We start from the raw sequence: 137,098 nt of genomic DNA on the forward strand, positions 1-137,098 counted from the left end.
CTAATCAAGGAAGGGAGGGAATGTAGAAACAAAGGAGGAGCAGTCAAGAAACAATAGTGCAGCAGCATGGGGCAGGGTCCTGGTTCCTCCTCAAGGAAAGTATATAACAGTATATCTTTGAGCTCATCTGAAGGAACAAAGACCCCCACCCAGATGGAGGATGGTAACTTCAGGCTGAGCACAATATTACTGGAACACCGCCCTGTTACCTTACCACCAACGAATCAGAAGAAAGTCTGAACACAGTGGAAGATAACAAAGACTACGACCCCCTCCCCTAATGATTACCTGCAATTAGCTTTCCCTATCTCCCTTTAAAAACTTTCATGGTCCAGCAGAATCTTCAGAGTTGGTTCTTGGACGTGAGTCCACCTTCTCCCCAGGTTGCCGATCTCCTGAATAAAGCAAGCTTTCCTTTCCAGCCAACACTTATCTCTCAAGTACTGGCTTTAGCCAAACCTGAGTTCGGCAATATTCTCAGTCCTTCTTTACCTGGCTGACCCTTATGTACCCCTCCAGACTCAACTGAGAAGCTCTCTCTTCCCCAATTCTTCCCCCACCTGGGGAAGGAGGTCCTTCCTGTGTCTCCTCCAAGGTAACACTTAAAATGCCGCCTTTTAATTTTTTGCCCAGTTGTTTCCCTTACTACACTCTAAGTTACTCAAGAGTAGGGAATATGCATTCCTAGCACCCAGGACTATGGTATGTATTTAATAAGCACTTGTGAACTCAGTGAGGGATAGCTTTAGCAGAAGTACTAGAGTGGGCAAGAGACTGGCTTGTAGAGGAAGGAGTCTGGGTAGTTGAAGAGCATGGAGTGAGGTGGAAACTGTTGCTAGGAGGGGAGGTTGAGTCAGTGAATATGGTACCAGGGAATGGGAACATGGACTTGATCTCTAGGCCCAGAGAGTTGCTGCAGCAAATGAGAAGTATGATTAGTCCAGTGTTACTATCCAGAGTACTCTCTGATGTTGAAATCTCCTCCATTCATCCTATCAGTTTCCAATTTTTTTTTCTAATTGTAATATTTTTTTATCATTAAAAAAATGTATTTATTTATTTTTGGCTGCATTGGGTCTTCGTTGCTGCGCACAGGCTTCCTCTAGTTGCAGCGAGCCGGGGCTACTCTTCATTGCGGTGCACGGGCTTCTCCTTGCAGTGACTTCTCTTTGTTGTGGAGCACGGGCTCTGGGCGCTCAGGCTTCAGTAGTTGTGGCTCGTGGGCTCAGTAGTTGTGGCACACGGGCTTAGTTGCTCCGCGGCATGTGGGGTCTTCCTGGATCAGGGCTTGAATCTGTGTCCCCTGCACTGGCAGGCAGATTCTTAACCACTGTGCCACCAGGGAAACCTTCAGTTTCCAAATTTTAGAAACCAATAAATTATTCTGTCCAGAGTTGCATTGCTACATATGGTAGCCACTAGGGTGGCTATTCAATATGGGGCTATTGAAATCAAGTTAAATTTTAAAAATTCAGTCCCTTAGTCCAAATAGCCACATTTCAAGTGTTCAGTAGCCACAGGGAGCTAGCTGGCCACCATACTGGACAGAGACAATGTGGAGTATCTCTATCATCATGGAAAGTTCTGTTGGACAGTGCTGACCCCAGACTGAGACAATCTGAGACTCAAAAAGCAAAACAACTGCAATGCACTGAAACACACAAAAGATGTTAAAATCTAACAACTAAAAACAACTAATTAGTCACTTTGGGAGGATACTGGGGAACCATTATTCTGAAAACTGGTAACTAATGGAATGAAAATCACACATTTATCCAACCTTTCCTGTATGACCTGTATCTCACGGTAAACAATGAGTCGATAAGGGCACATTCTTATTTACAGGAGAATCCCAGGTGACAAATGCAGAAGGAATGATAGAATTAGGACATCCCCAGTTTGCAACCCCCCCCTTGAAATAATGGAGCTAGGCAGTGACGATTAATTAAACCAGTAGGTGAAAAACTGATGGGGAACTTTACAGTGCTTGCCTCAGTCTGACTACACCTGAACCCACTGCTCAGATTAAAAACCAGAAAAAGAGAGACAAGCAAGCATGATGTGCTGCCTGTTAAAAGTCCAAGGCACAGTCATATGCATTTTCAAGACAAGGGATCGTACATCAAAATGACATACTGATGTATTACATAAAGTTCACCAAGGTACCTAGTCCAGGTAAGCACTTACAAAGTGACCGGCAAGTCACCATGACGCCCTACAGAGTTGGGAAAGAATGCTATTCTTTTAAGAAGTTAAAAAAAAAAAAAGTTACACTACTAGCATCAGAAGAAAGGGGGGAAAATTGATCTTTACAGTTGAGCAGTCACTTCTGTCTTTGAGGAGCTCTGGCTAATGTGTAATGCAGACACACACTGCACATTAGGGAGAGAGGGAGGAGGCCCAAACAAACACACAGAGAGAAGTTTATGTTTCGTTTCTCTTGTCCTGCCTTAAAATATAAATTTTATTTCATCACCAGAATGAGGAAATTTAAGGCTAAGAAAGCTGTGTAACAAATGTCTTCATTAGTCAGCTACCCCTAGCACAAGCCCCTTTGTTAAATCGTCACAAATAATATTTCTTTGTCAAACAATGATATATAAACAGCCTGCTTTGGTCACTTCGGTGGTCCCATTTCTATGAGACTTCCCTGTGTATGAATTAAATTGTTTTTCTCCTCCTGTTAATGTCTTGTGTCAACGTAATTATTAGATCAGCTAAAAGAACTCAAGAGAGATGGGGGGAAGTTTCTTCCTCCTGAACAGAATTATTTCGTGATGTCTGGGATTTGCTTCAAAACCTCCCAGTGGGACTGGGAGGGAGACGATAGCTGAAAAAATGTTGGTCATGTGTTGGTAATTGCTGAAGCAGAACGGTAGGCTTCAAATGGGGTTTTCTTTATTTTTCTTTATCTTTACATATATTGGAATATTTCTGTGATTTAAAAAATGTTTTTCTAAATTCTTTTATGACCAGTTCAAATGTTGGGACATGTGAGTTCCAGCCCTGGGACGAGTGGCCCCCTGGGGAAGGACACCTGGTCACCAGCAATACCTCCTATGGCCACAGGGTGGCTCCAAAACTCTCTTTTGTGAGACTGTAGAGCAGGCTTCCCTGAACCAAGGTCATGGAAAGTGACAGGACAGACCTAAATGCTTGCTGTTCACTAATTCACAATGTGAACTGTGACTGCCCAGTTCTTACTATCTATAGGTCCCCTAGGCAGGAAGGCTATTATGAGCAGAATACCCCAAACTTCCAGCTGCTGGAGCCCAAAATCTAGCAGTCATCCTTGACTGCTCCCTTTTTCTCATCCACCCACAGCCCCATGTTCAGACTTTATCTTCTAAGGATCTCTAGATTCCTTCCACTTCACTCCACCTCCCTGACTCCACTCTGGTCCAATCTCATCCTATCTTTCCTGGATAACACCATGGCTTCTTCATAGACCTTCTGCTTAAAATCTTAAAATCCATTCTCCATGTTGCAACCAAAGTCATCTATGTATGTTATACAAATCTGAGCCTGTCCCTCCGCATGGCTGCAAGGCCATGTCCCTTGTCTACCCATCCCACCTCGCCCTGATCACTTCTTCCCCTTCCATTATGGGCTTCAGACACACTAGCTCCCTTTCTGTTCAACAAATACACTGGGCTTGTTCCCACCTAAGGAACTTTGCACTTGCTGTGCCTGACCTGGAATGCTCTTTCCCCAGATCTTCATACAGCTGACTCCTTCTGTTCATTCTATTTGCTCCAGGGACCTTGGAGAATCTTGCAAAAGTGGGTCATGGGCTTTCCTACTTTCACTCAAGGACAGTGCTTCCTTCACCTGTGAATAGTCAGACCCGATGAACTGTCTGGGGGAGCGTGGCTCTGAAGTCCTGGGCTTTCTATTCCCAGGGAAAAGTTCTAACGAGGACATTCTCTTCCATAAAGGCAGTAGAATTATCAAAAACTCAGGAAATTAACACCGATACAGTACTATTATCTAGGCTAGAGACCTTATTCAAATTTTGCCAGTTGTTCCACTAATGTCCTTTGTAATAAAAAAAAATTTTTCCTGATCCAGGATCCATTAGGATCACACATTAAATTTCTCATGTCAAATTTGGCACGTCTTTTTTTTTTTATTGAAGTATAGTTGTTTCACAATGTTGTGTTCATTTCTGCTGTAAAGCAAAGTGATTCAGATATATAGATAGATAGATATTCTTCTCCATTATGGTTTATCAAGGATATTGAATATAGTTCCCTGTGCTATACAGCAGGACCTTGTCGTTTGCCCATTTTTGTCACATCTTTTTGTCTTTCATGACCTTGAGGAAACATCTTTTGACTGTCTCTTTGACTTATAAATTTTTTCACCCACTGGTTTAGAAAAAAGGAAATCCATTTATTACATTGGGGACCTGGAAGAGAGAAAAGCATTTCCTCTCATTTTTGACCACATTTCCTAAAACAAAGTTTAAGAACAAATGACCCATTTTCAAAGAAACTTTCCTTGATCACATTATTCTAATATTTCCCTTAAAAATTTTTATTTACAGCACTTATTATCATGCAGATATATTATTTGTTTGCCTGTTTGTCGTCGATCTCTCTGACCCCAGGAATGTAGACACTTCTGACTTGTTCCTCAAGAACATGAGCCCAGCACAGTGCCTGGGACTTATAGCTAGTCAATGAATATCTGTTGAATGAATGAATGAAGAAATAAAAAATGCCTCTAGGGTTTGTAGTTTAGACCCTCCTAGAAGCACTGAGATGAAGAGTAGTGATAAAAGAAATGTTCACATATTGAGGTATGGGGAAGTCATTCTGGCTTAAACGTGAGTTAACTTGAATTTTTGTTTTTTTGTTTTTTTGCGGTACGCGGGCCTGTCACTGTTGTAGCCTCTCCCGTGGCGGAGCACAGGCTCCGGACGCGCAGGCTTCACGGCATGTGGGATCTTCCCGGACCGGGGCATGAACCCGTGTTCCCTGCATCGGCAGGCGGACTCTCAACCACTGAGCCACCAGGGAAGCCCCTAACTTGAATTTTATGCTAACTAAAACAGCCTGTTTGTGGCCTATCAAACATACATTGTACACCTGCTTTATTAAAGAAAGGGGCACACTGACCAGAAGTAAAGAATGTCCATGTTAAAAATAAACATGGCATCTTGGGATGCCAATGCTGGTCCTCTTTTGATGATGACTCCCTTCCCAGGTGCCAACACCATACTGACTTGCTGTGTACTCATGGTCTGTTCTTTTTTAAAAAAAAAAAACATGAAGAAATGTAACACTTACTTGTTTAATGTTCTTTATTCTGACCAGATATAAAACTGTACTGGAAACCATGCTTCCCTGGAGCAGTTTCTCAGAGTGATGTGGGAAGTGGGCTTCCGGGCTAGTCCTTAGTTTGGTTCAAATAAAACTCTTTTCTATTCTTACTATAGATGTTTATCCATTATTATTCTTGACAGTAGGAAGAGAGATGATCTGGTAAGTGGGTAGGGAGGCCCCTGCGAGGTTGTGACTAGACTGTGAGCAATGAATGCGGGCGAGAACTTTCCGTTCTGCAGGGATCCCCTTTGAGGCCCAAAGGTCAGTGAGGTCGCGATAGTGAGAGATGCTTGGACTGTAGTTGGGCTAAGTCGTGCCCACAGCTCAAAGAGATAAGGAAGTCGTTGCGGGGTCTGCATCTCCGCCCTCGATCCTTGCCTCCCAGGGACGCAGGGTTTCATTCTCTTCCTCCACTCCCCGCTCCACCCCCTTTTCTCGTACACTCCCTTCCCTAAACAAGTCTCTCATCCACACCCTAGTTCAGGAGAGCGGGCCATTTTCTGCACTCTGCAAATCCCTCACCAATCTGAGCAAGTTGTCTGGGGAGTTGGTTGGGGGGAACCCGAATCAAGGAAGGTTCAGGTATGAACCTTGTCCGCCGACAAGCGGTTGTCCGCCGACAACCAGGGGCTCCGGGAGAATAAACGACAGCCGGACAACGTAGGGGCATCCACCTCTCCAAGTTCGGCCCAGGGCAGGTGGAAGCTAAACGGATGCGGAGGATGGAAGAAAAGAGAGTGTCCAGGCCTCAGGCACGGCGATGCCCTAAGGCCGGCGTGGCGGTGACAGTGGTATCCGGAGAGTCGTCCTGGGCAGCGCAGCGGGGGCTGGGGGCCGGGCGGCTCCCGGCGTGGGCATCCGGGTAGGAAGGAGTGTCCTGGGCTAGGCAGGGCGGGTTTCCGTTCGCCGTGGCTGCGCGGGCGGAGTCGGCAGTGCGGGACCGCGCCACCGGCGCACACTCTCAGGTGCCGACAGCTCGGCTGCGCGCGGACAGCCCGCTGGCTGTCCGCACCCGGCCGGGATGAGGTACAGAGGACCCGTACCCGCGATCCTCTGGGGGTTCTCCGCGGCGCGATAATTTACTGCTCTCGCGATATTTTCAGAGATTTCCCGTCGTAGCCCCCGCTTATGCGGTTACCAAGGCAACTGGGCGGCACCGGCGCGAGCGGGAAGGCGGAGTACGTCGAATTTTTGTAGGCTAGCCTGGAGACTTAAAGAGTGGCCCTCCCTGAGCTTCCAGTCCCAGAGACCACGGCCTCTGCTCCAGGAGGTAACCCTTACCCAGGGGGCCATGGGTCGGATCTCGGGACTCGTGCCCTCTCGCTTTCTGACGCTCCTGGCGCATTTGGTGGTCGTCATCACCTTATTTTGGTCGCGGGTAAGACCCATGGCCCCCCTCCTCTCGCCCCCCTTCCCACCTTGGGGTGGTCCCAGCCCCACCGCACCTTTTCCCCCGGGGCCTTACCCGGTGGGGTCCTCCCATTCCCCCGCCATCCGCCGCCCGACCCTCTTTCAACTTCTCTTTCTTTCTGCCCTGCTCCCCAGGACAGCAACATCCAGGCCTGCCTGCCTCTCAAGTTTACCCCTGAGGAATATGAAAAGCAGGACATGCAGTGAGCACTTGGGGCAGGGTGGTCAGAATTAAGCAGTAGTGGGAGTGAAGGGGTGTTAGAAAAAGGCCAGAAGGCCTAAGCCAGCTCCCTTCCTTTCTACAGGCTGGTGGCAGCGCTCTCTGTCACCCTGGCCCTCTTTGCAGTGGAGCTGGCCGGTTTCTTCTCAGGAGTTTCCATGTTCAACAGCACCCAGAGCCTCATCTGTATCCTTTCTACTTGTGCACCTTTCCTGTACGGCCCATTTCCATCTTAACGCCCTTCAGCCACCTAACTAGGCCTTTCTGGCACAGTGGTGTTTGCCCTAGCAGGCAAACAGAATCCCTCCAGTTGAGAGATCTTCTTAGGTAATGTAGAAGATTTAATACAATCTTTGATCATTTGTTAAGCTCCTGCTATGCGTCAGGCACTGGAGATCTCAAAATGGGAGTAAAACACAGTTTTCTATCTTGAGGAAGAGGCAGACACACAGACAGACATCTGTAATTCGGTGTGATAAGCACTGTGCCATAGGATGTGTAAAGATGTGAAGCACTATGGGAATGCAGAAGAGACTGAGGAAGATGAATCAGGGAAGGCTCTTGACACTGGGATAGTGGACGGGGAGGACCAGGGTGCTGGAGAGTGATTCTAGCAGGGTGTATAATGTCACTGTGAGCGTTCCCGTGTGCTTGGAGTAGGTGGGGAGCCTACTACTTCACCTGATAGATATGGGGTGGCGGTAGCTTGGGGCCCCAGCTGTGCAGGCTCAGTTCTGGCCTCCACTCACATGGCAGTCCTAAAACTCAGAAGTCAAGGCTGCTGACTCTGGCCTTTGCAGTGTGGTAAAGGGAGCAAGAGGTGCCCTGCTCTCCAGGACGTGAACCAGAATGCAGATGCCAGTCCCACCACTGGCCTTTTCTGGCCCATCACTACCTATTGATCCAAATGCTTTCCTTGACTCTGGTGCGTTCCCAAGCCATTGGGGCTCACTGTAGTGCATCTGTGGCCTTATCCTTCTTCATATTTGAGCGTTGGGAGTGCACCACGTACTGGTACATTTTTGTCTTCTGCAGGTATGGTAGCACCCAATGTTTGAGGACGGGGAAGGACGGTTTACTTTAAATCTGAAGGTTTCCCCTACCCAGCCCTTTACTCCATGTATAAGATATCAGATCCACTCAACATCCCGTGGTCTTTTTGAGGTCCCCCACTCCTACACTTTGGGGGTGGGATTGCTGGCTTGGGGATTTGGATGTTTTTATTGGAAGGGGCCCTGAACCTATCACCTACCTTCCATAGTGCCATCCCAGCCGTCACCGAAATAGCATTATTCATCAGCGTCTTTGGGCTGAAAAAGAAACCTTTCTGATACCTTCGTGACTGGAAGTAGGGATGAAGGCTGGAGAAGCGAGGGACCACTCACCGTTCCTGGAAGAAGGGAACCGTAGACTTCAGCCCTCCCCGTAAAACTGCATTTGGTGGAGGATGTCAGTGTTAGGGTAATTGTCTCTCGAGTCTGGAGTTATGAGTTTTGTTTACAATTCTTTGTAAAAAAAATATATTTTAGGGTAAGATCAAGACTTACTGGAATTCGTGGCAGTACAGTGGTTAGGACTCCGCGCTTCCACTGCAGGGGGCGCGGGTTTGATCCCTGGTCGGGGAACTAAGATCCCGCATGCCGCGCAGCGTGGCCAAAAAAAAAAAAAAAAGATAGATCAAGACATAAAAATTTCAGGAGAAAATTGGGGTGGCCAATCTACTATAGAAACGGAACAGTCTTGCACTCTAAGATACTAGATGTCGCCTTTATTTTGGTTATTACGGTAGCTTTCTGGCGGAAGGGAGTGGGCGGGGATATGTAAATAAAGTGAGGCGGCCGGGTAGGACAGCAGGCTCTTAAGTGAGTGGAGCGTTCTGGGAGGAATTAGCCTATGCTTTTTTGACGCCAAATGCAAAAATATATTTTATAACATTTGCAAATAAATGTAGCAACAGAAATGGAAGAACCTAGATAGCTTTAGGTTGCTCAGGGTAACGTGTTGGGTTCTCACCCTCGCTCAAAGTGGAATCTTTTTCCCAGAGTACGGAATGCCCCACGGTTTTCTGTATCGTCAGGTAGGATAATCCTTACCTGTTTCTCCTTTTGGAGAACAGAATGGAATATGATGATTGGAGCACGCATGATTTCGTGATTAACGGCTGTGCGTAATCAGGCTTTGCAACATCCTGATTGCTCCTCTCTGATTCTTTCTGACGATCTTTATCTTTAGTGTAATTCTTTCTATGGGTAATAGTTAAGTGTTTTTAGCGGTGTGGTATGCTTATTGAGAGAAAAAACAGACGTGTTATTCGTGTCCAGAGCACAAGAGTTTCTTGGGTTTTGTTAATAATGAGATGTATTTTTTGGAAGGAGAAAGTTTAGGGGTTTTCTTATTGTTGTTTGGAGAGGTCGTGTAGCGGAAATTCTTAGATATATGTTAAATACTACGGTAGTAAGTGCTGGTTAATGTTATTTTTTAAGTTTCTAATAACGTGTTATGTGTCCTTGGGTTTTTGAGGAGTGGGCTTTTTGTATTTGTTATGGTTTTATTCTGGCAGTATTAGTTTCGAATCTTTAATTTCGCTCTGCAGGAGTTCCCTTGTAGTGGAATTTTTCTTTTAAGAACCTGTTGAAGCTTCTGTTTTCAGTCAATAGTGTAAGTAAGAGTACCCTGTTTTTGCTTGGTAGTTTATAGAAAGAATACGTTCAAAAAGAAGTTATTGAAACGCGCTGTTAGGTGTTGTGAGAACTACAGGAGTCGAAGGTTTGGTCTTGTCATGGGGTGAGTATATTTATTTGCAAGCTCACGTTTTCAAGAGAAGGGTTGTTGTGTGTTGGGAAAGTTTTGTTCGTACATTTCAGTTTTAAAAGGTGGAGTCCAGGCCTTTTTTTTTTTCTTAAGCTGTACGCGGGTCTCTCACCGTTGTACCGTTGTGGTCTGTCTCGTTGCGGAGTACAGGATCCAGACGCGCAGCCTCAGCGGCTATGGTTGAGAGGCCCAGCCGCTCCGCTGCATGCGGGATCTTCCCGGACCGGGGCACGAACCCGCCTTCGTCTGTATCGGCAGACGGACTCTCAACCACCGCGCCACCAGGGAAGCCAAAAACACATGCAAGGAGATGTTTTCTGGTGATGCCCTGCAGGGGATTCCTGTACGTAGATAACTTTTTCCTAGCTCTGTTTTCTGGCAGCGCTTCTTTATGGATATAGTACTGTATGCTGTAGTAGGCACTGAGGGAGTAGATGTTTGATCCTCGGCCATCACAGATATTGCGGCTCATGGAAAGAGACAGAAGTGTGTGGTACTCCCAGAGTAGTTTAGTTCTAAATTGTTATAAAAGCTGCAGAGGCGAATTACAGGTGCTACGAAGGAGTGATGAAATTGCCGAAGGTGGCAGGAGTGCTGCTTCTCAGGAGCTGTTTGAGTGAGGTCCTCGAGTGTGGCTGGAGCAGAGAAAAAAGGGAGCAGGTTGTCCGCGAGGAAAAAAAGGTGGACCTTTGCAACGTCACGGGTTCGAGCCCTGGCTCAGGAGGATTCCACATGCCGCGGAGCAACTACACCCATGCACCATAACTACTGAGGCTGAGCGCTGGAGCCTACAAGCCACAACTCTTGAAGCCTACACGCATTAGAGCCTATGCTCCGCAACAAGGGAAGCCATGAAGCCACGACAATGAGAAGCCCACGCACTGCCACAAGGACCCAACACAGCCAAAAATAAGTTAATTAATTAATTAATTAAAAAAGAATCTTTGGGCTTCCCTGGTGGCGCAGTGGTTGAGAGTCCGCCTGCCGATGCAGGGGACACGGGTTCGTGCCCCAGTCCGGGAAGAACCACGCGGAGCGGCTGGGCCCGTGAGCCATGGCCGCTGAGCCTGCGCGTCCGGAGCCTGTTGCTCCGCAGCGGGAGAGGCCACAACAGTGAGAGGCCCGCGTACCGCAAAAAAAAAAAAAAATAAAAAAAAAGCTTGAAATGTCATGTCTATAGGCTGTTACACTGTGAATAGCACAGAAAGTTGAGGATACATTCCAGGATTTGAAAACTGTTGTCAGTTTCAGCAAAGAAATCACTCAAGTCATTGAGGAATCTGTGAGGTTTCAGCATATCGTGTGTTTCATTTTTGTCTTACTCAAAAACGTAAATGAAAACATCAACGAACGTTCACGTTGGAACTGCACTTGTACTTAGGCTATAACTCCATTTATGAAATCATGGATACAGAATAGCATTTACAATAAAAAATATTGTACATTTTATTATTTGTGGATTCTGTTACATATCCTTTATATCAGTAAAATTTATAATAAACTTATGTACATACACAAATGCATACTTTTTTTGGAAAGTGGGTTGTTAAACATTTACCAGCACTTTCTTGCTCCTGCAATAATCCCAAGAAACCTCTCATCACCAATGATTTCCTTGTTCCTAAATCCAGAGGTTCCCTCTCAGACTAGAGTTTGATCTCTTTCCAATATGCTGACCACTCCCCTCATTTGAAATTTGTTCTCCCTTCGTTTCTGAAATTAGTTCCCCTGGCTTACCTCCCCCTGTTCTGGCTGCTCCTTTTTAGGCTCAGCTGATGAATATTGACTGAGAACCCAGAGCTGGCCAGTCACTGGGGACATATTACTGGGTTGTCGCCTCTTAAGTGCCGGTGGTCACTACTCCTTGGGTGACTTCATCCACCTCTTCAGACACCACCCAGATGCTGCTGGTTTCCATGCCTTGGCTCTCTTCTGTGATCCCCAGCCTAGGGCAGAGACCAGAAGCGAGCTGTGGAGCCAATCCTGGGGTTAACGTGCACCCTCTCTCCTTGGTTGTGTGATCACCAACAGGTCACTAAACCTCTCTGTGCCTCAATTCCTTCACGCTCCAGAAGTACTTACTACAAGCACCTCAACAATCTATCTCTTAGCCACCACCCGAGGCTTTGCCAATTAGCATCAAAAATAGGTTCTCATTTTATTGTGAAATTAGTGGCTTGTTAATCAGCGTCAGCCAGTCATGAAAAAACAAATACTGCTCGATTCTACTTATATGAGGGACCAAGAGTAGAGGCTCAAAGTCATAGAGACGGAATGTAGAACAGTGGTTGCCGAGAGCCGGGGGAGAGGAAAAGGGGGAGTTGTTTAATGGGTAGAGAGTTTAAGTTCTGCAAGATGAAAAGAGTTCTGGAGATTGGTTGTACAACAATATGAATGTACTTAGCACTACTGAATTGTACACTTAAAAATGGTTAAGATGGTAAGTTTTATGTATTTTTTATAATTTAAAAGTAAAAAAAATTAAAAATCAGTGGGGAAAGGGATTAGTCAATAAAATTTATTAGAAAAACTGAGTAGCCATTGGGGGGAAAATATGGATCAATACCTTATAATTTTAGAGCACAGAAAAGTTTCAAAAACAGTACAAATGTCCTGTATACCCTTCACCCAGCTTCTCCAGATGTTCACATCTTGCATAGCCATGGTATAATTATGGAAACCAGGAAATTAGTGTTGATACAATACTGTTAACTAATCTACAAGTCATATTTGAATTTTTCCGGTTTTCCCATTAATGCATTTTTTCTGACTCAGGATCTAATCCAGGATTTCACATTGCATTTAGTTGTCACGTCTCCTTAGGCTTTTCCAATCTGAGACAGTCCCTTTTTTTTTTCCTTTCATGATCTTGACACATCTGTAGAGCACTGGTGAGTTATTTTGCAGAATATCCCTCAATTTGGATTTGTCCAATGTTTCCTCGTGATTAGATTGAGGTTATGCATTTCTGGTAAGAATACCACAGAAGTAAATAGTTTGGAGTAAGGAAGACATAAGTATGAAAACAAGATGCAGAAGTCATGAAAGACTGATATATTTAAATCTGTATTTAAAATGTTAAAAGTATGCGTGGTAAAAAAAAAAAGCGAAAGTTAAAAGACAAATGAAAATCTAAACAAAAATATTCATAACTCGTATTAGAAAGAGCTAATTTTGATACATAAAAATGTCCTACAAATCTGTAAGAAAAATACTGACAACCCAATAAAAATGTACAAAAAACTGTACAGACATTTCGCAGAACAGGAAATATAAAAGGAAATATAAAGAACTCTCAAATATAGGAAGAGATGCCTGACTTCATTCAGCATAAGACAGATGCAAATCATGCCTAACTTACACTCAATGACCAAGAAGTTTCATAGCGAGTTGAAGAGGGTATTGGGTTTAAGTAAACAAGCCTCACCTGTTTGTTGGTGGAATAAAAATTGGTAACACATCCACCTGAGAGCAATTTGGCAATATCCCATCAAAATCAAAATCAATCACAAAGAGCCATACCCTTTGACCTAGGACTTTCACATCTAGGAATTAGCCCTTCAGGTTTGCACACAGGTAGAATGGGGATGTGTAGATTATTTCTTGCAGCTTTGCTTGTAGTGGCAAAAGATTGGAAGCAAATGTCTGTCAACAGGGGGTTGGTTAAACTGCATCACCATGTAACACTGCAGCCAGGACGAAAGCAAACCTTATACATGGTTATGGAACAGTCTCCAAGATACTTAAGTGACAAAAGCAAGTTACAGAACAGTTCGTGTGGTGTTCTTCCATTTGTGTAAAGAAAGGTGGAAAGGTATGTGCACAGAGCATCTCTGGAAGGAGGGAAACTACTGGGAGGACTGGAGCTGAGAGGTGGAAGCTGGAGGGCTGGGAGAAAAGGGTGAGAGAGAGACTTTCTCCATATGCTCTTTTGAATTTTTGGAATTTTGAACCACATTCATTTTTTTTTTTTTTAACTAACGTTTTAAAAGAATGTGAGCCTGCAGCTGCTTCTGTTCCCTATCTGGAAATGAAGCTAAGGCAAAGGCCAGCAGGCCTGGAAACAGAGAACCAGATCCCTGACGACATCACATGAGCACCTGGACCCTGCTGTTTCCAGCTACACTCCAGTCATGTGAGCCCTCAGAGCCTCCTTTCTGGTTTAAATCTGTCTGAGCTGTGTTGGCAAGTGTCTTGATCATTACGTCCATCAAAGATCATCGTGGGTGCTTTTTTTCCCTCCAGCTTTATTGAGGTATAATTGACAAACATGATGTGTTGTGGGTTTTGTTTTTATTTTTTTGGCCGCACGGCTTGGCTTGCAGGATCTTAGTTCCCCGACCAGGGATTGAACCTGCGCCCTCAGCAGTGAATGAGCAGAGTCCTAACCACTGGACCACCAGGGAATTTCCTCATGCTCTGTTTAATGATCTCTTTTCTTGTATATTATTGTAGCTCCTGGTGCCAGCACAGTGCCCGGCATTGTAGAGTGAAAGAGCCCTCATTTAACAAATGAGGAAGATGAGGCCCAAGCAGAAAGCTATTCGCTTGAGGTCATCATGCAGATAGGGAGATCTGGGACCAGAACCTGAGACTCCTGGCTGTGAGGCCAGATCAGTTGACTCAATTCAGCAAGTGTTTCATAGAGGAGCTTGTTAACCCCAGTGAATTTCTAATGAATAATAAATGGAAGGTTGCAGAGTGAGGGTATGGGATCAGGAGGCCTCCCAGGCCTGCTGTGCTGGGCTCTCCTTTAAAACGTTCCTCACTGAGACCGCGGTTCACCATCATTCATTATTCATGTGCCTGCCTGGCTTCTGCGCTGTGCTTGGTACCTGAGAAGGGAGAACTACACAGATTAAAAAGATGCCAGTTTATGTACTATAATATGTTGCATACGAAAAAAAATTTAAGAGATATTTATTCTATATATGAAAGAAAACACGGACTAACCAATTTAATAAAAGATCCCATCAAGGCATTTCTCTGAGCCTAGGTTTCCCCAAATGTAAAATCAAGCCAATACCTACTTCACAGGATTGTCCTGAGGGCTGACTGATGGTGGGAGGTATTTACAACAGTGTTCCTAAGAGCACTGTTGTAACAGCGGAAAAATTGGAAACAACCTAAAAGCTGGTCCTTGGACTTCCCTGGTGGTCCAGTGGTTAAGACTCCAACACGCCCAAGGCAGGGGGCACGGGTTCCATCCCTGGTCAGGGAACTAAGATTCTGCAAGGAGCGGTCGGAAAAAAAACAGAAAAAAAAAATCCGAAGTTGGTCCTTGAGGGACTAGTTAAATAAACTGTGGTGAGACTTCTGGCTAAACATGGAAGACATGTGAACATGAGCATTTGTCTTCTCTCCCTTCCATAACTGAACTGCATAACAGGAGAGGCGTCAGAGAGGCATGTATGTACACGGACAAAGACCCGGAGAGAAGACAGCAGTGGAGAAAAAGATTCCAACAGGCTTTAGAGGCTGGAGAGCGGCCTAAGGGTGGTGACAGAATGAACAAGAAATGATGCTCCACGATCCTGGAGGTCCCTAGACTCTGGGTCAGGGCCTGGCTGAACACAGAGGGTGGCCGAGAGCCTGTGTTCAGGGTGTCGAGACCCCTGGGTCTCCCTCACCTCTCACATCTGAGTCACACACACCAACCCTCCGCACACTCATTTTTGGGGAGGCTTTGGACTTGGGGACCCCAGGCGCAGCAGAGGTGAGGCTTGAAGCTAGAAATAGGAACTCCCACCCTGCCCTCCCAACCCACACCCATACAGGACAGGGATGAAGAATGGAGGACATTCTCTCAAAAAACTGAACGGCCCCAGAGAAAGCCTGCCACCTGTCAACATTTGGGAGTCTGCGTAAAATGCTTTCACTGTCCTACAGCAAAGCCGACAGTCAATGAGTGCCCTCCCCCTACACGCGCGCGTGTGCGCGCACACACACACACACACACACACACACACACCTTCCACTCGGCTTCTTGCTGGCTCCCTATTAGATATTAACAGAGAGCCAACGACCAGCAGACATTTAAGGAAAGCCTCCAAAATGAAAAGAGAGAGACTCCTTCCATATATTCCTCCCAGATATTGAAAAGCCTATCAAAGAAATCTGGAAGAAATAGAGAAACTAGGAAGCACAAGAAAAAAAGAAAAAAAACTCTGTAATTGGAAAGTTAAAAAAAAAATGGAAGGGGAAACAATGCATATAGTCTGTTAGCATTTGTATTTTTTTTTTTTTAGCATTTGTATTTTTAAAGAGAAAAGAAGTATCTATGTCTGTGTCTCTGCACCAACCAATCTGGAGGATTTACAAGACTGAAACAGCAGCTGTGTGGAATAGGGGTCTTGGGTGGCTCAGGACAAATGTTCGCTGTACGTTCTTTCGTACCTTTTGAATTTTGATTGTTACCTATTTCTTGGGTTACAATATAATACTGCATTTAAAAAATATAGATGCAGAGAGATGCGAGAAGATATTGCACTTTGGAAATTAAAAAGGTAATCAACATCCATCTTTATTTAAGGATAAAGAGTAATGGAAAAAAATAAATATAACAAAAAACTTTTTCCCCCCAAAAGGAGGACACAGGAAAACTTCCAGAAAGTAAAACAAGAAGATGAAGTGGGGGGTGTCCAAGGGAACCTCAGTTTTATGTCTAGTGCTTTAATATTTTTTGAGGAGAATGCAGTCATATTATTTGCATAATTAGGACACTGAATGTGGGTGGCAATCCATGTAAAGCTCTTCACATGCAGTAGGTACCTGGTAGTTTCCCTTCCCTCCAGGAGCCCAGGGATTGGCAGGCAGCCCCGAGCCTTCCAGTTTGGAGGGTAGAGCCAGAGGTCACAGGGTTTGAGTAGCCGATTGTGAGGGGGGCTAGGCCCTTGGTCCCCATTCCATGCAGCCCTCCCAGGGGCATGATTCTCCTAATTAGAAGGCCTTTTCTGTACATGCTGTGTTGAGGGACACACAAGGTCTCTGAAATTAATTACTAGTTTGGTCAAGTTTGACTCATGTGGATGGAGCAAGTTCATGAGTCAGTGGGGCAATGACCCAGCTCCCTTCCACCCCAACTTTGAAGTCAGTTGTTAGAAGAGGAAAAAGCAATAAAAGAAAACCTTTATTAAGCCTTTATTAAAGGTCTCTGCCATGCCGCCTACGTCAGAATCATTGGAGGTGCTTGGCCCCCTCGCACGTCTTTTGAATGAGCGTTGGGAGTGGAGCCTGGAAATTTGGCTACCACCCCCCAGAAGCAGGTAAATGTAGAAGCGACGATCTCAGTTATGCAAATATATTACTTTATTTTTCTTTAGTTCAATTTACCTCTATTTTGGGTCTCCATTCTAGCTGCTTGCAGAAAACATTCTCTTCGTCATTCCCAGGTGAACTCACCTGGTCTCCCCCACCCCCACCTCTTCTCCTGCCTCCACCATTGATGTAAATGTGGGGAGTTCCCTAGCACCACAGCATAGGTGGGGTGGGTGGGGAGGGCTGCTCGGTGAGCTGCGCGTCCTCTCTTGGGGATAAACCCTCCTGGGTCCCCGCCTTCATGGGTCCATGTGCTCTCATTTCTGTTCTGCTGCTGCTGCCCCCAGGATCCAAGAGCAATGGCAATGTGCCAGCCTTCCAAGCCACACCGCGTGGCCTTGGCTCCCCCAGTGTATTCTGGGTTCCGTCCCTTCCATGTCCCCTGGACTTGGCCGTTGGGGAATGAGGATCACTCTTACACCCGTGTCTATCATCGTGTCTGGTCCTCCACTAGCTTCTCCCCTGCTAGCATAGGGTGTCGGGGCAGGGTGTGGGTGGGGAGCGCTGCCTGTTTGTACCTCCTTCCAACCTTACCTGTCTGAGACCCAGACCCTGAGGCTTTTGAACTCAAAAGCCTGGAATTTGGCGTCTTTGTTCTCTGGCTAGAAAGTAAAGTAATCTCAGGGCCAAAAAGCAAGAGCTAGTCTCCCACAGCATCATCTGAGACCAACAGGGAAGCTGCTCTTTTCTTCCTTTTCACATAGGCTGAGCCACCCAGACCTTCTGTGTCAGTGCCCAAGGACCAGGGAAGTGGCGGCTCCTGGGAGGGGAAGGGAGCTGAGCGCATCTTATCTTAGATCTGCTGGGTCCCCACACCCAACACACACTCCCAGTTCACTCACCTCCCCCGGACAGCTGGGAAATGACACCTCTGGTGACAGAGCCAGTCCCAGGCTTCCGCTGGGAGGGGGTGGGGTGCTGCATGGGGGAGGCTGTCACACCCGGAGGCCCTGGGAAGCCTGGGTGGGGGAGGGAAGAAGCTAGCTCCTGTTTGTCTCAGAGACCAAGGCCACCAGCCTCCCCTGCCCCCCTTCCAGGGACACAGTGAGCACCCCTGCCCCCGGGCCACTAGGTCTTCTTCTTCACTCTTGAGGCTGGTCCTGACCCATCCCACCGGACAGGCAGCTCACCTGTTCCCATCTTCCCCTGCCTCAGGGGGGCCAGTCCTTCTGGAAAGGAGCGGGGTGGGTGTGTCAGCTGCTGCGTCAGGGACGACAGGGGTAGTGGATTATCTCCTACCCGGTCCCAGTAGTATATTTTGGGTCCAGAGCCAGGACAGGAGCTGTTAGGCTGACACCCATGAGGTTAATCTGCACGTACAGTAGTACCAAGTACTTGGGTACCGCAGGTGCCGTCCCTGCCTACTTACTGTCCTTCCGCCTAAAGGAAAACCAAAACAACAAAACAACAAAAAAGCAAAAGTCCTGGGCTTCCCTGGTGGCGCAGTGGTTGAGAGTCCGCCTGCCGATGCAGGGGACGCGGGTTCGTGCCCCAGTCCGGGAAGATCCCACATGCCACGGAGCGGCTGGGCCTGCGCGTCCGGAGCCTGTGCTCCGCAACGGGAGAGGCCACAACACTGAGAGGCCCGCATACCGCGCGCGCGCGCACACACACACACACACACACACACACCCGCAAAAGTCCTGTCCTTTCGCCCAGGCCCTGTGCCTGGGATCAGAGGTTGAGCCCTCCTGCTGCTGCCAGGGTAGCTGCCGCCACTCTGGGACAGAGCTAGGTTTAGGCCAGTCTACAGCCACCACCTGAAGCAGCCCCACGGGGCAGCCCCGTGCCCTCCTCCCGGCGCCCTAAGCTTGCCCCACCTCAGCCAGGCCTCTCCTGCCACGGACCCCTGGTCTGAACCTCAGCTGTGAGGATCGTGTTGCTATCCCCCCTACTCAGCTGTCAGGGGCCCCAGACCTCCCTTGAGATATCCATCTGCAGGGCAAGGGGTTGGGGACCAACTGCCACCACTTCACCTCACCAGCGGGGTCCCAGCTATCCGCATGGCCCGGGAACCTGCACTTGCCCCTTCTGATTTCCCTCCGCCCGCCCATTCCACATGCTGAAGGCGGGTCCGCAGGCGTTGGGACCTGGGGGCAGGCCGAGACCTGGGGCTGGGTGGGGTGCGGACCGGTTGATGGGTTTCACGGAGGAGGAGGACGACGTGTTTGGGGCTGAAGGGTGCCGTAAGGGCCAGGAGGCAGGGGCACGGGGACGACGGGGAGAGCTGTGGTCAGACCGGGTGGGCCAGCTGTTGGTGTGGGGAAGCCGCGGCCGCCAGGCTCCGGGCTCCCAGGCGATGAAGGAGTGGCTGGGGCTCCGCGGCGCCAGACCAGCTCCCAGCCAGCCGCGATCTCCGCCCTCCGCGCCCCGCCCCCGCGGCCCGGCTGCCGACTAGAGGCCCGCCGCGCCCCGCCCCCGCCTGCAGTGCCCGGATGTGAGTGACGTGCGGCCGCCATCTTCCTGTCCCGGGCAGCCAGCGCCAGTCGGAGCCAGCGCTAGCCGCCGCCGCCATCACTGCTGCTGCCAAGTTCTCCGCCCGCTGCCCCCGCCATGTGAGTTGGCGCCCGCGCCCGCGCCCGCACCGGGTGGCCTGCGCCGGCCGCCGGCCGCCGCCCTTAGGCCCAGGCCCAGGGAGGGCCCGGGGTTCGACTTGCGCCCCCCGGCGCGCCCCGCATCCCGAGACCAGGCCGGCGCCAGTGACTGCGCGCAGGCAGCCGGAGGGCCCCGCGTCCCCGGCTGGCCGCGCGGGCCCTGGCCGCGGGAGGGAGCGGACCCGGCGTGCGCCCGTCCCGCCCCTGTCATCGCTGCCGCCTGTCGTTTCGGGTCCACCCTCATTTGACAGGCGGGGAAACTGAGGCCCGGGGGGGGAGGGGCCTCACTCAAGGTCACGCAACAACTCGCTCGCGGGGCCAGACGGAGTCCAGGGTTCCCATCGGGTGGCTTTCTTCCCGGGAAGCAGGAAGGGAGGGACGGATGGATGGACAGGCGGATGGGCGGGGCCCTGGCTGCGGAGCCAAGGGCTCCAGGCCTTGGGTCTTGATCCGTCCCTGCCCTTCAGGTCGGCCACGGCTGCCACCGCCCCCCCTGCCGCCCCGGCTGGGGAGGGAGGCCCCCCTGCGCCCCCTCCAAACCTCACCAGTAACAGGAGACTGCAGCAGACCCAGGCCCAGGTGGATGAGGTGAGTTGTGGGGGGCGGGTGTCAGGCCAGTGGGAAGGACCCTGAGGGTTGGGAAACAGGTGTGCGGGCCCATCTGGGGTTGGGGGTGACGGCACTTCATGTCAGTGAGTTTGGGGACAAAAATATGTCATGCCCGGTCCTTGTCAGCATGCAGTTGGGAGGGACGTGAGGTGTCAGTCAGCCTTGCTAGCCTGGGGTGTTTCACCCTGGGCGGGTGTGCTCTGGTGATCGGCAGGCTGCTTGAGGCTCGGTAAATAGAGGGTGCTGCTGTGATATCTGAGATGTCTGCCTACCAGCATGCCTTGGCGCATCTGCGGCTATGCTAGGCATGTTCTGTGTATGTTCTTGTCATGTTAGCCAGGCAGCATCAGGGTGCGTGTTCTATATGTGGGCTCATGGTGGAGGAGTGCCCTTTGCGATGGGCCTTGGCACACTCCCCCTGCTTTGCGGGCCTTCCCCCAGGTGGTGGACATCATGAGGGTGAACGTGGACAAGGTCCTGGAGCGGGACCAGAAGCTGTCGGAGCTGGACGACCGTGCAGACGCACTCCAAGCAGGGGCCTCCCAGTTTGAAACAAGTGCAGCCAAGCTCAAGCGCAAATACTGGTGGAAAAACCTCAAGGTAAGGGTGGAGGCAGGCGGGAGGGCAGGTAGGAGGAGTGGGGGGTGGATGGGAGTATCATGGTCTGTCTCGCTGACCCTCCCCTCTCGCCCCCAGATGATGATTATCTTGGGAGTGATTTGCGCCATCATCCTCATCATCATCATCGGTGAGTAGGTGGGAGTGGCTAGGGCCCCTTCCTGAAGAGGTTTCCCCTGTCATTTCTGGGTTTTGAAGGTCATTAACCTAGTTTTTACTATTCAGCAGAAAGCACATATAGCTGCCAATAGAAGTTCTGATTCATACACAGCCCCAAACCTTGAAGCTGTTTAGCTTGCTCTTTGCCTGAATCTGGGCAATTTCTCTTAAGATTTTTGGAAACAGGAAAGCTGGTGGATCCCCACTGCTCCCTTGAGGACCCTTTGGGCCTAGGAGCCCAGTCTGGGAACCCTGGAATTGGGGAGTGGGAGAGCAGCAAAGACCCAGGGGCTTGAGAAACAGCTAGGAAGCCAACCACGCCACTGTCTGAGAGCTGTGGTCTCAGAGGCCCAGAGAATTAGGGGTCTGTGGCCCCAAGGCCATACCGTGGAGTTGAAGAGACCTTGGAACCGACCTGTCCAGCCTCTTTGTGTTACAGATGGAGAACCTGAGGCCAAGAGGGGAAGGGATGTCAACCGGCTGGGAGGTGGGGAAGATGGGAGCAGGGCCGGGCTGACACACTGCTTTCTCTCTCTCTTTCTCCCTTCTCCCTCTTCTTCCTTCTCTTTCCCTCTCCACAGTTTACTTCAGCTCTTAAACCCCTGAGGAGCCTGCCCTGCCCAGAGAAGGGCCTCTCCCCCCCACCCCCAGCTGCTCCTCCACCTCTCAGCCATATCTTCCAGCCCACCTCCCTGGATCCGTGTGTGTGTGTGTCGTGTGTGTGCCCCCTTGTAAATAGCCAGCTGTTATTTATACATATATAATATTATATATATTTGGTCTGTTTGTAGTTTTATTACTAGAAGATTTTTTCCGGTTGTCCTTAACACCCCTTCCTGAGGTTCTCATCACCTCCTTTTTCTCTTTCCCTCCTTCCCTTTCTTCCTGACCAGCCCCAAGTCCCCTTCATTTGCATCTGTTATGCAGTCCCCTCTTCCTCCTTCCCTTGGATTTAGCTGATCCTTCCTCCCGCCCTGGACTTCCCCATACCTCCACCCCCTGCAAAAATTATAAAAAGCAACTGTCCAGGCCTCCCTAGGTGCATCTTCTTTGCATCTTTGGGAGGCTCCGAGACTGGTCCCTTATGGTCCTGAGAATCCCAAGGTCTTTTGGGAGCTTCCAGCATGTTAATTAGCATCCATTTGCCTACTGACATCCCTTTTGGTTTCCTTCTCCCCCCCATTTTCTCTTCTGTTCAGTCTTTCAACCTGTGTTTCTTTTTTACTGAGGAGTTAGTCCTTGTTGGTCCTTGTATCACACTTTCATTTGCATGACGTTACTTGCAGGTGGTGGGGAGCCTGGGCTTTTGGGGAGCCAGGCTCTTCTGGCCCCCAGGATTGCCTCCTCTTAGCCCCCCTAGTCCAGTTTGCCTCCCCTACCCCGATTTTCCAAACCTCTTGTCCCTCCTTTCCCTCCCCCCAGCTGGTGTGTAAGTGTCTTGGAGTTCAGTGTGTTATGATGGACCAATAATTCTGCCACTTGGAGTCTCTCCCCACATTCCTGCTCCCCAGTTTCCGTGTGGGGTGCTCAGTTGACATTCCCATGGCGTCTCCCTTCCATCTGCCTGATCTGCCTCCTCCTCCTCCCACCAGGAGAGTTGGGGGTTGGCCACAATCTGATCTCTCTTGGGAGAGGTGGCTGCCAGTGTGTCGGGGGGGTCATCACTGCCTTGGGGAGGATGGGGCAGGGCAAAGAATCCCTCCAGTTCCTTCCTGAAATCTCTGGCCCCACCCCTGCTGGGGGCTGAACTGAAATCCCTCCTCCCTCATTGGGGGGTGTTGCCCCGTCACTGCCCAGCTCCTCTGACTGCCCCCTTGAACTCAGGCTGGGAGTACTGGTCACTGCCAATGTGTGCATGGGACGCGCTGCAAGACGGGGATTCTTGCCCCTCTCCGGGTCTCCTCCTTAGGTGAAATGATGAAGGAAGGGTCTAATGTCTTTTTAAATGGCACAATTTTAGGGGCCTGAGGGTGCAGTCCCTTAACCTGCCACTGGAGGGCACCCCCTAAACTCTTTCTTCCCCCCACAGTCGAGGTTCCTGTGTGGAGGGGGAGCAGGGAGATCGAAGCTGTGGTGTGAAAGGGTAGGGAGAGATGCTGGGGGTGAGGGTGCTGTGTTCTAGACCCCCCATATTATCCCAGTATCCCCTGCCCCCCTTCCCTCACCCCATGCCCCCAATTCTGTGGCGCATCCAGATTGTGAAAATGTACAATAAATGTGTAATGAGTAACCAGGTGGTGTTTTAAGATCTTTTCTTAACCAGTGGGAAGCGTATTGGATCTGCAGGTGTAACAGGAAGGTTGAGAAGATACATCTGGAAGGGACAGCTTTGCCAGGGGGCCTGACCTTGGGCAGGGCAAAGGCAAAGTGTGATTCACCAAGTGGCCACGAGGGGGCACCAGGAGTTGATAATGGGAAATGTTCATGATCCCACTGTCTCTCGGTCCGGTCCCGTGAACCCTGAGGTCTGGGCTTCCCAGCTCCCCCCCCCACCCACTTCCCTGCGGGCATGCTCCTGCTGTTTATTGGATCCCTTTCTACTCCTTGATTTAAGTCTCAAATGCTCTGCAGTCTCTCCCGTGGTCATGTACTCCTAGGCGTGAAGTAGATGGACAACTGTGAAACGTCTCTCCCTCATTGTGCCTAGCACAGTGCTACATCCAGAAGGCGTTAGTAAATACTTATTGAACAAAACAGCTCAGGGAGATCCAGCTGAGTGCGGTGTGGAGCTGGCTGTAGATGGCCTGCTGCCCCTGCACTCTGTTGCCCGACTGGTGGCTCTAGACCCCATACTGAACTCCTTTAACCTCCAGCTCCATAACGCCCTTGACGTGGCACCCTAGCATCCCTGCCCACAGGCACTTCTAACAGTGGGTGGTGAGTGCTAGGTGAGTTCTGGAGGGCCCACTTTTCTGTGCTGCAGCATGAGGATTCAGCAGCCTAGGAAACCTAATAGTGTTTCCCAAACTTCTAGGCTCCTAAGAACTACCGGCAATGCTTTTAAAAATAGATTTTCAGGCCCCTTCCCCGGAGATTGATTCCGCAGTTGTAAGGGACCCCGGTGATTCTTATCATTATGTATACAGTCATTATAATGTTCATCACTTGTTGAGGGCTTACTATTTTCAAGACAGTGCTCAGGGCCTTTTTGTGCTTCATCTACTGAGTCCACATGTTTAGGGTTCCCGCAGGCCTTAGGGCCCACCTTTATCGTATCAGGGACCTGAGTTCAAATCTTGACCCCACCAGAGACTAGCGTGTTAATCCGGATACATTATGTAACCTCTCTGGATCTCAGTCTCATTTGAGACAGTGGGAAGTAGATCAGCCGCCTCCTCCGGGTTTGTAAGCGCATGGCCTGGCCCACAGAAAATATAATCTGGGAGGTGGCTATCATCTTCATCGTTACCACGCGGCACTGAGACCTGAAGATCGCTTCACCGTAATGCCAGCAGCTTCCAGCTTCAGGGAGCTTCAGGAACCCAGGTCCACAGTCCCAGCGCGGGGGCGCTCTTGTCACGCGCCTAACGGCTCACAAAGCGCCCCCACCAAAGCCACCACTGCTCACATCTGCGCCTGCGCAGACTCGGCCGTCCTGGGTTAGCTTGTCGTCAAGGAAAATCCCCAGCTTCTAGGTAAACAAGTTGCCGCGTGAGATCGCCCGCACGTGTCCTCTACAGCTCCGGGACTTCTCAGCCTATGAGAAAATTTGGAGGACTGGACTGGCGTCCGCGTCACCGATCTAGGCGGGTCGGGGGACGCCGCCACAGCCAGTAAGAACTTCGGAGGTGGATGTGGGCGTGGCTTTCGGTCAGCTTCCAATCAACGTGCTAGGGTGGCCCCTCCCGCACGTGGATCTGTCACTGCTGGTTGGCAAACTGACCAATGAGAAGATGAGGGAGGCGGGCGGCGCCAATGGTGGCAGTGCGGGGGCTGCGCGGCCGCACGCGGCGCGGGGCATGGGTCGGCGCCCTTCGGCCAATAAGCTTGAGGGGCGTGGCATCCTGGTCGGCGGGCGGGCCTGGAGAAGCGAATCCAAGTCTCCTTGATCCTAGTTAGGAAGAAATTGGACGGCGTGCGCGCTGAGCGGTAAGTGCTCAGGCGTGGAGGGTGAGGAGCGGCGGTCGGTATGGGTTTTTCCACGGTGGTTCTGTAAGGAGGGGTGTTAATGCATTGCCGTGAGGGGGATCTTGCAAATGCGTGATCACCGCGGTGGGAGCTCTGATGGTTACGGGGGAATAGGGGCTGCGAACTCAGCTCTAGAGAGAGGGGAGCGGGAATCCTTGACATCAAATCCCTCAAGGCCCTAGGGTCCCTGTACCCCTGACTGCCGCGGGGAGGGGCTCAGAAGCCAGCGAACTGAGGGAGCTGAGAACCCTACTCCCAGGGAGGTACGGGACAGGACCCCTGAGAGCCGGTGGGAGACGTTCCAGTGCGTGACTGCTGTTTTGGTAGGTGCCTTAAGCACTTGAAATAGGCAGGGGTTCTGAGGCTGGAGAGAGGTCCTGCTAGGGCAGTTGAGAGGGTACCAAAGGGGATACGGTGATTTGAAAAAGGGTGGGGTGATGATTTGTGTGACCCTGAGCTAGTCACATCAGGGCTCTGGATGTCTTTCTCATGTGTAAAGGGGAGGGGTTGGGACTCGGAGCCATCTTTGGGAGTAAACGTGGGGTAGCAACTGTCGGATCCTGAGAGGGAGGATGGGCTTGTGCAGATTGGTTGTATACTTGTCTTCCTGAGCCCCTGGCGGTGAGGAGGCACCAACAGAGTGCCCTGGTATCTGTCTGTACAAGCAACGAGGCCTGTGGTAAAGTGACCTGCGGTAAGGTGGAAGAGTGAGGAAGTGGGGTTCCTAGGAAGTCACTGGGGCTGGTGGCTGCTAGGGTGATCTCAAGGACTTTGTGAGCATGTGAAAACTGGGACTGTGATGATTTGAAGTGTGTGGAGAGTGCAAACTGAATGTCCCAGGGTAGAGGAGAGGTTGGATGGAGTCTGTGTTTTAGGCACCAAACTTAGAATTGGCTGAGTGTTTGAGAGGCCCAGGTTCCCAGAGCTGGTAACACCTCAGAGGTTCCTGAAGGGTAAGAAATCAGAATGACAAGCCATTATCAGAGCTCAGATTTGAATCCTGAGTCCCATTTGTTAAGAGCCTGAGAACTGATTATGAGACATTTTAGGCAAGTTTGGTAACTTCTGAGCCTTAGTTGGTCCTTGTGGAATGGGGATAATTATACCCATCTCACAGGATTGTTCTGAAGATTAAATAAGATAATGTATGTAAAGTGCTCAGCGCAATGCCTGGGTCATGTTTTTAATTTTTTTTTTTTTAGGTAAAAGAAAATTGCTATAGGGTGACAAAAGAACAGTGACAGGGTGTAAGATTTATGTGAATGCTGTGGTTGGGAACTATTCTCATATTCTTTTTTTTTTGAAAATTTTGGTGACCCCCGCCCCATTTCCCTCTTCCTGGTTCTTGTCTTGAGGCACCAGCCCCAAACCTTCATTCCTCCCTTTTATCCCTCTCCCAAGATCCAAGGCCCCAGGCTGGGCCACTTGCTCTTTCCCAGTTCGAGTTCCTCATCCTAGACCCATTCTCCTCCCTATCCCTCCTCCCTGTCTCTGCTACCATAGTAACAAGAGATTCAGGCTCTGAAGGGGGCCTCAGGGAAGGAGCAAAGGTCTCTTGCAGAACCTGGCCTCCAACTTACCCGCCCTGGCTTTGGGATCGGGCCAGCAGATGTATACAGTCTGGAAGAGGGGGAAAGCCAATGCCAGGAGCTGTAGGAGCAAGCCAAGGGGAGGGCGGATGCGAGTCTGGAGAAGAGAGCTAGGCGTGGGGGCGGGGGAGGGGGGGACCCCTTCCTCCTAATCCTCTCTCCAGGAATCCCTGGCTTTGGGACAGGATGGCTATCGTTGGGTTGGGGGGAGGCGTCCAGGCTGGGTGCATGTCCTGGGCTACCAGCCAAAAGAACATGATGTTCCCAAGTTCTCTGGCCGCCGCCCTCTCGGGCTGGCCGCCTCCCAAACCGCTGCCTCTCCAGCCTCCCTGCCCCACATTCCCCGGCTGCCTCGCCCCGCCCCCTTCCTCCGCTTGACGTCACCGCCGCCTCCCGCCCCCTCTCCTCCATTGACGGCAGCAGGGTCTGGTTACTGTGGGGACCGTGAGGCAGGATCCTGATTAGGGCCTTGAGAGCTGCTGGAGCGCTGGACCCTTTTGTCTACGCAAAAGGAAAATATGGAGGTGGAGGTGGAGAGCAAGGATCGCCTGTGCCGGGGGAGATCACATCTAGAGCCCTAAGGAGTGCTGAGGAAGAAGAAAAAGGATGTTTCCAGAGAAGAGGTGTCTGAAAAGGAGACAAGGGACTGGGCCACAATATATGAGTTGGGGGGGCATTTTCAAGGAGAGAAGACTGAGAATCCAGGCTCCTCAATCCTTTATTTCCTGTGTTTTCTTGCTTTGGTTTTTCTGGGTTATTCTGTAAGCTTTTCCACAGAGCCCTGACCCTGCCCACCCCCCCCCACCCCCCCATGGGGAACACAATTGTTAAGGAAAGCTTAGGCCACGTAACAGGCGTGTGCACCCACGCTGATTACGTCAGCATCAGCCTCTTCACTTGCCACCCACGTTTCCAGGGAGCCCTGAGAGGAACTACACATTAGTCTTGGATGGAGGGGGTCTGTGTAACTGAAGCTCTTCGCGGCCCAAGCTGGCACTTTATTCCCCCAAATTTAGGACTCAGTGTTCTGCTTCTTGCCTCTTAAAAAAAAAAATTATAATTTCCAGCTCCTTCTCTATTACTGAGGCCCCTCCCCCTCCCCTAGCTCTAGTTACAAAGTCACCGTGTTTATGATCACCTACTGCGTGTCAGGTTCTCTCCTGGGGGCTGCGGAATACAGTTAAGGAGACAGGTGATGAGGTCCTTGGCTTTCTCTTCTCCTTGCGGTGGGGACCTGAAGCCCTTGCCACCCCACCTTTGTCTAAGGTCTCTTCTCTCAGCCACCGCTTTGTTCCCCTGCAGCCCTGGCTGCCTGGCCCCTACTTTTGGTGCAGCCGTAACTGTGGGTGGCTGCATCCTCAGGAGAGAAGCACTAGTCACCACGTAGGTTGCCCGGTGACCTTTTCTCTGATTGGCCATGGAAACACCTGCCATTGTTTCCCTTCACAGCTCCTGTTGGCTCTGGCTGCCCCTTCTATTGTTTGCATCCTTCCCCCCACTCCACCCCCTCCTCAGATGTGGACCCTCGATTACCCTCCTCCTAGCTGTCCACAGGATTTGAAGTGTCAGAGGAAGGGATTGGGTAAAAGGGCTCTATTGTGATGACAAGGCTGGGGAGGGGAACCTAGGAAAGGCCAAGCTGGGTTTTCTGTCCATCTCCTCCCAGGGACCAGCTGTCTCATCCAGCTTGGCCCACCTCCTAAGGTCTGCATTCTTTCTGCCCACCCCTGGCAAGGCCAGGGTGTCCTGTTGTGCAAGGCTGGTCGGTTCAGGAAGTAGAGTTATCTTAAATACCTACTGTGGCCCTGGTATGTTCTCTGAAGAGGGACAGCTTACCTCCCCTCCCTTCCCCTCCCCTCCCTTCCATTATTTACTGTACAAGGCGTCCCGCGCCCATTGGCTGGGCTGTGGTGTCTGGGGCCCTTCAGCCCAGCGCCAGCACCCAGATCCACGTGCGCCCGTGTGTGTGACACAGCCCTGACCTCAGTGGGGGCCAGTAGCCAATCAGGCGCCGGGACGAGATCCCCAGCCAATTGGGGGCGGGGCCTGTGGCTCCGCCGGCAGGAGGCCAATGAGGGGCAGCGCCTGGCGTTATGCAACCCGCCTCCTGGCCCCGCGGAGCTTGCACTCAGCTGCGGGCTGCAACGGCGGCGGGCAGGCGACCGGAGGGCGCTCGCGCGGCCAGGTAAGCATCTCCGCGGCCACCCCAGGGGCCGGTCTTCGGCCCGGAGGCTGACTGCCGCCACTTCCAGCCTGATGGGCCGCTTTCGGCCTGGGCACTCAGACGGCACACCAATAATCCGCCTTCCTTGCCGTTGTCCACCCGCTCCCTGTCCCCGGGGACCTAGGTATTCCTCACAATCCTGCACTGGGCGTCCGCACTCCTGACCTGCCTACCTTACCTCCAGCTTTGCCCCCAGCTCCCAGCTGCCCCGGCCCCACACCTGACCCTCATCAGGCATGCCCCCTGCTGCCTTTGTCACTCGGGGGTCTCCGGTTTTGCCCCAGCACCAGGACCCCTTCGGGCTTTCCACGCTTCCCGCGCTCCCTCCTCCAGTCCCTGGCCTCGCGCCGGCTGTGATGTCAGCCCGGTTCAAACTGGAACATCTCGTTCCCGGTGCTAGTTCCTGCTGTTGGCCACAGCCTTCCCTTTTCTCCTGAAGCTCAGAAAATGCTCTGAGGTTGGGGGTGTGGTTGGAGGGAGAGAGTAAGGGAACAGCCGTCTCTGGCCTTTGTCCGTCCCTTGGTCAGAGCAGAGTGTGTCTGCTTCGGATGGCTGTTGGGGGGGGGGGGTGGCGGTGGCGGCGAGTGTATAGAAAAGTAGGGGACCGAAGAGAGGATTCCTGGGTTCCTGACAGTGGCAGGCCTCGGTCCTGGGGGTCGGGAGAAGGTGCAGGGGCAAGAGGAGGAAAGGCTGTGTTGTCTTAACCAGAATGATTGGGATCCTGGAGAGCGCCAGTCTGGGGGCTTTTGCGCGGAGGGCGGTGGTGGTTGTGTTTTGCCCTGGGGAGCAAGGCCAGCCTCTGAAACCCCGATGGCTGCCCCTCTTCCTACGGCCACTCGGCCCTCCGGGGACTGGGGATCTCTTAGAGGTGGGCGACCCCTGGTCGCGCTTGCGAGTGCGGGAGTGTGTCGTTGCCCCGTTTCCGCCGAGAAATGGGGGAGGGGTCGCCCCCTCCCCCGCCCTCTTGCGGGCCCTCCAGCAACCACTGAGCTCAGCCGCTGACGTCGGTTTCCCTGGCGACCGCAGTGGCGGCGGAAGCGCGTGGTGGGGCCGCGCAAGTCCGCGCGCATGTGCGGCGGAGGTGGCACCGCCCCCGGATAAAATTAGCCCGGAGGCCTAAATATAGAAGGCGGCAGGCTCGCACCCTGCTCCGAGGCCTTGGAGTTCCAGGCGGAGTGGGGGCCTGCTGGGAATTTGGGAATGGGAAGTATCCAGGCTGTGGCTCACAGCTGAAGTTCTTTCTAGTCGACCGCTTAGGTATTACCTCCTCAGGCCACGCTGGCAGGGGATGTGGGGGAAGGACCAAGAGAGGCCCCTTTCCACCTGCAGCCCCCCGACGCTCCCCCGCCCCGTACGCGGACAGGAAACAGAAATTGCTTAGGCTCCATATTGGAAGCCTGGGTCTCAGGAGCGTGGGGACCTGAAAGGGAGGAGGCTGAATGAAATTGGCAGGTGTTGTGAATTTACAGCCCAGGTTTTTCTCCTTCTTGGTCTCTCTTTTCAGGCGCTGGCTGTGATCAAACTTCTCAGCTCTCTGAGGCTTGTGTCTCCCACCTCGCTCCCCTGGCCAGGCCTCCCGGCCCCCTCGTGCCTCTCTGGTGGCCTCTCCGCCTTCCCTGTTCTCCTGCGCTCCCCATGGCCCAGACATGAGCGGCCCCCTCGAAGGGGCTGATGGGGGAGGGGACCCCAGGCCGGGGGAATCCTTTTGTCCTGGAGGGGCTCCATCCCCTGGGCCTCCACAGCATCGACCTTGTCCTGGCGCCAGCCTGGCTGACGACACGGATGCCAACAGCAATGGCTCCAGCGGCAATGAGTCCAATGGACCAGAGTCCAGGGGTGCATCTCAGCGGAGCTCACATAGCTCCTCCTCCGGCAATGGCAAGGACTCGGCCCTGCTGGACACCACTGAAAGCAGCAAGAGGTGTGTTTGGATGGGTTGCAGGTGCTAGGAGTGGTCTTTTGAGCAGACTGAGCTGGGAGACAGGCGCGTGCTGCTGCCCACTTTCTCCTCATCTTGGGTCTGTTGCTTCTCCCCTAGCACAAACTCTCAGAGCCCATCCCCACCCAGCAGTTCCATTGCCTACAGCCTCCTGAGTGCCAGCTCAGAGCAGGACAACCCGTCTACCAGTGGCTGCAGGTTCGTGGGGTGAGGGCTGGGGGAGAGGGCTGGGGGCCACGCTCTGGGGCTAATGTCTATACCCGCTCCCTCCTTGTGGGCCCTGCAGCAGTGAACAGTCAGCTCGGGCAAGGACCCAGAAAGAACTTATGACGGCGCTGCGGGAGCTCAAGCTTCGGCTGCCACCAGAGCGCAGGGGCAAGGGCCGCTCTGGGACCCTGGCCACGCTGCAGTACGCACTGGCCTGTGTCAAGCAGGTGCAAGGTGAGTGGTGCTTCCTGGGAGGGCAATGTTCAGGTCCTGGGCTAGTACCATGGGGGCAGTCTCCTCACTAAGTGTGCTGCTGCCCGCACCCTGCAGCCAACCAGGAATACTACCAGCAGTGGAGCCTGGAGGAGGGCGAGCCTTGTGCCATGGACATGTCCACCTACACTCTGGAGGAATTGGAGCACATCACATCTGAGTACACGCTTCGCAACCAGGTCAGCGCAGCCCAGCCTCTGTATCCCGACGCACCCCCAGCCCCACTCCCACAGCTCCTGAACCTGCTCTTGTCTTTGCTTTCTCGCCTAGGATACTTTCTCCGTGGCTGTCTCCTTCCTGACAGGCCGCATCGTCTACATTTCTGAGCAGGCAGGTATCCTGCTGCGCTGCAAGCAGGATGTGTTCCGCGGTGCCCGCTTCTCAGAGCTCCTGGCTCCCCAGGATGTGGGCGTCTTCTATGGTTCCACTGCCCCATCTCGCCTGCCCACCTGGGGCACGGGGGCCTCGGCAGGTGAGGTCCCGAAGTGCTTGGGGGGAGGGATGAGCAGTTCCAGGAAGCACCTGCCATGAGGGGCCAGGGGCCCCAGGCTTTTCCTTGCTGGGTTCTTCTCAGCCCAGGGAGGGGATGGGGAGCTGTGCTTACTGTCCTCCTGGTCTGTCTCAGGTTCAGGCCTCAAGGACTTCACCCAGGAGAAGTCTGTCTTCTGCCGTATCAGGTAGGCAGGGGACGTGGGAGCAGACCCCTTGCACCTCCCACACCCCGTTTTTCTTTGCTGTGTGGCCCATGACCTTGAGGTGGGTGGTGGGTGGCTCTTCACTGACAGTCCCTAATGCCTCTTTCTCTTCCTTGCTAGAGGGGGTCCTGACCGAGATCCCGGGCCTCGGTACCAGCCATTCCGCCTAACCCCATATGTGACCAAGATCCGGGTCTCTGATGGGGCCCCTGCACAGCCGTGCTGCCTGCTGATCGCAGAGCGCATTCACTCTGGTTATGAAGGTGGGCGGGCCCAGGCGCCTGGCCTGGTTGGGGTAGGAGGAAGGGGGCCTTCTCTAGGCTGGGGGTGAGGCAGGACGGGAGTGTGGGAGACAGCTTTGGAACACAGAAGGTATTGTTAAAATGAGGGTTTGAACGCCTCTTTAGAGGTAGAGTTGGATGAGAGCCCTAAGCTAGGAGAAGGCAAAGGAGAGTACCTTGGTTTTCAGTTTCATTATCGGCATGGGGCACAAAGATTGTCCAGACCATCTTTGTAGGCTAGAGGGCCCAAGGCAGAGCTGTGGAGAGAACTGTCTGCCAGCCAGCCTGGGCCTGAGGCAGCATGGAGGGCTGAGGAGCTGGACCGTTCTGGAGGAAATCCAATGGCCACACTTTCTGTGCCTCAGCTCCCCGGATTCCCCCCGACAAGAGGATCTTCACTACGAGGCACACGCCCAGCTGCCTCTTCCAGGATGTGGATGAAAGGTGAGGTCAGGACCTGGAGAAAAAGGAGGTGTCCAGGGCCGAGGCTTTGGCCATTCTGATGCCTCCTGTCATTTCAGGGCCGCCCCGTTGCTGGGCTACCTCCCCCAGGACCTCCTGGGGGCCCCAGTGCTCCTTTTCCTGCATCCCGAGGACCGACCCCTCATGCTGGCCATCCACAAAAAGAGTGAGTTCCTTTCATCCTGCGCTCCCTTCCAGCTGTCTCCAGGGCTTCCTAACAGCTGTCCTTGTGATTGTGTCTTTCAGCGCCTTGGCCTCTTGGATTTCGGGTGGGGGGAGGCTCCAGGGGGCTCCACAACCTTACTTAGCTCTCCCTCCCACTGACCCGCACCTCATTTCCCACTCCCTTCAGTCCTGCAGCTGGCTGGCCAGCCCTTTGACCACTCCCCTATCCGCTTCTGCGCCCGGAATGGGGAGTACGTCACCATGGACACCAGCTGGGCTGGCTTCGTGCACCCCTGGAGCCGCAAGGTGGCCTTTGTGTTGGGCCGCCACAAAGTACGCACGTAAGTGGGTGGTGCCCTGGAGGGCGGGCCAGTGTGGAGGGGGCAGGGCTCAGCTCATCCTTCCCACCCCGCAGGGCGCCCCTGAATGAAGACGTGTTCACTCCCCCAGTCCCCAGTCCCGCTCTCTCCCTGGACCCTGATATCCAGGAGCTCTCTGAGCAGATCCACCGGCTGCTGTTACAGGTGAGAGTTGAGGGGACGGGGCTTGAGAATGAGGAAGGGGTGCGGAACAAGGCCTTGGACATCTGACCTGTCGCTCTTCCTGCCTCAGCCTGTGCACAGCCCCAGCCCTACCGGGTTCTGTGGAGTCGGCCAGGTGACTTCCCCAGGCCCTCTCCTCAGCCCTGGCTCCTCCAGTGCCAGCAACGGGGGTGACGCCGAGGGACCTGGGCCTCCTGCACCGGTGAGTGCCTCTCTGCCACTTTACCCCTTTAGTCTCCCGTTCCCTTGTTCTCAGAGTCAGCACTGCCAAACCCAGAGGAGCCGCGTCCACCTCCTTTTCTTTCTCGTCCTGCTCTCATAGTGATCTCTGCTCCTCCCCACTGGGGCCTTTTTCTTTTTTTTTTTTGCGGTACGTGGGTCTCTCACTGTTGTGGCCTCTCCGGACGCAGCGGCCATGGCTCACGGGCCCAGCCGCTCCGCAGCATGTGGGATCTTCCCGGACCGGGGCACGAACCCACGTCCCCTGCGTCGGCAGGCGGACTCTCAACCACGGCGCCACCAGGGAAGCCCTGGGGCCTTTTTCTTGTGCTAGGCTCTGGGCTCCCCAGGCTGGCCACGCCCCCCCAATGCTGCCCACTGCCCTGCCCCACAGGTGACCTTCCAGCAGATCTGTAAGGACGTGCACCTGGTGAAGCATCAGGGGCAGCAGCTTTTTATTGAGTCCCGGGCCCGGCCTCTGCCCCGGCCCCGTGTCCCTGGTGAGTTGGTGAGGGTGTGGGTGAGGAGTGAGGCCTGGGGCGGGGCGGGGCGGGTCCCATGACCCTCAGCCCAACCCAGAGGAGCTTTTCTCTCCTCGGCCCAGCTGCAGGCACATTCAAGGCCAAGACCCTTCCCTGCCAATCTGCAGACCCAGAGCTGGAGGTGGCACCTGCTCTGACCCAGGCCCCACTAGCCTCGGCTCCTGAGGAGGCTGAGCGGAAAGAAGCCTCCAGTTGCTCCTACCAGCAGATCAACTGCCTGGACAGCATCCTCAGGTAAGGCCATCCTGGCCCATTCTCCCGCTTGGGCCCCGGCCCTGCCCCACCCAGGCGCTGCTCTCATGTCTTCTGGTGCTTCCTCAGGTACCTGGAGAGCTGCAACCTCCCCAGCACGACCAAGCGCAAGTGCACCTCCTCCTCGTCCTGCACCGCCTCTTCGGCCTCCGACGAGGACAGGCAGCGGGCAGGAGCGGTCTCTGTGGGGACCGAGAAAGGTGAAGAGCCAGGCCATCCTGCCTCCACAACCCTGTCCTCTGTTCCTGCGTCTGCATTTCTGTCTTTGGGGCCCCACCTCACTCTGTCCCGTCCCCGCCCAGCCTCCAGATCTCCACTCTCCTCTCTCTCCCCACCCCCACTGGGGTTTCCTCTCCCAGCCTCCCAGCGGGGCGATAACCGGCATCTCTCCGTACAGATCCATCGGCAGTGCTGTCTGGGGAGGGGGCCACCCCTCTGAAGGAGCCGGTGGTGGGAGGAGGCGCCCTGAGCCCGCTCGCCCTGGCCAGTAAGGCGGAGAGCGTGGTGTCCGTCACCAGTCAGTGTAGCTTCAGCTCCACCATCGTCCATGTGGGAGACAAGAAGCCCCCGGAATCGGGTACGGGCGTGGCTGAGGGGGGCGGTGCCCGGGCTCCCTCTGCTCCCCCAGCCAGCGTCCCCCCTCCTGCTGGCTGCCTTCTCCCGCCCTCTGGTTCCTGATGGAGAGAAGGAGGCCCCCGTCTTAGCTCAGGGCTGCCGCTTCTTGCTCTCCACCCGCCCGCCAGCCTCTGCCGCCTTGTCTGTCCCTCATCCTGCTTCCTGTGTTCTCACCGTCAGTTCACACACAAAGTCTGGGGTGTAGTTCAGCCTGAGGTGCTGCCCGCAGACGGTCGAGGCAGGGACTGTTGAAAAGCCCTGAAGGGTCTTCGGGCATTGACCTGGAAAACGAGTGAGGGAAGTGCGAGGTGTGGGCTTCCCTTCCAAGGAGTCACGGGGGGGTCATCCTAGGGTAGTGCCACTGACGAGGACTGAGTATCCCTTTCTTACCCTGGGACGGCTTTACACGGGGAAGAAGGCCCAGAGCCAGTTCTCGGTGGGGAGGTGGCCAAGAGATGCAGGGGAGGCCCAGGCTCGGCCGCAGGGCAGAGCCCAGGTCTTTGGCTAAGCTGCTGGACATGGAGGGTGCCGTGTGGTGTGGGTGTGCTAACACTTAAGGTGATTCTGACCTTTCCCCTGTCTCATCTTCCTCAGACATCATCATGATGGAGGACCTGCCTGGCTTGCCTCTTGGCCCAGCTCCCAGCCCAGCCCCCAGCCCCACGGTGGCCCCTGACCCAGCCGCAGGTGCCTACCGGCCAGTGGGCCTGACCAAGGCTGTGCTGTCCCTGCACACCCAGAAGGAGGAGCAGGCCTTCCTCAGCCGTTTCCGCGACCATGGCAGGCTGCGTGGACTTGACGGCTCCTCCACGGCCCCCTCGGGCCCCGGTGAGTTGGGTAGCCACCTGCCTGCACCCGGTCTAGGGCCAGACTGTCGGGGGAGGGGTTCTTGAGGGAGATCCTTGTGCTCCAGGGACCCAGGCTATTGCCACCTCCGCCACCAGGGCCCTGCCTAGGGATGGCCCCTCGCTAGCTCCTCCCCAGCGGGCGGGGGTCCAGGCTGCCGCCAGAGGAGGGCAGCACTGAGACAGGCAGGCAGGGGCGCTCTGCTCCAGGTAAGCCACTCCAGGCCCAGTCTGGGGGCTGGGGCAGGAAGCGAGCCCACTCAGGACTCAGTTGCTGCTGACTGGGAGATCTGTGTAGACCGGCAGGGAGGACTGGGACGACTTCGGGTGGGGGCAGGGCTTCAAGGGCAGGTGGCAGCCCTCCAGGTGCCTGAGGGAGGCCCCCTGCAGGCGAGCATAGGGCTAGGAACTGGGCTTTCCCGCCCACCTTGGCTCCATCATGAGCCATGCGGAGCACGGCCCCACTGGCAGGAGGGTCGCCCAGGCTGGTAGTTGCCTGCTGGACCGGAGCCACCTGCCCATTCGTCCACGACCTCGCCTGCCTGCTGTCCGCCAGCAGGCCTCGGTCTTCTGCACACCTGCAGCACCCCGCCTCGTGTAACCTCTCCTTCCCCGGCCGCTTTGTCAGTGATTCCCGCGTCTTCCCTGAAGGTCCCCCCACCTCCCCAGAGTCCCCTCTGTTACGTGTGGGCCAGGGAGGCAGACTCTCTGGGGCCTATCCTCTCCCTGGTCCGAGTGGCAGGGCAGCCGGCCGGGGTGGCAGGGCTGCTAACCCCCAGGTCGAGGGCCTTGCTTACCCTAGTCTCTCCCCTCAGGCTGCCGCCACGGCCCCGCAGCCCCCGGCCGCCGCCACCACTGCCGATCCAAAGCCAAGCGCTCCCGCCAGCACCCGACCCCTCAGGCCGAAGCCCCCTGCCCCGTCTCCCACCCGTCACCTGTGCCATCCTCTGCCCCCTGGCCCCCACCACCAGCCACGCCGCCCTTCCCGGCTGTGGTCCAGCCCTGCCCCCTCCCCGCGTTCTCCCCCAGAGGAGGCCCCCAGCCTCTCCCTCCTGCACCCACATCTGTGTCTCCTGCAGCTTTCCCTGCCCCACTGGTGACCCCAGTGGTGGCCTTGGTGCTCCCTAACTATCTCTTCCCTGCCCCACCCACCTACCCCTGTGGGGCACCCCAGGCCCCCGCTTCCCACTCCCCTTCTCCGTCCCTGCCCCTGCCGCCCCCCAGCCCTCCCCGCCGCCCCGACTCTCTGCTCTTCAACTCGAGATGCAGCTCCCCGCTCCAGCTAAACCTGCTGCAGCTTGAGGAGCCCCCCCGTGTCGAGGGGAGTAGTGCTGGGCACCCCCCTCCCAGCGAGGAGACTGCCGACCCAGCGGCCAGACCGGTGAGCACCGAGGCCCGCCCCCATCCTCTTAGGGCCCCCACGCAGCCCTCTCCCCTGCTCCTCCCGTCGCTCTTCCTCCTGCCCCCCGCCCACCTGGCATCCCCAGAGGGCGGTGTCGTGGGGTGGGAGGCCCCAGCTGCGTTTCTGAATGAGGCAGAAATCAGCTGCCTCATCTGTGAAGTGGGGACAGGCCCGTCTGTCTGACAGGTGGCGAGGACATCCCAGTAACTTCTGAGAGTGCCTCTGCTGCTTGGAAAGGGCCCAGCGCCACGGCGCTGCTCTGCACCAGCTCTCGTCACTCAGCCTGGGCCCACTGTCATGGAGTGGGAAGAGGCCGCTTGGCTTGGGTGCGCTCCCGGCCAGAGGCAGCAGTTGAAGGGAAGCCTAGGTGCTGATCCCTTAATCCCTCGCCCTCCCCTCCCCCAGGTGGAGATAACTGAGTCCTCCAACCAGGACGCGCTCTCGGGCTCCAGCGACCTGCTGGAGTTGTTGCTGCAGGAGGACTCGCGCTCTGGCACGGGCTCTGCTGCCTCGGGCTCCTTGGGCTCTGGCTTGGGCTCTGGGTCTGGCTCAGGCTCCCATGAGGGGAGCAGCACCTCAGCCAGCATCACGCGTGAGTGCCCTGCCTCCCACAACACCTCCCGGGGTAGGACAGTGTCTGGGGGGTCGGGAGGCCAGGCCCCACTTTGGCCAAGCAGCCTGGGCCCCTGCCCTGCTTCCTAAGGCCAGTGGGCTTGAGCGAGGCCTGGTGGAGCGCCGGGCGGCCTGACTCTGTTGGTTGCCCGCCCCTCATTCTACAGGCAGCAGTCAGAGCAGCCACACGAGCAAGTACTTCGGCAGCGTCGATTCTTCCGAGGCTGAGGCTGGGGCTGCCCGTGCCAGGGCTGAGCCCGGGGACCAGGTCATTAAGTACGTGCTCCAGGATCCCATCTGGCTGCTCATGGCCAATGCTGACCAGCATGTCATGATGACCTATCAGGTGCCCTCCAGGTGAGGACTTTCAGGGACCTCCTCTGCCTCTTCTTCAGAGGAGTGGGGAGGCTGGCGGCCCACCCTCACTGCAGCTAACTTGGGGTTTTCTTTCTGGGCCTGGCTCTGCTCTGGGGCTTTCCTGTTCTGCCCTCCGCCCCTTGGAGCCCCACCATTAGTCAGGCTGAGGGCAGCTTTCCTGGTCCTGGAAGGCCTGAATTCCCAGAGCACCGGTTCAGGGGAGGAGCATGAGGCAGTGAGTGGGGAGCTGGGGAGTTGAGGTAAAGGAAAAATGCCAGCCTCGTGGGCCCTGGCCCCAGCTCCCATTCTCTGCCTCCTGAACCCCTTCCCGGAGCAGGGACATGGCCTCTGTGCTGAAGCAGGACCGGGAGCGGCTCCGGGCTATGCAGAAGCAGCAGCCTCGGTTCTCAGAGGACCAGCGGAGGGAACTGGGTGCTGTGCACTCCTGGGTCCGGAAGGGTCAACTGCCTCGGGCCCTTGATGTGATGGTGAGAAGTCAAGTCTGGGCCAGGAGGGAGAAGAAAGAATTGAGCTCAAGTTGAAAGGGTAGAGGCTAAGGGCTGATCCCCTCATTGTTCCTTGGATCATTAATTCTGAAGGACGTTAATTCCACTAAATTTGCTGCTGGGTTATTTAGTGTTAAACCACGTGTGTTTTGGTAGACCTTTCCTCGGCCAATCTTATGCTAGTGTATAGTGCGGTCTGGGTACAGGGTACGATGCATTTTCCAATCTTGTTGACCCCATGCGCATCTGTATGGATTCATGTTTCTTGGGCATACGTTTTGGGAAGCACTCTCGAGTTGGGGAACAAGGGGAACTGGGGTGGCAGGTCAGCAGGGAGAACTCTGCCTGACTCGCTCATATCCTTTCTTTCTCCAAGGCCTGTGTGGATTGCGGTAGCAGCACCCAAGACCCTGGCCACCCTGATGACCCACTCTTCTCGGAAATGGATGGACTGGGGCTGGAGCCCATGGAGGAGGGTGGGGGCGAGGCGGGTGGCGGTGGTGGTGAGGGCGAGGGCGGTGATGAGGCCCAGGCCCGAGCTGGGGCCGCGGTCTCAAGCTCTCAGGACCTGGCCATGGAGGAGGAGGAACAAGGTGGGAGCTCATCCAGTCCAGCCTTACCTGCCGCAGGAAATGGCACCAGCTAGACTACATTTGGGGCCACCTCCGGGAATGCATGAGAAGCTTCCTTCTCCCATGTCCCAACTCGCAGAACTCAGACGTGGCTGGACCAACCAATAGAAAACTGTCCCGGCTTCTCCCGCTGTAGGGGGTGTGGGACCTCCCCCCGTCAGCAGCCCAGGATCCAGGGGCTGCCTCTGGCCTCTTAGAGAACAGAGGGTGGCACTCTTTAGCCCAGCCCAGAGAAGCCGCACCTCCCATCCCTGCTGAGGAGTCGTTCCTTCCCCTGGACAAGGTTGCTGACAAGCTGCTGAAGTGGTTCTCCAAGCCCCAGCTGAGCCGGAGTCCCTGTCCCTGCGGCTTGGGGCTGCGTTTATTTATTTGGAGAGCCAGCCCTCTGAGGCCCAAGCAGGACCCAGTGGTCCAGACCCCTAGCTGCTCCGGGGTGGGGGAGGTTGGTGGACCGTGGAGTCCCTGGTGCTGCCCCTCAGGTGGGACCCAGGTGTTCTCAGCTGTACCCTCTACCGCTGACATTTGTGTTTTTGATATCGTGTCTGTTATTTTTTAATATAAAAAGAAAAAATACCAGGACTTTGTGGAATGAACTTTGGGGGTTGGGTTAGGGGAGCTCTTTGTGGGGAGGTGTGGCGCCCCCGTTTCCGGAAGGTTGTAGTGAGAGTGAGCCATTCCCTCCTCTGAGGACCCGCATCCCTCTTCTCCACAAACCCTTTCTCACTGAGAAAGCAGGTCAGTCTAGGTGGCTATGGGATGGGGGGCCACGCAGCCATTCATAGTCGAGTTGGTCCCCAACGGTGTGGGAGAGAGGCGGGTGGTGCAGAGTATTAACCCTCAGGCTCAGAGCTTGGGAAGGAAAAGGGGAACCTTGGAAAGGATGAGTCACTGAAGCCCCGTGGTAGCCGTTATTTCGGTCGTCTCAATTAGTGACCCTCAGGAACAGCTGATCTACATCTAGACTCAACAACCCACCCAACGGCGCCGTGGCTTAGCTGGTTAAAGCGCCTGTCTAGTAAACAGGAGATCCTGGGTTCGAATCCCAGCGGTGCCTGGGACGGTTGACTCTAGTATATTATTGCTGCGAAGGGGACACATTTCCAGACTTTGACAGGGCGCCTCTCTGTAGTACATATGGAAGGATTATTCTTCTTACCAGCCATCCCATTGCTACTTGAGTCTCCCTCCCTGTGCACTTTTAGTGCGAATTTGGAGGCTGACCCCAGCTGTCAAGAACCAGGGTGTAGCGGCATCCCTTTGTCTGCCTTCAACGGTGTGGGAACGGTTGGGCCCATTTTGTACTGTGGCTCGGGGCAGGGAGAGAGCACTGGAAAGTCGCCGCTTCTGTAGGGCCGTTGCCTCATAAGCGCACGCGCACTGACATCAAGACAGCGCTCGCAAGAGGCGGGCGTGTTGATAGGCAGCTATAGTTCCGCAGGCCCCAGTCTGCAGCCGGCTGTGATGGCCGAGTGGTTAAGGCGTTGGACTCGAAATCCAATGGGGTCTCCCCGCGCAGGTTCGAATCCTGCTCACAGCGTCAGTAGTTTTGGGAATGACTACTACTGCCGCCTCCGGTGAAGAAAGCAACTTGTTTTTCCAGTGCTGTCTTTCCCTGGAGCAGATCCCAATTTTATTCCAAGACTCTCAGGGACTCAGCCACCCAGGACCTGTCCACGAGCGCCCTCTTGCGGGCCTCAGATTCCTGCTTCTACTCCTCCTCCAAAGGTTATATCAAGCAAAAAGCCGTTTTAACTGCCAATTTGAATTCATAACTCCAAACTCAGGTGTTTTCTCAGTGCTATTAGCAATCATATCACATTTCCCCATCCATTTCCCCTCCATCTCTCCTATACGACTCTTTCATTCCTTTTCACATCAAACCACGAATCCCTTCATCCTCCTTCAGCTTTACTTCCTGTTTCACTGTGTTCAAAAGGCATTCGGTAATCAAAACACTATGGTACTGGCACAAAAACAGACATATAGATCAATGGAACAGGATAAAAGCCCAGAAATAAACCCACTCACCTATGGTCAATTAATCTACAACAAAGGAGGCAAGAATATACAATGGAAAAAAGTCTCTTCAATAAGTGCTGCTGGGAAAACTTAACAGCTACATGTAAAAGAATGAAATTAGAACATTCTCTAACACCATATACAAAAATAAACTCAAAATGGATTAAAGACCTAAATGTAAGGCCGGAGACTATAAGACTCTAGAGGAAAACAGGGAGAACACTCTTGGACATAAATTGCTGCAATATCTTTTTGGATCCGTCCCCTAGAGTAACGGAAATAAAAACAAAAATAAACAAATGGGACCTAATTAAACTTAAAAGCTTTTGCACAACAAAGGAAACCATAAACAGAATAAAAAGAACCTACAGAACGGGAGAAATATCTGCAAATGATGCGACCAACAAGGGATTAATTTCCAAAATATACAAACAGCTCATACAGTTCAGTTCAAACAACCCAAGCAAAAAATGGGCAGAAGATCTAAATGGACATTTCTCCAGAGAAGACATACATGTGCCAACAGGCACATGAAAAAATGCTCCATATCGCTAATTTAGGGAAATGCAAATGAAAACTACAATGAAGTATCACCTCACCCTGGTCAGAATGGCCATCATCAAAAAGTCGACAAATAATAAATGCTGGAGAGGGTGTGAAGAAAAAGGAACCCTCCTGCACTGTTGGTGGGAATGTAAATTGGTGCAGCCACTATGGAGATCAGTATGGAGGTTCCTCAAAATACTATAAGTAGAGCTACCATATGATCCAGCAATCCCACTCCTGGGCATTTATCCGGAGAAAACTTTGGTAATTTGCAAAGATACATGCACCCCTATGTTCACAGCAGCACTATTTACAATAGCCAAGACATGGAAGCAACCTAAATGTCCATCGACAGATGAATGGATAAAGAAGATGTGGTATATATATATATATATATATATATATACACAGTAGAAATATTAGCCATAAAAAAGAATGAAATCATGCCATTTGCAGCAACATGGATGGACCTAGAGATTACCATATTAAGTGAAGTAAGCCAGACAAAGACAAATATTATACGATATGGCTTATATGTGGAACCTAAAAACAAAACAAAACCAAAACAAAACAAATGAACTTATTTACAAAACAGAAATAGACCCATAGTCATAGAAAACAAGCTTATGGCTACCAAAGCAGAAGTAGGGGAATAAATTAGGAGTTTGGGATTAACATATACACACTACTATACATAAAATAGATACCCAACAAGGACCTACTGTATAGCACAGGGAACTATACTCAATATTTTGTAATAAGCTATAAGGGAAGAGAATCTGAAAAAAATGTATATGTATTCACTGAATCAGTGTGCTGTACACCTGAAGCTAACATAACACTATAAATCAACTATACTTCAATTTAAAAAAAGGCATTCCGAAGAAATTTTCCTACTGACATCGGCAATCGCACCTGCCTACCTACCTGAGTCTGTGACCACATGCTATTCCCCTTCCTCCTAACTGTAGATGAACCCTTCCACCTAACTAAGGCCAACCCCCACACCAACTAGATCTCCCGTTCCCTCTGGCCCACTCAAGGACATTGCTCTGTTTTCTTTCTTTACCATCAATTTCCCCCTTTTCTAACTGGATTATTCCCACCAGGCTACAAACATAATGAAGTTTATCTCAATTTAGAACATGCAAGACAACAAACGCCATCTTAACCCCACAACTCCCCTCCAGCTACCACTACGTTCCTCTGTTCCCCTCTACAGCAAAACAACTTCTCTTATGCCCACTGTTTCCAATACCATCTTTCCACTTTCCTTTGAACCCTCTCTAATCAGGTGCCCCCAACCCTGCACCTGCCCCCAACAAAACTGCTTTTGTTAACGTACAAAATGACCATCATGTTGCTAAATCCATTGATCACTACTGAGCAGCAGTTGACACAGATGCTTACTCTCCCTGCTTAGAAACGCTTTCTTCACTTGCCTTCTAGGACACCACACTCTTCTTATATTCCTTCCACTTCGTTAACAATTCATTCACAGATGCCTTTGCTAGTTCGTCATCTCCTGGATCTCTAAATGTTGAGGTGTTTCCAAGGCTCAATTTTCTAGCCTCTTCTCTTCTCTATCTGTATTCATTCCCTTGATGATCTCCAGGCTCATGGTTTAAAATATGAACCTACATTACATTAACGCATCCCCAATTTTCATTTCTAGCTCCAAAACTCTTCCCTGCATTACAGATGCATATATCCTATTGCCCACTTATTGTTTCTACTTGGATATCTAATAAGGAATCACAAACTTAAAATGTCCCAACCAAACTTCTGGTCATCTCCCCCAAAACTGCTTCACCTGTAGTCTTTCCATCTCAGTAAATGGAAATTCCATTTCTTCAGTTAGCCAGACCAGAAACCTTAGAATCATCTCTGATTCATCTCCCTTTCTCTCACACACACACAGTCCACATCAAATCAGTCAACAATTTCTTATTTAAAATAGGTAAAAAATTTGACTCTTTGTTACTACACTTCAATACTACACCTTGGTCCATGCCACCCTCATCTCTCACCCAGATTATTGCAATAGCCCCTAAATTATTTCCTTGCTTCCACTCTTGTTCCTTGTTCCCTTACAGTCTACTCTGAACACACTGGGCAAAGTGATCCTTTTAAAACATAAATCAGATTCTGTCGTTCCTCTCTTTAAAATCTCTCAGTAGGGTATAAATATGAATTCATGGTTTTAATGTGTATAGTTAAGGAAGGAAATGTAATATAAGGAAATGTATGCACATACACAATGTATACATTCACCTATATTTCCTAGCTCTGTCTGCTGAGGGAGCCTAAAAGGAATGACACACAAGTAGTGATAAACACACCAAGTGCTCAGATCTTGGTTACTAAATACCATTTTCTACTAAAATGAACCAGCACTCCTTGGAGAAAAGGGTGTCTCTAGGGCTGCAGCTGGGGAATTACAAAATGATCTTAGAACATTTTGTTTCACCAGAAAGTAAAGAAGTGCTCAGAAATATTGGGTGTATATCAAAAAGACACAGCAGCTAGGGGCTGTGGCTAAAGGGGCTTCCACTGGCTAAATCTTGGACAATCTGAGCATTAAAATAAATAATGCACTGAATCAAGTAAGAATCCAAAGTTCATATCAGTATAAATAAATAAATGGGGGCTTCCCTGGTGGCGCAGTGATTGAGAGTCCGCCTGCCAATGCAGGCTACACGGGTTCGTACCCCGGTCCGGGAGGATCCCACATGCGCGGAGCGGCGGGGCCCGTGAGCCATGGCCATAAGCCTGCGCGTCCGGAGCCTGTGCTCCGCAACGGGAGAGGCCACAACAGTGAGAGGCCCGCGTACAATCAATCAATCAATCAATCAATCAATAAATAAATAGGACCTAGTCAAACCTACAAGCTTTTGCACAGCAAAGGAAGCCATAAACAAAAAGACAACCTGCGGACTGGGAGAAAATATTTGCAAATGATGTGACTGACAAGGGCTTAAGTTCCAAAATACACAAACAACTCATACAATTCAACAACAACAACAACAACAACAAAACCAATCGAAAAATGGGCAGAAGACCTAAATAGACATACAGATGGCCAACAGGCACATGAAAAAATGCTCATCATCGCTAATTACTAGAGAAATGCAAGTCAAAACTACAATGAGGTACCACCTCACACCGGTCAGAATGCCCATCATTAAAAAGTCTGCAAATAATAAATGCTGGAGAGGGTGTGGAGAAAAGGGAACCCTCTTACACTGTTGGTGGGAGTGTAAATTGGTGCAGCCACTATGGAAAACAGTATGGAGGTTCCTCAAGAAACTAAAAATAGAGTTGCCATATGATCTAGCAATCCCACTCCTGGCATATACCAGGAGTATATCCCACTCCATAGGCATGCACCCCTATGTTCACAGCAGCACTATTTACAATAGCCAAGACATGGAAACAATCTAAATGTCCATCGACAGATGAATGGATAAAGAAGATGTGTGTATACACAATGGAATATTACTCAGCCATCAAAAACAATGAAATAATGCCATTTGCAGCAACATAGATGGACCTAGAGACTATCATACTAAGTGAAGTAAGTCAAAAAGAGAAAGACAAATACCATATGACATTACTTATATGTGGACCCTAAAATACAACACAAATGAACATATCTATGAAACAGAAACAGACTCACAGACATAGAGAACAGATTTGTGGTTGCCAAGGGGGAGGAGAGGTGGGGAGGGAAGGATTGGGAGTTTGGGATTAGTAGATGCAAACTATTATATATAGGATGCTAAACAACAAGGTCCTACTGTATAGCACAGGGAACTATATTCAGTATCCTGTGATAAACCATAATGGAAAAGAATATGAAAAAGAATACACATAAGTGAGTCACTTTGCTGTACAGCAGAAGTTAACACAACATTGTAAATCAACTATACTTCCATAATTTTTTTTTAATTCCAGGATATATATAAAAAAACTGAAGATCAAGAATCTTCCAGATTAAATGAAACTGAACAGACAGAACAACTAAATGCAGTGTGGGATCCTGGATGGAATCCTGGATTGGGAAAAAAGGGCTATAAAGGACATAATTGAAACATTTGAGGAAATTTAAGTATGGACTGGCATTAAATAATACTATCATATTAATTTTAATATTCTGATGTTGACAGTTGTACTACTATGTACTATTATTACTACAAATGTCCTCATTCTCAGAAAACACACTGAGTAACTTGGGCAAAAGGGCCTGACATTTTCAATTTACCCCCAAATGATTCAGAAAACAAATATTTTATATCTATATTATATTTGGAGAGAAATGATAAAGCAAACGGAGCAAACGCGAACAATTAACAGAGAAAAGAGTACACAGGAGTTCCTTGTACTTTCTTCCTTTTTTTTTAATTGAAGAATAGTTGATGTATAATCCTTGTACTTTTTTGTAACTTTTCTGAAAATTTGAAATTATATAAAAATTAAAAGTTCCAAAAACAAACAAAACAAAAAAGCTAGGGGGAAAAAAGTCCCCCAATGGCTTCACATTACACTCAGAGGTGACAGAGTCCTTGCGATGGCCTAGAAGGTTCTACATAATCAGCCTACTGCTTTGTCGCTCTGATCTCACCTGCTACGTCCACTCCAGACAACCCCACTCCGCCCCCTGCTGCTCTGTTCCCTTGACAAGCCTGGCAGGTTGTCCTACTAGCCAGCCTGTCCCTCTGTCTGGAGTGCTTTTACCCCAGGTGGCCCTGTTTGTGCCCTCACCTCTGTAAATTTCACCTTCTCAGTGAGTCCTTCCCTAATCTTACTGTCTAAAGTCACAATTCCCACTCTCCACTCTTCCTTGCTTCACTTTTCTCCATAGCACTTATCACCAACTGACAAATGATAAATTCTGTACGATGTGCATTTGACTGTTTCCCCCACAAGGACGTATGTGCCGTAAGGCAGGGATTATTGTCTGTTTTGTTTGGGGCTCTATAGAGGTCTTCTATCCTGATTCTTCCCTTGGCCCAGGGGCCTGGGCCTCCTACTTCCCCACCCCCAACCCCCAGGTCCCAACTCTCCAGGAACTCCCCCCTACCAGGACCCAGGGGGTCCCAGGAAGCCAGCCTTCTCTTTGAAGAACAAAGAGGGAGGAGCTGAGCCTCGGAACCCAGGCCTGGGGAGACGTCACAGCGGGGGAGGCAAAGCAGCGACACTAGGCCAGCTGTGCTGTCTCAGTTCCTTCCCCGCCTCCCGCCTCCCTAGGGCCCCAGCGCGTGTGGGACACGAGCTCCCCTCCCCCAAGCCCTTACGTTGCCCCGTATTGAGAGGGCGGCCAGGAACAGGCCAGAGGCCCAGACACCCATACACACACCATGTACACAGACAACCACAAGGGACACGTACACAGGCCTGCGCTGACACGGAGGCGTGCCATCCACAGAGGCCCCCAACCCATAGCCTTAGAAACCCTGGGAATGGGTGTGGAGGATGCCCTCACAGCCACATCTACACAGGAGCGATGGCTGCAGTAAATCCCCCAACCAGGCCAACTGGTCTCAGGTTTGGGGAGCCTGAAGTGTATATAATTGTTTTGGGGGGTGAGAGCTTTTTAAGAAAATAATATAAAACTAGGTACAGGGGCTTCCCTGGTGGCGCAGTGGTTGAGAGTCCGCCTGCCAATGCAGGGGACACGGGTTCGTGTCCCAGTTTGGGAAGATCCCACATGCCGCGGAGCGGCTGGGCCCGTGAGCCATGGCCGCTGAGCCTGCGCGTCCGGAGCCTGTGCTCCGCAGCAGGAGAGGCCACAACAGTGAGAGGCCTGCGTACCGCAAAAAAAAAAACAAAAAAAAACACTAGGTACAAAAAGTAATATTTACAGTGTAAAGCAATTATGCTCCAATAAAGATAAAATATTTACAGTGAAACAAGAGATCATAACCTACAAACAGAAAAGGCTGGCAAATGACACAAAGGTTACAAAGTCCAGAAAAATACCTTATTGGTATCAGTTAATTGCCTGCATAGCCCTGTAATACTCTCCACAGACTGGCTACTGACTTTGTATATTTCAAATCTCATTTTTCCTCATTTTTCCTCTACCACCCATGTACTTATAGTGACAAGAGCACTGGATGCATTCACATCACATGGGCCCTTGGGCTTTGCACCTTCACTGCACGACGCCTAGTGAGTGGGCACAGGTGACAGGAGTTTCCCTGGAAGCCATTCCCACACCAGGATGACTGGGCTAGCTTAACTATGTGTGGGAGTGACTGGGAACCACATTAACTACATTACCATTAACATACCCTCGAATGCCCACAGCGACTCCAACACCGGGGGCGGTGGGCGGGGGGAAAGGGTGACAGAGGGGAAGCTGGAGTGAAAACAGACAGTGGGCTTTACCATTTGCAGTTAAAGTGTCTTATTTTGGCAAGTTTTACAGAAGCATATGGCCATGTGAGCATATTGCTGGGACCCTCCCAGGGGCCTGAGTGAGGGGTCCTGAATTGTACATTTCATCAGCTTCATGGTGCATTCACCTCTGAAATTGTCATTTTTGATTCCACATCTCAGATGGACTCTCAACCTGCCTAGAAATCCTATTCTATCATAGAAGGTTTGTTTTCCTACTCCCCAAAATGAACATTTCACACCTTCTTTCTCCTCAAAGGACCTGTAGCTCTCTCTCCTCCAGCAATAAGCTTGATTCATTCTTTCTTTAAAAATTCTCTTTTATTGAAGTATAGTTGACTTACAGTGTTGTGCTACTTTCTATGTCTATTTCTAAGTGATTCAGTCACACACACACACACACACACACATACATACATTATTTTATATATATATATATATATATACACACACACATTCTTTTACATATTCTTTTCCATTATGGTTTATCACAGGATTAATTCATTCTTTGGGAAAACAGGAACCACTGGAGGGAAACTGCCTCATCCTTCCCACACTCTAAGTGACCCACACCCCCTGTCTTCCCCATCTCCCTGGGGGTGAGGACTCTTCCCTACTACCTGAGACCCATTTCTCCACCTGGTAGCGAAGTCTACCCACCCACCCACCCACCCTTAGTTACTCCCACCAGCATCAAACACACTCTAGCAACCCTCATCACTTTCTTCTGCCCCAGCTGCCAACAATGTTCCTCCCCATTCACAGCAAAGCTTGACAGAGTTGTGTCTATAGCCACCGTCTGCATGCCTTCACATCCCATTCTCACCTCGACCCACTCAAGTGGGACCGCACAGAGTCACTCTCCCCCCAGGTCATCTGTGATCTCTAAGAGCTAAACCGGGTGGTTGCTTAGCTCCCTTCTTACTTGACCTCCCAGCAGCTTAGCTAGAACTGACGGCTCCCTCCTTCACACACTGTCTTTTCTTGGTCTCCAGGTCACTTGGCTTTTTTGCTACTTCTCTAACCCTACATCCCTTTGACAAGTCTTCCTCCTCAACCTGACCTCGAAGCGTTGGGGTGCTCCACGCTCCTTCTCTTCTCTCTCCACACTCTCTCCCTAGGCACTCCAGTCTCATGGCATTAAAAGCCATCTATCTTCCAATGGCTCCTCCATGTTTACCCTCCAGCTCTGACCCCCAAACTCATGAACAGAGATGAGAACAGTGCCCAGCGTTTTTACATAATTGGCAAATGCTAGGTCTTTTAGAGCATTTATAGATTCTCCTGCTGGGCAGACACCTGGAATGGCCTATCACACAATATTTCAAAGGGGCTTAATTTAAGCCTGCTTCTGTGAGCAGGGCAACTGGCAAGGCCTTATCCCAAGTTAAATTAGTCTCTAGACATATATTAATGATGTTCCTTTTTAGTGTATGATTTCTTTTCTTTTTTTTTTCCCTTCTGTTGATAGAAAGGGATACTGAAGTTCTTGGCCGTCCCCGAGTAGGCTTCAGGGCTAGTGCCAGGGTTTTTCCGGATTGATGTTCACACACAGATCCAGAGAGCTGACAGCATCATAGGGCTCTAGGTGGATGACGTACTCAGAGCAACTCTGTGCTTGATTTACTATCATGGTCTTCTGCAAACACCGTTGGTTATGTTCTTTAAATAAACCCACAGAGGTTTATTTATTGGTCTGCATCAATTGTGATGTTATATAAAGTGGCCACTGGATTGTTTTGCTTAGTAGGTGTAAACTTCGCACAGAAGTAGAGAATTTGAGGTTTATCTCAGCATTCTTGCTGAGCAAAGTGATTTTTTTCTGGTGTGAAGGAAGCATTAGCAATACTCTGTGACCAGAGGGGAACGACCTGTCCAAAGACACCAATGGACACATCGGTGATGGAATCCCCATTTAAATCTCCACGGCCATCCAGGGATCTCCCAAAGTACTGAAGATGGCTCCTAAAGGCTCCAACAGATCCCAAGATTTTCTGGGAATACCTCATGCAAACACTGCCCTCACGACCATGGTAGATGTACACAGCTCCTGAGTTCTGATTTTCCAAAAGTGAACCAATGATCACGTCATGAAAGCCATCCACGCTGACATCTGAAAGAGCTGCGACTGCTGAACCAAACCGAGCATTTTCAACACCCTTGGGGCCTTCCAGAAATTGGTGCCAATTCAAAACGCCCTTTGTGGTAGAGAACAGCTAGACTCTTCCCTCCTCTTTCTTTAGGTCATCTGTGTACGTTGGTGCAGTAATGTGTCTTCATCCACATCGACTGAACTCCGCACACTACCAACTTAGGAGCCAATCTGGTTACCCCCGTGAGACTGAATAACTGCGACACTGTCATTCTCATTAACACTGTACAGTACTATCCGGTCAGTACTATTTGTCCGAGGGGCACCAGCAACGAAGTGGACACTTTTTCCAATAGAAATTGAAGCCACAAAGTAACCTAACTATGAGCGCCATCTGTAGGCTTAAAGCCTGTTCTGATGGGACTGACGTCAAGCTGTCGTGGTGAAAAAACTTCAGGGTGAGGTCTATCAGAAGGTTAATCAGCTCATTTCCCACTGTCGATTTTACCCGGGACTCCTGTGGGGAAATTGGAATTGGGTACCTCAAGTCCAAGGGAGTCCCTGGGCCTCTTCATTCATCAGAGTGTTCCTCTCTTTCTGCCATGCGAGAGGCTGTCTTCTTTTATCGTTTCTTCTTCTGTTTTAACCTAGGGCAATCTGTTTTCCAACGTTCTTCCTCCTGACAGTAAGCACGTTGTTCCTTCCCCAGTGGGGGCTTACTTCTTCTCAGGTTACTCGCCTTCTGGGAATCCAACGCCACTATGCCAAAAGAAGTGGCATTTCCTTCTGCATCTTCTTTCTTCCGTTGTTGCTTTTAAAGTGTTCAACAGGGAACGACATCTACCAGCTGAGAAGGGTTCAATCAAGCACCATCTCACCTTTGCAGCTCTCTCCTGATATCTGAGGCACTTCGCCCCCCGAAACGTCAACTTTACCATTCTAATATTTTCAGGGGCCTCGGGGTCTCCACTAGTATGATGTTTGTAGGCCTGATAAATCCTTTCTAAAAATTCCGAGAGTTCTTCATTTGTTTTGCTGAATTTCTTGAATTTTGTTCAAACCCTTTTGCTTTGGTTCCCATTTTCAAAGCCCTGCCAAGGTGCACGAAGAAGCAGTGCTCTAATAAGGGCCTTCTTCCCTCGCTGGGGTCCCAACTGGGTTCAGCTGTGGGGGCTGCCAAGTGGGCTTCAGGTGTAAAGGATCCTCCTTGTGAAGTAGGGTTGAAATCTTTCCAATTAAACAAGCCTGAGAAGCCCCGCCAGCCGGCATTCAGGCCCCCTAAGAGATAACCGCATAAGGGAAATCGCCTCGCCCCGGGGGTACCCTCTGGCCCGAACTGGGCGCCCAGTTGGGTCTTATGTGACAATACCAGACCAAGTCCCTGTGCCCCAGAAACTAACAAACACAGGATTTTCTAATGGATCCCTATGAGGAGGGGAAGTCCTGAGCCCCAGTGTCAGGAAGTGGGGCTGGATAGGAGTGCAAGGTGGTGGAAGGAGTGGATATATTGGCATAACGATCAGAGGAGCTAAGACAGCTTGCTTGGCTGGAGGAGTTAAGGTTTGCAGCAACATATTCTCGCTCTCATTCCCTTCCTTTTTTCATTTTCCCTGATGTAATAGCACAAATGCTTACACACAAAGGATTTCATTATTCTTCCCTGCTTTCTCACAGAATAGCCACCATAAAATCATAAATGCAATTGATCCCTTCTAACCATCAAAAGGATGCCTTTTTGCTTTGGCATCAACCAACCAGGCTGAATTCTGGGATGGGGCTTTTGGTGATTTTAGGAACCAAGTGGAACCCTTCTCTTCTCTCTGGGAAAGTCCCACAGACTTCTTTTTTTTTTTTTTCCTGTTGTTCCTTTCCTCCATTTGACATCAGTAAAAGCTCTAACTATCGCAAAATTGATTTGGTTGTAAATGGAGAAACAGTACCAAACAAAATGAAATGAAAAACCCAAGGGACAACAGAAAATCCTAAATAAATCCTCAAGTTTGGTCTTGGGATTTTACATATACCAACGACACAGGAGACCACAAATGACATAATTAACACAGCAAGGGTAGCAGTACATGGTGCACAGGGTCCCAAGATAACCGTGCCTAAACCCCTTCTGGAGATCCTAACAGGTACTGTGGCCACACATTGTTTCAATAAAATATATTCGTCCCACTCATGGGTTCTTGGCTGTAATCCGATCATTTATCAAAACATGCCTCAGAGAACTTTCTTTAGGGATAGTTGAAACATTTCCCCATTTTTAAATACAGAAATGCAAGACAAACAAAACACAAATGGCACACACAAAGGCTAGCATCCAAAGAAACAAACGAACCGGTTCACAAATTAGGTAAAAGTTCAACAACTCTTTCCTCTCTCCAACAAGGCACCCCCACTCAAATACAAAACAAATTGGCTTATTCCAGACAAAACCCCCCAAATGTAGAGGAAATAAAGTTTCCCGCTGTACACACCGGAGTGACTTACCCTACAGTATAGAGCCCGTTAGCTCCCAAACGTGGATTCCTTGCTCTGCCTGCCAAGTGCTGGGGCAGTCGGTGCTGCTTTGGGGAATTTTGAAGGGCAGATCCTCAGGACGAGTGGTCCTGGCAGCTGCTAGGGCCTTACCCGAGAATTCCTCAACCAGGGTCAGCTGGCCGTGAGCAGCAGCGAGGCTTGCTCACCAAGTCGAAGCCCCTACTGCTCACTGCCACAAGCCGATAAATCAAGAGATGAGTTGTTGGGGGCAAGGAATAGCTACTTTACTTGGAAAGCCAGCTGACCAAGAAGATGGGGGACTTCTGTCCCAAAGAACCATCTTGCCTGAGTTAGAATTCAGCTTCTTTTATACCAAAAGGGGAGGGAGTAAAGTCAAACATTTCTTGGTTCTGGTCAGCCTCCAGGAGGGATGTGTCAATGTCTTCCTTCCTGCACAGGTGGGCCTGGTCAGGATGTTTCCTGTGAGCTAATAAAGGTATTTTATCTTAATGCTCATTACCTGGGAGGCAGGGTTCCCAGAGACAGGCCATTATGTGTAATTTAAGATTATAGGCAACATCCCTTTAGTGATTAAGTTGTAACAGAACACAAAGGTTCTTCCCTATTACGTGATCACCCAGAGTAAAGCAGCCCTTCACTCTCAAGTCATTGCCACGACCGGTTGTCCCTGGCCCCACCCTCATAACCATCTTAGATTATTTTCTGCTTTCTTACTTATTTTCTGTCTCCTCCCCGCCCCCACCATAATGTAAATGTAAGGAGAGCCCAGGTCCAAGGCACCCTCAATGCCTAACAACACTTGGTGCACAAGAGGCCCTCCATAAATAGCGGCTTCGTGACTGAGCACAGCGGCTGTGCACACCGACATACAGATGCCCAGACAGTTGTAGAGTTTCCTTCTGGGGGCCACTGTCACGCCTTAGAGTTGAGAAGAGAGCATGCCCAGTCACTGACACAATCCAGAGACGAAAAAGAAAGACCCCAAGCCTATCCCAGATGAAGCAGGAAGATGAGGCCCAGATGGAGCTGGAAGAGATAGGAGACAGGATCCAGAGGCAGAGACCCAGACCCGGGGCGAGCTCCGGAGAGAGGGACCGAGAGGGACCAGACTCGGCGAACTAGAGAGGCGGGCCCGTGGCAGCCCGGGCAGCAGCCAGAGACTGTGCCCGGAGGAGGGGCGCGAGCGCGGGGGAAGACGGCGGAAAACCAGCGCCCGAGCCCGGGAGCCTGGGAACCCGGGAGCCCGGGAGCCTGGGAACCCGGGAGCCCGGGAGCCCGGGCCACCCCGCCCCCGCTCACAAGTGGCCGCGGCAGCTGTCTGGAGCCCGGCCGCCCGCCGGCCCGACGCGTGCGGGATCAAAGCGGCCGGGAAGGGGCGGGCGGGGAGTGGCAGGAACCTGGAGGTGTGAGCGAGCTTCCCAGGGGATGGCCGGAGCGTGGGAGCACAGAGGGCCGGCAGGGGACAGAGTCCTGGAGACACGATCCCAGAGATCGAGACGCAGACGCGGAAAGGGATGCAGAGGCCGGAGAGACCCGGAGCCAGAGATACAGAGACCACAGAAGACCCAGAGAGACCCAGCGTAGCCGTTGTGAAGATACCTGGAAAGAATGTGCAAGAGACAGAGACGCCGATAGAAGGCGGGACAAAAAGGCTGTGACCGTGGACTTAGAGAGAAAGAAGGCGGGCTCCAGAGAACAGAAACAGAGAGCGAGGAAGAGAAAAGGAAAGAAGAGCAACGGGGCCTTAGAGCTCAAGGGGCGGAGGACCTCGCCCCTCCCCCGCGGAGGGCTGAGAGGACCCCCGGGGCAGGGATCCCAGCGCCGGGTCCTTTCTCAGGGTCACGCCTGCGGAGGTGCGGGCAGGGGGCGGAGGGAGGGGTGTGGACAGCCGGAACCCCAGGCTGGGAGGATGGGAGTGTGAGGACGTTCGAAATCAGGGGCTGGATCCGGCGCCTCAAACTCTGCTACAGAGTAAAAAATCTAAGTATTAATATTAATATTTGGTAGAAATCTTAAAGATGCCTTTCAGATACATCAGAAAAGACATCTTTGGAGAAAGGACGAAAAGTCAGACGATGCATTGGCCGGGAATCGAACCCGGGCCTCCCGCGTGGCAGGCGAGAATTCTACCACTGAACCACCAATGCAAGTGAAAGTTGAGCTTCGGTAGATCCAACTCAGTTTGTAAGGAGTCGAGGCGACTACGGCCAGGGAGGCTTTATGGCCAGGAAGGCTTTATAGCCAGGGTCTTCGCAGAGAAACGGTCCCAATAGTTGACATGGGTGGAGCGCCAGGCCATCCTTCCACCCGCCTGGATCCGGTCACCCGGCCATAAAGTCGCCCCATATGGCCAGGGGCGGCCCCACACCCGGGTGCGAACTGCCGCCGGGGGCCCCGAGCCTCGCGTGCAGGTGAGAAAAACTCAGCCCAGCCCAGGTTCCCAAGGAGGGGGGCAGCGGGGGGTTCTGGGGCCACACATCTGCGCTCCCATTTGGCTCAGGTAGGGGGAGGTGGGATGTGCTGGGTTCCCTGATTCCAAATGGGAGCGCCCTCCCCAAGGTCTGTGTTCCCCTGGCTCGGACTTTGGCAAGGCAGGCTCCGTGAAAAAACCAAGCTGTGGACGGGCGCTGGGAGGGCTCGGAGGAGCCCCATCCGTCTCTGACTCCGCAGCTATCTCCTGACTCGGTCTGCAACGCCACCGTGTCATTCTGTGTCCTTGTCCCTGGCATTCTTGCTGTCCCGTTAAATCTCTGATTTTATCTTCTCAGGCACTTTGTCTTGAAGTCTGCAAGTCTCACGCATCATTCTGCAGAGTGGCATACTCTTGGTTTGAGGTGGGTGTTGATCCCTTTTTTGTTCCCTTTCTTATCTTTTTAAGAAAACTGCCTTCTCCTTGTCCCCCCCATAATCACGAGGGATCCCCAGGAGCAAGCAACACGAGCTCACTTGTATCAGGTGTCCTGGCAGCCGCACCCCTGAATCTCCTATAATTAGTTTTGAATCAAATACTTCTAAGTGGAAAGATCTCTCCACCCGTGCTTCAAAGCCTTGCTTCCTCTTCCATGAGGCTTCCCCCACCCCAGTCCAGCCGTCCCTCACGATGACCCTTTCCCAGAGCACCTAATTCACTGTGCTTCTAAAATAGCTACTTGACAACACATAAGCGTTTTCTACTGAAACTTGCAGGAATAAACTGGGCCTCCAGTCCATATCTCAGTACGATCGGTCCCAGCCTAGATCAGTGCCCAGTGGGCACAATGAATACGCAGATATTGGGGAACTGAATATGACTGACTTAGATTGAACAGAGCTTCTCTTCCACCTGCAAAGTCCCAGTTGAATAAACGGATCCAGCCAGCACACTCAGGTGGCTCATTATCTCAAGTAGGAGGTGAATTTTGGGGAAAGATGTATAGGATCCAGCCTAGGGGCTGAGGGATGCTAACTTTTCGATTTCAGGGTTAGTGGGGAGTACAGTGAGCTCCCAAGAAAGCTGAAATAGTGAACGGGGGGGAACTCTGAACTCCACTCCTGAGTTCTATCCCCAAACTACTCAAACTCTCTCTTCTCCTAATTACCTCCTCCCCTCAGCTGGGTCCCGCCTCATTATACAGCCTTATGGTCCTCAAACAGCCGGTGCTGCACTGGCCTCTCATTTCCCACACTCCCAGGCCAGTTCCACTCGTACCCCTCCCCCTTGTGCTCCTCCCCTTTCCGGGAGCCTCGTGCCCAGGGTAGAGTCGGGCAGGAGCCAGGTGCCGAAGGGGCGGGTCCGGGTCTTTACCACCCCCTACTCGGGAGCCTGCGGGATATAAGGCTCAGGGAGAGCGGGGACTCGGTCCACACAAGGGTCCGGAGGAGCAATGGTCACCCGGGATCGAGCCGAGAATAGGGACAGCCCCAAGGTGAGAGGCGGGAGAGGAGGAAGCAGAGGTCCCTGGGCTGGTCAGGGGACAGGGTCCCTGAGACCGAAAGTCAGAGAAGAGGCTGGAGATGCAGGGCTGGAAGGGGGAGAGGTGCGCGGGGAACCCGAGGAGCCAGGAGCTGGGGAGGAAGCTGCGAAGTATGGAGAAGGGGTTAGCGTCAGAGCTGGCACTGGGTGGGCGGCAGAAGCAGAGGTCTGGGGCGTAGGTAATGGCAGTTGACACCTTGCGGCCTGGCGGGCTTGGGCGGGGGTCAGAGTCCGAGTAAAATAAGCAGGAGGAGCACAGAGCTAAGGGACGAGAGTGGAAACAAAAAGCGGAGAGGATAGGCCCTTGCTCCATGCGGGCTGTGAGCCGGAGCTGGGCCAATGCAGCCTTGTAAGAGAAGGTCTGGAGGGCATTGGTTCCAGAGGCCCGAGCCCAGGTGGAAGATCTTAGAACCAACGGAGAAGGGTGACCGCACAGGCGGGTTAGTGGGAGAAGAGGGGGCGCGGTCGCTCTGGGTATCTCCCTTTCTACACTCAGGGCCACCAACTCAGCCCGCCGCCTTGCGGCCCACGTGTCTGGGCGCAAAGAGGGCCCCCAAAGTTCTCCACTGAGACAGAAAGACTGCACGAGACGGAGACGTAGAGAGAAAAGAGGAGGAGGAGAGACACAGAGAGGGGAGGAGGGAGGACAAGAATGAGAGAGGAGAATGCAGAAGACCCGGGAGAGGAGGCGAGCTACAGAAATTGACCCTAGGGGCGTTGGGAGGGGGAGCGGAGAGGGATCGAATGGGTCCGGCCTTAGGTTCTCTGGCGTCTTGGGGAAGAGGTGGAGGCCGGACTATCCCAGCGGCGGGATTCCGACGCCTGCGCGGCCGCGCTGAGTCTCGGTCGGGTCGGCCCGCTCTCCCTTTCCTGCTGGTCGCAGATGCTGAAGCCGCTTGTGGAGAAGCGGCGCCGGGACCGCATCAACCGCAGCCTGGAAGAACTGAGGCTGCTGCTGCTGGAGCGGACCCGAGACCAGGTCAGTTCTTCCGCCATCATCGGACTCCCAAGCATTCCGTCCTCCTGTCTCAGGGCTTCCCACTTGGGTGGGGACATATGCTGCTTTGGCGACCCTGGCCCCAAGGCATCCTGACCCTTCGAATCCCATCCCAGACCCCCTCTCGCTCTCAGAACGCGATCTTCATTGCCACCCCTCGGGTCTGTAAGTTTCACACCCGGCTCTGTAAATTTCATTCCCGGGGGTCAGTTTCAACCTTTGGGTCTGTAAATTCTCCCTCCTCCTCCCCCACACTCCCCGAGATAGCCAGCAAGGTGGTTAATTTCATTCCCCGGGTTTTCTGTTCAAATCCGCTCCTCACACTGTGGGTTGGTTTCATCTCCTCGGGTTGGACAGTTTCGTCTCAGGGTGGGCCAGGACCATTCTTGGTCATCTGCACTCCACATTCGGTAGCGCGCTCTGTGGTCCGCGCACAAACGCGATCCAGGGGCACCCCCAGCTCCCGCATCCCCCCTCCCTTCTTCCCCCTGCCACTTTCCCCCTCTCTCCCCACCCCTTTCTGTCTCTGCGCCCTCCCCTCCCATCTGTAGAACCTCCGGAACCCGAAGCTGGAGAAAGCAGAGATACTGGAGTTCGCCGTGGGCTACTTGAGGGAGCGAAGCCGGGTGGAGCCCCCGGGTACAGCGCGGGGGTGGGGCAGCGGAGGGAGGGAGGGGAGAATTCACTGGGGCCCGGGCCGGGGTAGATGGGGCGGACCCTGTGGTGGACGGTGGGCTTGGGGTGTGGCATGCTCCGCTCCGAGGCGAGGTTAATAATAACACCCGCGCGTGTCTGTCTCTGTGTCTCCCTCATTTTCTCCCTCTGTCGGTCCATCTGGCTTCCTGACTCTGTGCGCCTGTCCGGCCTCGGTATCTCTGCGCCCCGCCCCTTCCCCACCCCCTTCTGGGACCCCTGCCCTGCCCTCCCGTCCTCCCGCCGGCCGTACCCGCTGCCGCGGCTTCAGGTGTTCCCCGGTCCCCAGCCCAGGACGCCGAGGCGCTCGCCAGCTGCTACTTGTCCGGCTTCCGCGAGTGCCTGCTTCGCCTGGCGGCCTTCGCGCACGACGCCAGCCCGGCCGCCCGAGCCCAGCTCTTCTCCGCGCTGCAAGGTTACCTGCGCCCCAAGCCGCCCCGGCCGGAACCGGTAGATCCGAGGCCCCAAGCGCCGCGCCCACCGCTGGACCCCGCCGCCCCAGCGCCCGGCCCCGCGCTGCACCAGCGCCCCCCAGTGCACAAGGGCCTCCCTAGCCCGCGCTGCGCATGGTCCCCGTCCCCCTGCTCCCCCCGAGCCAGGGATTCCGGCGCGCCGGCCCCCCTCACCGGACTGCTGCCGCCGCCGCCGCCGCCGCCTCACAGACAAGACGGGGCGCCCAAGGCCCCGCCGCCCCCGCCGCCCGCTTTCTGGAGACCTTGGCCCTGAGCTTTGGGGGGGTGGGGTGGGGACGGGGGCTGGGGGGTTGGGGTAGAGACTCCAGCCCGAGCGCAGCAGAGGGACCCGGGCGTTGGGGTGAGGAGGTGTTGGGGAGGGCGGCGGCGGGGCGCGAGTTCGCAGCGCGCGGGTGAGATGTGGTCTATATTAGAGTATCTATATAAATATATATTTCCCTGGTTCCTGTCCCTTCTCCCTGCCCCCTTTGCGTCTAGGATTGTACCCTCTCTGCCCCCGGCCCAGCCCCAGTCCCTTCCCCAGTCCCTTCCCCAGTCCCTAGTGCATGGAATAAAGTGGTTATTAAATCCCCGTGTGTCCCCGAGCCAGGGGCCTGCCTTTATCTCGGCGTCCACGCCCACTTTCCCTCCCATTCGGTCTCCCCCCCCCCCCCCAAGTCCTGCTCTCCTTGGCCCAAGACCCGGGGCAGACAGGTAAGTAAAGAAGAGCAGAGCGGAGGCTGAGGTTGGAACTGAAACCAGATGGAAAACAGTGAGATAGGATGGGGGAGAAGGGATGGGAGCCTTTAAGAAAAAGCCGGATAAAGAGGAAAGGGAAAAAAATAAAATAAAATAAAATCGACTCTGGTGGGATTCGAACCCACAACCTTTGAATCGCTCTTTCGTCACTAGAAGTCCAATGCGCTATCCATTGCGCCACAGAGCCACCTGGCGGGCGGCGGCGTCTGACGGCTTACGGGTACTAGAATGGGAAAGGGGCGGGGGGAGGGGGAGGGTTGTGAGGGAATTGGGCGGGGCGTGTGACAGAAGCGCGTGGTTTGGACCTCAGAGGCTTGCCTGGAAGAGGTAGCGTGCGCAAAGCACGTGAGCCAGGTGGGAGTGCGGGAGCATAGGGGTGGAAGAAACTGGGAGACAGCGCAACTGAATATGAGCGAGCGAGTACAGAGCTCCAGCTGCCCGCTTGGGGGATGCTTCCAGTCCAGGCGCATCCCACTCCCAGATGTGGCCCCACCCATAAGAATAAACTTGTTTTGTTGGAAATTTTCTGTGTGTCTCTGTTTCTTCTGGTCTCTCTGCCTTCCCATCTGCTGCTCCGCTCTCCGAAGGAATCTCGATAGTTGCCAAAGAAGACCAGCCAATTTAGCAGAACTATTTGTAGCTCCACTCCTCCTTTCTAGTCTCTTAGGAAGACTGCGAGGAAAGGTTTCCCCCACGCAGGTAGCGTGGCCGAGCGGTCTAAGGCGCTGGATTTAGGCTCCAGTCTCTTCGGAGGCGTGGGTTCGAATCCCACCGCTGCCAGACCAGAGTTTTTCTCGAGGCTTAAGCACTCTTTAATTCATAAAGTAAATTACTTACTTTTATGAGAACTCCTGGTAGCGGTCTCACCAACGTGTATTCCAGACAGAACTTAGGTCTGCCTCCCAGCCCCAAACCAATACATAATGGAAACTGCCAAAGAAACCTCGGACCTTCATAATCGATCTCCACTTTGACATGTCGTCAAATAACATTCCTATCAAAATTAGTGCAACTTGCTATATATTTAAGTGACTTACTGTATGTTCTCCTGACGGTGTGCTACAGGCTCGAATTACCTAGCCTGAAAAGCTCAGAAGGTAAAACCCTAGTTTAATTTTCTTTCCAGATCCTTTCAGAACATAAGAGAATATCATACATGAAGCTAATGAATAATATAATAGAACATTGGTATTGAGTGAAAACGAAAAAGGAAAGGTTCCACCGAGATTTGAACTCGGATCGCTGGATTCAGAGTCCAGAGTGCTAACCATTACACCATGGAACCCATTCCCTAAGAAAAGCTTCTGACAGTATATATATTATTGTACTTCCTATTCTGTGCCTTTACATACTTTGCCATTCATAGAAGACAAAAAAGAGTTGTCGGATTAGGGTGGATACCGCTATCGAGCACCTGAAATATGAATTTAAATGTGCTGTAAGTATAAAATACACACTGTAATTAGTACAAAAAACGGTTAAAATTTCATTAATAATTTAAAAATATTGATTACATGATAAAATAAGATTTAGGATATAATGGGTTAAGTAAAATGTTATTAAAATTAATTTCAAAAAAATTTCACCTATTTCTTTGTACTCTTTTTAATGTGTGGCTCCTAGAAAATTTAAATTCGCATGTATGGCTCGCATATGCACTGCTCTAAAACATCTCCGCTCTCCCTCCACTGTCATTCGTTCTGCCTTCTGAAAAATACCCTGACGCACTTAATACCGTTTCCTCTTAACACCAGGCAGCAATATTTGCGTTACTCTTTTCCTCTGTTATGTTTGAATGAATACAATTATTTACTCAAAAATATTCTAAAGATTTTCATGTACCGGTGGAGAAAAAGGGCAGACGCCCGAACAGGGACTTGAACCCTGGACCCTCAGATTAAAAGTCTGATGCTCTACCGACTGAGCTATCCGGGCTCTGCTACACAAGCTCTTCTACTTCCTATAAGAGTTTCGCATTTACGAAAATGCTGAGGATAAGCGGTATCCCATGCACGCGCGCAGGAGACTACAGAACGCACCTCGAGGAAGCCGGTGAAGCTAATGGCGGATGATTGCGCTTTATCGGACCCCCCTCCGTACAGCGGCCGCACCTGTTAGGACGCTGGGGGCTGGAGCGCCGCGGAGGCTAGGTGGGTGCGGTGTCGGTATCGGCAGCACGGGGGCGCTGCCGGCCGCGGGCTTCCCTCGAGGAGAGGTTTCCTCCCAGTCCGGATGACCGAGACCCCAGGCACCCCACGCACCTGGGCTCTCCCGCCTACCGCCCCAAGGCCAAGGGCGGCCCGGAGCGGAAAGAAGGCCACATGGGGCCTTCAGATGCTGTGCGCCCGGAGACCACTTCGGTCCCCAGACCGGCCCTATTCCAAGCGAGAGACTGAGATCGGGCGTGCCAAGGACCGGGGACACAAGAGGGCCGGGCTTGCGGGTGGTGGTGCCGAGTTTAGGAGGTGACAGGAGGGCTGTTTCTGACCCCTGTGCAGTGTGCAGAGATGCGTGTCCGACTCGCGTGTGGCTGTAGTCACGTGTGATTTACGGCTCACTTGTGTATAGTGATTCACATGGATGATTCACAAGTAGGAATGCGGGTGCCCTGTGGCCAGTTCTGGCTGAGAGAGAGGATGAAAGAGTCTTGGGGGAAGTTGGGGAGTGGGTGGACAAGGGCCCCAGGGCATCAGTCGGCCCCTGACCAGGAGCAGATCAGTGTCCCAGTCATACAGGCATCACCTAATCCCTGTCTCCCTCTCGGCATCTGGTCCTTCCCTTCCCAGTGGGACCCGGGCTCCTGACAATCATCTGGGTGAACCCGGTCCTGCCAGTCAGAGGGACCGGCTGTGCCAGATGCAAACAAACAACTATTAGGGCGAAAGGCTGTGGGCGGGAAGAGGGAGCCCTCAGCTAGCAACAACAGAGAGCTTCTGGAGCCAGCGAGCCAGCGAGTGAGCCCTAGAGCATCCCAGAGACAGCTGGACTTTTCCTCAAAGGCCTATCCTGACCCCCAGGCTCTGACACAGCGGCTCAGCAGCCCAGCCATGCCTGGCCTGCGGCTCACCTCCTCCAGGCCGGCTGCCAGGGGCATCCTTCCTTCCCTCCCATCAGGGCCGTGTACCGCGTGTGTGTGGGCACTGCTCCCTACCTGATGGCCGGCACACTGGACAACATTTTTGTCACACTGGTGGGCACATGTGGTGAGAGCCCCAAGCGGCGGCTGGATCACATGGGCAGTGGCTTCGCCCCTGGAGAGAGGGAGGAGCCACCCCGAGGAGCAGAGCGGACAGGAGACCCTGAAGGAGGAGAGGGTCTTTCCTCCAGAGCTCATCAAATCCTGCAGAACTCAGGATGCCGGTCCTGACCTCATCACTACCCCTATTCTGGTCTTGTCTTTTCTGGGGATGATAAACCCTATCCAGGCAGGGCTGTGGAGAAGGAGCCCTGGGCAGTGGCTCCGGAGAATTCCACTGGCTTCCTAGCTCCTCCTCCAGTAACTGAAGGTGGGCTTTGGGGAAGGCGCTTGCCCTCTTTGAGCCTGGGTTTCCTCTTCTCTGGAAGGGGTCCACCTGCCTCTGCCAGGCCCCAGGATTGTTTGCTGCTGGCCTACATAAGGTGAGGGCTCCAGGGAGGCTAGGGAGATCCAGAATCCACTCTGCTCACACAGGACTCCTGCAGCGCCGTGGCTGCTACTGCCTGGATGAAGGATGCCTTTTTCTAATTCATGCAAAGGCACCACATGGGTTACGGTCAGCTCGGGTTTATATGTCAGACTAGGTGTCGGTGTAGTCGCACTTTTCAAGGTGCAAGGATGACGTTGGCAGTTCCTTGCCTCTCAACTGCTTGCTCTCTTGCCCCCCAGGTGCAGAAGTAAAAGGTACGCTGCTCAGAGGAGCTGGGTGAGCTCTTGCTGCTGCGGCTCCACAAGGAGCGCTACGCTTTCTTCCCCAAGGACTCCTGGTACTGCAGCCGTATCTGCATCACTACCCCTGGTGGTACTCTTTGCCACTTTCCCTGCTATCAGTGGATTGAGGGCTACTGCACCATAGAGCTTCGACAAGGAACAGGCGGGCCAGAGGCAGGGGCTGGTCTGGGCTGCAGAAGACATCTGCTGGGATCAGGGGGAGCTCTCACAAGAGCCCAGGGTGTAGGGAATAGGGCTGGAATTAGGGTAACTGGAACTCAGGGCTCCCAAGTAGGTGCTTTCTGAAAATATAAGCCTCTAACGCCCTGAAATGCAGGGGCTTTCTGGGCAGTATTTACCCACCACCCCCCAGACACACAGAGACTAGGCACACACACACGTACATACACTCACACCACTCAGAAACACACACACAAACACACAGATATGTGTGCTCACCACTGACACCCTCTGCCCTTCCCCAGAGCCAATTCCTCTGAGAGGAATTAACCTGCAAGCTGAGTTACTGAATTTCAACAGGGGGAGAAGCCCTGAATGTTTAGAGAATTTAGCTGGAGAGGCCCTGGCCACTACCACTGGCTTTTCTGGTATGGATGAAGTCCCTGTGAGGGGCTGTTCAGATTCTTTCTTGAATTTGGGGGACGTTTCAAGGTTGCTGGGCTGAAGGTCCTTCAGCCCCTGGACCCCCATATCTCCTGAGCAGCTCTCTCATCTGCAGAGGCAAGACTAAGGCGAGTCCGAGCGTGGAGATGAGTCTTAGGCATGAGAGATGATGTTCTAGGTCAAGGTGAAGCGAGTGAACATCACCCTTGCTAGTACTGTGAGTTACTCATAGACTTCACTCTGAATCCCCATCTGTCATCACAGCACATCCACCCATCACTTCACAAAATATACTCGTTCATCAGTCCTTTGTCAAGTGCATATTATATGCACGGTGCCAGGCACCATGCTGGATGCTGGGAATACACAAAATGAATACGACGTGTCTTCTGCCCCCAAGGAGCCAAACATGCAAACAACTAGGAAGATTGTTCTAATCTGGGGGTGAGGTTGTCCTGAATCCCTTCTACTGATGAATGCACAAAGAATGTGGGACATCCGTGTCACTGAGGGATGGGGTTCAAGGTTTGGGGGGTTCAGGACAGGCATGCTGGAGGAGGTGTCATTTGACAAGAGACTTACCAATGAGTAATTTTCATTTCTCACGGCAAGAACTATTTGTCAGGACTCCCTTCCCCTCCTTCTGGATCACAGGAAATGGGAACTCCAGGCCCGACAGGAATGCTACCGGTGAGGGTGGCCTAATTTGACCTCTTTGCTATCTTAATCTGACCTCATCCTTAATCAGACTGGTACTAACTCTAAACTCAATTCCAACTTTGGCGGCCCAGCTCTGATCACGACCCTCATTTAAACCTAACCTTAATCTAATATTGACCCTGAGCCCAGACCCAAAATGCCAGTACTGACAATTGTCCCAACAACATCAATGAACCCACACTCAACCCCAGCTGTCCTGATGTGACCCAGATACCAGACATGACCCTAGGATTGACCAACTTCAGCCCATCCTCAGCCTCACCCCCAAACCAGCCATGATCTTGATCTCAACACAAACCCAACTCTAAACCAGTGTGGACATTCATGTCATCCTCAAATGCTACCCTGATCTGAAGCTTAGTGCCTTCAGGAAAAAAAAAAACAACTTTAATTCTTTGTCATCTACCCAGAAAATGGGTGGTTTCTGGGAGTTTTAAAGTCATATCTTTGAAAGCTAAGGTTCCTGTTTACCCTAAGCTTCACTTGCCACCTCTGACCTCTTTCCCCTGGAAGCTGGAAAGTCTACGCCTGCCCCTGGCTTCCCGGGCATTGTAGACGTCAGCAGCTTTGAGGAGGTGGAGTCAGATAAGAAATTTGCTTTGATCAAGAGGGTGCCTTGTGCAGACCAGGGCGACAGGTGAGGGTGAACTGAGATTTGGGGAAGAAGCTGGAGGGGAGTGAAGGGTCTGTTGTGAGGACTGGGTGGGCGGCCTGGAAAGCAGCATCGGTGACAAACGCAGTTTAATTCAAGTGTCTGGAGAAGAATGGGTGGGGATGGTCCCTGGGGTCTGGCAGAGAGGAGGGGAGAGGGCAGGGGAGGAGCCTGGAGTGAGGGGAGGCCTGGGGATTCTGGGGGAGGAGAGAGGAGAGGAATTAAGGGGAGTGGGCTGCAGGTCCCTCTGACTGGTTTCTGTCTTTCTGCTCCCTCCACTCCCCAGCAGTGGGAATAGGTACCTGCCTGGCTTTCCCATGAAAACTGACATCCCGTCCTTGCTGTCCATGGAACCCAATATTCGCTACTCGGCCACCAAGACAAGCTCGCTGCTCTTCAACGCCATCCCTGCGTGAGGCCACTGCCCTCTCCGCACTCCTGCTCACTCTTCCTTCAGCCTCTGTCCCTTTGATGCACATCCATGTCTCTGCCCCCAGTTTCCCATCTCCCTGTCTCCAGTCTCCCCTCTCCTTGTCCCCAGTCTCCCCTCTCCCTGTCCCACCACCCCGTCTCCGCTCTCTCTTTAAGCAACTCCATTCTCTAGCTCCCCATCACCACCTCTTTGCTCTTAATTATCCCTTCTCTTTCCATTCCTCAAATCAATAGAATTAATTGAGCACCTACTCAGAGCAGAGCATGGTCCCAGGCACTGTTGGTGGGACCATGTTGAGTAGGACCAGAGAGGCCCAGCCCTTAAGATTTAAGGAGGTGGTCAGGCCACCTCAGGTTCAATTTCCAGACCAAAACTTTCTAGCTTTATGACCTTGATTTTCACTCAGCCTCTAAACCGTTTTCTCATTTGTAAAATGAAAATAATATTCATATCTACCTCATAGGTGTGGGGGAGACTTTAATGTGCTAACATCCAGCACAAAATAATCTCTCAATAGAGGTTACTGAGTAGTATTAGGATAGAGTTTTGGCCAGGAGGAACTCACAGTCTCCCTCGGGAGACGTGCAGCACAGTTAATCAGCAATCGGAGGGGTCACAAGCAGCTCAAGTCTGAGGCTGTGAGTGTGATGTGGCTGGAGGGGGTACAGCTGACATCTAGTGCACAGAGGAGGCGGGTCAGCGGGGCTCAGGAGGTGGTTGCTGGGGAGACACGTGGGATTGAAGCTTTGGGCGGGGGGCGGGGGGGGGGAGGATCAGTGAGGGGAGAGCGGGTGGGCTCTGGGCAGACCCAGGTCAGTATGGCAGGAGGAGTGCAGGGCTCGGCCATCTGCGCAGGGGCTGCATTAGGAGGCCCAGAGGAGGCCAGGGCGAGGAGCCGGATCCTCGTGTTCTGGGCTTTGGTGCCAGAACGGTTCTTCTGGAGAAGCACTAGTGGGAGGGGATGCAGAGGTGAGGCGGAGTGTGGAGCTTGAGTGTGTCCACAGTGGATTGGGGTGCACAGGCAGACACGGGGGCTCAGGCTTCAGGACAAGGACCCGCTGAGAGGCCCTGGCAGGGCTAAGGGACCAGGGGAGCATCCCGGAAGGTAGAGTCACCTGAGTTGGTCCCCGGATGGATATGCGGGTCTAGGCAAGGGAGGGCCCAGGAGACCACGTGGACAGCCTGTGTGAGGCTCAGAGAAGGGCCCATGGGAAGAGGAGCTGGCGTTTGGCAGCCATGTGGTCATTTACAGAGGGGAGGGAGTCACTGGGTTTTAGTGTGAGGTGACTGCAGGGTGTCCTGAAGGACATGTGTGGCAGGCCTTGGAAAAGGAAGGCTGTTCTTTCTTCTCTCTTGCCTCCTCAGCCTCTGCTTTAATGACCAAGCTCCCATCCAGTTTTTCCCATCCCCAGGTCCTGAGCGGGCAGGCGCTCAGCAAAGACCCATGGAAGGAGGAGTGAGCGGCTTAATGAGCACGTAGGAAGCTGCCCTTGGGCTTGTCAGGTTACTAAGGCCCCTGCGCCCTCTCCAGGTGCCCACACTCTTCATGGCACATCAGCATCCTTCCACAGCCTACCTTACTGACCAACTGCCATAACCTCCTAACCTATGTTCCATTCCCTTCCACTTGACTTGGCCTAGCTAGTGAGCAATTATTACGAACTGGGTATGTCAGGCATACACAGCCCAGTCCTGGCCCTAAGGAGCCCACAGTATACTAGGAGCTGATTTGAGTACACTGTAGGATAATAAAGGGAGTGATGTACTTAAGGGTTTACGATGGAACGAAGGAAGTCATGGGTACTTTGTGAAAGACACACACAAGGCGTGTGTTTGGGGGGCCATCAGGCCATGCTTCATGAAGGACTTTGCATCTAAGATGCACACAGAAGAACAGATAGGCTTGATACTAGGTGGAGATGTAGCAGAAGGTTTTCTAGAAGAGGCACAGCTTGAACAAAGCCCTGGACAGGGGAGAAAGCTGACTTCATTTCAAGCATTTTTTTCTGATTATAAAATAGTACATGCTCATTGTAAAATAATTAAAACAGTACCGACATCCACAAAGTGAAAAGTGCCGGCCCGTAGGTTGGCAAGCCCACTTTTACTGGTTCAGTGTACAAAGTACATCTCTGGCTATGTTTAGCAAGAAGGCTGTGACTGGATTGGTTAGTGCAAAGGGTGGGAGAAAAAGCTAGAAACGTTGTAGAAATCAGCTGGTGGGGAGCTTCCTAGGCAGCCTGAGCAGTTGGGGCTTTGTCATGTGGGTGGAGGGGTCTGTGACAAGCTGAGAGCTTGGAGAAAGCAGGACGAAACACCAACGAGGAGACTTGTCTGCACCCTGCACGCCACCTTTGCACACACATGTGGAGTCACCCCTACAAAGCCTCAAGTAGCCTCTAGACTTTTCTCCCATGTGGACTGTTAGGTACCTCTTCTCTGGGCGCTGACCTCGTCAGATCCCGCCAGGCCTCTAGGCTGGGGGCACAGTGCAGTTGGCAGCCCCTAGCCCCCCTGCCCACCCCCACTTCCCCTCCCACAGGTCCCTGGGCATGAAGGTTCTGGGTCTGCTGGACCGTAAGGGCTCCTGGAGGAAGCTGGATGACATCCGGAATATCATGTGTTGCCACAAGACCTTCACCTCAGGTGTGCAGAGCCAGGCAGAGATGTCCATCCTCCACCCTACCCCATACTCAGACCCCTCCGCCCCATCCTGGGAAAGGGCCTTCTTCTGGCCCTCTCAGGGGGACTGCTGGATCCCAGAGGGAGGGGCTCCTGGCTTCACTGGTGGCAATCTCCCAGATTCCCCTCAGGAACCAATCTCTCCTCCCTCTGGGAGGGGACAAGAATAAGTGAGTGGGGACAGAGAGAGGGTCACGGGTCACTTAGGAGTCCTGATCCTGATCAGATGCACTTGCCTCTCTTCCCCTACCCCTGCCACCAAGAGTTCTGGGCTTTGGGGCCAGACTTTGGTTCAAATTCCTGCTCTGCCACCCAACTGAGCAAGTCACTCTACCTCTTGGAATTTCGGTGTCCAGTGTTAAACTGAAGATATAATTATACCTACTCTCATAGGATTGTTGGAAGGAAAGGCTAAACCACGGTGATGAGCAAAGGGCTGGGTTGAGCATGATCTAGTGAAGCAGTTTCCAGCTCAACTGGCCCCCCTCTGTTGTCCCCTAGAGTACGTCACTGAGCACTGATGTGAAGACCACTTCTTCAGATACTAGTACCTGAACGGTGTCAATCCTGTCATGCTCCACTGCCTCTCCAGCTTGCCCAGCAAGCTGCCTGTCACCAGTGACATGGTGGCCCCCTCGCTGGGACCAGGCACCTGCCCGCAGACAGAGCTAGAGGTGGATGAGTTGTCAGTAGGGAGAAGGGATGGGTATGGAGGGTAAGGGTGGGATGGCTGCATCCAGCCTGCAGGCCTCGACCCCCAGCCCTGCGCCTTTAAGTAGAGCAGATATGGGTGAGAGCCAGATGGGGCTCAGGCTTGAGGCGTGAGATGGGGCCTGCTGAAGTGGTATGAGTGAGCATGACAGCCTGGAGGAGGAGGCCCTGTCCCTGTTCTGGGGCCTCCAAGATCCCAGGTGCTGAGGCCTGAAGAAGGCTGTTTTAGGACAGGCCAAAGGCAGCACCACTAGAGGAGCAAGAATGATCCTTGAGAACTAGAAACTCCGAGGGTGTGGGAGGAGATGACGGCCCAGTCAAGCCCTCAGGCATCCTCCAGGAGGCTGGAGATGGGGTTGGTGGATTCCCCTCCTGTGTTGATTTTGCTGATACTGGATACAATGAAGTCATCTCACTTGAGAGAATAGGAAGGACCAGGTATGGGGAAAGGGGGAGAGGATGCCGGCTTGTCCAAGCTGCTGGGAAGCCAGGTGAGAGGCTGCACAACGAACGACTCAGCTGGACCTCATTCCGGACATTTTGGGAAGGGTGGGGTACCCAACACTAGCCTTTAGTGCAGGCACCAATAATTACTGAGACCCAGGCTGGAGTGGGAGCGGCCAGAGAACGGAGGGAAGCAGAACGCGGGTGGGGAGAGCACTCTAAGGCTCCGTGCAACTTCCCCAGAGGGGGCACATCTTCCTAGCGGACTACTGGATCCCGGCAGAGGTCCCCATCCCCTGCATAAACGGCCGCCCGCAGCCTCCCCACTCTGCCTGTTGTGGCTCAACCCCCAGGGGGCGCTGGTGCCCTTGGCCATCCAGGTGAGCCTGGGGCCGGGCTCTGGGGGGTTGCGGGGAGAGGGGGGGCGCGCGGCGAGGCTGCGGGGGCGGGGCCTCAAGGGGCACACTAGCAGTCTAGAGCCTCAGCCCCTTATTATTCCTGGACGCAGCTCAGCCAGACCTCCGGGCCAGGCAGCCCCATTTTTCTGCCCACTGACTCCGACTGGGACTGGCTGCTGGCCAAGACGTGGGTGCGCAACTCGGAGTTCCTGGTGCACGAGAACAACACGCACTTTTTGTGCACGCATTTGCTGTGCGAGGCCTTCGCCGTGGCCACGCTGCGTCAGCTACCGCGCTGCCACCCCATCTACAAGGTCTGGGTGACCCCCGGGCGGGGCCAGAGGGAGCGGGGCCGGGGCGGCCTTCTCCCCTGACCTTCGGCTCCTGTGATCTCAACCCGCTCGCAGCTCCTGCTTCCGCACACTCGCTACACGCTGCAGGTGAACACCGTCGCACGCCACGCTGCTCAAACCAGAGGGCCTTGTGGACAAGGTGCGGCCTCCCGGCTCCCCGCCCGCCCCTTCCAAGGGGCTCCTTCCCGAGGGCACCTTGCCCCGCCCACAAACCCTGTCTCCCTTCCTTCGATCCCACCCACCGGCCCCACCTCCTCGGGCTCGGGTTCCAAAGGCTCCTAGAGTTGGACGAGGCACCCCGGCCTGAGCCCCGGCCTGCCCGGCCTTCAGTTATTCTTCTAGTTCCCACGTACCTAAGGATTACCGCCTACGCACGTAGTAAGGCCGCAACCTGCGCAGCCCATGTCGTGCTCTCATGGGTGTTTGATCCTTGGTCTTGGACTGCTCGATTAACTAAAAAATGCCCTCTGCTGAGTCACTAGACCAATCTCATCCCCAGGCACTGGGGTGGGGCATGGGCCGGTCCGGGAGCCCAGCTGTGTTCTGTCCTCAGGTCACGTCCATCGGGAGGCAAGTCCTCCTCTACCTCATGAGCACCGATCTGGCCCACTTTACCTACACCAATTTCTGCCTTCCAGACAGCCTGCGAGCCCGTGGCATCCTGGATACCCCCAACTACCATCACCGAGACGACAGCCTGAAGGTCTGGGCCTGAAGGTCTGGGCGGCCATTGAGAGGTGTGGGCCCGGGACCTGCAGCCAATCTGGCCCAGGGGCAGGGTGGACCCGTGTGCTCATGCAGGCTGGGGCGCTTGATGCTGGGGGTTTCAGGTGTCCTCAGGCCCAGCGTGGGGCACCTCAAGGGTGAGAGTTGCGGTTGGGGTTCCTTATGAAATGGCAGGTAGCCATGGGCTGAGGAGGGGCTGGGCTGTGTGTGAATGAGCAGAGGACCGGAAGGACGGGCCGTCCAGAGGAGTCAGGGCAGCAGCAACAGCTAGGTGTGGGCTGGGGCCTTTAGGTGGGCAGGTCTTCCCTTCTCCTGGGTGCTGAGTGGCGAGGGGACACAGCATGTCAGGCTCTCCTCGGTGGCCTCTCTGGAGTGGGGGTGAGACTTGAGGCAAGCCTGGGCACTGGGGTTCCAACTGAATCTGGGGGTCCCCACTGAACCCCCATGGACTCTCAGTGGAATCTGGGCAGCTGGCTCTCCCTGGCCTGAGCAGCACTGGGCCTTGGTTTTCAGGCGAGGCCGGAGCCCAAGGTCACTGCCGTAGCAGGGACATCTCTTTCCTACAGTTTTGTCTCAGAAATCATGGCCTACTATTACCCCAGTGATGCATCTGTGCAGCAGGATTCGGAGCTGCAGGCCTGGGTTGGAGAGATCTCTGCTCAGGAGTTCCTGGGCCAGGAAAGCTCAGGTATCCCCTCCCCATCCTCCAAACCCACCGTCCCCCTTGGCCCTACCATGACCCAGTTCTTATTCATTGACAAGCCTTGGAAGTACATGCTGTTGTTAGCCCCACCAGGCAGATAAGGAACAGGCACAGAAGGCTGCACAGGTAGTAAGTGGCAGAGGCAGGATCCAGAGCCAGCGCCCAACATCTCCAAAGCCCTTGCTTTCAGCCACTACATGGTGCCTGTCTAGTCCCTGCTCGACCTTTACCACCCATTCACCTCCGCTTGCTGAGGTCTGAGGATGAGTCACATCATGTGGTAGGAGCCATCTCCAGCTGCAAGTACTAAGGACTCTGGACTCCTCTCTCATACCCTCTTACGCCCGTCCTGCCGGGTGGCCCCTCCAGCCCAACCTCTCTCACTTTTGGCTTCATGGAGTAGCTTGGTACTGCTGTTGCCTGATTCCTCCTTATTTACACCTGTCACTGGCCCCTAACTCTCCCCTCTCTTCTGACACTGCCAGAGTGGCCTCTGAGACCCACCAACACCAGTGGCCCCCTCTCAGGCCTCCTTTGCTTAGTCCTCCCTTCCTTAAAGTCTTCCCTTTGCTCCACGGAGGACGTGTCCTTCAGAACCTCCCACTTCTTTCAGGCCTTCTGCCGCCTCCCCATCCCAGCCCTGGCCGGAGGGTGGAAGACTGTCACTGCCTGGGATGTCTTCTCTTGGCAGGGATGTGACTTTTAGCTGACTTAGCACTTTTGATGGCCACCCAGAGGAATTCCCGTTGGGGGAGACCCAGGAAGGAGGCGTGGTCTCAGGTCACCAGGAAACAGAATGAACGGCTGGTGTAGCCCTACCTGTAATGGGCTCCAAAGGTTTTTTGTGTTTTTTGTTTTGGCCACTCTGCAGCCTGTGGGGATCTTAGCTCCCCGACCAGGGATTAAACCTGCACTCCCTGCATTGGAAGAACGGAGTCTTAACCACTGGACCATCAGGGAAGTCCCGGCTGTTTTTTTTTTTTTTTAAACAAAATTTTGAACATACAGAAAAGTATAGGATATGATGTAATGAACACCCATTTACCCACCACCTAGACACAGTTCCTAACATCTTGCCATATTTGATTAAGCTGTTGCTTTTGCTTATTGCTGAAGTCTTTTAAGGTAAATTACATACATTTCATATTTTACCCCTAATTGCTATGCATCTCAAAAAAAACCCCAAACAAACCCACGATGCCGCTTTTCTACACAACCGCAATGCTGCCATCATATTTAACAAAATTGACAATAATCTCCAACATCACCCTCTTACCAGTCCATATTCAAATTTCCTCACTTGTCCCATTCTCCCTCAGCTGATCCTGCTGATTCTGGAGCCAATCAAGGACCACATGACACCTTTGTTTGTTTTGACTCTAAAGCCTCTCTCACTTTAGCACAGGCCCCTCCACCCTTTCTGAAATCACATGACATCTCACAAGGGCTACTGAAAAGCTAGGACTAGTTGTTCTGCAGAATGTCTCACCTTCCAAATTTATCTAATTGCTTCCTCATGATGTCATTCCTCTACCCTCTGTGTATTTTGTCAACCGGAAGCAATACCTAAAGGTTAAATGTTTTGGGCAAGAGTATTTCTCCAGTGACGCTGTGTTCTCTGCATCGCATCATATTGGGAGGCATGTGACGTCAGGCTGTCTCACTATGAGTGATGCCAAGTGTGACTTCTGGGTTAAGGTGGTGACAGCCAGGTCTCTTTTGGATCTTTTAAAGGGCAGCCCCTCCCTGTGCTTTGCACCCCTACTATTAATCAGGGGCGTCCTGATCCTGACTGCTTCTCCTCCAGGGACAGCTATTTTTCTCTTTGGGGTTATCTGTTTCCTATTCAAGACCCAGAGCGGGATCAACTCTCTGATCTTTCTTTATTCAACTTGTCTCTGATTTAATACATCAGGACATCCTTCAGATAGACAAACATCTCTTCCAAACAGCCCAAAGTAATTCTAGACTCATGTTTTAAGGTAAAACACATTCATTCATTAACCTCAGTCAGCATGCCTCTTGCTTCCATATTTCAAAGGGAAAAAACAAACAATATGCACTACAGAAAAATGCCCGTAGACGGTCTGTCTTTGCTTTTTTATTCTAGCCACCATGAACAGAACATTCAGAAATTTCCCACACACTCCCAGGACAGACACCTGGTCCTTCCTCCAAGCCTCTCTGCTCTGTTGCATCAGCCTCTTTCCTGTCATCCTGACTCCAAACCCTGGAGCCATCTTGACTCATGTTCCCCGATGTCTTCCTCTCTCCCTACATCCAGTAGGGTGGCTAATCCTATTGTCCCCATCATTTTCTACTGTCACCGTCCGAGTCCCAGTCCTCTCACTACTCGTGCGTTGTGGCAGCCGCCTCTCAACCCGTCCCACCCCTCCCAGCCTCTCGCTGCTCGCCTGCCAATTCAATTACTGGGGCCACTGCCCCAGTAATCCTCTGAAACACTGCCCAGAAACTACCCTGCCTGGCACACTGCTGCAGCCTCACCTCCAATTAAGTCTGCTCCTTTTCCCTCACGTTGTTTATGCCTCCGTGCCTTCCCACTCTGGCTTCCTACCCTCTCACGCTTTCACTTCATTCAACCAGTAAAATTTATTAAGTACTGTTAATATTTATTAAGTATTGTTCGAGGTGCTGGGGTTCAGCAGTGAACATGACAGACAAAAATCCTGGCCTTCATGAAGCTTAACATTCTTGTGGGGAGATACAGATAATAAACTAGCAAATATGTCAGGTGGTTATGAATACTAAGGAGAACAAAAGAGCATCAGGGGATATAGTGGGTCGAGGTAGGGGGGATTATTTCAGGTAGGTGGTCAGGGAAGGCCTCTCTGAGGAGGTGATTTTTTTAAAAAATAAATTTATATATTTATTTATTTTTGGCTGTGTTGGTTCTTTGTTGCTGCTCACAGGCTTTCTCTAGTTGCAGAGAGCACGGGGCTCTAGGTGTGTGGGCTTCAGTAGTTGTGGCACGTGGGCTCAGTAGCTGTGGCTCGCAGGCTCTAGAGCACAGGCTCAGTAGTTGTGGCATATGGGTTTACTTGCTCTGCAGCGTATGGGATCTTCCCCAACCAAGGCTCGAACCCATGTTCCCTGCATTGGCAGGGAACTGCGCCACCAGGGAAGTCTCTGAGGAGGTGATGTTTGACAGAGATGTGAAGGAAGGGAGAGAGCTAGTTCTGTGGATAACCGGGGCAAGAGTGTACAGGCAGAGATGGAATCAGTGCAAAGGCCCTGAGGTGGGAGTGTGCTGGTGGGTTTGAGGAATCAGAAGACCCATGTGGCTGAGTAGAGTCAGAGGGAGAAAAGTAGGAAAGGAAATTAAGTTGGAGAAGGAATGAGAGCCAGATCAAGCAGGGCCATGGCGAGGCAAGTGAGGTGGGAAGCCCTTAGTGGGCTTTAGCTAGGGGTGACCTAATTGGATTTATGATTCTAAAGGATCACTCACTCCAGCTGTCACGTGAAGAACAGGCTATCAGGGGCAAAGGCGGAAGCAGTCAGACTCATCCAGGAGCGAGATGCTGGAGACAGGGTGGCATGGAGACTGGAGGTGATGGGACGAGATTGGTTTCTGCAAGAATTTGCTGACTTGTGCGGTATGAGATAAAGAGAGGAGCCAGCGCACGGATTTTGGCGGGAGCACCTGGACAGAGAGCACCTAAGTGGGACCACTGGTGGGGGAGGGGGAGATGGGTTTGGGGAGCGTGCGGGGTAGGGAGTTAAGCATTAGGCTTGGCAGGTGTCAAGTCTGAGATGCCTCATAGACACTCAGGCAGAGGTATCAGGTAGTAGCTGACACCCACTGCTGAGTCCAGAGTTCAGCGGCCAGGAGGAGGAGAGATGTGAATTTGGGAATCCTCAGCCAGTGGGAGGTGCTTCAAGCCACAGTCTTGAATGAGACCACTAAGGTACAGAGAAAAAAGGACCAGGGGCTGAGCTTGAAAATGCCTTCCTCTGTCTTCTTTTCTCCATTCAAAGCTCACCCATTCTTCTACCCAGGGAGGCCCTTCTCTTCCTCCAGGAAAGTCACCCCTAACCACGCCAGCCCCAGTGCCGAGCCTGCCCTGCCTGCCCTCTCCTCAAAGAGCCAAGCCCTGGCCTTAAAGCTTCCCTCTGCTTCTACCACTGCAAGCTTGTAAGTAGCACCCTCTCTGGCCATCTGTCTCTGCCAGTAAACCCAGCAGTGGAAGATCTGCTCCTGAGCGCTCAGACAAATCGTGGTGAGCTGGGCAGAATTAAGTCATTAAGCACTACTATGGGCGGCAGAAAGAAGTGCCTTGGTGTTCAAGGAGGGGCAGCTTGGCTGTCACGCTGAATCCACTGGGTTCTTCGGTTGTGAGCTCTGCCAACTGGGCATTTTCTGGTCCCGTCCCAGTACCCCCTTCAGAGACCACACCTTGGTGAAGACCATCCCTAACCTCAGCCCAACCCTAATCCTTGTCTAAAGACAGTGGTGGCCACATGTTCAGTACGCACGGCTCACTCTCTGCCTGCGGTGAACCCCAGCCCTGGGGAATCTGGTCCCCTCCATCTGCACCCTCTTCCCTTCCTCCCACACGCAGGCTTCCCATGCAGGCTGTGCACCCCGGGAGAGCTGGTGAAGCTCCTCACTGCAGTCATCTTCAACTGCTCCGCCCAGCACGCCGCCGTCAACAGTGGGCAGGTGAGGCTGCGGAGGGCGGGCCTGGGGGGGCACTGGGTCACGCGACATTAGGCCCAGCAATGGACATGAGGCCAGAGTTCGGGTTGAGAGCATGGGAGGGTCGGAGCTGTGATGGGTTTATGAATAGGGCTGGGCACTGGGGCTGGATGATGACTGGAGTGGAGCTGGGTCCAAGCTTGTAATGGTGACTCGAGTTGGGTTGTGGAGGGAGTGGAACTTAGGGGCTGCTGTCTCGGATGGGCCGCGGCCAAGTGGAGTAGCAGCCTGCTCTGTGTGTGGGGCCAATGCAAGACCCGTTTCTCGGGTGACCTCTACTCTGGGTCTTCCTCCCTCCTAGGTGACTCACTCCACCCAGTCTTGGAACATTGGGTGGGGAATGACAAGGGGTGACCCAGGCTCCTGCCACCCTTCTGGAACTTTCAACCTTATACCCCTCCCTCTCTTCCCTCTCCATGACCCCCTTATTTCCCAACTGCAAAATCTGGGGTGGCACGTGCAGGAACAGGGATGTTGAGGAGGGAGAGGGTCCTCTTCCTCTGGCCAACCAACTCCACTGGGGTGGGGTCTCCACAGCATGACTTTGGGGCCTGGATGCCCAGTGCCCCATAATTCATGAGGCAGCCCCCACCGCAGACCAAGGGGACCACCACCCTGAAAAGTTACCTAGACACCCTCCCGGAAGTGAACACCACCTGTAGCAACATTCTCCTCTTCTGGTTGGCCAGCCAAGAGCCCAAGGATCAGGTGTGTTGGGGGGTGTCTAGGGGTGGGGGGAGTCTGCAGGGCCTGGGCAGTGGAGGTGGTGGCAGCTCTCCCAGGGAGTTTGGGAGCCGATAGCTGGCATTTATGCTCACTGCTGAGCTGCCTTGGGTTCTTCAGTTTCTTCAGGAAATGACAGTTGGTCCCCAAAGACATACACCGAAGCAAATACCAGTTTAGTGGCCGGGGCACAACTTCCATCTAATTCACCAGTTTACCAATCTATCCACCTATCCATCCATCTATCCAACCACTTACTCGTCCGTCAACCACTAATCCATTCACCCAGATATCCAGCGCACATCTGCTGGATCCCTCCCATGTGTCAACGCAGTGCTGGGCGCCAGGCTCATAAAGCTGGGTGAGAACGTCCTGCCTTCAAGAATCCTGTGGCCAGGTTGAGGAGACACACAGGAAAATGGAAAAGGGCACCACCGTCTTGTAGGAATTATTCATGAACTCCTCCATTCAATCAGGACTTCCTGAGAACCTGCAATGTGCCAGACACTGGTGGGCAGTTATGAACCTTGATGTCATAAGCTTACAGTCTAGTGACAGAGGTGAGAATGGGGCCCCAGACTTGGGAACCTGACCAAGTCTGGGCAAACCTGGGACAGCTTCTTGGAGGAAGTGACATCTCAGATGAAACCTCTGGGATAGGGAGGGGTTTGGCAGACAAAGGAGGGGCAGGATTAGTTTCTAGGCAGAGGGAAGGACTCTACCAAGTGAAGCCAAGTGAAGGTGAGAGTCTGTCGGTGGGTTTGCAGGACCATAAACGGCTCAGTGTGGGTGCGGTATTTGTTCACAGGACAGAGGGGAACCATTGAAGAGTTTAAGCCTGGGGGTGACGTGGCTAAATTTGTGTTTTAGCGAGGGTGCTTCTGTGGCTGTGCGGATGGATGGGAGCGGCAATTCTGGAGGCAGGAAGGACGGCAAGGAGGCTGTGAGTTAGGCTGGGCCAGGGGAGCAGCCCTTTAATCACCAATTACTATCACCTCCATTTACACACCACGTTACCAGTCATGTCTCTGCCCTCCAGGTCGTGTCCCCAAGCTTTCTGACATTACGTGATATCCTCATCTCTCCCACTTGCCTCCATTTGGCACAGAGGGTTTCTCTCTCTAACAAGTTTTAACTTATCTCATGCCCGGGAATGCAGGAACTTGTCCCTGGAGGCTGCTTCTCTCTGGTCCCACCTCCCAAGGATCTGAAGACACCCATTTCTGTCCTTATAAAGGAAAAGCTCTCTCTGCTTTTTGTCTACTCACAGAACACTCTGTGGGTACTCTCGATACTCTCAACTCGATTCTTCCAGCCAGAAAATGTGTGTGAGTGCTTCCCACCACCCCAAGCAGTTCTCCGAAACCAGCTGGGTGTCCCATGACTTAACTCGGTTCTGACACTGTCCACCTGGAGATAGTGTCAGATCCCACAGGTCAAGGGCTCAGTCCCACAAGACTGCTCCTCCATTCCACCACCCTCACCCCCTTCAGGTGCCAATCGCAAGTCCAGCTTGTCATCTGAGCTTCTGACCAACCAGCTATAAGAGGTTTCTATGACCCCCTCCTCAGTTTTGATCATTTGCCAGAACAGCTCACAGAACTCAAGCCAAGTTTACTGACTAGATGACGGGCTTATGCTAAAAGGATACAACTCAGGAACAGCCCGATGGAGGAGCTTCACAGAGCGCGGTGCTGGGGAAGAGGCGCGGAGCTCCCCTGCCCTCTCTGGGTCCACCACCCTCCCAGCACATCCACGTGTGCAGCAACCTGAAAGCTCTCCAAACTTGTACGTGAGGGATTTTTATGGAGGCAGCCTTACCTAGGCATGATTGATTAAATTATTGGCCATTGGGGATTCATTCAACCTTCAGTCCCTCTCCTCTCCCCTGAGGCTGCAAGGGTGAAACAAAGTTCTCACCCTCTAATCACAAGGTTGATTCTCCCGGCAACCGGCCACCCCAGGGGCTTTCCAGAAGTCACCTCATTAACATAAGCTCCGGTGGGGTTGAAAAGGGCTTATTATGAATAACAAAAGACACCTTTAACATTCCATCACTTAATGAAATTATAAGGGTTTTAAGAGCTCTGTGCTAGGCACGGGAAGACCAAATATACATTTCTTATTATAAATCACAATGTCACAGTACAGAGAGAAGGGTATACAAGATGATGAGAGTGGAGAGTTCCCTTTCTCATAAGCCAGTGGGAAGTTCAACCCAGAAAGTTCTAACAACAACAACAACAATAATAATAGCACCTATCACTTTCTGAGGATCTACCATGCCTCCGTCATTAAATCAGGTATCTTGTGTACACTATTTCAAAACACAAAATAAATAAGTAGCTATATTTAAAATGCTTAAGACAGTGACTGGCATATAAGCGTTCCATAAATGGCAGCTCCATTTTACAGGGGAGAAAACTGAGATTCAAAGGCACCAAGCAGTCTGTCCAAGGTCACAGCTAGTAAGTAGGCTTTGAACCCAGTCTATCATATTTCTGTGTTCTGCTTTATCAGTAGTGACACTATAGTTTTGGAAATTAGATGTCAATCTGGTAAGTAAGACGTAAAGCTGATTCTTTGAAAAGACCGATAAAATAAAGAAACCAGAAACAATTCAAATCAAGAAAAAAAAAAACCCCATAAATGTACAACATCAGGAATGTAAAAGGCATATAGCCACATATTCGAGAAGACTGAAAAAATTTAAAAAAAATTAAAAAGGAGAAGAAAATACTTAGTTTTATGCAAATAAATTTGGAAACCTAAATGAAATAAGTGATTTTTTTAAGAAAACCTAAAAAACAAAAAAACCAGAAGAGGTGAAAACCATACATAAATGAAAAAGGTTGTGAAAGATCTGATCCCTCTCCTTGTAAATGGACATTCTATTAAACCTTCAAAGAACAAATAATTCCTAAATCATTCAAACTGCTTGAAAGTGCAGAAAAAAGTAGAAGCTTCCCAAATCATTTTACTGGGAACCCTGATACCAGCACCTGGCAAAGGCAGTGCTCCTGAGAAGTGAGTCTCAGGTAGAGGGTTCTAGTCCCAGATCCACATTTCCCACCTATGTGACCTTGGATATGTAATCGGGCTCTCTAAGCCTCAGTTTCTTTATCTGTAAAGTGGGAATGATAAGAGTACCTGTCTTATAGAATTGTTGTGCCGTTGTGATGGTCCATGTAAAGCCCTTGCAACATCACCTGTAATTAAGAAAATAAAATTACAAACTCATTCCACTTAGCTACAACAATCTTAAAAATATATCAGTAGTCCGTGAAGGCCAACAGTAAATAGTAAAACAATAATACATCATGATGAAATCTAGTTTAATTTAGGAATGAAAGGTTGGTTCAACCTTATGCAACCTAACAATACACTTCCTTACATCAATAAAGAAACACCATATAATCATCTCAGTATACGCTGAAAAAACGTTTGATAAATGAGAACAGCCATTACTAATAAAAACTCAGTATAAGATGAAACTTCCGGGACTTCTCTGGTGGTCCAGTGGTTAGGACTTTGCCTTCCACTGCAGGGGGTGCGGGTTCGATCCCTGGTAGGGGAGCTGGGATCCCACATGCCTCGCCGCCAAAAAAAACCCAAAAGCGTAAAGTAGAAGCAATATTGTACCAAATTCAATGGAGACTTTGAAAATGGTCCATATCAAAAAAAAAAAAAATCTTAAAAAAGATGAAACTCCCTTATGGAGTTTTGATAAAATATATTTCGGAAAACATTGTCCTCATGGTGAAACCATAGAGGTCGTTAAAGTCAGGGACAAGAAAACAAAGCTGTGATTTAACAGTGTTTTGCGAGGCTTCACTGGCGCAATAAAACAAGCCAAAGAATATTTTAAACAACAGGATTGTTGGCAACAGTTGTATTGTATGAGCAGTGTGTGCAGGTTCGGAGACTGGCCCCAGGAACCGTGATGGCGAACTGGTTGTGCACTGCGGTCAAGCCCAGATGGGCAGTTCTGCTCCGCCACAGGATGGCACTGACTGAAGTTCACTGCGCTGTTTCTTGCCTGGGATTGGCTACGCTGTAAAGCACGAGTGTATGGTGATGCTGCTCATGCTGGCAACACTGGTTGACTGGGAGATGCCTCAGACCTGGTTGTCTTCAGGGGTTTCCATCTGTGAAACTGTGAGGTAACAGGTGTATCCTTGGGCATAATTGCTCGGGCGTGTTTACGTTTGATTTCAGGTGTGTTCTGAATGTGGTTGTATTTAGTTCATAGAGCGGTGGCCCAGGGACAGGAAGGGACCTTTTTAGGGCCCCGTGGGCTGCGGGTGTCCAGGCTGCTCTGCGCAGGTCGCTGGAGTGGTGGTTTGGAGGTTTGAAGGGTTTGCGTTTACAGTAGCCGTGGCTGCGTCACGCCCGCCTTTACAAGCCACTTTGACTGTATTTGCTGGCAAATGTGGTCCTTCATTATTCTCCATCCCGTCCTGAACATCATCCTGACCCCGCACCTGATTTTTCTCCCAGCGGCCCCTGGACACCTACCCGGACGAGCACTTCACCGAGGAAAGGCCTCTCCGGAGCACCGCCATCTTCCGGAGCACCGCCATCTTCCAGAGCCGCCTGGCTCAGATCTCGCGAGACATCCGGGAGCGGAGCGGGGGGGCCTGGAGCTGCCCTATACTACCTGGACCCTCCCCTCATCGAGAACAGCGTCTCCATTTAACCCCTTCCTCCTACCACGCGGAAAGCCCAAGCGTGAGGAGGCCCAGCTTCTCAGGGTCCTCAGGGCTCTCCCGTCTTCCCTGTTCTCGGTCAGCGTGAACTTTCTCTGCACGTGGGGACCTTTTCCACCCACGGTGGCTCTAGCATCCCATGAACTGGGCCCTGAGCTGCCAGTACAGCGGTGTCCAGGGTGAGAAACCGCTGGCTAAAGTCAAATGCACAACAGGCCCTTCAAAAGGAAGGAACCCCAACACCCCTTGCCCTACTTTGGGCAGGCTCCTGTGAAAGCCTAGCCTACTCCCGCCTTCTGTGAAAACTCTTCCTCCTCCCATTGGGCCCAGGTTGGGACTCTGAGGGCGCCTTCCCAGTCCTCCCCATTCCAAAACTCCTTCTCCTACTTTGCCTCTTTGTTTCCACTTTCCTCCCATCCTAGGACCAACCCAATGCAACTTCCTTCTTTGGAAGAGCCTGGAAACTGGACAAGGAAGGATGTGTGCCCTGGATCTGTCATGTGGTCCACTTTGACCCCAGCATCTTTAGGGAGAGGGTTACAATTAGAGCCCAGCTTACCTGTACCTCTAGCTGTAGTTCTCAGGGCCAGGCTCCCTGGCTTGTGTGTGTGTGTGCGTGTGTGTGTGTGTGTGTGTGTGTGGAGTCTCTCCCCAGCTCTTTCCTATCCCCACTATCATTCCCCACCATTTTTGTCCTTGAGCCCAGTAAGTTCAATAAAAATCAATATACTTGGCTCCCATTTCATTTTTGTTTTTGTTCCTGTGTGCACGTAGGTGGGTGGGGAACCAAGGGGTTAGAGAAAGAAAGAGCAGCAATGAATCCCTGGATCACCTGCTCTGGAGACAGGAAGCCTCCCAGCTCAACCCACCACCTAGCCAGATCCTACATTCCTTCACCTCCCAGAGTGTGTTATCCATCAGAAGGTGAAGGGATATCCAGACTCAAGGGGCCGATACAAAAAAGTGGGTATTTTGCAAAGCCTGAGAATCCAGCTTCTGGGTGTGGGAGTTGTTAGCATTGCCACTGAGATCTGGTTCCTCTTCTGGACACATGGAGGATTCAACCTCTGGCTCTCTTGTGCATGGGTGGAGTCATGGATGAGTTTTGGCCAACAAGCTATGAGCAGAAGTGATGTGGTCATCTCCAGGCTGGAGCATTTAACTGCTGGCATGAGCCCACCAGAGTTCTCTGCTCTCTACCTCTCCGTTCTAGAAGCATGTGATGAGATGTTGCTTCCATCAGCTTCTGTCTCTGAGGGACTAGAGCAGAGCCCCGTGATGACCTGAGCTGGGCATGGAGCTGAGTGAGAAATGAACTTTTGCTGGGTTAAGCCATTGAGATTTTGAGATTATTTGTTGTTGCAGCATAATCTAACCCACCCTGACTGAAACAGATGGTAATCTGGGGGGTCTAATGTTCTCCCTTCCAGCCCTGTAGCCCTTAAAAATTGAGATTTGTGCAGCCCTCAAGCCAGTCATCCACATCTTTCTCCACAGCCACCCAACCTTCCCATTTTCCTGCTTCCCTAGACTTCAGATCTAGCCCCCCTTACCTATTCTGCCTCCAGAGTCAAATTTTGTACCCGACCAAACCCTGGTCACAGTGCCTTTGGGGAGTGGACGTGGGGCAGACTTTGGCTCTGCCAAAGATCGGATTTTCACTTCCTGAACATGTGATACTGGGAGAATAGGATCCCCATGGCATTGTGCATGAAGAGGCGTGTTTGGGGATGTCTCACCTGCAGATTCCAACCTAAGAATTTAGCCAAAATCACCAGTTTCTGCTCGCCTTTGAACAAAATCAAGGAATGAGACATACCCAACGGCGCCCCCTTGTGGCTAGAATAACTATAGCAGAGGCTGGATGTGCCATCCCCGTAAACCTGGGCCTTGACTTAGAACAGCAGGACCGGGATACGCTGGAAGGACGTCAGGGCACAGTCAGGCAGCTTGTCTTTCCAAGAGGACGGACACTCCTTGGCCTGCACCAAAGTTAGCATTAGAAGACATGCCTCGTCTGCAAATGTCCCAGAGCCAGAGAGGGTGGAACCAGGGGGGATCACCGGAATCTGTTTCCCCAGAAAGCCAGCTTGGAGGGAGATTTACTGGGGAGACACACCTGGCCACACGTAGGCTCCTCCGTGGGCTCTGGAAGCCTCTGGGGACAGGATGTGGGGAGGGGGCCCATGTAAAGCTCCAGCCTTGTCAGACAGGTGGTGTCCCTCAGCTTGCACCCTGGACCCCCTCTGTGCTTTTCCGTAAGTCTGGAGGGCAGCTGGTATGGTGTAAAGAGAAGATACCAGCCCTCTTTCCGAGTCCCTCAGCCTCAGTGGCCCAGATTTTTCAGATAAATGGGAGGAACGTGAAGACCGGGAAGGTCCCTTCCAGCACTGACGTTCTGGGGTCTGCTTGCCTCATGGCTCCTGTCTCCCTAGACAGTATGTGGAGGACGCGGCTGTCAATTCCCCTGGCATGACCCCTACTTCAACTGGCTTATGGGGGCAGACAAAAAACACATAAACAAACACATAAACAAATACATCCTTTCAGATGGTTGCAAGTGCAGTCAGGAGATGAAACCAGGTGGTGTGTTAGCATGACCTGGGTGGGGGGGAGCATTAGATGTGGTGATCAGGGAAGGTCACTCTGAGGAGGTGACAGCTGAGTTGAGACTGGGGGGAAATGTGTTACAAACAAGGACAGGGCAAGTGCAAGGGCCCTGAAGGGTGTGCGTTCAAGGCCCGAGTGGCTGCAATAGGTGACCCAGGGGTGGATGGAAGCTGAGTCATGCACGATCCTATAGTCCACAGTTGAGTCCTTGGATTTGACTCTAAGGGAAACACGGTTTTAAGCTCTGGTTTACAGTAGGGGAGTGACCCAATCTGATTGTTTTCCCTCTGTCTTGGGGGGCGGGGGGCTCCAGGGGTTGCTCCCCTGCCTTGCAGAGCTCTGGGTGGGGCAAGGTGGGGGTGGGGTGGGTGCCCCAGCAGTGAGGGCTCAGCTTCCTGTGTGGGTGGCTCATTGTGAGCCAACCCAGCGAGCTCACATCCTTCCCTGGGGCCTCTCCTGCTCTCCGGGTCCACCCCTGGTCAAGGAGAACCAGTTCTTCAGCCCAATGAGCACCTACCCAGAGTCACACATCCACATTTTGGTTGTAACTGGGGAGCGCTCCATCTACATCCTCGTGCCTAATCCCATCCATGTCCCCGGCCACATCCACGTCCCCACCATCCCCATCTCCATCTGTTTCCCTTGGGAACCTAATTTCCACTCCAGACTTGAGCCCTGATCAAACCTGGAGCCACCACTCCTACTTTTTTTGGGACAGAGGGGTTGGCTGGGGGACACCTATTGAGAATGGATTGTGATTTGGAAAATGGCGCCCAAACTCTTCTACACCATCAGCTCCCTCCCCTGTTTCTTCCAAATCCCCTCCCACAATCCCTTCCAGGCTGACTGTGTGCCCCTGCCTCCTTCCCACCCCCACAGAGTGATGCTACTGCTGGATTAGAAGGTTAAGGCTGGGCCTCTCACCCCTGCTCCTCCAGGACCCAGCATCCCAGAGGGGCCTGGAGGTGCAGTTTCCCAAACCTCTGAGCCTCAATTCCCCCCTCCACTGGCCCTGCTCCTTACAGAGCCTTAGCAGCCCCCTGGGGGCACAGTCTCAAGAGAAGGGCAGTGGCTAGAAGGCAGGAGGCTGGGTAAATTTTCATCTTAAGATGCAAATTTGAATCATCAAGTTCCTCGCATCACACAAGGGTCATCAGGGTGGCTGAGCAGAGCCCAGGAGGGCAGGCCTGACCGGCCTGACAGCCCGTGAGAGTACTGTGACCAGGCAAATGAGACAGCTCTGCCAGTCACAGAGCAGGTGCATGACCTTCATCCCCAGCCTCTTCTCTGTCCTGCCTCCATCCCCTTAAGGCATTCCCCGCCCTCACGTCACTTCCTACCCCTCATCTCATCCTTACTGAATATTCATCCTCATTCCAATCCCATCATTGATTCAGTTCCCAACCCTGATCTTGTCCTCATCACTAACCCGTGTTTCGAGAATCTCCCAGTTACCAGGTACTGTGCCTGGAGGTGGGGAGAAAACCAAACCAAATTACAGACAGTCTAATCTAGTGGAAAAGAAAGATATCCATCCATCTACAGTGCTCTGGGAGCCATTAAGAGTTAAACCTGGTCTTTCTTGATGAAGCAATTATCAAGCTAAGATCTGAAGGAAGAGGAAACATTAACCAGGTCTAAGAGGTGGAGAGGGAACAGTATGTGCAAAGGCCCTGTGGTTGGAAGGAGTCGACCACACTTTATACCTTTACTCAAAAGTCCCCTTCTAAAGAGCTCTTGCCTGGCTACTCTATATCTAAATTTGCTCCCCTATACTTTATACAGTAAGTCCCTTACATACGAATGAGTTGTGTTCTGAGAGCACGTTCATAAGTCCAATTTGTTACTAATTCCAGCAAATTTAGCCTAGGTACCCAACTAACACAACTGGCTGTACAGTACTGTACTGTAATAGGTTTATAATATTTTTCACACAAATAATACATAAACAAACACAAAACATAAAGAAAACATTTTTAATCTTACAGGACGGTACCTTGAGAAGTACAGCAGTGCAGTACAACAGCTGGCGCTTCTCAGCAGTACCAGCTACATCACCACTGCTTCTATTCTTGCTTCCAGACATCCTGGGCTTGAAATAAAGATGCTGTACTGCTGTACTCTATATAGCGCTGTACAGTAAAGTACACAAAAGCACCACCACTTGCAGAGGATGCAGGGACATGACAATATATACCAGACACGGGAGCTAACTTAGGTGATTGGATATGCGAAAGCATGTTCGCATCTTTAAAAGTTGGCTACTTGAAGGCTCGTGTGTAGGGGACTTACTGTATTATCCTTCCCTGCTTTATAGCTTCTCTTCAGCACTTATCACTTTTTAATGTAGTATTTATTTATTTTTTAAATTAAAAATTTATTTATTTATTTACTTTTGGCTGTGCTCAGTCTTCTTTGCTGCGCGCAGGCTTTCTCTAGTTGCGGCAAGCGGGGGCTGCTCTTCGTTGCAGTGCACGGGCTTCTCATTGCGGTGACTTCTTTTGTTGCGAAGCACGGGCTCTAGGCATGTGGGCTCCCGTAGTTGTGACACACAGGCTTAGTTGCTCCACCACATATGGGATCTTCCCGGACCAGGGCTCGAACCCATGTCCCCTGCATTGGCAGGTGGTTTCTTAACCACCGAGCCACCGGGGAAGTCCCAGGGTATGTTTTTTTTAGAAAGCATATGTGGGCACTGCCTGCAAGTCCCCGGCAGTAGGTCTTCCTTCTGCCCTGCTTCCCATGGCCCTTTCTCAGTGGGTTGTTCATTTTAAAGTTGGGACCATAGGTCACCATCAACCTCTCGAGCAGTTTTCAGGCGGGCCACGCCTTATGCTGCTGGATGGTCTGGAAGAGGGCTGCCCTTGAGCCGCATGACCATTAGGTCCAGTCAGCTGTGGTCAGTGGGATTGGGGGCAGGACTGTGTTCCCCCTATGGTACCCTTCCAGGGGGCTGTGGTTGTGCAGGACTTTGAGGCTTGGAGTCTTCAAAAGGCATAGTGGTGCCGTCCAATGAGCTTTTATTCTCTGGGGGTTTTTTTTGTTTCTGTTTTGCGGTGTATTGGGGATGAGTTACACCAGACCCAGCAGGGGCATATGGGGGCCTGGTTTTCTGGGGAGTCCTTTTCTCTGGGTGGCAGGTAGCCTAGAGCTATGGGGTCAAAGGGATGTCATGTGGGGCCCTTTTCCCCAGGGGATTTAGATGGAGACGCTGTTCTCGATGATGGGAGGGTCCAGGTAGGTGTAGGGGAGCTCCAGGTCCTGGTTTCTCTCCTGGATGTCTCGCGAGATCTGAGCCAGGCGGCTCTGGAAGGCCGCGATGCTCCAGCACGGGGCCGCCTCTGTGAAGTGTTCGTCCGGGTAGGTGCCCAGGGACCGCTGGGAACCAAACACAAGGCTGGGTGGAGGGGCTGCTTTGCAGCCAGGATCCGCCTTAGCCATCCACCCTGGGGGACCTGAAGCAGCCTACAACTGAGCCTCACCCGTGCCCCCTCCCCCTGAACAGTGATAATTACTGCAGGTAGCTCTCGGGGATGAAAGCTCAAGTGAGAGTTTTAAAGGGGGCGGCCTCACTGGAACATATCACACGTTGCCCTTGCAGCTAAGGGTGACTCTGCATCATCTCATTTGGCCATTTGACCCCTTGTGAGATGTCCAATGCCCTCGTGTCCTCCTGGGAAGACTCACCGGGGTCTCATGGCACAATGGGGTGTGGGTCAGGGAGAGTAAACAGTGTCGCCTCCCTTACCCCAGGGCTGGCCTGGTCTGGCTCCCAGCCCCACACTCACTCTGTCTCCAGGCTCCTTGCTCAGTGCCCAGAGGGCAACGATGACATCACATGTGGCATTGACTGGTGGGAGGGTGGCTATGAACCTCTCCGGGCTTGCCTGGCCTTTAGAGGTGGGCGGTGGCAGCTGCATGGTAGGTGGCAGGTTGGGCATCCAGGCACTGAAGTCAAACTGAAGGCCGAGAGGGCAGAGTGAGGCTAGGAGCCCGGCCCCCTCCGTCCCGCCACCCTGGCATTGACCCTTCTCACCTGCCCTGTACCGACAGCGGAATGCTTGGCCGAGCAGGTGAATATCACCATAGTGACATACTGTATCAGGGCTTCCCGTGTCCCCAGGGAGGAGGGTACGCCTGCAGGGAGAGCTGGGCTGGGAACGGGGCTACCAGGGTCCTGAGGACAATGCCGCAGTGGCCTGAGGGTAGAACCTAAGAACCGAGGTCCCCCTACCTGAGCTCTCCCGGCCTAGGAAGCCCTCGGAGAAGATCTCCCACACCCAGGCCTGGAGTTCACTGTCATCGCGGACAGACTCATCGCTCAGGTAGTAGATGCCGATCATTTCGGAGACAAAGCTGCAAGGTGCACGGGGTTCCATCCCAGCTGTGAACCCCGACCCTCTCTGAGGAGTGCCCCCGCCTGGTCCCAGTGCTATGAACGTCCGGCCCTCCTCCTGGTGGACGCCTCCCTGGGCCTTCCTTCTCCTTCCCAGTCTTCCTTCCTGTCCCCCAAGGCCCCAGCTCTCTGGGGCTGGCCCCCTCACCATTCCACTGCACCCCAGATCTGCATCCCATCATCCCGGTAGTAGTAGCCTGGGATGTCTTCAACTCCTCGGGCCCGGATATCCTCAGGCAGACACAGGACGGAATAGTTCAGCTGTTCCATGTACCTCTGTATCAGCTCAGAGAAACCTTCAATGCCAAGGCCTGTGGACTGGGAAACGGGACTCCTGGGTACCACAGCCCTTGCCCCAGAAGCAGGAGGTAATAGTGGTTGGGGAGACAGGGCCACTCCCACCCCAAGACACCAGATTCTTTTTTTTTTTTTTTTTTGCGGTACGCGGGCCTCTCACTGTTGTGGCCTCTCCCGTTGCGGAGCACAGGCTCCGGACGCAGGCTCAGCGGCCATGGCTCATGGGCCCAGCCGCTCTGCGGCATGTGGGATCTTCCCAGACCGGGACACGAACCCGCGTTCCCTGCATCGGCAGGCGGACTCTCAACCACTGCGCCACCAGGGAAGCCCAAGACCCCAGATTCTTTACACTGCAGGAATATCCCATCCCCACCCTCCCTAAAGCAGTCCTTACCCTGTCCACCACCTTCCCGGGGGCAATGAGTAGCTCACGGGCCAGCGTGTTGATGTGCAGGGTGTACCGTGTGTGGGGGATCAGCAGCTGTAAGGGCCAGAGAAGGCAGAGCTAGGCGAAGCCTGGGTCTCTGTGGCCCCAGACCCGCCCCCCCATAGAGGAACCCAGGCTTGTCAATCACACATGGAGAGACATGACAGGGACAAGGGGGCAGCCTGGGATAGGGATCAGGGCTCCAGGCCCAGTGATGGGGGCTAAGGTCCACCAGCATCCTGTTCTGTGACCTTGAGCATGTGTTTTCCTCTCTCTGGGCATCAGATCACTGGGCAAATGAGAGGGCTGATCTGGACAGCACTATGAATCCCTCCAGCTCTGGCCTCCTGTGATTTCCTAACCCCAGGCAGGCAAAGCACCGTGATAACCAGGGCCTGCGGGCCTGGCAATGTGAAATGGTCCCCTAGAGACCACGTCTGAGTGCCAGGCCCTGGGAGCTGTAGATTGTCAGAAAGAATCAGCCTGGATTGAAGAGGACAGAGTAGGGCCTGCATCCAGGACCCAGGAGACTGTCTAAGGAAGAATCAGAAAATGTGAGTAGCTGTGGACCCCTCATCTTCACAGAGGAGATGCTCCAGGTCCCTGGAGGAAATGAATCTGGGCCATCTGAAGGCTTAGCAGAGCCCACCTTAGAGACACGGGTCTCCCTCCCAGGGCTCCCCACCCTGCAGCTATCTGCAGAAAACCTGTTGGTCAAAGCCATGTTCACACTTTGGCATCTCTCAGCCCCAGGTCTCTCCTTTCCTAGGAGCTGGGCTTCTGTGATCGCTGTTGGCTTGAGCTCCCCTAAGAAGAGAATCTCTCTGGGGCATAGCCTGCTCTCACATGCGGTCCTCTCCCTCGCGCCTGTCCTCATCACCTCACCCTAGCTCAGGGCCTGCTGGAAAGCAGCCTCTCAGGGGAATTGTGCAGGGAGATGCTGCTGAGGCAGAATGGGGGCTCAGCATCTCAGCCTGAAAGGACAGGGCCACGTGGGGACAGGCGGCATAGGACCCCGAAGGGCAGGCCCAGGTGCAGCGACCTGCAGGCTTGGGACACAGTCTGGGTCGTCTTGCTGGGCCACTGACCTTGAAGAGTGGGTGGCAGTGAGGCAGCTGGCGCAGCGTAGCCAGGGTGAAGACCTCGGTCACCAGGTGTACCTGTAACAGGTGTGTGAGGGCCTCGTGGATGGAGAACTCGGCATTGCGCACCCACGTCTTGGCCAGCAGCCAGTCCCACTTGTCGTCGCTGGGCAGAAAGATGGGGCTGTCGGGCCCAGGGGTCTGGCTGAGCTATAGGAGAGGCCAGTGGGGAGAGGCAGCCTTGAGTGTCTGCCAACCATTTAGTCAGACCTCTCCCTGCCCCTGCCCTGTCGCCTGCCCGGCTGCTGACCTGGATGGCGAGGGGCAGCAGGGGCCCACACCCTGGGCGCTGGTATAGCAGGGTCATTGGGGCCGCGGAGAACTGAGGCCTCCTATTAATGACATTGGTGCGGATGCCAGAGAGGATGCCGTAATCCACCAGGAACAAGGACCCTTTCTGCGGGAGAGAGAAGGGGAGCCAGGGCTGCCATCTGGCTTTCTAAAGGCAGAAGGTGGGGAGTAGGGGGGTGGGGAGAGGATTCAGGGCCAGGATACTGTGCACGGGAGAGGGTGTTCCTGGCACGTAGCACACAGTAGGTCCTTAACAAATGTGAGTGTTATTCCTCTCCAGTAGGGGATGGGCCCAAAGCACTGAGATGGGGGTGTGCAGAGCCAGGACTCCTGTGCCCCTCACCTCCAGCTCAGCCTGCAGACTCGTCCCGGGGCCCAACACTGGGGCCACCATGGCATCAGTGACAGGGAAGTTCTTTGGGAGGTGGCGACAGCGGCGGATCAGGACCGGGTTGAGGCCATTCAGGAACTGGTAGGCGAAGAAGGCATCCTCCTGCCAGTGCTCAAACACATACTCTGCAGGGGGGCAGGGGAGATGGGACCAGTCACCCCAGCGCCCAGGGGTCTCCCCCTGAGCGCCATTGTGGCGTTTCTCCTGCGTCCATCCTGTGCTCCCCTCTCTTCTCATGCAGTACTTCCCAGGGTGACCTCCTCTGACCCCTTGGCTTCAGTTCACCAAACAGCAAACCTTAGTCCCCAGCCCACCAGTCCCACCATCTACCTGCCATCTCCAACCCCATGACTCAAACACAGTATATCGGAGGCTGAACATGGGCTCCTGCTCTAGCCCAGTCCCCAGCCCATTGCCTGGCATCCCGGGAATGGCACCTTCATCCACTGGATTGCAGGTGGCAGAGCCCGGAGTCCTCTCGGCAGCTCCCCCCATCCTCCGCCCATCGAGTCCCACCGATTCTCCATCCTCAGTAGCTCTTGCTCCACACGTCCACTCCATCTCTGCTGTCACTGCCTCGCTGAGGATTCCATCCTCTGCTGACCACAGCCAGAGCCTCATAACTGGTCCTCCTGCTTGCACTCCTGTCCCCTAACAGCCCCCTCCCCACGGCACATCTGGCCACAGTACTCCCCAGCTGGCAGCTGGTTGAAGGTCCCACTGCCCTTAGGAAAGGCCCGAGCTCCTGCCACGGCCTCCACAGTCCTGCACGGCCCAGGGCCCATGCACGTCTCCTGCTTCGCCTCCTGTCTTCCTTCCCTGGCTCAATCCCCTTTGGCCACAGCAGCATCTTTCCCCTCAAAGGTCTCCACTCCTTCCATCTTCAGGGCCTTCACATGCACCGGACCGCCCCCCCCCCCCCCGAACCTGAAGCACCCTCTGCGCTCACACACCATGCCTGGCGCTGTTGACACCTCCCCACTTTGAGGTCTCAGCATAAAAGTCACCTCCGTAGAGAGTTCCCTAGCTGGACTAGGCCAGGTCCCCCTTTTACACACTCTCACTGGAGCTGATGCACAGGTTTCATAAGCGAAACTCATTATTTGCCTTTGAGCCTAATGTCTACTTGTCTGCTCAACTGGGAGCCCTGTGGGGGCAAGGACTGTGTCCACAGTCCCTAAGCGAGTGTCTCATGTGTAGTAGCCCAACAAGTGTCTGATGGATACAAGGCATTAGAAGGTCAGAGGTGCCCCCACGACACGTCCTTTTCTGTGTCTGAGGAGAAAGTAAGGTCTCGTGGGAGTCAGGGGCCTGCCCAGGGTCACACAGTGAACTGGCGCTTGGTTTTCTGAGATTCCTGACAGCCAGGAGAGCTGATACCCCAGGGAAGAGGTCTGGAGCCCCGGCTGGAGCCCCTCACCCACGGCTGGGGTCTTCCAGAAGTTGAACACACTTCTCATCTCCTCCAGGCTCTTCCAGAGCCCCTTGCGGTCCAGCAGCCCTTTGAGTTTCAGATGTGCCAACCTGCCAGAAGATGTGAAAAGTGGGGAGAGGGAGGCAAGAGGCCCTGGGAGACCCGCCCGCGTTGGCTACGCTTATCCATCTTGGGGTCCTGAACCAGCCTCCGGGGGGGACTGTGGTAGTCACTGCCCCTGAGGTCATCCTCACCTTGTTGGAACAGGTGGTGAGCAGAGGCCGTGCCCTGGGCTGGGCTGTGTGACCCACATCCCTGATGGTGGGGGAGCTGAGTGGGGGAGGGCAGAAGGCAGGGGTACCCGTACCCCTGAGGCCCAGGGGCAGGAGAGGGTGGGCATCCTCACATCGAGCTGCCTCGCAGGTAGAAGGTGATGTTCTTTGCCAGAGAGTATTTGATGTTGAGGTCCAGGTTTTTTATGGTCTCCTCGTTGAGGCAGCGAGGCCAGCCTGGGATGTAGGTCTTCCAGCTGGAGGGAGGACCAGGGAGGCAGTTAGCAAGAAGCCTCAGGGAAACCACTGACTAGGGAGAGGGAGTGGCAGACCCCTTGGAGGCCCTGGTCAGGGCCAGCCCCCTTCCACAAGCAGGGGTCTTCCTGGGCTCTGCCCTTCCCCTCCACCTTCAAGGCCGCAGGGAGAGCTGCCATGTTCCCACAGCCATGTTCTCCCCTGGTCAGTTGATTGGTCCAGGGTTGGGCACCTGGCCAGAGCAAGGCCAATCAGAATCCTTCCCAGGGAATTGGAGATTGGGGCTGGACCAGAGGTCATCTCTCTCTGGATATCTGGGTTATAGCACATAAACACCAGGACTGGGAGACTTCCCTGGTGGTGAAGTGGTGAAGAGTCCGTGCTTCCAATGCACGGGGCCCAGGTACGGTCCCTGGTCAGGGAACTAGACCCCATGTGCGTGCCGCAGCTAAGAGTTTGCCTGCCGCAACTAAGACCGGGCACAACCAAATAAATAAATAAATTTTTAAAAATAATTAAAAATAAAGGAGTTGCTATTAAAAAAAAAAAGGCCATTTTCCACTGTGTGGACTGGGAACCAAAGAAAGCTGTTCTGCAGGGAGAGAGGAAAGTGAAGCCAGAGAGAGAAGCATCTAGGGGGCTCCAGAGACAGGAGGAGAGTCACCCTGGCTTCTGGCCCGTAAGATCTGGCTACGCTTCCAGCCCTCACTTCTGTGACCTGTTGACGCATTCCCATTTTTTCTGTCTGCTAGCTGGAGTCTGTTATCGTTCTTGCAACCACAAAACTCCTGACTAACACAGATGCATCACAGAGCGGAGGCTGTCCTGAAGGTGGGAACACAGGAAGGCGTCAGTTGCCTTTGGCAGGCATCCCGTGGAGAGACACTTCAGCCTCCAAAGCTTGGGGGAGCCCAGAAATGTACTCTGGCCCGGCCTAAAGAGATCTAGCCTCTTTAAATCCCTTTATCCAGCAAGCAACACAGCCTGAAGACCTTTAGGTGAAATGGTAAAATCATGTCCCTGCAAAGCTGAGGACCCCCAGCCAGTCATCCTCTCATTCCCTCCCTCATTCATTCTTTGGTTCAATCCGTCATTGCCTTTGGGTTTGAACAGGCAACTTCAGAGCACAATTTGCAGTTAAAGTACACTGCCACCAGGTGGTGGCCAAACCCTGCTTCTCCAACTTTAATGCACAAAAACTTAGTTCCCCCAGGGATCTTGGTAAAATGCAGATTCTCATCAAGTAGGTTTGGGGTGGCCCAAGACCCTGTATTTCTAACAAGCTCCCAGGTGATGCCGACCCTGTGGACGTGAGACCTCACTCTGAGTACTGAGGGCGTAGCCACTTGGATCAGAGGTAACTGAGGGGCATTACGAACCTCGGTACACACGTGTGCAGGGCTTTGCGGCTGACAAGCTACATTCTCAACCATCTTCTCATTTGTTTTTCCTAATAACACAAATCAGCCTGGTATTCTTAGCTCCTTTTGCAGAAGAAATTAAGGATCAAAAAGGTTAACTAATTTGCTTAAGATTTCACAGCTCCTTTCGGCAGGGCCTAGGCTGGCCTTGCGTCTCCTGACTCCTGTGTCCTTGTTTTGCCAAGAAAGGAAGAAAGGCCACTCCACAGACACAGCTCCCTCCATCTGTTCCCTCACCTGGGGCTGATGCTGGCGGATTAGGCGCCATGGTTTTCTCTGGGATGTAATTCACAACGCACGTGGAATCACCAGGAGCCAAGTAAGCCTGCAGCTGCTGTGCCCCCAGAGACCTAAAGCGCAAGCCTGCAGACCGCTCTTCAGACAGCAGCCCAGTTGGCCAGACCATGACCTTTTGAACATTTGCTCGCGCGTGTGGTCCCTGGCTTTCTGCCTTAGAAGTCCTCGCCAGCGACCCGGAAAGACTCCAGCAAGAGTGAGGCATTTAAAAGCAGTGGGTTTCAGGGCTTCCCTGGTGGCGCGGTGGTTGAGAGTCCGTCCCCTGCCGATGCAGGGGACGCAGGTTCGTGCCCCGGTCCGGGAAGATCCCACATGCCGTGGAGCGGCTGGGCCCGTGAGCCATGGCTGCTGAGCCTGCGCGTCCGGAACCTGTGCTCCGCAACGGGAGAGGCCACAACAGTGAGAGGCCCGCGTACCGCAAAAAAAAAAAAGAAAAAGCAGTGGGTTTCAAACTTCAGTGGGCATGAGTCATCTGGAAGGCTTGTTAAAACAATATTGCTAGGGGAACTTCCCTGGTGGGGCAGTGGTTAAGACTCCCTGCTCCTAATGCAGGCAGCTTGGGTTTGATCTCCGGTCAGGCGCAGCCCCCCCCAAAAAAACAACCAAAAAACAAAAAAAACCCCAATATTGTTAGCAACAAGGATTTACTGTTATCGCTACAGGGAATTATATATCCAGCGTCAACTACAATTTGGCCCTTGCCATCCTCCTCTACAAGGACAAGGACTAAATCATGTGTTGCTGCAGTTGCTGACTTTCAACTCCCAAAGGAGTTCAGGGTGGGGAGCAGAAATGAGGCATTCTGTGCTCTGAGCAAAACGGGCAGAACAGGTTTTCAGATAGATATGATTTTATGAACCCAATTCTCGTATCACCTCATATCCAGAAAAGCACTAAAATCCTTCGTGGTGACGACTGCTCTTCGTGACTATTAGAAACCTTCTGCAAAACAAAATATGTGCTCGACTGCAAGAGCTCCCCGTTCACCAAGATCACACAGGTACTGACTTTCCCCACTACCTCTGTGGAGCAGTTCCTCAGAGCTCTCTGAAATGCCGTCTCCTGGGCTGTAGTCCTCATTTTGCCCCAAATAAAACTTAACCCACAACTGTCATGCTGCACATTTTTATTAAGCTGACGCCAGTATCTTGTAATAACGTATAGTGGAATATAATCTGCAAATAAACAACCCAGGGCACGCTGCTGTACACCTGAAATGGACACAACGTTGTAAATCAACTAGACTTCAGTCAAAAACACCAACACTGCTGCCCCTCACCCTCAATATCTGATTCAGTAGCTATGAGGTGGGTCTGAGAAACTGTATTTCTAACGAGTTCCTGGAGATGCTGTGATTGGAAAGGACAGAGGACCAGGCAGGGACTTCAGGCCGCGTCAACACCAGCGGAACGAGGCTGACCCTCATCCCCTCGGCAACTCGCCTCCCCCCCAGTAACCCCCTCCTCACCTGTACGTCTCCCGCCTGGCCTGCAGCTCCTCCTGGCGCTGCTGCTGGAGGGTGGGGTGGCGGTCCTCCCAGGAAATCTTCGCTGTGGGAGCAGAGGAGCCGGTGGGGAGGACGGAGAAAGCCCCCTGACCTCCGGCCCCAGCTGCTCTCCCCTCCACTCCAGCCACCCCTTACCAGATCCCCTGCCCCCATAAGTAGTTTCTCCCACACCAGACTGCCACCCCACCCTCTTCCCCCAAACTCCCTGTCCCTCCCCCTCGGCCACACCGGCTCACCTCTCCACTCCCCTTGCCTTTCCCCCCAATACACCAGCCCCTTCCTCCCTCCTGTGTCCCCCTCACCTGTCCCCTCCCGCAGTACCAGGCTCCCCTGGTCCTCCAGCCACTGGTAGCAGGGGAAGCGGAGGGGGGCGCCCCGGGGCGGCGTGAGCTGGACCCAGCGGCAGAACCAGGCGTCCGAGGCCAGGGGCCAGAAAGGACGGAGCAGCGTGGGGGGAGCCTTGTGCACGCGCAGCAGCAGCACCCGGCCCACGTCCTGGGGGCACGTCACCTTGAAGTCCTCCTCCTGGGGGGCAAGTTTAGTATCCTAGAGCACCGCCTCTCCTGCTCCCTCCTCCGCCGCCCCCACCCCCACCCCACACTCACAGCGCCGGCGCTGAACTCTTTGCCGAAATGGTCCAGGGGCAGTGGCAGGGTCTCTCCTTCGGTCCCCACGATGATGACAGACATTTTGTCCCACGTGCCAGCCCCGAAGGCCTCCCCAGTGGATACCCTCACCCTGAACTCAGCCATGGTGACAGCGGGAGTCTGGCTCTCTGCTGCTCATCCGACGTAACTGCACAGCCCAGAGGCTCACCCCCAGGGACAGGCACGGCCCCACCCTGGCCAGGCCTTGTGGAGGTAACTCAGTTCCCACGGGGCCCATTACCACCCCCAAAAGCAAGAGCTGGCTCCGGGCAGAGAGGGCGTGGCTGAGAGGCAGGAAGGGAGGGATGCAGATGGGGGTTGGGGTGCTCTGAGATGTGAGGGACTGGGCGTCCTGAGGTTTGGGAAACAGAACATTTCAGTGATGGGTGGGGCCGGAAGGAGTTGGGATCCAGTGGAGTTCATGGGTTCGTTTGTCCCCCTCTTAGTTTCTTTGCCTCCTTAGCCTTTAAAAGCCTAGGCAGGACCAACTCCCCACTTTCTACAAGTCTTCTTGGCCTGCCTTCATTATTTTATTTGATTCATGAATAATTTTGAGAACCTGCTCTGTGCCAGGTATTATGTTGGGTGCTGTGAGTATGGCCCCAGGCAAGGCCCAGTCTTTGCCCTTTTGCAGGTTAAGACTCAAGTGTGGAGGGCTTCCCTGGTGGCGCAGTTGTTGAGAGTCCGCCTGCCGATGCAGGGGACACGGGTTCGTGCCCCGGACTGGGGAGATCCCACATGCCGCAGAGCAGCTGGGCCCGTGAGCCATGGCCGCTGAGCCTGCGCGTCTGGAGCCTGTGCTCCGCAACGGAAGAGGCCACAGCAGTGAGAGGCCCGCGTACCGCTAAAAAAAAAAAAAAAAAAGATATCAGGGAGGCTGTGTCCATCGTAGCCACGTTGGTGATGATGATGAGCTGTGAGGGCTGTGGGGATTTTTCGGAAGTATGTGGGGAGGTCTTTTCTGGGCAATAGAAAAGCCCAAACAATAAACATCCCCTAAATAATTCAAGGAAAGCTTCTCATAGGAGGTGAGTTTTAAACTAGTGATGAAAAACTGATACAATTTTAATAGGCAGAGATGAATAACAGGATAATCTAAACTCAAACCAGCCCGATAAAATATGGGAACATATTGGTTTATGGAACTGGAAAATTCAGGAGTAATGGCTTCAGGCCTGGATGGATCCAGGTGCCCAGAACATGTGTCAGGAATTGTGCTTCCTCAATGTTTCATTTCTGCTTTCTTCTGTGTTGAACTGTGTTAGCTCATTCTCAGGCAGACTTTTCCCAAGTGGTGGCAGAAATGATAACCAGCAGCTCTGGGCTTCTATCCTTCCAGCTTAGCAACCCTAGCACAAAGACGATGTCACCCGCTTACTGCAGATGTTCTGGGGCTGACCCTCACTGAACTGGCCTTGGTCACAGACTCTGAAGCTGGGGCTGGAATTAGTCCCATACAAACTATATGGATGGAGGGTGGAGATGGGTGGATCCCCAAAGGAATTTTAGATGTGGGAAGAAATAGGCAAAAAAAAAAAAAAAAATGTGTTTATTCTACCTTTTCTGGGAGAAGTCCCTCTCAGAAACCATCTGTCAGCGGATTGCTGACCTGAGTTTTTCAAAACTCTCAACCAAGGTTTAGAGGTCTTCTGAAATGGAGAGCTTGTTCTGGTTATCCATTGCTGCATGATAAACTACACTAAAACTCTCTCTCTCTTTTTAAAAAATGTATTTATTTAGTTTTGGCTGCGTTGTGTCTTCGTCGCTGCGCGCGGGCTTCCTCTAGTTGCGGTGAGTGGGGGTTACTCTTCGTTGAGGTGCGCCGGCTTCCCATTGCGGTGGCTTCTCTTGTTGCGGAGCATGGGCTCTAGGCGCATGGGCTTCAGTGGTTGTGGCTTGCAGGCTCAGTAGTTGTGGCGCACGGGCTTAGTTGCTCCACGGCCTGTGGGATCTTCCCGGACCAGGGCTCAAACCCATGTCCCCTGCACTGGCAGGCAGATTCTTAACCACTGCGCCACCAGGGTAGCCTCGTCTTTATTGAATTTGTTACAGCATTGCTTCTGTTTTATGTTTCGGTTTTTTGGCCAAGGCATGTGGGATCTTAGCTCCCCGACCAGGGATCGAACCCGCATCCCCTGCATTAGAAGGCGAAGTCTTAACCACTGGACCACCAGGGAAGTCCCAGCTGCTGCTTTCTGCCTTCGGTGATGAAGAAGGCTGGGGAAGCTACTCCCCAACCCCCAGGGGACTACACCCAGGATGGATCCAAATGTTGTGGGGACCCTCAGCTCATCCAACCTTTTTTTGTTTGTTTGTTTGTTTTTGGCCGGGCTGCGTGGCTCGCGGGATCTTAGTTCCCCGACCAGGGATCGAACCTGGGCCCCCGGCAATGAAAGCACAGAGTCCTAACCACTGGACCACCAGGGAATTCCCAAGCTTATCCAACTTTGAAGGCCCTCTTTAAGAAAAAGAATAGACAATTGGGTAGCGAGGCTTGGAAGGGACTTGTGCGGGTGAGAGATTGTGAAGTTTCACCTTCATCAGCTTTGCAGTGAAATCGCCTCTGCACAGGTAGAGAGGACGGCATCTCCAGCCAGCACCAGCAGCTGCTGAGCCAAAGTGAGACCAGGGGAATTTTCCTGATCCGGCAACCAGTTAAGCTGCCGCTGTATTCCTCCTTTGAAGAATGAGGGGGTGGGGGTCCCAGGATCAAATGATGCCCCTATGTCCCTCCTCTCCTGATGGAGAAGCCAGAGTTGGCAGAGGAGGGAAGGAGCAGGCCTGCTCCTTCCCTCCTCCCCCACTACACCACCCCCCCTCCCCATCAGGGCCCTGACCGGCGTGGTGAGGAACAGACTTTCAGAGCAGATTAGGAAATGGGAGTTTTCAACTGGACTGGACTTTGGAAGGTACTGGTTGGAGAAATGTAAAATGGGTTCATGTTCATATCCCACCAAGTCAAAAGTCTTTAAGAATCTGATTACACAGACATTGGCTTGGAGTTTAAGTCGTGCTCTTGCAGAAAAGAATCAAGGGGTCACAAAGCAGGGCTGCCTGTGAGAGAAACATCTCCAGAGCATCGCTGAGAGGCACCCCAAGGCCCAGAGCCTGAACTCCTGGGTGTGCTTCCTGATCCCAAGATTTGCTGCAACTGCGGTGATCGACAAGGCTTTTCACCACTGGGAGCCTCAGTTTCCATGTGTGTCAAATGGGTTGTGTGAGGATTAGGGGTCGTATATGGGGACGTGCTTTTTAGGTGATGGGATCGATGTTCCCTGTGACAGAATGGGTAAGTACCAGTGTGGCATGCCCTTCTCTGGGTCCAGGACCAGAGACCCAGACGCAGGGGTGGGTGGTAAAGTGCAATGTCCCTGGTGGAGGTGACAAAATGGCTTTAGTTTGGATGCACGAGTCTCTAGACTGTGACAAACAAGCTCCTCGCTGTGGGAACCTGGGTTTTCCAGACATCGCAGTTGTCCTTCTCCCCAATTTCTCTGCTCCCTTCCCCCTCTGGGAGCAGGGCAAGCCGCCTGTCCCACCCTAATCTCCTTGTCAAAGTCTAGTCACTAACTCACGAGGATGTTGACAAGCGAGATGCGCTGATCTTAGAGACCTCACTTCACTCTCCTTTGCATCGTCTCCTCTGGGGCAGGACCTGAAAGATTCCTCCACCTTCTAAATGCTGAGTCAGCACGAGAGTCCCGACAAGGCTACCAGGCTGTGCGCCTTTTCTCTCACAAGGTCCTAACCTCTGCGTGGGTTAGGTTCCCCCGTAAATGGAATTTCAGGAACAGTCATACTGCAGGGAAGGGCCCGGCCTGACTCTCGGTGGAGTTGAGGCTTAGAGAGAGACATCATCTCTTGTCATTCATCCTTCACTCCCTCCTCCCTCCAAATTCAGTGTTTATCTCCTTTTCTTTCCTCTTAAACCGGTCCAACCCCCACTGCTTCCCACAATCCTTTTGAGACACTTTTGACTGCAAAGAACAGAATACCTGATTCAATCTGGCTTAAGCAAAGAAAACAACTTGCTATCCCATCGTACTGGACTAGCAGGAACTGGTTAAGCCTAGTGAAGGGTAGAGGCTCAAACAAGTGGCAGCAGGACTTAGTCACTGCCCATCTGTTGGTTCTGCTCCTTCTTTGTGGTGGCAAAACCACTCAAGAGTCACATCCTCTCAGCAACCCCAGAGAAGAGATGCAACTTCTGCCCTTGGCTTCTAGCAATGTCTCAGCACGTAGCCTTGTTTGCTTCGACTGGGTCACCTGCCTGTCCTTGAAGCAATCCCTGTGGCCAGAGGGATGGAGCGATTGGGCAGGACTGGAGGGAGGTCTGGGGTCAGTTCCACAGGGACTGAGAGTGGGGCAGGGATGGTTGCCCATCATGGAGCAGACAGTTGCTAGGAAGGCAGAACACCCGACGTCCATCACGAGTCATCATGTCAGAAACATTGAGCCTGGGGCCGGGATAGCTAGGCTCAAAGAAAATAGATGACCAATGGGCTGGTCACCCATGGGTGGCTTTGGGATGTTCTCTCCTGTTCTAATGTGCCAGTGGTAGGCTCTGGAAGGGTCGGAGGTAGAGTGTGGGTTTTGGTGAGGTCTTGTCGAGAGATCAGTGGACCTCAACTTCCCCATTTGGGGGCCCCCTTCCCTCAGAATCGGACTCTGGCCTCCACGGTTCCTGGGTCCTGGCCGTAGACAAGCTCTGCTCTTCTTTTCCTTCCTCTCTCCTGCCTATGACCAAGGGATGAGGCCACACCACCCATTTCCAGAGCCTCAGAGACCCTGGTCTTTTCTAGAAGCCTGAAAGGCCTGTAGCTTCCCTGCTTGGTTCCCTCAGAGCAGATCCCCTGAGCAGAGGGGTTTCTGGGCGGGGGGTTGCTGACCCCAGTTCATCTCCCCCTGCCTGGGTCATCTCTAAGGTTCACCCCTTATCTGAAGCCCTCCATGGCGATGCCAGGTTCGAGCCCTCCGGGGATGGGGGTGTTCGGGCCACCCAGGCCAAAAGGACCACATACCGTGGACTGGAAGAAAGCACACCTTTATTCCAGCCCCCACCCTGCCAGGACCCAGCACCACGGCACATGGCCTGGTGTCCACAGCGCACAGTCCAGATCTCGGTGAACGCGGTCCCACAACGCAGTGTCACAGGTCCCCCAAAGGGGGGTGTCGGGGGTCCACTGCAGGTGGGGATGGGGAGCAGGGCCCCGACCCTGAGGAGCAGCACAGACAAAGGGGCCAGGTGAGCCCTGGGTCAGGGTGCGGCGTCCCGGCTATGGGATGGAAGCAGCAGCAGAGCTGCGGGAGGTCCCTGCTTCGGCCAGCGCTGCTCCTGGCGACAGAGCCATCCCGAAGGCAAGGCCACCCCGAGCGTGGGCTCCTGGCACAGGCCAGCTGGCCGAGGTAGTGTAAACACGTCTGAGGGTGAGGGGTGCCTAGTGGCCAAGCCGGGTGCTCTCTGGGCTGGGAATTGCCCGGGTCCCCGGAACAAGAGGGGTGACCAGGTGGAGAGGACTTGGGTCTGAGGGCAGCTGGGCTCTAGGAGACTGACTGGGCCCAGGAGAAAAGGTTCCACGGAAATGGAGGAGAAAGGCAAGGAGAAGCTGCCCGGCAGAGAGAGGAGACTAAGGGCAGAAAGGAGACTGGGGCTTAGCTGTTTCCCTCCTCTTCTCCCACCAGCTCTCTGGGGCGGGTGGTCCTGCGTTCTCCTGGCTGGGGAGGAGGACAGGCCTCTCCTTTACCAGCTCCTCCCCCCGTCACTTGCCTTTGAGACTGAGTCCCAGGAACAAGGCTGAGTTGAGGGTGGGAAGGGATCCGCTCAGCCCTGCCCGCCCCGCCTCTGCCCCAAACTGGGTTTGGGCCCCAGGTCATACTCCTCCCCCTCTGGGGGTGCCTTGCCCCAGCCTGTCCACACTAATCCTCCTGCACCTAATCCCAGGCCAATTCTTTCCCGAAGCTCCGAGCCTGCCCTTGATTCCTGGGGCCTAAGTACAGAGAAAATCTGAAGAGAGATGTTTAAGAATGTACATAATTTTAAAAATATCTTGTGTGTGTGTGCATCAGGGTTTTTAAAAAAATCTTTAATTCATCATCTCTGAACTCGGTTAAAAATGTTCTTTAAATTATACTATATTACTCACTATAGCAGCACCACCTTAGTAACCAGAACCTACAAGTGCTGGATTCTAGGTATCTTGTCTGTTCTTCCTCTACCTTTAGGAAGGAGGGGCAACCATTGAACTTGTGGACTTTACGAGCCAGGCAAAGCGATCTCCAGCAGTGCCTGTAATCCTAACATCAGCTGCTCCAGAGTCCTGAGGTCTAACGTCTACAGGCTCTGGACAGGTACATAAGAGATGTTCAGAAAATCTTGGTGTCTCGGAGTCCACGGGGAGGGGTGGGCACTCCACTCCCCGTGGTGAGAACAGAAAAGCGAAACCCTGGAGAGACGGGACGCGGGGACGGTTGCTCTTTCGCTCCAGCAGGAAGTCAGCAATCGCCCCTGCGGGGCTTTGATTTCAGAGAAGAGGGAAATTTGGCAGCCATGTTTACAATGTGGTAGCTCTTGATTTCTAAATGTTAGCTCAAAACAAAAACAAAACCACTTCATTGATCAAACGAAACAAGTCTCAGGGCTAGTTTCTAGGCTGGTTTTTATGAAATCTTAGCAGTTCTGAGATTTTAGGGATCCTAGGATCCTTTCGTTCTCTGACTCAGAAACTTTAATGTGCATAGAAATACTCTGAAGGAACTCTGTTAGGGTGTAGATTCTGTTGCAATACGCCTGGGCCTGAGATTCTGCGTTGCTAACAAGCTCCCAGGCGATGTCGCTGCTGCTGGCCTACCTACCACACTGTGTGGTGAGGATTTAGTTCATCCTTCCGCCTAGGAAGTCCCTCTGACTGTTCTCTCCCTGCTCAAAGGGGTCTCCAGTTCTGCTTGCACATCTCCAGGGACTGGAGGCTCACCAGCTAGTGACAGCCTGCGTTGGCTACAGCTGCTGCTAACTTCTGCCAGGTTCTGCAGCAATGGCGAAGGCCACCCAGAGTCCAATATGCCAAGGCTCAGGCTCTGGGACATCAGAGTTCCACAAAAGAAGCTTTACCTGGGGACTTACTGGGATGGGAGGGGTTGATACTTGTCGCAAAGATCTAAGCTGGGAGGATTTTCTGTTCAACTGCCTGCTCAGCGGCGCCCGGTTAAACAGAGAATACTACTATTCCTGGGTGTTCTGGTTAGGAGAGATTTTGTGGAGTTTGTTTACCTTCGTTTCCCCAAAGCTTTGCAACAAGCTTTTCTCTGCACTTGGGCAAAGTATGTGGTTATGCCACAGAAGGAGGGGGATGGAGAAGCCCTCAAATCCTCAGGCCACACGACACCCCTGCTCTGGTGGAATAGGTGGTCTCCACCTCCTCTGGGGTTGGGACATCCAATCCCAGATCCTCCTTCCTGGGGCCTTTCTGATGGGCTCAGGGTCACTGGGGCTGGAGGCCACGTGCCCAGTGCCCTGTACCCCAAGGCCAACCATTCTGAAGGCCAGCTGTCAGGGCCGGAGGGTATGGAAACCACCTAGGTAGGCCACTCTTCATTTTACCACGGAGGGGAAACCAAGCCCAGAGAGTGCATGAGACTTTCCCAGGGTCACACAGCTGGTTTGCAACCAGCTCTTGCAAAGGCTCAGAATCCTTTGAGGCAGAGCTGGACGGAAGCCACTGGTATTAGCCAGACTTTTGGTCACCTACAGCAGCAACTTTCAGGAAAAGGACCTTCTGGAATAATCCTGAGGGAGAGAGGAGTGTTTCAGAGGGAAACCATGGAAAGGGGTCACGGGGGTTCACCTCAGTAGGGGAGAGTCATTCTCGAGTCTGGACTCCTGGCCCACTCCAGACCTACCGAACCAGGGTCCCTGTGGCTGGGAAATCCCTGGGTTTAGGAACCAGCCTGGGCTCACCAAGTCAGAGAAGGACGGGGACACCTGGCTTGAGTGGGACGTTCTGCAGGCAGGCAGGGCTAGGTCCTCAGGCTGGGGAAGAGGTGCCCGTCCTCCAGGAAGCATGTGTGTAGCCCCCGGGGTCTGTGGGGCGTGGGAGCCAAGGGGGCAGTACCTTGTCCCAGGCCCAGCCTCACTTTCCGGAAAACTGGCCCGGCCTCGCCTTCTCCAGCTTCTGGCGCCGCTCAGGCGGGATACTCTGCAAGCTGATGCCGTGGTTGCTGGCCCTGTGGCGAAGGGAGGGGCGGCCTCATGGAGGGAGGATAGGCAGTAGGAGGGTGGGGTCCAGTGCAGGGCAGGAGGGGAGGGAGGGCATGGAGGGACCAACTCGGTCATGGCGCGTGAAGGCCGGATCCTCACCCCGGTTGCAGGTCAGGCGGTTTGGGGATGGGCTTGTCGAAGCCGCGTCTGCCCACCAGCCAGTACGTTTCCTCGCAGCCCTTGCCCTGGGGAGACATGGGGGAGGGGAGGACTCAGGCGGACTGAGGCGAGGGCCGGTGGATCTCGAGGTCTCAGTGGAACCGGGCGTGGCGAGTTGCGTCTTCCAGCCCGGCCTCACCTTCAGCTCCGTGTGACCCCGCACCTCGGTCTGGAAGCCCTCGTTTAGGGCGCAGAGAATCTCCACGGTGCTCCGGTTCACGTGGATGCGGTAAGCTGGGACGGCAGGGGACACCGTGAGCTCAGAGGACACCGTGAGCTCAGGACACCCCTCCCGCGCCCCCTCCCCGCCCCTCCCGCCCCGTCACACTCACGCAGCCCGGTGGACTCCATGCGCGAGGCGGTGTTGACCGTGTCCCCAAACAGGCAGTACCGCGGCATGGTGAGGCCCACCACGCCCGCCACGCACGGGCCTGTGGAGACACGCGCTGTCGGTGGGCTGGCTGGCCCGCGCTGAAGCTGGCCTGCTGGCGGCTGGGTGGCACCTAGGGCTCGGGGGGCCTTTAGCACCGCATAATCTCCACTGGCTTCCCAAAGAAACCCTCTCAAGCGTACCCTCCCAATTACAGTGCGGTGCCTGCTGTTAAAAGGTGGCTTCAAGACAAGTCCCCGCCCCCACCCCCTCCACGAGTTTGCCTCCCATCTAGGAAACCTGGAGCCCGGCCCTAACGAGGGAGATGGGCTGGAGAGCCCGGGAAGGCGCAGAGTTACCCGAGTGCAGGCCGATGCGGATGCGCACGGGCACCTCGGGCATGTGCCGCATGCGGAAGGTGCCCACAGCACTGAGGATGTCCAGAGCCATGTTGGCGATCTCTGCTGCGTGCCGCTGCCCGTTCCGTTGGGGCAGCCCTGAGGCCACCATATAGGCGTCCCCGATTGTCTCCACCTGAGGAGAGGATTCAGTACTGAGCACCCCGCCAATGCCAATGTCCCTTGTCGGGAGGCCTAAACTGGGGTGAGTGCAGAGATCCTGGGGAGCCTTCCAGCTGGGGGACTGAGCTGGGGACCGGCAGAGGAGAAAAGGGACAGGAGGGCTGGGAAAGAGGATCGTGCTGGTGACCTCGGGCAGGGGGGCGGGGGCCGGAGAAGCTGAAGGAGGGCTTGCCCCCTACACACCCCACCTTGTAGACATCATGGGAGCCGATGATGGCGTCAAAGAGCGTGTAGAGGTCATTGAGCAGGTCCACCACTTCGATGGGCTCACTCATGGCTGAGATGGTGGTGAAACCCACAATGTCACTGAAGTACAGTGTCACCTCCTCGAAATACTCGGGCTCCACAGGTGTCCCCATCTTCAGCGCCTCAGCCACAGACCTGGGGATGGCAGGTGGTGAGCTCACCTGGAGGCCACCCCAGTCTGGCTGGATTCCAGCTGTCCTCCCCACCCACCTCTCCCCATAGGCACCCACGGAGGCAGCATCTGTGTGAGCAGCCGGTCTGTCTTCTGCTTTTCCAGCTCCAGCTCCTCGGTGCGCTCCCGGATCAGGTCCTCCAGGTTGCTGGAGTACTGCTCCAGCATCCGCAGCATCGAGTCAATGATGTTCATCTTCCGGCCCTTGTTGATGCTCTTGAACTAGTAGGAAGAGGAAGCTGGTGGGGCTGCTGAGGACCTGGCCTGCCATGCCCCCTCATGGGGCTGTATTATTCCTGATCCTCTGCCCCCACCCCCTTTCATCTATACCCATCGAGCCCGTGCTGCCCTGTGCTGGGCACTGTGTTTTCACACGTTATTAGGAGGTCACCTGTTCTGTTAGCAACTGACAAGGCGCTGGAACCAGCCCAGTCTTTGGACTCCCAGGCCAAGGGTCCTTCTCCCTCACTAGGCCAAACACATGCTCAATAAATGTCATTTGAATTGAATTAAATATTTCTCCCACCCAGAGATCCATCTTCCACTCCAAAGGCCTCCACAGCCCCCGTTCTAATTCTGTCCCCACCAAACCCTTAATCCTCAGAAGACCCCTTAGGAAGTAGCCTGGAAGGTCAGAGATCCTGCCGGCTTGCCTTCCTGCAGCCTCCCCTCCCCCACCCCAAGTTGTTGGCAAACGGCCAGCCCAGTCCTTGCCCAGCCCAGCCCCTGACCAGCTCGAAGGTGCGGTCCATGGAGGGCCGAAGTTCCGGCTGCTCCGCCCAGCACTGTTTCATCAGCTGGATGCACTCCATGGGCGCCTGGTCCATGGACACCGAGGGCCGACACAGCGGAGGGGGGCTCTGTACCCTCTTCACCACTTCTGGAGGCATGAAGGGAACAAGAGAGGGGGTGTGCCGGAACAGAAGCCACCTCTGACTCTGGCCTGATTGTTGAAGCTCAAGAGGAGGGGGCTGGAAGGGGAAGCTTCAGTAGGTGGGGAAGTGTAGTGTGGGAGGTGTTGCTGGGAGCAACAGGACCCTGAACGCTGGGGGCCAGGGGGCAGTAGGAGGGGCCAGGCAAAGAGACTGACATTTATTGCACATGAGACAAGTGAGCGTTAGAGTGATCAAGCAGCATGCTGTATCCTATGCGTGATAATATAGATCTGAACCAGATCCGTCTGCTCTGTTTCCCCCTTCCCCCTATGGTGCTGCCTCCCTGGGGCCCCTAAGAACCAGAGAGGAGCTTGCTACCACCGTTGGGGCAGCAGGCTGGGTCCAGGGTCGGGACAGAGGAAACCACTGACGTCTGGGTGCTGGCCGCCCCTCCCATCCTGATGCTTGGCTCTCCACAGCCCTGACCCTTCAGAACTCAGTTCTAGGGAGTCCCACATAAGTTAAGTCTCAGCACCGAGCAAGGCTGGGTCTCTGCCTAACAGCAGGGTGTCTTTCTAGTCCAAAGGCCAGGCGAGGGCGGCCGTACCCTCGGGAGTCAGCTCCAGCATGGCGTAAGGGGCGCTGCGGCACACGACCTCTTGCATGATGATGCCCAGACTGAAGACGTCGCCGGCCAGCGTTCCCCGGCGCTCCAGGGCCGGGTCCCGAAGCAGCTCCGGGGCTGTCCATAGCTGGTCTGGGGTCGGGGAAGGGGGCGTGGGCACGCGGAGGGCCATAGAGGCGCTAGGGACAGACCCCCCCACACCCTCACCAGAAAGCCCAGGCTCGCACCCGCTCAACTCCCCAGCCTCAGTCTGGCCCTGCTGCCCGCAGTGATCCCCAGGAGAAACTAACAGAATCCCAGAGCAGGTCTCAGAAAGCCGGGTCCTCACAAATAGGACCCGCCCTTTAGACAAAGCGGTGCCGAGAGCAGACTAGGTCCCTTGGGCACAAGCCCCGCCCTTAGGCAAAGCCACACTAGAAGCAGACGCCCCCCCCAAAGGGCAGGAGCTCCGCCCCTCAGGCACAAGTCCCGCCCCCTAACGACTCCCCGCCTCCCCAGTCATGGAGCCAGACCCCCTTCATCTCAGAGGTCACAAGATCTCCTCCGCGGCAGGAGTCCCGTCCGGTGGGTGTGGGATGGAGAGAGTGCGAGGGAAGGAGGAAAGGAGAGGGCCTTGAAACAACGGGGATGCGGGGGCTGCTCGGCCGCCCGGGAGGCAGCCGGGGAATCCTACCCTCCGCGCTGGGAGGCTCCGGTAACACCCTCTGCGCTTCCAGCAGTCGCCCATGACCGTGGTCGGTGACTTTAAGCACGAACCTCCCGTCCACCACGCAGTTCCGTGACTTCAGCCGCCCGTGGGCCACGCCTCGATGGTGCAGATACCTTATTCCCTGGAAGAAGTGGCGTCAGGGGCAGCCTCAGCCCACGCGGTTCCTCTCGCCGGCTCCTCCCCGCCGCAGCCCACCCGGTCCCACCCCGACACGCACACCTTGATGAGGTCCAGTAGGAGGGAGGACTTGAACATCCAGTCCAGCTTTATGTCTCTCTGAGCGAGGAGGTCTTGGAGGGAGCCACGGGCACAGTGCTCTGAGACCACAGCCAGCATCCCTTCCCCGGGGGCCGCGGCACCGCCAGCTCCCCCGGCCAGGAAGAGCCCCAGGTAGAGGGCCACGTTCTCATGCCGGAGCTCCCGGATCTGGGGGAGGGGGTGGGAATTAACAGGCATTTGCTGTTTTGGGAGAGAGGTGGGGAGGAGGCTGTTCTTCAGTTCTGTTTTTGATTGGAGGATGGGGTAAAAATGGTGAGTGGAGAGGTCTATAGGGCATGTCGGGGCTTCCTTCTACAGATACCTTCTCTCTCTAGGAAAGACAACACAGTCAAAGGCCACCGTGCAGACACTGAACGTGGTGTTAACTTAAAGTTATGAATGAAAAGACAATTTTGCGCTGGCAAATCAGGACCCAGGCAGTTTCTGATTTATTAACCATAAGACTTTGAACTTCCTGGGTCTTAAGGGAAAACACCTCATGAAGGAAAAGCTCCTGGTACTCACCGCCCCCCACCCCCAACTTCTGATATAACCGTCCCTTGGGGGGAGAATCAGGCAGACACTGCAGTGCTTTCAAAAATCACCAGAAGTGGCTTATGCTGGTGACTCAGCCCAGGGCTGCTTTGCTTGTTACATCATTGTGCCAGATAGATGCACCCCCCCCCCCGCCCCGCCCCCCGCCACGTTAAGGAAGAAGGACTAACTAGTTGAGCTGTGTCCCAGAGGAGCCAGCAACAAGGCCACACCCACTCGGTGGGACAGAGGCCCTCACAGTCTGGCTGGGAAAATGAGGGCTAGTGGGTGACTGGTGCCCTTTCTAGTTTTTCTTTGGTCCAACAAGGGGCTTCTTTTCATCTTAATGCCTGTTGTTAAACGGTGATTTAGTCCGTTGACGACTGGTAGCCCACTTAATGACTTAAGTCATTCTGCAGCTGTGACCAAGAGCTTCTATGGCGGCATCCAGGAAGGAGGCCAGGCCAAGGCTGTATGGTGTTAGGGGTAAGGGGGGGCACTAAGGTTGGAATGACCAGAATAAGCCAGTTTATAGCCTCCTTGCCAACTTTCCACGTCACTCAGTATGCACCAACTAGGCCATTCTGTGCAAGCAGCCTGACAGAACTGGAAACCCATTCATTTTCTAGCATTCACTCAACAAACATTCACTGGATGTCTCTAATGTTCCAGACACTGTGCTGGGTGCTGGAAATATTAATACAATGGAGGGGGAAGGGGAAAAGCCCTCACTCAGCTTACAGTGCAGGGAGGGAGGCAGATAAGAAATAAGCAAGCACACACAGGTGAACAATTACAAATTATGATCAACACCTCCAAGGAAAGAACTAGTGTTATAGGAGAGCATGATAAGAAACCTGCTTTAGAGAGGAGGGGACACTTCACTGAGAGCTCTTCGTCGTCCCTGCCACAGTGGGGTCTACTTGGACTCAGCTGCAAAGAGAAGGCAAGGAGGGAGGAAACGATGGCCACCTCACACCCCATCACAGGCCCACTCTCACCTTGGAGAAGGCCATCTTGGTCGCTGGGCGGATAGCTATGTGCTGTTCCCCTGGGAATTTCTTCAGCCAAACCCAGTCTCCCTGGAGCAGAGACAGGAGTAAGGAACTCGGTTTCTCAAAACCCCATGATGTGAGGAGCCGTAGAGAGCCCCCGTGTTTCCCTTGGCTCCCTGCCCCAGAACCCATCTTCCATGTGACAAAGAGCTTCAGGAACAAGGGGTATAACGTCTGCCAGCCCACTTCACAGCCAGCTGCGTGAGAGCCCGCCCGTGGGAAAGAGAGACGCAGAGGCTGTCCTCACCACGCCAGATGCGCTCACCAACAGCCCTATTAAGTGAGCCATCACCACCACAAGTGTCATTGAAATCACAGCCCTCATCACCACCCGCTGCCATAAGAGAGCACTGTGGTGGGCGTCAAGGAGTCTGGGTAGATCACGCGTTATTACAGACTAACGGTGAAGGATAGACAGCTCCCCTGCAGGCTCTGGGCCTCACTGTCCTCAGCTGTCCGCAGGGCCAGTTCATGGGCGTGCGACCCATGCAGTCCCCCAGGGCCCCGTGCTCAGAAGGGCCTGAGCTTGGCTCAGTGATCTGCTGCTGTCATCCTGAATGAACAAAGGGCACCTCATTTTTATTTTGCCCTAGACCTTGCAGATTATGTAGTTGGCCTTGCCTGTTGATAAAGGATTTGGACTAGGAGGGAATTCTGGGGGTTTGGTACTGACCCCTAAAGAAGATTTGGAAATAAATGTGGAGACATTTTTAATTGTCACAAAAACTGGGGGCTGTGATCAGTGGACAGAGTCAGAGACAAGTGGCGCTAAACATTCTTCAAGGCATAGGGTCCTGCCCCAAACGACAATAGTGTTCTACTGGGAAATGGCTGCAATGGCCTCTAGGTGACATACTAGGAGTCTCTGCATTCTCTCCACGACATGACACCCAAGAGCTCTACATCTCCACTCCCTCTTCATTAGTGGAGCTCTCTCCCAGCGCTCTCTGAAGCTGTTCTCATTATCTCCCACCCATCCCACCACATTCAGATCTGCTGACCCCGTGGTTAATGTCCTAATGCCCTTTTGTGACTTTCTTTTTCCCCTCTAAGTCTTGCTGCTCCAGAGTGTGATCTGATTGGGGTAGAAGTGCTGGTTGGGGCCAAGACATGGGTCTGGCTTGCGTCAGAGATTAGCTCAGTCTGGAAGCCCCTTCCTGAACAATCCAATCCTGGAAAAGTCCTCTTTGTGACCATGAGATCACTTCCCAGATGAACCTCTGTCTCAATCTTTCCAGGGAGGCCTGTGCCCTTCAGTAACCCAAAGGCTTGGAGCACTGAGGGGGAGGACGATGACCTCAGTGGCCTCTTCAGGCTACATGCTGGTCCCATCAAACTCCCCACCGTCAAGGCCTCTAGTCTTTAGGCCACTGTGATTAGCCTTTGAAGAGCCCTCACCCGGATAATGGCTAAGGGAAAATCCCCCAGCAGGAAGGATTCCCAGATGCTCCCCTTTGAGGAGGAATCCATGAACTCTCCCTAGTTCCCATTCTGGGCTCCTATCCCCATTTCCTGGACTCTACAAGATATGACGCAACTCCAGGAACGGAGCCTGGCCTGCCCGGGTCTCAGGCTCACCTCATAGAGGCCAATGTTGGTGTAATCCGGGCTCTGGCTGTGGATGCTGCGAACGTCTGACAAGCTGCGGGCGGCCAGACTCCATCGACTCCCCTGGGCCACCTGGAGGGTAGAGGTCAGTGCATGGGGTCAAAATATACTACGGGGTCAGAGTCCTGGGTTGAGGTCAGGCTTAAATCTGGGGATTAAAGAGGGGAAGGGAAGAAATCTTAGTTCGGGCAGGTGATAATGACATTACTTCCCAAGTACACGACACTTCAGAGCTTACAAAACAAACACATTCATTTTCTGTTGGCGCTTCACCCTGTCCAAGGAAAGCGGTCAGGACAGGGGCTGTTATCCTCATCGCACACATGAGGGCGTTGATCCCAGCACTCAGACCTGGGATGGAGCCAAGGCAGAAACCAGGCCTTCCCAGGTGGGGGCTGGGGTGAGGGCTGGCCCAGGCAGGGGACCGAACATATAGGGGAGGACAGCTGGGTCCTGGCTCCCCTCCTCCCCTACCTTCCGAGAGCTGCTCCTCTGCGGGGGGAGGAAGGTGACGTCATCCAGAGTCAGGATGATCTTGTTGGGGCCGGAGACCATTTGGATGTGAAGTAGCCGGTGCCTGGTAGAGAAAGGAGGTCATCTTCGCAAAGGGGACCAAGGTCCATGAGAGGAAGCCAGTGGGGGAAATGAAAATGCTGGCTCAGGGGAGGGCAGTCATCCGCAAACCAGACCCCCCTGGGACTCCGCCAGCCCTCCAAGACTCCTTCCTTCTCCCCCTCTCCAAAAGACATCCTCCCTCCTTCTACTCTTGAGTGGGCCCAGCCTGCTGCACAGTTGCATTTCTGGCAGGTGGAGAGCCAAGCTCCTCTCCTACTTACCCTACTCACCTAAAATAATGGGCCAGGAAGGCCCCTGTCAGCCCCATCAAAACCACCAGGAGGAAGCCGAGAAAGACGACGCCGGGCTCCACTCCTGGAGTGAGAGGAGAGATGCTGAGGACTGTAGCAGAGGGGAGGCATCCTCTCTAGCAGAGGTCCCCAGCCCCCGGGCCGCAGACCGCTACTTGTCCGCGCAGCCTGTTAGGAACCCGGCCGCACAGCAGGAGGTGAGCGGCGTGAGTGAGCGAAGCTTCATCTGCCGCTGCCCATAGCTGGCATCACCGCCTGAATACCCCCCCGCCCCGCCCCAGTCCGTGGAAAAACTGTCGTCCACGAAACAGGTCTCTGCTGCCAAAAAGGTTAGGGACCGCTGCTCTCTAGGGAAGAATGCGGTCACGTCAAATCTTGGAGGCTCCAGAAAAGGGGGATGGGAGCCCATAACAGGATCTAGGGAAAGGTCATGGGGTTCTGCAAAGGGCGGGGCGGGGGGTGGTCTGGGAATACTAGAAAGGTTCCAAGAGGGCTCCAGGGGCTCGGCAAGACAGGGGTCCTGCACAAGCCAGGGGTCTCTGAGGAGGACCTGGAAGGGCCTCCAACAGGAGTTACAGGATGAGAGTTCACTCCACTTTGTGGAGGGTTCATGGTCACTGTCCCAGTGTGGGCTGGGATGTTCGCCCTCACCTCCGTTGCAGATGACGTCTGGGTCGAACCAACACGAGGGGTCGGGCCCAGGACCCCGTCCCCCTCTAGGAAAATGCACCGGGGTTCCCGCGGAGCGGAAGAAGCCCCGGGTGGGGTTCAGCACGTATGTGGTGAACAGCCGGTCCCCGGCTGCATCCGTGTCCAGCAGCACAAAGGAGGGCTCCTCGGCTCCTCCCAGGGCCCCACAGAAGCCGGGGACCTGGGCATCCCGGACGTGGCGGGCCACGGCTGCTCCGGACACCCAGCCGCCACCTGCGGCCGCCCGCGCTCGCGCCACGCCCCCGGCCAACAAGAAGACCGAGTCATAGATGGTGCCGAAGAGAGGGGATACCTGGGGAGGAAGGGTAAGGGGTTCAGGTTTCGGGGTCACGGCCCGTAAATAGACGGGGACTTACTGTCTCCGCTTATCCTTTCATTGGGCCCTTCGAGTCCTTCAAGCCCTGTGTGTTTTGACTGTTCACACCTCCTAGTTAGTGGTTCCATATCTCTCCTCATTGGCTCTCTCTTCCTCTCTCCCCAATTGTCTATCCCACCCCTTTTTACCACTGCCCTTTCCTCTTTTCAGTATTCTTACGCTCTTCTTATCACTTGTCACTTCTAACTCCAATGCCTACATCTCCTCTCTTCCCTCTCCTTTTGGTTGCCCTGCATATATTTTTAAAATCATTACCTACCATTCATTGAAAGCCTTCTTTCTCATCTTTTGGTTGGCTTCTATTTTCTATCTTTAGGTCTTTTCTTTTCCCCAAGGCAACCACCTGATCTCACGGAGCTTCTCTATTATTCCCAGTTCCCATCTCTCACAGCGCCAGGCACTGTGTAGAGCACTAGGGATATATCAGGGTACAAGACAGAGTCCCTATCTTGAGGAATCTTTCCTCTAGTGGGGAGAGACAGACAGGGATGTTAATGCAGTGTAATGAGTGAGGGGAGGGGTAACTGAGGGAGCTGAGGAGACAGAAAAGATGCCCAGCCCAGGCTGGGGGAGGAGGAAGAGGCTTCCAGAAGTGACCATCCCTCAGGGGACGAATCCGAAATATCTGGGGGAGTGTAGGGACAGGAGAGAGGGAACAGTACACCCAGTAGCACAGAAGCAAAAGAGAAGGTCACATCTGGGGAACCCAAAGTAGCTCGGTCTGGCTGAAGTTCAAGAAAGAAGGAAGAGAGAGGAAGACATGAGACCTGATAAACCAAGTGAAGAGACCTGTATCTATCCAGGGCAAGAGAAGCCACTGGGAGACTTTGGATGGGGGCGTGACACAGTCAGATGTGTCAGATTTCTGAAGTTCACTCTGATTGCTGGGTGGAGAAGGGCCTGGGGTAGGTAAGCGTTGAAGCAGAGACCACTTGGGAGATTTTATTTGGGGATTTGGACCAGAGGTGCTGTGGCCTGAACCAGGGGTGTGACAGTGAGGATGGAGAAAGTAGATGGATTCAAATGACCTTTGGGAAGCATAAGTGACAGAACTTGGTGTCTGGATGTTGGGGGAAGGGTTAGAGGAATCAAGGGTGACTCCCAGGGGTCTCACTTGGGCAGCTAGGTGAAAGGCTATGCTACTGACTGAGAACTGAAGAGGGTTTTCCCCACCATTTCCCCCACCTCTATTTCCCCACCTGTCCTCCATCCCATCTCACCACTGTTCTTGGGGAATCCTGGATATTAGCTGCTTGATGGGAATAAGCTGTGAATCTAGATGGTTATAGAAGCCCTTGCTCCACCTAGGGACCTTTCTGCTTCTCACAAGATGTAAGGCTCTCAAAAAGTTAAGACCACTAGGTGAAGCCCCAGAGGAAACACCTCCGAACTGGGCATGGAGGCTGGATCTGTATTCTCCCTCCTTCCTGCTCTCTTAAGAACACCGGTTGTTTGATACAGACTGTATGTCATGGCCGTGTTGGAAGTGGGTTTACTTTGAAGTAGACTGCAAAAGATGCTGCAGTGCAGAGTTTGTTAGCGGTTGCTCCTCGGAGCTGACCTTGAGAAGTCTCATTGCCAACTCTCTGGAAGCAATTCCAATACACAAAGCTGCTCCAAGCAAGGCCAGAGCCTTTACATCACCCAGGACATGCAGAGCTGCTGGTTATTCTCTCCCTGCTGGCCTCCTACTCCCTCCTATTGACTGCATCCTCCTCTCATTCCATCGACTCTATCCACTTCTCTTCCCATTGCCTCCAGCCTCCATCTCCCCTCTTTGGCTATTCTCTGCTCTCTTCCCCTCTTCCCTCCTCCCTGGTCCCTCTACCTGCTGCAGATTGAGGTCAGGGGGCAGCTCCTGATGCTCTTGGGCCCTGCGCAGACTGTCCAGCACGCTGCCTCCCGGGGGACAGTGACGCGTGAGGGTGAGCACCGCATCGTGGGCCTTGCGAAGCTGTGAGCTGTTGGCGAGCACGGCCAAGGCGTCCGGGCCTGGAGACAAGGCGTAGTGCAGCGTGTCGAAGGGCAGGAAGACCAGGGACCCATCAGCCAAGCCCAGCTCCTCTGCAGCCTCCAGCAGGCAGCGCTGCTCCTCACCGCCCAGCAGGACCGAATGCATCACCATGATCACTGCTGCGGACAAGAGGCTCCGCTCGGTGCTCTGTCCTTTTCTCGCTGGACGGCCGACCCCCCCCGCAGCCTGCAGGGGAGCCTACCTCTGACTCTGGGTCCACCTTGGACCCTCCTCAGGGCCTCCCGGGCTCCAGACAGGTCCGAGGGCTCCATAGAGGTCACCAGGGCAACGGGCAGACCCCGGGCCCTGAGCGCCGTGGAAAGTGCGCGTCCCGCCTCCACCCACAGGTCCTGGGGGGCGGTGACCACGGCCACGTGCGCCCAGCGGAACGCGCGCAGGAGGGCGTAGAGCGCATCCGCCGCGGGCGTCACCGCGGGAGCCGTGGTGCCCGCCGCCCGCATTCCCGGGCAGCCCCAGGGAACCAGGGCGATCCCCGCCTCTTGAGCTAGTAGCTCCGCCGGCCGGCAGGCTGCGGGGTTCACCGGCCCCACGAGGCCTGAGACGCGGGTGAGCGCGGAGGATACCGCCCCCAGCGAGCCCGGCGTCCGGCACGGTTCGGGCAGCAGCGCGACCTCGAAGCGGGGGCCGTCCTCCAGGGCAGCTTCGTGGTTCAGGCGGGCGGCGGCCAGGCGGGCGGCCAGGTCCGGGCGGGCACGGGCGAAGATGGGGTCGCAGGCCCAGGGGCCCAGCACCCCAACTGTGAACACAGCGGAGAGGGCGGGGCGCGGCAGGAGCAGCAGCGGCAGCAGCAGCAGCAGGGGGCGCAGCAGAGGCCGGGGTCGGGACGGCGTCCGGGGAAGGCCGGGCGGAGACGGAGCCTCCCGCGTGGGGGCGCAGAGCCCGGGGTCCCGAAGCCCACCCGCGAGGAGGGCGCGGGCGGTCATTGCCGGCTTCTGAGAGCATAAACAGAGCAGCATGAGAGGACGCGACCCCCAGGGCTCTCTTAGGGCTCTCCGCAACCCCCAAGGTTCTCAAAGCCCAATTAACCCACGGCTTGTCTATGCTTCCACACCCCCCTCCGCGGGCTTGGATGACTATATGGGGTCAGGGGCATAGCCTGGAAGCACCCCCTTTCCCCCCCGGTTTGCTCTGCTTCCCGCTCCCCCTTGTCTGCCCCTCTCCCCCTCTTAGAGCTGTCAGGGGTCAGTGGGGACACTCCCATTCCCTTCCATGGTCTCTTTCCGGCAGGAAGGACCTGGAGTCCGTGTGGAGGGGGCTCTGCCACTCACCGGAAAGTCCGGGGCTCGGGCCAGGGCCGGGGCTCGGGGTCACAGGGCCGATCCTTCTGACGCCCTCCCACGGGTCTCCTTTGCCAGGGCCCAGGGCGGGGGTGTGGGAAGAGCCGCCCAGAGCCCTTAATCTCCCCAAGCTGATTAGGGTCTCTTAAGCAGGCAGGGAGGGGCTGGTGGAGGATGGGGCTCCCTGGGGTGGGTTCTGTCCTAGCTTCCAGGCAGCCAGCCAGATTCTTTCCCCTCCCTGTGTCCCAAGCCCCCCACCATAACCCCCAGCATAAAAGCAGCCGCAGGTCCCGCTGTCAGGCTGCTGCCACATTACCCTGCTCAGCCTGGGAAACAGCAAGATGTGCCCATGGAGACCTGTGGGTGATCAGTCCTGGGGTCCCATTTCCTCCAATCTTGTTTCCAGTTCTGCCAGCCAAGTCCGAACCAAGTCCCTTGGCTGGCAAAGTCTACACCCAGAGACCAAACCCAAACCCAGTCTGATACCTGCCTTCTCTCACCTGCCCACACTTGATTCTCTGACCTCCACTTCTCCATGCCTAGGTAAGCATCCCTTTGGCTTTGGGTAGGCAGAACCCCAGGAAGAAATGGAAAGAACTCTGACCTTGGGCAGGCCTGGGTTCAAATTCCTCCTTATTGGCCTTGTGACCTTGGGAAAGTTTCTTAATCTCTCCCAAGATTGTTGTGGAAATTATCTGTGACAATGAATATAATTGCCAGGAAGACAAAAATGGAGAAGACAATTTTAAAGAAGAATATAATGGGATACTTGCCGTACTATATATCAAAATTTATTACAAAACTATAATAATTAAAACACTGTAGTATCGGTGCAGGGATAAACAAATAAACCAATTGGACAGAATAGAGACTACTGAAACAAACCCAGCAAAAATGGAAATTTGTTGTATGAAGGAGTGGACATTTCTTATCAGCTTTTCCACAAATGGAGCTGATTAGTTAGCCATACAGGAGGCGGAGGGAGGAGGTAGAATTTGATCCCTATCTCACACTACAAAATCAATTCCAGGTTAAAAAATACATAAAAACACAATTTTAAACTTTAAATGAATCATTTTCCAACTATCATGGCAAAGATTGGATCAGGAAAGAATCATCAGTGGATGCTAAAGCTAGGAAGAAATTTTGATGAGGAGCAGGATATTTGCATATCTTTTTTTTTTGAAATATGTACTTATTTGTTTGGCTGTGTGGGGTCTTCGTTGCGGCACAGGGATCTTCATTGCCTGCATTGCTGCCAGCGGCATCTAGTTCCCTGACCAGGGATCGAACCTGGACCCCCTGCACTGGAGCGTCGAATCTTAACCACTGGACCACCAGGGAAGTCCCCAGAGTATTTGCATATCTTAAGGTGTCTCCCTACCGATTGCTTATGAGTTTGGGGGAGCAAAAAAATAAAAAGCAGTTATTAGGGCTTCCCTGGTGGTGCAGTGGTTGAGAATCTGCCTGCTAATGCAGGGGACACTGGTTCGAGCCCTGGTCTGGGAGTATCCCACATGCCGCAGAGCAGCTAGGCCCCTGCGCCACAACTACTGAGCCTGCACTCTAGAGCCCGCGAGCCACAACTACCGAGCCTGCGCGTCTGGAACCTGTGCTCCGCAACAAGAGAGGCCGCGATAGTGAGAGGCCCGCGCACCGCAATGAAGAGTAGCCCCCGCTTGCCACAACTAGAGAAAGCCCTCGCACAGAAACGAAGACCCAGCACAGCAAAAATAAATTAATAACAATAAAAAAAGCAGTGATTATACAGTGGAGAAATTGGACAACACTTTGACTAGCATTGGTCAACCAATGAGGGGCAGATAGACATTGTGTCCCTCCAGACATCATAACCTGAGAAAGATACAATACTACATCTTTGGAATACTGCACAGATGCAATACTGCACAATATTCATCTATGTATGTTCCAGCCGAGAGTGCATTTCATCAATCTAATCTCAAGGAAACAGGAGATAAACACAAAATAAGGAACATTCTACTGAAAAGAGGGGAGGAGCCTGTATTCTTCAAAAATGTCAATATCATAAAAGACAAATAAAGGTTGAGGAAATGTTCCAGATTAAAGGAAGCTAAAAAGATATGACAATTAAATGCAATACCTGCCTCTAGTTTGGAGCCTGTACAAAGGGTTTTTAAAACTGCTATATGGTTATAGAGTTCATAGGATTATAAAAATGCTATAAAGTGTATCAACATCAAATTTGTCAACTGACGAAACTGGGATATGAACAGGAGATTTGATAAAAGTATTTTATCAGTGTAAATTCTGAACTGTGCTATCCCTATTTGTAGGAAGTACACACTGAAGTATTTAGCTGTAAAGCACCATAATGTATGTAACTTACCCTCAAATAGATCAGAAAAAATATATGTACATGTTTTATGTCATATGTATTACATACTATATGTTGTATATTATACTTATCAAATGATAAACAAATGTGATTAAATGTTAACACTATCTGGGTAAAGGGTATATGAATGTTCTTTGTACTATTTTTATCTTTGCAGCATTTTGTAAATTTGAAATTATTTCCCAATAAGAATTAATAAAAAATTTTTAGATAAAAAGAGAATGTCTTTATCAATTCAGAGTAGGAAAGAATTTCTTAAACAAAACACATAAAGTACAAACCATAAAGGAAAATATTCATAAATTTGAAAATATTAAAATTAAAATTTCTGGTCAAAAAATCATATCACAAAGAGAAAACATGAGCCACCAACAAGAAGAAGATATTTGCAAAACATTAACAAAGAGTTAGTACCAAAATATATATTGGATACTATAAAAGATAACCCAGTAGAAAAATGGGCATAGGAAAGGAACAGGCAAGTCATAAGAAAAGCCTAAGGAAAAATGCCCAACCTCACTAATAATCAAGGAAATGCAAAATAAAACAGTGAGATACCATTAACATCCATCAGATTGGCAAAAATAAGAAAGCGTGATAATTTCAAACGTTGGTATGAATCTGAGCAAACACAAAACCTACATATTTGTGACGAGGGTGTAAATTGGTGGGCTGTTTGGCAATTAACTTATTAGAGTTGAAGCAATTCCACTTGTAGGAATTACCCTAGAGGAACTAACATTTATTTGTATATGAAGAGACATAAGGATTCATTTTCTCATTCAAAAAAAACTCACTGAGTTTCTACTATGTCCCAGGCACTGTTCCAGGCTCTGGGGATACAGCAGTGAATAAAGAGTTAAGATCTCATGGAGGTGGACACAATCACTATATTTAGGGATTTTTCTGTATGTTTGAAATATTTGATAATTTAAATTTTAAAAAAATGTTAATAAAAAACGTTTATGTCTGACCTGTAGTAGAGTCTCAAAACCTAGTAGGTATCAATGTTTATTTATATAGTCCTGGGTTTCTTACTTTCCGTAGGGGTTATTTCCCCCAAGTCTCTCCTCTTCTAACACAACAACTCTAGGAATCATGGATTCTCCACCCAACCCTTCCATTTCACAGATGGTAAGACTGAGGCCCGGAGAGTGATTTGGCTTACTCCATAATCTCCTTTTTTTTTTTTTTATTGGGGTATAGTTGTTTTACAATGTTATGTTAGTTTCTACTATACAGCAAAGTGAAGTAGAGTTCCCTGTGCTATATAGCAGGTTCTCATTAGTTATCTATTTTATACATATTAGGGTATATATGTCAATCCCAATCTCCCAATTCATCTCACCCCCACCCCCCTACCCCGGCTTTTCCCCCTTGGTATCCATACATTTGTTCTCTATGTCTGTGTCTCTATTTCTGCCTTACAAACCAGTTCATCTGTACCATTTTTCTAGATTCCACATATGTGTTAATATATATTTGTTTTGCTCTTTCTGACTTACCTCACTCTGTATGACAGTCTCTAGGTCCATCCACGACTCTACAAATGACCCAATTTCATTCCTTTTTATGGCTGAGTAATATTCCATTGTATATATGTACCACATCTTCTTTATCCATTCACCTGTTGATGGACATTTAGGTTGCTTCCGTGACCTGGCTATTGTAAATAGTGCTGCAATGAACATGGGGGTGCATGTGTCTTTTTGAATTATGGTTTTCTCTGGGTATATGCCCAGTAGTGGGATTGCTGGGTCATATGGTAGTTCTATTTTTAGTTTTTTAAGGAACCTCCATACTGTTCTCCATAGTGGCTGACTCAATTTACATTCCCACCAACTGTGCAAGAGGGTTCCCTTTTCTCCACACCCTCTCCAGCATTTATTGTTTGTAGATTTTCTGATGATGGCCATTCTGGCCAGTGTGAGGTGATACCTCATTGTAGTTTTGATCTGCATTTCTCTAATAATTAGTGATGCTGAGCATCTTTTCATGTGCCTCTTGGCCACCTGTATGTCTTCTTTGGAGAAATTTCTATTTAGGTCTTCCGCCCATTTTTTGGTTGGGTTGATTTTTTGATATTGAGCTGCATGAGCTGTTTGTATATCTTGGATTCTCCTAGGATCCGTGAAGTGACAACTAATGTAGATAGTGATGAGGAGCGAATTTTTTTTCTTTACTTTTAAAAATTGTGGGAAATATACATCACATAAAATTTACCATTTGAGCCATTTTTAAGTGTATCATTCAATGGCATTAAATATATTCACATTGTTGGACCACCATCACCACTATCCATCTCTAAAACTTTTTCATCATCCCAAACTGAAACTCCATATCCAGCAAACGATAATTCCCATTTCCCCTCCCTCCAGCCCCTGGTAACCACACTTCTACTTTTTGTCTCTATGAATTTGACTACTCTGGGTGCCTCATGTAAGTGGAATCATAGAGTATTTGTCGTTTTGTGACCGGCTTATTTCCCTTAGCATAATGTACTCAAATTTTAACCATGTTATAGCTTGTATCAAAATCTCCTTCCTTTTTAAGGCTGAATAATATTTCATTATATGCATAGACCACATTTTGTTTATCCATTCATCCCTCCCCAGACATTTGGTTTACTTCCACCTTTTGGCTATTGTAAATAATCCTGCTATGAACATGGGTGTACAAATACCCGTTCCAGTCCCTGCTTTCAATTCTTTTGGGTATATATCTAGAAGTGGAATTGCTGGATCAGGTGATTTTTTTTTTTTTTTTTTTTTTTTTGCGGTACGCGGGCCTCTCACTGTTGTGGCCTCTCCCGTTGCGGAGCACAGTCTCCGGACGCGCAGGCTCAGCGGCCATGGCTCACGGGCCCAGCCGCTCCGTGGCATGTGGGATCTTCCCGGACCGGGGCACGAACCCGTGTTCCCTGCATCGGCAGGCGGACTCTCAACCACTGCGCCACCAGGGAAGCCCCAGGTGATAATTTTATGTTTAATTTTTTAATTTTTTATTTGGAATTGCCACACTGTTTTCCCCAGAGTCTGCACCAATTTATATTTGGGAAGGGGGACAAAATATTTTAAATCTGTGCTGGTCCTCATGCCAGGATCACACAGCCAGACTTCACCCTCCCTTCCAGACCCATACCAGAGCTTGTCTATGTTTCTCGTCTGTTGCCAGCTAAATTTGTATTCAATCTGTAAAGTACGGAAGCAAAATATCCTCTTACACAAAGGGGCGGGGCCAGCTCTTAAAGTAGCTGTTCTGCTGGAGTTACCAGAGGGCAGAATTACATTTAAATCCAACTCTATAAATAACCGCAGCTACAGGTGGAGTGCCCCTCTGGCAGGTCTTGGTTCTCCTTCGTTAGAGGGCAAGGTAAAATGTCTTTCTTCTGGGATTTTTAGTCCTTCCCCCGCCTCCCATAAAGTCATTAAATTTGGGGCTGACAGAAGGAATTAGAAGCCTCTGTTTGTGGAGTCACTGCAGCAGCAGACAAAAAAAAAAAAAAAAAAAAAAAAAAAATTCCTTAAATTTAAATGAGGCAAAAGGACTTTTGAAACCAATCTGGCCTGAATCTCAGAGTAGCCTGGGGGAGTCTAAGTCTTAAAACATAATTCCAGTTGAGTTTGAAAAGAACACTGAATCTAAAAAAAGAGAAGGTGAAAGCCAGGATTCCATTCAACTGCAGTTGTAACCGTTAAAGAATAGAGAGGAGGGAACATACAAATATATCATTTTTCCCTATTCAATTAGAAGATAAATTTTAAATCCCCACTTTTGTTATTCTTGATAATACATGTTTCTTGTACAAGTGAAAGCATACAAAAATGTGTAAGTAAGGGCTTCCCTGGTGGCGCAGTGGTTGAGAATCTGCCTGCCAAGGCAGGGGACACGGGTTCGAGCCCTGGTCTGGGAGGATCCCACATGCCACGGAGCAACTAAGCTCGTGCGCCACAACTACTGAGCCTGCGCGTCTGGAGCCCGTGCTCCGCAACGAGAGAGGCCGCAATAGTGAGAGGCCCGCGCACCGCGATGAAAAGTGGCCCCGGCTCACTGCAACTAGAGAAAGCCCTCGCACAGAAAAGAAGATCCAACACAGCCAAAAGTAAATAAATAAATAAAATTTTAAAAAAATGTGTGAGTAATAAATGAAAGTCTTGCAATAATAACTAATGTTAATAACTTTTAAAAATGCATATATGAGAAAACAAATCATTCTACGTACTGCTTTACAATCTGCTTCACTCCTTAAAAATATTTATTTTATATTTTTGATAAAAGATAATACACTTCCCTGTTTAAAAAATAAAATAAGGAATTTTCTGGCAGTCCAGTGGTTGGGACTCGTGCTTTCACTGGGGAGGGCCCGGGTTCGGTTCCTGGTCCGGGAAATAGGATCCCACGGGCCACAAGGCATGGCCAAAAAATAAATAAATAAATAAAATTAAAAATTTAAAACATAAAATAAATAAAAAAGAGTACAATGAAAGTCTCCCTCTCACCCTTGTCTCCTGGAATCTCACTGCCCCAAAGAGGCAACCATTGTTAGATTCTTGTCTATCCTCTGGAGGCCCTTCTGCATACACAAGCAAATAAAAACATATTTTCATATAGTTCCCTTATTTTCATAAAAGATATTACTGTTCTGTACCTTGATATTTTATTTTAATGATAGATCTTGGAGGACTTTCCATTTTTTGTTTCATAGAGAGCTGATTATAGCTGCATAATATTCCATTGAATGAAGATATTGTAACTTGGCTGACCAGTTAATCTTGCTATTACTAGCACTGCTCCAAAAAATAACCCTGTGCAGACCTCATTCTGCTGTGTGTGCAAGCACACTGGTAGGGTAAATTGCAAAATCAAAGGGTCTATGCACTGTGAATTGGATAGGTGTTGCCAGGTTGTCCCCTACAGGGATTATAGCAATTTACTAGCAATACTAGAGTGTCTTTTTGCCCACAGCCTGGATACAGAGTACATTAAAAAAATTTTCAATCTGCTATTTGAAAAAAAAGCATAAAAATATCTCAGTGTGGTTTAAATTGGCATTTCTCGTATGAGTGAGGCTGAATATATTTTCATGTTTGTAAGCCATTTGAATATCACTTTCTGTGAATTGATAGTTTATATCCTTTGCTCACTTTTCTATTGTGTTATTGGTCTTTTTCTCATAATTTTTTAGAGTTCTTTAAATGTTGGGTTAATTACACATTTGTGATACAATTTGCAAAAAAAATATTTTTCCCAGTTTATATGTTTAGTGGTTGCTTATAACCTGGGTGTGCTTTTGCCCAGCACCTTTTTTTTTTTTTTTTTTTTAGCGGTGCGCGGGCCTCTCACTGTTGTGGTCTCTCCGGTTGCGGAGCACAGGCTCCGGACGCGCAGACTCAGCGGCCATGGCTCACGGGCCCAGCCGCGCCGCGGCATGGGGGATCTTCCCCGACCGGGGCACGAACCCGTGTCCCCTGCATCGGCAGGTGGACTCTCAACCACTGCGCCACCAGGGAAGCCCTGCCAAGCATCTTTTTAAATGTGTTTTTTTGTTAATGCTGTTTGGATACTAAGTCATCGTCTTAAAAGTCTTTGCCTTGCCAAGGTTATAAATGAATTCTCCAATGTTTTCTTTAAGGACTTATAGTTTCACCTTTGATGACCCATTTGGAATTTATCCTGATGTTAGGCATCAGTAATGGATCCAACTTTCCTTCTGGCTGGCTCTCATTGCCTTATTATTATTCATTGAATAATTCAGTTTTCCCCCATATTAATCATAAAGAACATTCCTGAATGTATTTGCATCTATTTCTGGGCTTTGTCTTCTCTTCTATTGGTCAGTCTGCCTAATATGAACCAGCACCATACTGTTTTCATTACTGAAATATTATAATATTTTTAAATAACGAAGAGAGCTACTTCCACCCCCGTCTCATTGCTCTTCTTTTCCAGAATTTTCCTGGCTATTCTTATGCATTTTTTTAATATAGTCTTTATAATCACTTCGTCTAAGTTTTTTCCCCAAAGAATTAGTACTTTCATTGTTACCGTGTTAAATTTATAAATTTATGGAACATTCATATTTTATGATGTTGAAACTCTGTATACAAGAATATGACATATATGTTGATTTGTTCAAGTGTACTTTTGCGTCCTGGAGTGTTTTAAACTTCTCTTTAATGTAGGTATGATATGGTTTTTGCTAAGTTTATTAGAAGGTATTTTGTCTTTTAATTGCTTTTGTAGGGTCTTTTATATCTTCTAACTTGTTGCTGCTTGTTAATGTCTATTTTTCTCTTTATAATATACCTTGGGCATTTTCTCATGTTCTCAGATACAGATTTACCTCATTTTCCCATGTTTTTCCATATAGACTTACCTCATTTCCTTAAATAGTGTTCTTCTGTTTGAATGTATATAAAGGTAAGGATCTTGTGATGGGGAGATTATTCTGGATTATCTGAGTGGGCCCTAAATCCCATCACAAATGTCCTTATAAGAGGGAGGCAGAGGGAAATTTGAGACAGAAGAAGGCAATGGTGGACTGAAGCAAGACACTAGCTGCTGACTTCGAAGATGGATGAAGACGCTGTGAGTTAAGGAACCCGAGGAGTGCAGCTCTAGAAGCTGGAAAAGGCTGGGAAATAGGTATAATTCACAAACGATAAATGCACCCATATTAAACGTGCAGTTTGATAGGATTATGACAAACGTGTATACCCCTGTAACCACCAACCCAATCAAGATATAGAACCTTTCATCACCTCAAAAAGTTCTCTTGTGGGAGTGGGGGAGGGATGGATTGGGAGTTTGGGGTTAGCAGATGCAAACCATTGTACATAGAACGGATAAACAACAAGGTCCGACTGTGCAGCACAGGACAGGGAACTATATTCAATATCCTGTGGTAGGGACTTCCCTGGTGGTCCAGTGGTTAAGACTTCGCCTTCCAGTGCGGGGGGGTGTGGGTTTGACCCCTGGTTGGGGAGCTAAGATCCCACATGCCTCAGGGCCAAAAAACCAAAACATAAAACAAAAGCAATATGGCAACAAATTCAATAAAGACTTTAAAAATGGCCCACCTCGGGCTTCCCTGGTGGCGCAGTGGTTAAGAGTCCGCCTGCCGATGCAGGGGGCACGGGTTCGTGCCCCGGTCCGGGAAGATCCCACATGCTGTGGAGCTGCTGTGCCGCTGAGCCTGCGCGTCCGGAGCCTGTGCTCCGCAACGGGAGAAAATAAACATAACATTGTAAATCAACTATTCTTCAATAAAATAAATTTTTTAAAAAAAGGTTCTCTTGTGGCTGTTTCCAGTCAGTTCTCTCCCACCCCTGGCCCCGGGGAAGCACTTGTTCCTCTCACCATAGACCGGTATGGCTTTTTAAAAAAAAATTGAGATATAATCAACATATAACGTTTTATTAGCTTTAGGTGTACAACATAGTGATTTGATATAGGTACATACTGAAAAATGATTACCACAATAAGTTTAGTAAACATCCATCAACACACATAATAACAACTTTTTTTCTTGTGGTGAGAATTTTTAAGATCTACTCTCTTAGAAACTTTCAAATATACAATACAGTATTGTTAACTTTAGTCACCATGTTGTGCATTACACCCCCAGGACTTATTTATCTTATAACTGGAAGTTTATACATTTTGATCACCTTCACCCAGTTTTCCCACTCCCCATCCCCCGACCTCTGGCAACCACCAATCTGTTCTTTGTATTTATAAGTTCATGTTTGTTTGTTTTTTTAAAATACCCTCCCCCACCGCCCCAGTTCAGGTTTTTAAAAAATTCCACATATGAGATCATGAAAGTATTTTTCTTTGATTTATTTCACTTAGCATAATGCCCATAAGGTTCATCTATGTTACTGCAAATGGCAGAATTTCCTTCAAATTTTACAGCTGAGTAATATTCCATTGTATGTATGTGCCACATCTTCTTTATCCATTCATCTGTCGATGGACACTAAGGTTGCTTCTGTGTCTTGGTTATTGTAAACAATGCTGCTATGAACATGGGGGCGTAGGCATCACTTTGGATAGTGATTTCATTTCTTTCAGCTAGATACCTGTAAGTGGATTACTGGATTTTTTGTAGTTCTATTTTTCATTTTTTGAGGAACCTCCTTACTGTTTTCCACAGTGACTGCACCAATTTACATTCCCGCCACTAGCGCACAAGCGTTCCCTTTTCTCCACAGCCTTACCAACACTTGTTGTTTCTTGTCTTTTCAAAGTAAGCTCCATTCTAACAGGCGTGAGGTGATATTTTATTTTATTTTATTTATTTTATTTATTTTTTTAATTTATTTATTTATTTTTGGTGCGTTGGGTCTTTGCTGCGTGAGGGCTTTCTCTAGTTGTGGTGAGTAGGGGCTACTCTTCGTTGCGGTGTGTGGGCTTCTCATTGCGGTGGCTTCTCTTGTTGTGGAGCACGGGCTGTAGGTGCGCAGGCTTCAGTACTTGTGGCACACGGGCTCAGTAGTTGTGGCTCGTGGGCTCTAGAGTGCAGGCTCAGTAGTTGTGGCACATGGGCTTAGTTGCTCATGGCATGTGGGATCTTCCCGGACCAGGGCTCGAACCCATGTCCCCTGCATTGGCAGGCGGATTCTTAACCACTGTGCCACCAGGGAAATCCCGGTGATATTTTATTTTGCTTTTCCATTTGGCTTGCTTTGGAAGCTTTTCTTCTTCCTCTCTACTCACCACCATCTGCCCCACTCAGTCAGAAAGTTGAAAAGAATCTAGATTCTAGAATTTTAGTTTCAGATTTTTTAAAATACTGTCTTTTATTTTTTTAATGTCTTTTCTGTTTTTATGATTCTTTCTAATCAGTTGCATTAAGTTTCTCAAAAATTTGGAACAGTACTTAAGACTTAACCACATGTTTTGCTGGTTTCCTTTCTCACCATTGTTTCTTGTTTATCGTGTTTTATCATTTACTGTGTTCTCAACTCTGATTCATGTTTACGTAGCAGGGTTGTAAATTTACACACACACTCAGATGTGCACATGATGGAAACACTTCATGTCTGTGACTGCTCTTCCTTCCTTTCCCCTGCCGGCAGCAGGAGAAAAGACATTAACCTGATAGTTAATGGAATCTCTGTCTCCTCCAGATTAGATGCTGTCTTTGAAGTAGGTACACAGTCATTTCCAAGTTCATCTTCTCAACAGGGCTGTCCTTCCCCTTCTCATCTCATCAGGTGGCATCCAGGCATGGTGGGAGAGGGGGGCTATCCTTGTGCCGTTCTCAGCTGGTTTCTGACCCAAGCTGGGCTGGGCTGGCCTCCGGGCTGGTGTATGCTTGGGGCAACAGGTCCCACCTGGCCTCGGGCATGTCATGGCATCCACTGCTTCTGACCCTCCATGCCCGTGGCCACCAATGACTCCTCTCTTCCACCCAAGCCCTCAGCTGGCGCGGTGGCCTCTCAGCAGATTGGCATCCCCTCACTGCGCCGAGCTGGGAGCCCTGGATCCCTTGCGTCACACTGTATCTCGAGGCTCTTCTCTCTTCCCTCCTTCCTCTGTGTCTTCTGCACTCTTACGCAAATCCCTGTTGGGTGCAGCTACCTAAGGGTCTTCTTCTGGTTTGAAATATCTCCCAGTCTGTTCCATAAGCTGCCCCCATACCCACCTGGATGGTTCCACCATGCCAGCACTCCCCAATTCCAAACCAAAAAGGGAAAACAAGAACATGTGGGCCTGACTTTTCTTTTTTCTCTTCCCCTTCCATATCCTCCAGGGCCTGAAGAGTTGGGCTTTGCTTCCTTAAGAGGAAAAATTAAGTGCTCTCTCTTACCCGGGTTTGCCCCTATGCCTTCCCTTTCTCCTCCTTGGGACACTAAACCTTGCGACTCAGTCTTGAGGTGAGGTGCAAGGGCTGTTTTCATTGCACTGTGGAGTGAACACTGCTTTTGCATTGACAGGCCTGAGTTTTTACATTTGCACCACAGACTTCTTTGGAAATAGGACTTACTAAGGATGGAAATAATTATAAAGCCAGAGTTCTCAAAAATATTCTGAGAGTTCCTTAGCCTGCCTTCTAAATGACAAAATTTTTAAAGCAGTGGCCATTCCATTATTTTCTGCTTCTACTGAGTTTTTTATTTTTGCCATTATATTCTAAATTTCTAAGAACACTTTTTCTCTGATTGATCATTTTTCTTTTTTTTTTTAAGATGTATCTTTTTTTTTTTTTTCTGGTCATGTCATGTGGCATGCGGAATCCTAGTTTCTGACCAGGGATGGAGCCCGTGCCCCCTACAGTGGAAGCGCAGAGTCCTGACCACTGGACCACCAGGGTAGTCCCTGATTGCTCCTTTTTCTATAACAGGTTGGTTTGGGGAGGGTATTTTTTATCGTAGTGAAATATACATAACCTAAAATTTACTATTTTAACCATTAAAAAAATATTTATTCATTTATTTATTTTGGGCTGTGTTGGGTCTTCGTTGCTGCGGGTGGGCTTTCTCTAGTTGTGGCGAGTCGGGGCTACTCTTGGTTGTGGTGCACGAGTTTCTCATTGCAGTGGCCTCTTGTGTTGCGGAGCATCGGCTCTAGGCGCGCAGGCTTCAGTAGTTGCAGCACATAGGCCCTAGAGTCCGTGGGCTTCAGTAGTTGCAGCACGTGGGCTCGGTAGTTGTGGCTCGCGGGCCTAGTTGCTCCGCGGCATGTGGGATCTTCCTGGACCAGGACTTGAACCCGTGTGCCCTGCATTGGCAGGCAGATTCTTGACCACTGTGCCACCAGGGAAGTCCCTAACCATTTTTTAAATGTATAGTTCAGTGACATTAAGTACATTCACAATTTTGTATACCCGTCACCACTATCTATACTCAAAATTTTTTCATGATCGCCAACAAAAATTCTGTACCCATTAAACACTAAGTTCCCCTCTCCCCTTCCTCTATCCCTTGGTAACCTCCATTCTACTTTCTGTCTCTGTATATTTGCCTATTCTAGTACCTCATATGGGTAGAATCGTACAATATCTGTCCTTCTGTATCTGGCTTATTTCGGCTAGCATAATGTTTTCAGGGCCCACCCATGTTATACCATATATTGAAATTTCAGGGCTTCCCTGGTGGCGCAGTGGTTGAGAGTCCGCCTGCCGATACAGGGAACGCGGGTTCGTGCTCCGGTCCGGGAAAATCCCACATGCCGCGGAGCGGCTGGGCCCGTGAGCCATGGCCGCTGAGCCGCTGAGCCTGCGCGTCTGGAGCCTGTGCTCCACAACGGGAGAGGCCACAACAGTGAGAGGCCCGCGTACTGCAAAAAAAAAAAAAAAAAGAAAGAAATTTCATTCCTTCTTATGGCTGAATAATATCCCACTGTATGTTTATACCACATTTCGTGTACCAGGTTTTTTTTTTTATGAATGCGATATTCTGTCATACATAATTTTGAGGACATTAATTTGAATATTTTCAGAACTTTTGTATTTCCTCTGTTCTCCTGGGGACCGTTATTTTCCAGACTGTCCCGTCTTTATCAGGATGCTGATGGTTCTTACTCATGAGGTGGTTCTCTGTTGGCTGTTCACACTTAACGCTTGGGTGGAAGTGGGCAGGGATAGAGGCTCCCCAGGTATTTGCACAAATCATCTTGTGCTTCCCCCGTGGGACTCTCTCCCCTCCGCAGGACCATCTTAGCACAGCAGAGGGCTGTCGGCTAGATGCTGTGTGAGTGGAGAAGAGGCAAAGGGCACATTTCCCTGCAGGGACTGGACCAGCCACTGGGCGCCTTAGCGGTGGACCTCAAACCCCTCAAATCTTCAGTTCGGTTGATGGCATTCTCTCCAGTTTTTTGTTTGCTGGAACAGATTTTTAAAATTTTTTCTTGTAATGTTTCTCTCTTTGATCATTTCCATGGGATATGGAGCGAAAAGAGAGGTGGGGTGTGAGACAGTCCTTGAAAGCAGAAGCCGATGAAGTTATCCTTGTATGGATATTAAAATTCTACTGCATTATAGTTTTCTGCTACTTTTATCCTGTCTTCTTATTTTTCTCTTTTTTCAATAGTTATAAAATACGATTCCTAATGGTCTAGCACATTCTAAATTCACTGTACGATTTTGGGACATGTTTCGATCAGGATTCTAGTTCTGAACTACAAAGTATTATGGGAAGGTGCTGTGATCAGGATTATCAATAGCAGCAATTATATATTTTTTGAACTAGGAAAGATGTTCTAAATTAACTTAGATATATACAGACTTTTGGGAAACCTGGTGGCATATTATCCAGACACTGAAAAACAATGTTATCCACTAGGGGGAGCTGTAGGCTATCGCTGAAGATTTTTTTTTTAAAGAGAAATGTTTCTTTGTGTCTTTCATGTGTCACTTTATTTTTAAAAAGATTTATTTATTATTTTTGGCTGCGTCGGGTCTCAGTAGGCGGGATCTTCGTTGAGGCATGCGGGATCTTTCACTGTGGTGCGCGAGCTTCTCTCTAGTTGTGGCGTGCAGGTTTTTTTCCTCTTCTCCAGTTGAGAAGTTTCTCTTCTCTAGTGGCGCACGGGCTGCAGGGAGCGTGGGCTCTGTAGTTTGTGGCGCTTGGGCTCTAGCTGAGGTGTGAGAGCTCAGTAGTTGTGGCACACAGCTCAGTTGCACCGAGGCATGTGGGATCTTAGTTCCTTACCAGGGATCGAACCCGCATCCCCTACGTTGTAAGGTGGATTCTTTACCACTGGACCACCAGGGAAGTCCCTCATGTGTCACTTTAAAATATGATTCTCCTGATGGATTCTGTGAGGGCTCGGAGGCCAAACAGACTAAGCCAGAAAGCTTTAATGGCTTCTTGTAACTGAAAACTTGAGGGGTAGGGCTTACTTCAGGTATAGCTGGATTCAGGCGTAAACAGCCCCAGGCCTCAGGCTTTGCTCTCTGGCCTCTGTGATTGGCTTTATTGTCCAAAAGACCCTCCTCTCCTAGTGGCAACGTGGCTGCAGCAATTCTGGCCTCCCATTCTCCCAGGGTTAATTCCAACAAACAATGACCTCACTTACCTAATGCCTTCAACAAAAGTCTGAGAACTGAGTCTCTTGATTCAGATGGGCCTGACTTTGGTTGAGTGTCCACTCCTGAGCCCATCTCACCTGGCAATGTGGTGGACTGGCGAGGCCTGGGTCACTTGGGGCTGAGGGTGGAGTCAGCCTAACCCAGATAACATGGATGGAGGGTGAGGGCAGAGGGGTCTACAGACAAAATCAGGCTCTGCTACTAGCAGCTGGGTGAGTGGGTGCTGGGCAGCCCTCAGAAAGCACGGTGAAGCCACAGGGAGATGGAATGAGGTCATGTGGAGGTGGGGCACGAGGGGTACAGAGCATAGCTTGCAGGATCAGCTGCAGACAAGAGGAGAGAGACTCCTCGGACAGACGCTGTGATGAGCAGACAATTGCCCTTCTGCCTGACCCAATGGCCAGGCCGTTAAACACCACTCATGAGTTGGTAAAAACTCAAACACAGGGTCAAACATCACAAGTTCAGCCTACTGACCTGGATTGATTTTACTTTCTTCAGTCAGCGTGGTGGTCTTCCAAACAGGATGATATCTGTTCATCTTGAAACTGCCACTTGTCATCTTGGAAGCTCTTTGCTGGCCAACAGAGAGCTGCGCAAGGGGCTGCCCACATGGCCCAAGTGGCTATAGGATCCAGCAGCTCTTGGGGTACTTCCGTAGTTGGCCCTGGGGGGAAAGAGACTGCCTGCTGGTGAGTATCTCCTTGCACCCCCCTGGTAGCATGTTCCCGTATAAACCATTTCCATTTTGTTATGAAACTCTTCTGGGCTCTGCCCTCCCCGCTGGAGTGTTTCTTTAACATTACCCAAGACATTGTGGGTATTTCAGGTTTGAGATTATTTTATATCCTTTAGTCATAGGCACAGTTTCAATTAATGTCCACTAGCAAGCTAGTAATTGTCTCTCAAATGGAAATTTTCTGGTCCCAAATCCCAGTGGTCATTGTTGGGTGGCATTTTGCTATAGCCCAAGTCTGCACTGTACACAAGGCTGTTGTACAGACAACTGTCCATCCCAGGACTGTAGCTTCTAATGGGGCATTAATTGAAGTGGTAATCTCCTTCTGTCCACCAGGTATTCCACACTGTTTCAAATTAACAACCTGTGCGGACTCAGGCAAATTTATTGGTTCTCCTTTAGCATGGCCAGTCATATTGGCAGAAGGGCAGAATTTCGTGCCTTCGCTTTTACAATGCTAGATAAGGGAAGACGCAGTATCCATCCCCCAAATACATTCAGGTAAAGGGGACAAAAGCACTTCACATAAAGTCTGTTCAAACCTTACAATTTTTATCCAAATTTTCACCTTAATTCCATCAACTATTACATTGCCATATCCTCCCAATCTAACTGTAGCCCCCGTTATGCCTCACCAACAGGTTTTGGAACCACAGTGTATGGGGCCTTGATGTCAAGGAGTCCCAGAAAAGTCTCTTCTCTAGCTGCTGACATTTTCCCCATGCACATGGCTGTGAGTCCCCAGCCAGGGGTGGGGCGGAGGGGCTCAGGCTTTTCCAGAAGTCCTTATTAGACTGTGAGGGTCTCAGGCATCTGAAGTAAGGTTTCTCATTGTCATCTTTGCCTTCTGACTTTTTAAATTCCTCCAAACTATGGTGACTAAAGCAGATCTATTTAGGGTCCCTCATTGTTGGTGGACCGGCAGGGGCTCCCATTGGTCCACCCAAATTCCAAACAAATTAAGACCTTTGTTTTTTCATCAACAGATGAATGGACACACACACACACACACACACACACACACACACACACACACACACAGAGGAATACTACTCAGCCATAAAAAAGAATGAAATTTTGCCGTTTGTAGCAATGTGGATGGACTTGGAAAGCATTATGCTAAGTGAAATGAGTCAGACAGAGAAAAACAAACACTGTATGATATCACTTATGTGTGAAATCTGAAAAATACAACAAACTAGTGAATATAACAAAAAATAAGCAGACTCACAGATACAGAGAACAAGCTAGTGATTACCAGTGGGGAGAGGGAAGGGGGGAGGGGCAATATAGGGGTAGGAGATTAAGAGGTACAAACTATTAGGTATAAAATAAGCTACAAGGATATATTGTACAACACAGGGAATATAACCAATATTTTATAATAACTATAAATGGAGTATAACCTTTAAAAATTGTGAATCACTATATTATACACCTGTAACTTTACATAATGTTGTACATCAACTATACTTCAATTTTTTTTTTTTTCTTTGGTACGCGGGCCTCTCACTGTTGTGGCCTCTCCCGTTGCGGAGCACAGGGTCCGGACGCGCAGGCTCAGTGGTCATGGCTCACGTGCCCAGCCGCTCCGCAGCATGTGGGATCTTCCCGGACCGGGGCACGAACCCGTGTCCCCTGCATCGGCCGGCGGACTCTCAACCACTGCGCCACCAGGGAAGCCCGGAACTAGATCATTTTTAAGGTTGTGTCCTTCCCTAACATCCAACCACGGATCCCTGAGCTCCTGCGCATGTGTGTCATTCCAAGGAATGGATGACGAGTTCCATTCTACCCTGCTCTGCCGAACATCTCTAAGTCTTGGGAATTTTCTTGTTGTTGTTGTTAATGGGTAATATATTTACAGAATTAAAAGCCACAACTATACAAAAAGGCATCACCGAGAAGCCTTGCTTCCACCCGTCTGCTTCACCTTTCCCCTCCCTCCATCCCCTAGAGGCACCATTTTTACAAATATGTGTTCTGATTCCACCTCCTTCCCGAAGAGGCAGCATACACTTTAGACTGAACATTTCTTTCTTCACTTAGCAATAAACCAGGAATTGTCTGTATAAGTACAAAGAGATCTTCCTCCTTCTCTCTTACGGTTTATATTATACGTAGTCTATTAGGTAGCCGGACTATAATTTATTCAACCAGCCGCCCATCATGGGGCATTTTGATTGCTTCCAGTCTTTTGCTATGACAGCATCTCAATGAGTATCCTGTGCTAGTATCATTTCATTTTTGTGCATGGATCTGTACCTAATGCACACACCTTATATATATATCCCAGACATGGCATTGTTGGTTAAAGAGCAAATACAAAGAGTACTGTTTCCCTAAAGCTTTACCAACAGCCTGTGTTGCCCACCTTTTGGATCTGGGGAT

At 52.1% G+C, this 137,098-nt stretch overlaps 7 protein-coding genes, 1 long non-coding RNA gene and 8 other non-coding genes across 26 annotated transcripts; 10 read left to right on the plus strand and 6 right to left on the minus strand.

Annotated features, from left to right (window-relative positions):
* Positions 1-5,575: 5,575 nt before the first annotated feature.
* TMEM107 (transmembrane protein 107) lies at positions 5,576-11,218 on the plus strand. 2 transcript variants are annotated; one of them, XM_073797338.1, is made up of 6 exons: positions 5,576-6,356; positions 6,434-6,708; positions 6,876-6,943; positions 7,046-7,146; positions 7,899-7,995; positions 8,222-11,218. In XM_073797338.1, the coding sequence occupies exons 2-6, from the start codon at positions 6,622-6,624 to the stop codon at positions 8,289-8,291; spliced, it is 423 nt and encodes a 140-aa protein (XP_073653439.1). In that variant the 5' UTR covers positions 5,576-6,356; positions 6,434-6,621; the 3' UTR covers positions 8,292-11,218. The 2 variants fall into 2 exon arrangements, with proteins under 2 accessions (XP_073653439.1, XP_019799789.1); XM_019944230.3 differs by having other exon boundaries at positions 5,576-6,192.
* LOC117309839 (U8 small nucleolar RNA) lies at positions 9,031-9,167 on the plus strand. Its single transcript, XR_004524129.1, has one exon. It is a non-coding gene; the product is annotated as a U8 small nucleolar RNA (small nucleolar RNA).
* Positions 11,219-19,486: 8,268 nt separating the features above from the next.
* VAMP2 (vesicle associated membrane protein 2) lies at positions 19,487-23,298 on the plus strand. The gene is made up of 5 exons (XM_033848470.2): positions 19,487-19,643; positions 20,150-20,270; positions 20,733-20,891; positions 20,988-21,039; positions 21,650-23,298. Coding segments are annotated over exons 1-5 (351 nt in total). The 5' UTR covers positions 19,487-19,641; the 3' UTR covers positions 21,667-23,298.
* A 1,744-nt stretch (positions 23,299-25,042) lies between these two features.
* PER1 (period circadian regulator 1) lies at positions 25,043-40,131 on the plus strand. Of its 6 annotated transcripts, none has more exons than XM_033848465.2 (23): positions 25,044-25,157; positions 30,514-30,930; positions 31,048-31,146; positions 31,235-31,389; positions 31,486-31,607; positions 31,699-31,900; positions 32,054-32,105; positions 32,244-32,386; positions 32,770-32,848; positions 32,926-33,032; positions 33,219-33,372; positions 33,447-33,555; positions 33,644-33,775; positions 34,187-34,292; positions 34,397-34,568; positions 34,656-34,786; positions 34,984-35,163; positions 35,796-36,029; positions 36,862-37,427; positions 37,854-38,040; positions 38,228-38,417; positions 38,755-38,905; positions 39,300-40,131. In XM_033848465.2, exons 2-23 carry the CDS (start codon positions 30,656-30,658, stop codon positions 39,567-39,569), a joined length of 3,816 nt encoding a protein of 1,271 aa, XP_033704356.1. In that variant the 5' UTR covers positions 25,044-25,157; positions 30,514-30,655; the 3' UTR covers positions 39,570-40,131. The 6 variants fall into 6 exon arrangements, with proteins under 6 accessions (XP_033704360.1, XP_033704356.1, XP_033704358.1 ...); XM_033848467.2 differs by having other exon boundaries at positions 34,403-34,568; XM_033848466.2 differs by lacking the exon at positions 25,044-25,157 and adding an exon at positions 25,175-28,970.
* A 404-nt stretch (positions 40,132-40,535) lies between these two features.
* On the plus strand, positions 40,536-40,609 carry TRNAT-AGU (transfer RNA threonine (anticodon AGU)). The gene has a single exon. It is a non-coding gene; the product is annotated as a tRNA-Thr (tRNA).
* A 401-nt stretch (positions 40,610-41,010) lies between these two features.
* On the plus strand, positions 41,011-41,092 carry TRNAS-CGA (transfer RNA serine (anticodon CGA)). Its single transcript has one exon. It is a non-coding gene; the product is annotated as a tRNA-Ser (tRNA).
* A 14,103-nt stretch (positions 41,093-55,195) lies between these two features.
* Positions 55,196-55,266, minus strand: TRNAG-GCC (transfer RNA glycine (anticodon GCC)). The gene has a single exon. It is a non-coding gene; the product is annotated as a tRNA-Gly (tRNA).
* A 2,232-nt stretch (positions 55,267-57,498) lies between these two features.
* On the plus strand, positions 57,499-59,490 carry HES7 (hes family bHLH transcription factor 7). Its single transcript, XM_073798496.1, has 3 exons — positions 57,499-58,050; positions 58,620-58,707; positions 59,033-59,490. The coding sequence occupies exons 1-3, from the start codon at positions 57,955-57,957 to the stop codon at positions 59,485-59,487; spliced, it is 639 nt and encodes a 212-aa protein (XP_073654597.1). The 5' UTR covers positions 57,499-57,954; the 3' UTR covers positions 59,488-59,490.
* A 582-nt stretch (positions 59,491-60,072) lies between these two features.
* On the minus strand, positions 60,073-60,159 carry TRNAR-UCU (transfer RNA arginine (anticodon UCU)). The gene is given in 2 exon segments: positions 60,073-60,108; positions 60,123-60,159. It is a non-coding gene; the product is annotated as a tRNA-Arg (tRNA).
* A 511-nt stretch (positions 60,160-60,670) lies between these two features.
* Positions 60,671-60,752, plus strand: TRNAL-UAG (transfer RNA leucine (anticodon UAG)). The gene has a single exon. It is a non-coding gene; the product is annotated as a tRNA-Leu (tRNA).
* Positions 60,753-61,185: 433 nt separating this feature from the next.
* On the minus strand, positions 61,186-61,257 carry TRNAQ-CUG (transfer RNA glutamine (anticodon CUG)). Its single transcript has one exon. It is a non-coding gene; the product is annotated as a tRNA-Gln (tRNA).
* A 577-nt stretch (positions 61,258-61,834) lies between these two features.
* TRNAK-UUU (transfer RNA lysine (anticodon UUU)) lies at positions 61,835-61,907 on the minus strand. The gene has a single exon. It is a non-coding gene; the product is annotated as a tRNA-Lys (tRNA).
* A 297-nt stretch (positions 61,908-62,204) lies between these two features.
* Positions 62,205-83,202, plus strand: LOC101321831 (hydroperoxide isomerase ALOXE3). Its single transcript, XM_073797916.1, is given in 21 exon segments — positions 62,205-62,421; positions 62,990-63,227; positions 63,834-64,046; positions 65,116-65,193; positions 65,737-65,749; positions 65,751-65,860; positions 66,162-66,287; positions 68,851-68,954; positions 69,492-69,664; positions 70,389-70,455; positions 70,458-70,525; positions 70,654-70,857; positions 70,951-71,000; positions 71,002-71,035; positions 71,450-71,590; positions 71,593-71,633; positions 72,189-72,310; positions 76,906-77,006; positions 77,580-77,750; positions 82,266-82,406; positions 82,408-83,202. Coding segments are annotated over 21 exon segments (2,469 nt in total). The 3' UTR covers positions 82,465-83,202.
* A 3,844-nt stretch (positions 83,203-87,046) lies between these two features.
* On the minus strand, positions 87,047-97,946 carry ALOX15B (arachidonate 15-lipoxygenase type B). 3 transcript variants are annotated; one of them, XM_033846981.2, is made up of 14 exons: positions 97,800-97,946; positions 97,497-97,719; positions 97,156-97,237; positions 93,849-93,971; positions 93,449-93,552; positions 91,981-92,153; positions 91,597-91,743; positions 91,293-91,496; positions 90,172-90,258; positions 89,629-89,798; positions 89,319-89,440; positions 89,121-89,221; positions 88,873-89,043; positions 87,047-88,462 (listed from the first exon to the last, which is right to left on the minus strand). In XM_033846981.2, the coding sequence occupies exons 1-14, from the start codon at positions 97,944-97,946 to the stop codon at positions 88,283-88,285; spliced, it is 2,034 nt and encodes a 677-aa protein (XP_033702872.1). In that variant the 3' UTR covers positions 87,047-88,282. The 3 variants fall into 3 exon arrangements, with proteins under 3 accessions (XP_033702872.1, XP_033702871.1, XP_033702874.1); XM_033846980.2 differs by having other exon boundaries at positions 97,497-97,740; XM_033846983.2 differs by lacking the exon at positions 91,597-91,743 and having other exon boundaries at positions 97,497-97,740.
* Positions 97,947-97,961: 15 nt separating this feature from the next.
* On the plus strand, positions 97,962-107,856 carry LOC117309427 (uncharacterized). The gene is made up of 3 exons (XR_004523704.2): positions 97,962-98,054; positions 99,582-107,227; positions 107,729-107,856. It is a non-coding gene; the product is annotated as an uncharacterized lncRNA (long non-coding RNA).
* Positions 103,906-118,289, minus strand: GUCY2D (guanylate cyclase 2D, retinal). Of its 3 annotated transcripts, XM_033847031.2 has the most exons (19): positions 117,457-118,277; positions 117,069-117,373; positions 114,805-115,156; positions 114,133-114,217; positions 113,762-113,864; positions 113,258-113,359; positions 111,626-111,706; positions 110,052-110,258; positions 109,797-109,953; positions 109,106-109,255; positions 108,355-108,503; positions 107,682-107,845; positions 107,394-107,586; positions 106,984-107,158; positions 106,587-106,685; positions 106,394-106,488; positions 106,195-106,280; positions 105,950-106,061; positions 103,906-105,624 (listed from the first exon to the last, which is right to left on the minus strand). In XM_033847031.2, the coding sequence occupies exons 1-18, from the start codon at positions 118,229-118,231 to the stop codon at positions 105,968-105,970; spliced, it is 3,372 nt and encodes a 1,123-aa protein (XP_033702922.2). In that variant the 5' UTR covers positions 118,232-118,277; the 3' UTR covers positions 103,906-105,624; positions 105,950-105,967. The 3 variants fall into 3 exon arrangements, with proteins under 3 accessions (XP_033702922.2, XP_033702921.2, XP_033702920.2); XM_033847030.2 differs by having other exon boundaries at positions 106,195-106,488; positions 117,457-118,287; XM_033847029.2 differs by having other exon boundaries at positions 103,906-106,061; positions 106,195-106,488; positions 117,457-118,289.
* Positions 118,290-137,098: the final 18,809 nt, after the last annotated feature.

This window comes from Tursiops truncatus, chromosome 20, assembly GCF_011762595.2.
Source record: "Tursiops truncatus isolate mTurTru1 chromosome 20, mTurTru1.mat.Y, whole genome shotgun sequence".
In the NCBI taxonomy this organism is placed as follows: domain Eukaryota; kingdom Metazoa; phylum Chordata; class Mammalia; order Artiodactyla; family Delphinidae; genus Tursiops; species Tursiops truncatus.

Bases quoted from the DNA above. Each gene is read 5' to 3' on its own strand.
- TMEM107 (XM_073797338.1), top strand. From the start codon at position 6,622: ATGGGTCGGATCTCGGGACTCGTGCCCTCTCGCTTTCTGACGCTCCTG. The intron at 6,944-7,045 runs GTGAGCACTTGG...TCCTTTCTACAG, and splicing joins TATGAAAAGCAGGACATGCA to GCTGGTGGCAGCGCTCTCTG. The intron at 7,996-8,221 runs GTATGGTAGCAC...TACCTTCCATAG, and splicing joins TACATTTTTGTCTTCTGCAG to TGCCATCCCAGCCGTCACCG.
- ALOX15B (XM_033846980.2), bottom strand. From the start codon at position 97,946: ATGGCTGAGTTCAGGGTGAGGGTATCCACTGGGGAGGCCTTCGGGGCT. The intron at 91,497-91,596 runs GTCAGCAGCCGG...CCTCTCCTATAG, and splicing joins TGCTGCCCCTCGCCATCCAG to CTCAGCCAGACCCCTGGGCC. The intron at 89,799-90,171 runs GTAAGGACTGCT...CCCGTTTCCCAG, and splicing joins CCGGGAAGGTGGTGGACAGG to TCCACAGGCCTTGGCATTGA.
- VAMP2 (XM_033848470.2), top strand. The intron at 20,271-20,732 runs GTGAGTTGTGGG...GCCTTCCCCCAG, and splicing joins CCCAGGCCCAGGTGGATGAG to GTGGTGGACATCATGAGGGT. The intron at 20,892-20,987 runs GTAAGGGTGGAG...TCTCGCCCCCAG, and splicing joins ACTGGTGGAAAAACCTCAAG to ATGATGATTATCTTGGGAGT.
- HES7 (XM_073798496.1), top strand. From the start codon at position 57,955: ATGCTGAAGCCGCTTGTGGAGAAGCGGCGCCGGGACCGCATCAACCGC. The intron at 58,051-58,619 runs GTCAGTTCTTCC...TCCCATCTGTAG, and splicing joins TGGAGCGGACCCGAGACCAG to AACCTCCGGAACCCGAAGCT. The intron at 58,708-59,032 runs GTACAGCGCGGG...CCGCGGCTTCAG, and splicing joins AAGCCGGGTGGAGCCCCCGG to GTGTTCCCCGGTCCCCAGCC.
- GUCY2D (XM_033847029.2), bottom strand. From the start codon at position 118,231: ATGCTGCTCTGTTTATGCTCTCAGAAGCCGGCAATGACCGCCCGCGCC. The intron at 113,865-114,132 runs GTGAGTAGGGTA...TTTCTCTACCAG, and splicing joins TTCCTGGCCCATTATTTTAG to GCACCGGCTACTTCACATCC. The intron at 108,504-109,105 runs GTACGGCCGCCC...TCATGCCTCCAG, and splicing joins GCTGGAGCTGACTCCCGAGG to AAGTGGTGAAGAGGGTACAG.
- PER1 (XM_033848465.2), top strand. From the start codon at position 30,656: ATGAGCGGCCCCCTCGAAGGGGCTGATGGGGGAGGGGACCCCAGGCCG. The intron at 34,293-34,396 runs GTGAGTTGGTGA...TCCTCGGCCCAG, and splicing joins GCCCCGGCCCCGTGTCCCTG to CTGCAGGCACATTCAAGGCC. The intron at 35,164-35,795 runs GTACGGGCGTGG...CATCTTCCTCAG, and splicing joins CAAGAAGCCCCCGGAATCGG to ACATCATCATGATGGAGGAC.